At 37.9% G+C, this 144,179-nt stretch overlaps 2 protein-coding genes across 2 annotated transcripts; both read right to left on the reverse strand.

Moving 5' to 3' along the window:
• Positions 1 to 13,880: 13,880 nt before the first annotated feature.
• CPA3 (carboxypeptidase A3) lies at positions 13,881 to 58,401 on the reverse strand. Its single transcript, XM_017647102.3, is given in 13 exon segments — positions 13,881 to 17,279; positions 24,722 to 24,806; positions 27,511 to 27,713; positions 34,648 to 34,725; positions 34,728 to 34,737; positions 35,689 to 35,799; positions 37,170 to 37,271; positions 46,959 to 47,025; positions 47,027 to 47,058; positions 47,161 to 47,263; positions 55,519 to 55,643; positions 58,137 to 58,212; positions 58,289 to 58,401. Coding segments are annotated over 13 exon segments (1,248 nt in total). The 5' UTR covers positions 58,357 to 58,401; the 3' UTR covers positions 13,881 to 17,091.
• A 5,390-nt stretch (positions 58,402 to 63,791) lies between these two features.
• On the reverse strand, positions 63,792 to 96,399 carry CPB1 (carboxypeptidase B1). The gene is made up of 11 exons (XM_017647088.3): positions 96,329 to 96,399; positions 96,153 to 96,228; positions 87,340 to 87,464; positions 81,300 to 81,399; positions 81,115 to 81,216; positions 80,181 to 80,282; positions 77,631 to 77,741; positions 77,437 to 77,527; positions 76,574 to 76,776; positions 65,551 to 65,635; positions 63,792 to 64,073 (listed from the first exon to the last, which is right to left on the reverse strand). The coding sequence occupies exons 1-11, from the start codon at positions 96,397 to 96,399 to the stop codon at positions 63,886 to 63,888; spliced, it is 1,254 nt and encodes a 417-aa protein (XP_017502577.1). The 3' UTR covers positions 63,792 to 63,885.
• Between the last annotated feature and the right edge of the window lie 47,780 nt (positions 96,400 to 144,179).

Here is a 144,179-nt window from a genome sequence, read left to right on the forward strand (position 1 = left end):
AATGTATTTTTTATTTTATCGTATTGATACATTCTTTCCCTTTTAAAAAAAGTATTTCATTATATTAATTAAAAATGATTAGTTTAAATATTTTGCTTCTGATAGAATCTAAAATCTAGATTGTTGTATGCCCTAAATATTGTATCCTTTTAATTAGTGGGCTTGTTTTTCTTAGGTATATTTTTGACTCTGTCAGCCAGTGCATATAGGGTTACGCCAGGTCTCTGTCTCTGTGGCCACAGTAGCTCAGGGGATAAGAGTGGGATGTACGCATAATCCTAGTGCAGAGAGACTCAGGCAATGAAAAACTGAGTTAGTCATTCCTTACCCTAAAAAAAGAATTCAAGGGAGGGCTTTGCTCTTTGCCTCTCGAGAGAAATCAGCTTTAGGTGGGGATCTTCTTTAAGCATAGCAACTTCCCAAAGTGATATCTCATTTTTCACACCATATCACAGTGGCTTCCACCATTGATTTTCCTTTATTTTTGAGATCACTTGGATCAAGTCTGAGTTGCTATAGTTGTAGGTTGGGTATTCCTTGGGTATATCTTCTCTGTACTCCATCTATACTTGACTTCCTCTTGTGCTGGCTGAAGCCATTCCTTCCCTCTGATATCAATTCAGAATAGCCCTCTGTCTCTGTCTTAGGGATTCTTATGCATTTCTTGGTGTCTTTGTTTGATCTGGGTGGTAAGAGCTAATAACAATGCCTGTTCACCATCCTAGTAGGATCTGGAAATGGCTCCAATCACTCTTTGCTATTGTTTTTAGGGACCAACATTTTTTTTTTCAGCACAAAGTAACCTACAGTTTTGTCTCGTGGTTTTATTTTTACAAAAGGTGTTCAGAATATAATTACAAGCATAGAATATAAAATACTATGCCTAAGCTCTTTGTCTGTGTTCTACTTCCAATCTTTAGCCACATGTTTTTTATGCTGCAATTGTTTTTTACCTTGTATTATTTAGAGTGTATTTCTTTTGGTTTGTGCTTTTAATTGAGTTTTATGGTTCTAAAGTGTTTATTTTTAGTGTATTGAACAATATTCTAAAAACTGATTATGAAAATTTACCAATCTAAAGTTTAGATTATTTTATTTTTCACTACTAGAGCTAAATATAATATCTATCTATCTATATATTTTTCTTTTGATTTATTTAGATTTATTTTAAGAATGAGATTATAAGGTCCATGGATGTAAAAACTTTATGGCTCTTGATAAGTATTGCCAAATTGCCCTTCAAAGAATGATGCTATTCTTTGAATGGCTTTCTATACACTTATTCTGATGTATACTTAATTGCATATTCACAAACTTGTTGTATATCACTTGAGACAAATCCTCTTCTGTCTTTTTACACTACTCTGATTACATTTTTAAGGATACATTAAATTAAAATGGTGATAGAACATCTCTCTTTTTTTTAAACCACTATTACTTCCAAATAGCCCTGTAAAATCCTCTTAATTCTAATTCTAATTCTAATTTAAGTAATTAGGAATATAAATATAAATTAAGACAATGGGTGACATTTACTCCCTCAGATTCTAGCAATATAGAGAGCATGTATTACTTATATAGTTTGAGGTCTTAGGTATCCCGGAAAGGTACAAAAATATTTTTTGAAATTAGTGTTACTTTCATAAGTTGTCTGAAAGTCTGGTTCTCCCCTGTTTGGAGCCATGTAAGCCCTGGGGTTTTATGTAATGCAACAAAGAGATAGAGATAGAAAAAGGACAAATATTAGACTTCTTGCCAACCCTATGCCTGGTGCTCCATCCAGACTTGATTTGATATAGAAAAATGCAAAAATGTAACATGGTTAACATATTGAAGGTCTGCTATTCATAACTGTTATATCTTTAAACAAATGGTCTGAATGCATTGCTTATATTTTTATAAGATTCCTGAAATAATTATGGTTAATATGTGCCAAGCACTATTTTAGACATTTTATGTTCAGTCTTTGCATTAATTTTTGCTGCATAATAAACAATGTCAAAATCTTGGGGGTTTATAATAATAAACATTCATTTTCTCCCTTATAGGTCTGTGGATTGTCTGTGCCTCAGCTGGGCTCCAGGATTGGCTTCAGGCTGCGGGTTGGGCTCCCATTTGCTTTACCAGTGCCAGTAGTTCTCTGGGGCATGCTCTTTTTATTGCAGACCACAAAAATGTTAAGTAGGCAGCCAAACCACACAAACATACTTAAAACTTCTGTTTGCATCATACCTGCTGAAATTCCATCATCCCTCACCAATTCCGTGCCTAAGCCCAACAGCAGTAGGCTGGGATTATACTCCACCCACAGTGGGTGGTACTGCAAGGTCACGTGGGAAGGAGTGGGGATGTGTAACTTTATGAAGGAGTGAAGAATTAGGATCCATAATCCTTTATCTCATAATCCTCAAAGCAATTGTGCAGATTGTTTATTATTAACTCCCCTCGTCCCCTGTTGTATTAAAAGTGCTCATAGCACTGCATTTTAGGGAAGAAGCCTTGTGTACTAGCTTGAGCTGCCATAACAAAATACCATAGACTGGGTGCTTACACAACAGAAATGTATTTCTCACAGTTTTGGAGGCTGGGAGCCTGAGGTGAGGGTGCCAGCAGGGCTGGGTTCTGGTGAGAGTTCTCTGTCTGGCTGGCCACCTTCTCACAGTGCCCCCACATGTAGGCAGAGCGAGGAAATAAGGTGTCTCCTAAGAGCACCAATTCCCTCATGGGGGCCGACCCTACTGATCTTGTTTGAATGTAATTATCTACCGAAAGCACTGTCTCCAGTTCCAAAATGTTGGGGTTAGGATGTCATCATATGAATTTAGGGGGACACAGTGCAGTCCATAGTGCCTAGGGACTGTTTCCAGAATCCCTAGCCAGCAGAATTTTGGGTCAGATTCTGCTAATGAGAAACACTTGAGATACTGAAAGTGGAAAATGAGGAGAAGGCCTTATTCTGCCAGGTGGGCAGGTAGAGGGCAAATGCAGTGAAGAGGTTTCCTTGGAGTTCTGGGCATGTCTTTTCTAGTCACTTGCCTTGGGGCTTCTGACAGCTGTCCTGAGCGCAGTTCTTCTGTGATCCCTGGGAGCCAGTGGTGGTTGCCCATGACCTTTGCTCCCCCAGACCTTCCAGTATTTGAAAGCACTTGTCATATTTTATAGAATTTAAGATACCACTGATTGTGTTACTAAGAAAGAAAAAAAAGATACTAATGAACGTTTCTTATCCTTAAGATTTTTATTCCATACTTTTAAAAAAGTACTCCTTTAGACTTATTTAAACAGATTTTAAAAGCACATATGACCGTTGTACATACATAAAGATGCAAATACAAGAATGATAAATTCACTGTTATTTATAAAACAACTTCATATTCAGAACTTTGCTCTTGTGAATCATTTTTTACACTTAAAGGCCTCAGTGTGTGTGTTTTTCCACTTACCAGAAGGCATCAGGAGCATTGGTGATGGATCGTTTCTTGAAAGAGTGCTCTGTCATTATCTCTCGTCTTCCAAGCGCTAACAACTATTCTGCCAGCCTGGCTGGAGTTATCTTGATTTTATGTCAACTCATACGCCATTCCCAAAGAGTATTTAAATGGTTTGTGGATTCAAAGTGTGAGGATTTGCAGTGTTCAGTTGTGCTACTGGAAATGGTCACGAGGTTCTGCACTTCTCCGTGAGCTCATTGTTTACCTGTTTTAATGTACATTCCTGCATTCCATCAAGAACTAACCTGATTGATGAGTTTTGTAAGGTTCCTGGATATCTGTTCTGAAGACTTTCAGCTAGATCACTGGCAGTTCATCTATGTTTTTTGAACACATACTATAGTATCTTGAAGGAAGATCTCATTTTTGTATACCATTTTGAAATTTAAATTTATATTTAAAACGCATGGACTGTACAGCAGTGAGAGGAAACCTTATGTAAATATGGACTTTGAGTGATAGAGATATGTTAATTTTGGTTAACTGATTGTAATAAATGTGTCACCCTGGTGTGAGATGTTGGTGCGGGAGGCTGTGGATGTCTTGGGGCAAAGGGGATATAGGAACTCTGTACTTTCTGCTCAGTTTTGCTATGAACCTAAAATTCCTCCAAAAAATTAAAGTCTATTAAAAAATTAAATGTAACACTGCTGCTATTGGCAATATGCATGGCTTTACAGTTTTTTATAACCTGTGCATTTTTATAATGATCTTGATTTCTTTAGCACCGTTAGCTAAATAGTGTCACCATTGGATTTCTTTAGCATTTTCTATTTTCATAAACAAAATTTTATTAATTACCTCACATGTTGATAAATATAAATCAATCAAATTTATATTAATTTAATAGAAATTAAATAATTTATATTCACAGTCAGCAAAACATTTCTGACAATGACTTAGGGTCTTAAGGATAATCCTGAATGGTGCATGAATTATTCACATGCAACTTTTCTTTCATCTCTCCTGGATGATTTGACAATTTCTCCTGGCTTCATTTCCCTCTTAGTTTGGGTTCTTCTAAAAGCAGAGCCTGAGACAGGGATGAGAATGCATAGACTGCATATTTAGAAAGTGATTTCTGGAAGCAGGTGACCTTCTAGGGGCATTAACTTCACCCCTGCTATCTCCTATGCACCAGTTTCCAGGTTTCTCTGAGGTAGAAAAGGAGAGACACCCTTATTATTTAGAAAAAAAGAGAGAAAATAGTGATGAAGACAGAGACATGGCTACTGGGAAGCATTCTGTTGGTTTTTTTTTTTCCCTGTCACTTGCTGGGCCAAAGTGCATAAAGTTGAAACTTGCATGATCTTATGACATTTATTCTCCTAGCCTGTTTGCATTTCTGCCTTTAACAATTATTTGGGATGGATGCTATCTGTCTCTATCCCAAGTGTATCTACTTTACATTCTTCAGTTCTCTGTAAATGCTAATCAGCCCATAGCAAATTCATAATTTGGCAATTGCATGTAGAAGCCAGACCCTAGTGAGACTGGTTGACATGTGTTTATTTAGCAGAGCCTGTTCATGCCTCATCAAACTCACGCATGTTAGATTCTGGACTGTGGTCACTCCACTGAGGCGTTGCCCTCCCAAGAGGCCCTGCAGAAGCAGCCTTCCAGGATTGGGCTTATCCTTTACTATGTCATAGATGTGGTAGGTACTGTGGGGGCAAAAAAAAGAAGTCCATGTAATGTGGCTGATTTCTGGGTGTATAGATGCATGCTTAGGAGTACCACTGCATAAGAGCAGTTTAACAAAGTCAGTGCCTCAAACTCTGGAAGCAGTTGAGGGAAAGGAGGGCTTGTGTGGACTGGAACCTTTCAGAAAGGCTCAGGAGGGGGTGAGGTCCTAGCAATGAATTTGAATTGGGGGAGCAATATGATAAGGAACTCTAGAAAGCATTCTTTTTGACTTCTAGGGCTCCAAAGTAAATGCCATTTTAAAATGTGATCTTAGTCCTCTTTTGTCACCAAATTTCCTGGTAAGTTAGTTGAAGTTTATAGACTTTAAAAACAGGCAATTTGATTTGTGGGATTGAGGTTTGAATGTAGGTCCAAATGCTGTTTGCTGAGGAGGTAGTGACTGCCCTTTAGCAGTGACCTTGGAGAGAGGCTTTGTAGCTTAGTTGTGTATGGGAACTCAGTTTCTGAATGCCTGGTAACTTTGGGTAAGAGCCATAGATACGGTGGCACCCAGAAAGAGGAGAACCTGGTGGCTTGCTCTCTGGGACAGCCAGATACACTATGTATAGTCCAGGTATGGTCCAAGCCATTGTATCTCCTGTTCCGGAACTTGCTGGGGAAATTGCTGTCCCTGGCCTGGTGGATGATGCTGACCAGCTCTGGGTGGACCTGCATTGTGTGAGCCATGCTCACAGTCTTCTTCCTCGCTAGGGAAGAGATAAAACCATTGCTGTCCTGTGGGCTACAGTGGGATGGAGGCAGGAGTCTCCGGTGGCTGAGAGGAACATTAACTCTTTGTTTTAGATTACTCATTCCTTGTGAGGCTATGTTGTCTGTAAACTCTCACTTTGTTAGATAGGAAACAGTTCACTTTCAGCTCCAGAGGCTTTGAATGATGTACTACAAAGATTTATGGTCACTTATGCTTGGGTCTCAGGCCTGGGTTCAAATCCTAATGCTGCCCTTCTGGTGAAAACTGTGGGTGATTCTTTTAGACTCTTTTGAGTCTTCGTTTCCTCCTTTATATGGTGGTTAATCATACCTGAATCATAACATCATTGGGGGATTAAATAAAAATAATGATGTAAAGCACCTGGCACGGAGCTCCAAAAATTCAGTTCCTTTCTAACACAGCCTACTATGTTAGTTATGATACCTGAAGTTAAAGCCTTAAAATCCAGTTTAAATATAATGAAAACAACCCCCCAGATATTAATGCATTATTTAAAAAAAGAAACACCATGAGAAAAATCTTTAGATTTAAGCTGAGGAATTTTGAAGGTGGAATTATAATCTTATTTCCTAAATGCGTTTGTTTCCAATGACTATTTTATTCATTTTATATGGAAAAAATATGTCATGTAAAAGAGATAGCCTTGGTATAAAGGCATCTGATGAAATGCAGCTAATTAAACACATAATTTGGTACAGACTGTATACCCAACATATTTTGGCACATAAAATATTTACTCTGATAGACTGAAGCTGTTACTCTGAACTGGGTCTGAGTTGTTATTGAGACTGAGTGTTTTTAATCTAGCAAACGATAATGACTTCATCACTTCTGACTTTGTGAGTCTGGTTTCAGCCTGGAATGAGATTTTATTGCTGTGCTTTCAGCTTTCGCTAAGAGTGCTTGATAGACTACCACTGCTAAGATCCTGTTTTTGAAAAGAATATTAAATACTTGTTAATTTATATTCAAAACTCTAAATCCATACTAAACGTAAGCAAGTCTCCTAATTATGGATTTTCCCCCTATTTTCAGTTTTATGTGAAAGCCAAGAATTTGAACAGCACAAAAAGTAGATCAGCTCTAAGTTATTTTTTTCAAAGTGCTTTGGTGTTTTGGTTTCTGCCTTCCCCACTTCCTGAAGCATTCATATTAGAAAAAAGGTATAGTTTTGGTCATGTTCTAAGCAGGTGTATTTTGAGGAAAAAACCCAACTCCAAACCCGTACTTTAAGAAAGCTCTGTTTGGGTTTATTTCAGTTTCAAGTTCACTTCGTGTATTTAAGTTTACTTCTAGAGTTGCAAGTTTTACTTTAGTTCAGCTTTCCTTTACTAAGTCTCTGGTCACCTTCTAGAGTTTCTGGGCTTCAGATCTGTGACCTTTCAAATTAGGGGTATGGAATGAGAATTTGCTAATGTTAACTGAAGCTCAAGATTGTACCTTTTCTCTGGCTGTAAGCATCTCAGGCCCTGTAGGATAGCCTGTCAGCGCCGACTGGTTCGGTTAGTCTGGGGTATGTGGGGGTGCTGGGAGTCTGCGTTACCAGCAGGCTCTCAGCTGATGCCAAGGCTGCTGGTCTGATGACCACACCGAGTAGAAAGAGAGTAGAAACACATTTTAAGATTTGACTGCCTGGGTTTGAGTGCCTGGTCTGCTATTTATTTAGCTCTGTGCTTGAGTAGGGCATTTAGCTGCTCTGTGCCTCCATTTTGGCATCTGTCAAAATGGGAGTGATTAAAATAGCATTTAGCTTAGAGCTAAAGGCTCTTAGGGCTAGGGTTCATTTAAAGAATAACTGATGTAATCCATGTAAAGCATTTAACATATAATAGCAAAGTGATGGCTACTAATAAATATTAATATATATTTAATCTGGTAAAAATCATTCTACAAAATTGAAAGGAGAAAGGAAGAAGTCCTCATATTTATTTTTGCTTGAGAAACATTTCAGTGCAACTTGGTGACCATTCATCCGAGTTTTCTTAGGACTGTCTTGGTTTTAGCCTGTGAAGTCTCGAGTCCTGGGAAACCACTCACTTGTGAGCAAACTTGAATGTTGGTTGCTCTTATGTTTTATATAGTTCATTTAAAATCTTCACAATAATCTCATGACACAGGTGCCATTACCTGAATTTCACAGATGAGCCATGGCTAGTCAGTGGTGAAGCCCCTATTTAAACCTGCCTTTGAGTAACTTCACAATCCCTGCATGCATCATTGCATCTGCTGTATACCCAAATGTGTTTCCTGTGTTCTTACGTAGTCTTTTCAAATGTGTATTAGAAGCATATTTGGTTTAGAATAAGGTAAAGGAATAAAAGATCTTTACCCTCCATAAGATGATGAAAAATCAGTAGGTCATAGGAGTATACTGGGCATGCCGGAAACATGAGGTTACCCTTGTCCGAGGTCTGAGAAAAGGTGACTCATCTTTGAGATGACATTTGCTTTCTCATTTTGAAAGCTTGCTTTTTTGTAGACGAGATGAAATGGACAGTTGGGTTAAGATGAGGCTTAGAGGTAGAATATTTAAATAATGCTGGGAGAGGATGGGAGTATGGGGAAGAAGCTGGGGAAAAATCTGATTTTATTACTTTTTATGCCGTGACCCTTTTCTTTCTAATATTCTTCCAAAACAGTGAGACACATGTTTCTTACCTTTCTTAATTTCTCTGACTTTAAAAAAAATTAATTGGAGAAGATATGATTGAGATTTGTCAAGTGGCAACATCAAGGGATGCCGGAACATAGGAAGGTCTTCAGATTATCATTAGCCTATCTGGGCTTTTTATGTAACAACCAGAGTCCCATATCTGCTGGAAACCTCCCCTTAGTCTTCATGAAACAAATGTTGTTAACTCCCAAAATACCTGCAAACACTTCCAACAGAATTTGCTCAGTTTTACTATTAAGAAAGCTGCTGCTTATTGCCAAAGGAATTTTTGAGATGGTTTTCAAACCAGAGTTTTCTTAGTTGGATGTAGCCATAGTGAATTTGGGTGTTGGCAGAAATCATATTTTTTTTGTTCTAAAAATGGATTTGGATATGACATTTAACATAAAAACTTATAACATTTCAAAATTCAATAAATTGGTAAATAACATAAATAACATTTATAAGTAAAATAATAAATATAAAAAGTGAATTCCAATTATCTCAAAAATCTGTTGAATTAGCAAAATTTCAAAGCAGAGACCCTTCATTATAGTTATTTATTTATGTTTAAAACTGTTTTAATGTGTAATGGTTTTGAAATATGTAAATCTGTGTTCAAATGCTTGCTTTGGTATATACAAACAGTCTTATAGAAGATAGAAATTAAATGAAAATATCCCTATTTCATCGATTTGATTTGCATACAATTTTAATTGAAGATAAATCTTATGAATAAATGACTTGTAAATAAACAGTGATCAATAAAGATCACTGAAATTATTGAAAAAAGAGAAAAAAGACCATCTTTGAAAAATAGAAGGAAAATTTATAATTACACTCTATCAGTGGTTCTGTTATGGGCTGAGTTTGTTGCCCTCAGCTCTTGTCCCCACTGCAACAAGGAATTAAAAGGCAGAGATGCAACAGCAAAGCAGAGCGAAGTTTGATTTGAATACCCCAAGGGAGGAGTGGTCCAAAGTCAAGGTAGACAAAGGCCTAGAACTTTTAGGGGAAGGGTCTATTTATCATGACCTCGCCCAGAGGCACCTTGATTGACAGGGTGAGGTCATTTGATTGGCAGTTCTAGTTATACACCCATCCTCTTGATGCACGCGTCTTTTCCCAAAATGCAAACAGAAAAGCCCGTGGTGGTGGGGAAGCAAATCCATAATTTTATTTTGATGAGATTATGATGAGTTGTGGTTTGGGTGGTTCTTAGTTTTGTTTGATGATTTTGCCCAATTGCACCAGCATTGGGACAGCATTGACACCAGGTTGGCCTGGTTCCAGTAGTCCGGCTACAGTACTTCAAGTGTGGTTCCTGGACCAGCAGCATCAGCTTACCTGAGAACTTGTTAAAAATAAAAATTTTGGCATCCACCCCAGACCTGTTGTTTCAGAAACTCTGAGGGGTCCCAGCATCTGTACTTTAATGAGCTTCCCAGTGACTCCCAAACACTTTTAAGTGTGAGAATCCCATCTAGACCATCCAAAAGAGTGTCCATTGGGTCATTGTGCCGATATACCTTTAGCAAGGTTTGAGAATTAGAACCCAAATTGATGACTCACAAATTAGATAACCTCTTTCTCTTTCTGCCTTCTGGAGAAGTGATGACTGTTGGATAGTGTGGTGTAATGAAAGGAGTTTGAATTTTGAAGTGTGAAGATGCAGTTTCAATTTGCAACTTTATACAAGCAGCTCCCTTAAGTACTTTGAACTATGGTTTCTAATATCTATAAAATGGGGATAATTATAGGCTCCCCACAACTCAGTCTCATAGAGTTGCTGTGATCAAATGCAGAAATGCACAGGAGAGCAATTTTTAAATTATACCATGGTATGCAAATGTTACTTTTCATATGATTGTTGCTGCCAGTATAATTGCGATTCTTAAAACTTTCCCCTCTCACCTCCCCCCTTTGCACCATTAAAATGTAATTATCTCTTGAAATTTAAGTTTCGTAAAGCCAGAGATTTTCAAAAAAAGAAATTGGAGAATTTTTAAATAAGAAAAGAAATCAGAGTTCTTGTAATTTCCTTTATATATGAAATGATACATATGGATTTTTTTCTTTGTTTCATGAACGGTCTTTTAAGCCTTTAATCCACAGTGTAAAATGTATCCGTAGCACACTTCAGTGATACCATGGCAATAATAATGCATTTGGAACATTAAGTGTCAAATTTCCCTCACATATTTCAAAAATTGTCTTACATTTTTCTGGTTTTACCTCTCTTGACACTAGTGAACTTAAGGCTTGTAATTGAAGGATAAGTGAGCCAAAAAGCAGTTCAAATGGTAATATATCCATTTCAATCCCTATTTTCTGGATGGAGACCTTTTATGCTAAGTTCATGTGAGAGTAAATTTTTATGACAAAATTATAACCTTCAGATAGATGTTACTCAGGCAGGCTGAAATCTGTCCTAGTATAATGGATTTTGTGACAACGAAATGTAAGAGAGTCTCCCAAAAGCTTTGCCTAAGGAATTTCTGACAGTAGCCTATATGCTGCCAAAATTTTCAAGATGCCATTATGACTCATTTCTATTCAGAAAAATGGCTTGGTATTTTAATCATGAAATACAGTTGTGGTGAAAAGGAGAAAGAAGTGTAATCTTCTGTTGCCATGTACTGAGATTAGCTGCATAATTTAGTAAACATTGGTGCTTTTAATGTGATGTTACATAATAAAACCTTCCAATTTGGATGGTTGCTTGTATTTGTTACTCCAAATTTGAGTTCTACACGTAATTTTCTGTGTGTCTCTAGTTGAGTGAAAAGGAGATATCCTCTGCAACCAGAGGTAATCTGAATTTAATATAATTCCCTGTAAGTTCTTTCTTCTCTAAGGAATAGAATATTGCTTCCCCCATTACATTGGGTTAATTTTTTTGAGGCAAAATATGTAAAGTTGCCTCAAAATATTTATTACCTGTGTAATATCACAGCATCTATAAGAGCCTCATATTTTTTCTTTTTTCCCCCAGCTTTATTGAGATATAATTGATAAAAACATTGGGTAAGTTGAAGGTGTACAACTTGCTGATCTGATACACATATATATTATGAAATGATTACTATAGTAGATTTAGTTAACACCTCCATCACCTCATGAAATTACCTTGTGTGTGTGTGTGCACACGCGCACAAGTGCATTTGTGTGGTAAGAACTTTTAAGATTTACCTTCTTAGGAACTTTCAAGTGGATGATACAGAATTGTTAATAGTAGTCACCATGCTGTACATCAGATCCCCATAACTTACTCATTTTATAGCTGGAAGTTTGTACCTTTTGAGCAGTATTGTGCCCTCCAGCCCCTGGCAACCACTATTGTACTCTCTTTCTCCAAAAAGTGAGTTTGGCTTTTTCAGATTCCACATGTAAGTGATATTACATAGTATATCTTTCTCTGTCTTATTTCATTTAGTATAATGCCCTCACAGACCATCCATGTTGTCACAAATGGCAGGACTTCCTTTTTTCTCATGGCTGAATAATATTCATATATATATATATAGACAGAATTTCTTTATTCATTCATCCACCTGTGGACGCTTAGGTTTCGTCCGTGTCTCAGCATTATGATTAATGCTGCAGTGAACATGGCAGTGCAGGTATCTCTTTGAGATCCTGATTTCATTTTTTTGAGCTGTATACCAAGAAGTGGTATTACTAGATCATATAGTAGTTCTGTTTCATTTATTGTTGTTGCAGGGTCGGGGGAGATACAAATGAAGGACGTCTTGTTTGGTCATCTTGTTTATGTTGCTTCTCCATATCTATATTTGGACAAGCACCAGTTCAGATGCAAATCAACTGGGGAGTCTTGTAGGGAGCCCTTGTAGAGCACAGAAGCATTCAGGCCATGTATTATAAAAAAAAATGGTCAGACTTTAGTCATTTTGCAAAATTTTAGGGTACTTAATTTTCTTGTTTTTGATAATTAGAAATGTCTTATATTTTTCAGTCACCTAAAAAGTGTTTTATATTTATATTTCTGGATATTGTTAAAAAAACAAATTAAAAATACAGTAACGAATGATAGCAAGAAAGAAGTGAGTTACTGTACAAACTCTGAGATCCCTGAGTTGGAGTTAATTTTTAATTTTTATGCGTGCAAATTTTTTTTAAGTATGTTGAATTTTGTTTTCAGTTGTGTTTAAACTTTTGAGGATCATTATTCTTTAGTTTGTAACAATCTGATGGTTACTTTGCATGCAGGAAAATGTACATATGCACACGCACACTTACTTTGTATCCAATCATAGCAGAACCTTGGGGAAAAACCACGCTTGAGAGCAGCAATTGTGCCATTGTTTCTGTACCGCCTACCACCTACTTCAGTTAGGAGCTTCATGAGCCAACTCTCTTTAAGGTAAGTGTACTTTGTCCCAAATACAAGCAAAATGGAAATCAGTGACTTATTTTGGTGAGCATCTATTATCTCAAATCCTAACAGGAATCTAGGAGATAAGCAGGGCAGACAAAGGATGGTTGTGTCTTGCTGGATAACATTCAGTGGTAGATTCTGGATTCTAACCTAAACCTCTTGATTTCCAGTCCTGCAATTTTATATATCACCACATCACACTCTAAATATTTCCATCCAGGACACACATGGATTGTTATACCAACTGTCAGGAGCCCAGGCTGCTGCTGTCATATTTTTTGCTTTGGTTCTCAAGAGCATATTATGATTGAATATGGTTGCCTAGCACCAGTCATTGCAATTTATTCCAGCCAAAAAGAAAAAGAGAGGAATGGAAAAGAAGGACCAAAGTGTGTTTGCCAGAGGTCTTTGAGTTTAGCTTTCTCGATTTTGCCATGTGATGTTTCTCTCTTGCAACCCACCGGCCAGAACAATCTGAGAGACACCTCTATTTAAATGGTTGGAATTGGCCTTTATTTGAGTGACCATGTGCCTGGTTCAAAATTAGGAGACCCATTACTAGGGAAGAGGGGAGAATAGATTTTGGGGAAAAGCTAATAGTTTCTAAGGTCAGGCACAGTTTCTGGACTCCATTGCTTCTTTTTATTTATTTATTTATTTAAGTATACTTGATATACAATTTTATATTGATTTCTAGTATACAACACAGTGGTTCCACAATTACTCATATTATTAAATCCTCACCCACCAGTGCAGTTACACAGGAAGATGTTACAGAATCATTGGCTATATTCTCCATGCTGTACTACCCTCCCCATGACCAACTATACTATAACTGAGAGTTTTTGTGCCCCTTTTCCCCCCTTTCCCTCTCCACCACCCACCCCAATCCCTCCCTGATGGTAACCACCAGTCACTTCTCAGCATCTATGAGTCTACTGCTGTTTTGTTTTTAGATTCCACAAATAAGTGAAATCATGTGGTATTTGTCTTTCTCTGCCTGGCTTTTTTCACTCAGCATAATACCCTCTAGATCCATGTTCTTGCAAATGGCAGGATTTCTTTTCTTTTTAGGGCTGAATAACATTGTGTATATGTACCACATCTTCTTTATCTATTCATCTACTGATGGACACTTAGGTTGCTTCCATATCTTGACTATTGTAAATAATGCAGCAATAAACATAGGGGTGCATATATCTTTTCAAATCAGGAATTTTGTTTCCTTTGGGAAAATTTCTGAAAGTGGAATTACTGGATAGTATGGTATTTCTATTTCTTAGTTTTTTGAGGGACCTCCATACTGCTTTCCATATTAGCAGCACCAATTGCATTCCCACCAACAGTGTAGGAGGGTTCCCTTTTTCCACATACTGCCCAACACGTGTTATTTCTTGTCTTTTGGTTGGTGGCCATTCTAAGTGGTGTGAGGTGATTCCATTGCTTCTTATAGATGCTCAAATAAATGAGTGTCTTACTGAGATTGCTTACTGCTGCTGCTTTTTATTATTTGTATCCTGGGAGATCATGATCAATTTAATACTACCTTATTTCATTGCAGATTTTTGGAGCCAATGCATATTCTCTTTTAGGAAAACTCCTTTTTATATTTTCTATATTAAAAGTAAAAGGTTAGTTTATAGTACTGAGAACCACATGGTGGAATCAAAAAGAATTCTTTGTCTTTGATCTTTCCCATGTCTAGGAAAGCCTAATATCCATTCATTTGGAATGACCAAAATAATGTAAACACTTTTACAAGAACAAGTTGATAGGGAAGAGCCTGAGAACAGAGAGAATTTGTGTATTCTCAGTAATCTGTGGCAAGTTTCGCTGGAAATTACTCACTTATTTTTGTCATTCAAAGAAAATCAGGGATAGATAATTGTCTTAAATGAGAACCAGAAACTCTTGTCAAAAGCCAAATGTTTACTTAGCCAATGAGCACTTACATAGTTATAGGAATGTATACAATATGTTGGATATGGGACAGTACTGCTGACATGACATTTTATAATCAGCTTGGAGTCATAATGCCCACTGGAAACTCATTTATTTGCATTAGTAAAAAATATTCAGTAAGATGTTTCATCTTCTTAGATATTGGAGACTTGTGTCTCAGTCTAGACCATTGCCATGAAAAAATAAAATTTCAAAATATGAAACAGTATTCCTTGAGTGAATTTGGTGCTAAGAAACCTCAAAAGGGAATGATGACTTAGGTTTTTTGTGAGTTGTACTGTCAAGAACTTTGTAAGAGACAGTATAAGCTATAACTTGGGTACAAAGCCTTTTCTGACAAATGAGAAATGACAAGGGGAGGCTCACAGCACTGACTATGCAAACATTCCCATAAATAAAATGAAATTTTAGTTTTTAAATTTTAATGTAGATATTTTTCTTCACATATTTATTTTTGCAGATCATAAGTCAAAGAAGTAAAATATCCTGGGATGTCATGCAAAAGCTATTCAGTTAAGATAAAGAACGGTCTTGTTAGGATTTTTTATTTTTAGCCATTGAAATGATTTTTCTCTGATTAAGGAAAGAATCATTAAACCCCATACAGCTCAAATAAAATGGTATGTAGAACTTTTGTGTTTTTTTATAATCTGAATAGTGGATGAACACAGATGATATTCAACAGTTGGTATTATCTCTGTCACCTACAGCTAAAGACTCAGTGGAATTAGAAATATTTATGTAAATTTGAAGGTTAGAATTTCTTTCAGTCCTTAGTTGAGTAACAAGTGTGCATAAGTATATAATTCCATATGGCATATTTAATGGAACAAATTTGCATTTCTGTGTTCTGAGCTGGTTTTGAATGCTGAATGTTTAGATATAGACATTATATTTCTTCTAAGGGACAATTTAACCTTATAACCACAGTTTTGTCTTTTACTTTATTGACTCTGTCACCTTTCCCTCTACCTGTAAAGAAATTTTGTTTGATTGGTTTCCTTTAGACAATTTGCATGGGAAACTTTTACCTTTCTCCTTACTTGTCAGAAACACCATTATTTTGTAGATATGATGGCACTCTTTCTTTTGTGGGCCCGTAAAGGATTCAGGAGGAACGTCCCAGGTTTTTTGTTGACTTGGTTTCTCAGAATCTTTCAGGATCCTTAAAAATTTTGTCCAGAATATTCTGAGAAGTAGTTTGTAGGAAATCAAGGAAGTCTTTACTTGTCCCTCAAGTTCTGGTCAATCATCTGGGTTTTGGATTTCTAGAATGTATAGACACCAATGTAAAGGAAGAAAGAGATTATGCATGGTAAGGAGGATGGCATTTTGTACTTCAAATGATGAAGTGTTGGAGAATTAAGGTTGGGGAAAGGTATTTTGTAACACTATCTTAAACAACAGAATTATAGACTATAAAAGCAATAAATTCTTCTGATTGTCCTTGGTCAAGGGATGTTGTGGCAGGTGGTTTCCTCTGATTGTGATAGGTTAGATTAAACTCTTTTGAATTTAATGTACATTATGTTGATGGGAACTGGATTTGTTGTTTAAAGCATGGAGATTCGTCTCTATATGAACCACTTTATTTCCTGCTAGGACATCCTTTTGCTATTGTGAAGATATAAACAATGTCTAGTTTTATTAAAAAAATATATATGTAAGCAAAATGTTTTTGAAAACTGAAGATATACTTTCTTATTCATAGGCTGTATAAAAACCATTAATACTTGGTTATTAATGCTTCTAGAGAAATGTAGAGAATATAGTTTGTCAAAAACAGAAGAATGTGTTTTATTTTTATTATATGAGCACATGGAAAGATCAAGCCACATGGATAATCTGATTCTGCAGAAACTAAGGGTTCTCATTTCTTTTCTGTGATCCTCTGTGTATCACCTGTCAAAGTACTTGAAGTAATACTTTGTGCTGGGTTCAAACTTGGAACAGAGAAAGGTAGTTAAAAGGTTTCACTTCATGCTGTTTGTTAAGGTGCAACTGACAGTAAATAAAAGCAAAAAGATATACTATTGGGCTTAAGTGAGCAAGAGAGGGTCCCAGTCAGGTGATGTGGAAACTACATCTAGGGATAGCTGAAGACTAACTTCCTGGTGAAAGACACAAAGAAGGATTAACCGGCTTATTCCAAACTGAGGGCAGTTCTTTAGGAAGTATGCCTGAGGATGTACTTGGCAATAAATTGGACAGCTAGCATGGTTTCTTTGCAGGTTGACTTTATCCGAGATTCTGGAAGGAGAAAACCAAATTTGCCTTTATCTCGGAGCTCAAAGGCAAATGTGTGTTTGATGCCCAGGTTGTAAGCCCAGTCTAAAGAAGAACCTGATGTCGGGTCTGTAAAACATAAGCAGTAAATATTTAATTAGAAACAAATGCTGATGTTTTTCTTGAAACAGAAATTCACTGGTGTAAAATTAGCAATAAAAAATAATTATGTGTACAGTTAATTGCAGTAATGAATGGGAGTAGTGGTCTGTATAGTATAGAGTGTTGAGTAAAAAATAATTGTGGCTTTGAAGTCCACCACACATTTTAATATGCGCTGCATTTTCAAAATTACATTTTGCTTTGGTCAATACTCTAAACTGAGTTTGTTTCCAGGACACACATTCTCACAGATGGATGTAGTTTGAGCAAGTGCAAGCAAGATAGGGAAACCAGCTGAGGAGGGTTCATGGGTCACTGAAAACCCACCAAGGAAAGCTATGTATACAAGCTTTGCAACATTACCTTCTTTGTAACAGTTTAGATCTCTTGCTATTCATGTGGCTAGGGTAAATTATTTTATAGTGAAAAGGTCAAGGAAACTTAAAAACTATTTTAAAGATGTATTTAATTCCCTAATCCAACTTTTCCATGTTAATTTTTAAGAAATTTTATTAAGAATGTGATTATTTGGTAAAGATTGAAAATACGAACACATCTGGAGGCTATATACGTATAAGATTTATACAAGTGCATGTAAATACTATGAATTATTTATGTATTTTTTGCTTTACATAATAGAAACCCTTTTTATTTTTGTATAGGAAATCATTTATGTTCTAGGACAAGTAGTGAGTTTAATCAATATTAACATTTACAGTTTGAAAGATAAGAATTCAAAGTTGTGATGAAGAGAAAGAAGGAATATTTTGGTGGAAAGAGAGGGTTGGCTCTTACATTATTCAAATATTAGTAAGCCTTTAATATGCACAGTGCACTTTACTTGGCCCTGTGGAGGGTGGGTGGTGCAAAGATGAAGATGCTATTGGTATCTTTGGGAATTTACAATTTAGAGAGAGAAGTCAAAGATCCAAATCAATAGAGACAGGGCAGATTTTGTAAGCAATATAGGAAAGTTACAATATCTTATGAAGGTTTAAAGGAAAAAAGAGATCATGCTTGGTAAGGAGGATGGCATTTTGTGCTCAACACCTGCTCAGACACCACCCTCATGATGGAGGTGGTATTTGAGGAGGGCCTTAAAGAGAGTCTGCTATTTTTCCAGTAGAATGGGTGAAAGGCATTCTGGCAGATGAACTACAAAGTTGGAAAAACATGAAGGTGTTTTTAGGGATCGGTGAGATCCACCTGGACTGGAGGAGATGGAGCAGTGAGAGTTTGTGGGCAAAGCTCAGAAAGATCTGATAAACCAGCACAAAGTGTTGTTTGGGAGGCAGTAATAGCCATTTTGTGCTCTATTTAGGATATTTAATATGGACTGGTAAGAGTAGAGATCAGTTTGGAAGTATTGGGAAATGAAAGCCTGAGCTAGTGTAGAGTCACCACACTAGGAATGGAATTGAGGGCTCTATGTAAGAAACATTGGAATGGAAGAGCCACAGAATTTGGTAAAAATGATTGTGATTTCAATCTGGATGGCTGAAAAAAATCTGCATAGTATTAACAGAAACAGGAACTCAGAGGGTAATGATGGGGAAAAGAAAGGGTAAGGGAGGAAGATAAAAGAGTATGTTAAGCATCGATGACACATTCAGGAAGGAGCTAGGGAAAATGAATTTTGAAGTTACTGGCAGAAATGTCATAGGTGAAATTGGCTTGCACACATTCAGGGCCATTGTGTCTTCTTGGTGGATTGATCCTTTTGTCATTATTAATGTCCCCTTTTGGTTTCTAGCAAATTTCTTTGCTCTGAAATTTACTTTATTTGATATTTAATATGGCCACTCCTCCTTCAGTTAATAATGTTTTGCATGGTACATATTTTTCTAGCCTTTCTATTTCAACTTGTTATATTTGAAGTGAATTTCTTGTAGGCAGTGTATTGGATCATATTTTTAAAATCCACTCTGCTGACTTCTGTCTTTTTAAAAATTTAGGTAAATTGTTGGTGAGACTTAAATCTTCCATCTAATCATTTGATTTTTATTTGCTCCCTCTGTTTTTCATTCCTCTATTTACCTTTTATTGCTTTCTTCTGGTAACAAGAATATTTTTAGGATTCCATTTTGATTTATTTATAATAATGTTTTTGATATATTTGTACAGTTTTCTTAGTGGTTGTACCATGGGTGAAAGGTGATTCCCTAGCTGAGCCACCTGGTGTGGTGCCTCAGTAGGTGGGAAATGTGGGCTCCAGCTTGTGAGGTTAGAGTGCACTTCCCTGATGAGGGAAGAAGCAGAAGGAAGAGGAGGGGCTGAAGAGAGAACCTTATATTTGTTTATTGTACCTATTTAAAAAAAATGTCTACATTTAGAGGCAGTCAGCAGAGACAGAGCAGAAAAAGAGGAGGAGGCAAGCCAGGCGAGTGCACAGTCAAGGAAGCCAGAGGAAGGGCGAGAAGGGATATCAGCAGGGTCCAGTGCTGCAGGGAGCCTGCGGAGCATGTGGGCTGAGATAACTGCGCTGGATTTAGTGATCAAGAAGGCTGCCATTTTTAGCTAGAGTTGAGTTTACGTTCATTACATGAAAAGCACATGAAGTTAAGAGTTCAGTAGCAATGGAGGCAGGGTAAATAGGAATTGAATGTTGCATGATGATTGAGAGTGTACTAGATATTTTCATAAACTTGGCCAATTACTAGCTGTACTAGCTCTCCATTTGCAGCTCAGTAAACTGTTGTGGTTTCAAAAAGTTAGAATATAGCTATTCCATATTGACAAATTTTCTTAATGTGAAATTTTTCATTAATAGTGGTCATTAAGAATATATGTAATTTGTGATTTTCCATAATTGTGTGATATTACTGAGTGTAATACATTTTATTTTATGATAGCACTTTTTGTATCTTTGAAACCTTAAATTTTCAAACAAAAACTATGTTAAGGCATAAAATAAATGCAACATTGGAAACTTTTTACTTGTAAGAATATATTATTATAGGACTTAAAATTTGTTGAACTTAGCCTTTTATTTGTCTACATCTGTACCCACTAAAATATGTCTACATATTCATAAAAATATAATATCACTTGTGAAATCCAGGTATTTTTCTAACTGCTTTATATATGTTAATTTATTTAATTAATTCCTATCATAATACTATGATTTATGTATTAATTGCTGAAGTAGAAATTTTGGCACAGAGAGATTAAGCAGTTTGCTCAAAGACAAATAACTAGTAAGTGGATGAGTCAGGAATCAAACTCAAGCTGCATATCTTCAGAGTGTGTTATTAACTGTTGTACTGTATTACCTACCTTACACCATCTATAGTCCTCCCAATAAGTCTTGAGTTCTACAAGATGATTTTTTTTGATATTTTCTTTGCATATTGACATTTTAAAAAATTTCCTACTCAAGGCATATTAGGTGTAAGGAATGTACTGTAACACAATCAAACCAAGTCAAGATAAAACTGAACTAAACTAGGAATCTGGTTTTAGCCCAAGAAATCCAAATAAAGTAATGCTGGTGACTTAATGTGTGTGTGTGTTTAAAAGCTATTATTAACATGCATTAAACATAATAACCTGCACTTTTACATCAGTACTAAGTGAAAATTCCATTTAAAACAAGAACTGAAGCCACAGGCACAAGGACATGAAATGAAATATTTTCTCTGCACTTCTGCTGCCCCTTAACATAATCTCAGTTTGAATGTCTCTTAGTAGAGATCGGGTGTTGTGAGCTACAAATCTGGAGTCTTGATTTTCTCTTTTTCAAAATGTAGGATAGTAGAGTATGGAAAACAGTACTGGGTTGAGAAATAGGCAGATCTTGCAATGTTGTTAAAAAATCATCTTGTAGAACTCAAGACTTATTGGGAGGACTATAGATGGTGTAAGGTAGGTAATACAGTACAACAGTTAATAACACACTCTGAAGATATGCAACTTGAGTTTGATTTCCTGATTCATCCACTTACTAGGCAACAAGAAAGACACTTTGAAATTAACTTTTTAACTCATGATGTGACGCATCATGCTATTAACGATGCAAGCTGCCTAGTTCCTATCAATTCAATGAACTGTTCTTGCTAACTAGGTACTATATTCAGTTGTTTCTAAAATGGTAAAGGAATGGATATGCCATCAATATTTCACAATCATTTAACATAAATTTTTGTGCCATCTAAACATTGCTGCTTTGTTGCAAAGCAGCTATACACCATTTGGCTCTGGCCTGGAATTCTGAGTTTTGTTCCTATTCTGACCCAAGTGATAAAATCTTTTTGTATCTCAATTTTACAGTTTAAAAATGAGGGGTTATGATTAGCTCAGTGCTTCTCATGCTTCTCAACCTGTTTCATTTTAGAATCACTTTCAGTACTTTAAAAAATGAGAATTCTTGGGTCCCATCACAGAATAATGAAACCAGACTGGGGGTTGGGCTTGATCATCCTCCTATTTTAAGAGCTTCTCAGACAATTCTCATGGAAAGTTAGACTTGAGAACCGTGAATTAGATCATTTTCTGTTTCCTTCTGGTTTCAAATTTTATAATTTTAACTTATTTGCTGTATTTGCTTGTTAGTCTCAAACTGTACACATATTTCTTTTTTTTGACTGGAGGTTAGAGATGTCTTCACAATTTGGGTTTAAAATGCTCTCTCAGTCCTTTTCTTTTGTCTCTGTCAAATCAAAGAGAGAAAAATACTGGCAAATGCTAGATGCTTTCCCCAAATCCTGGGACCTGTTAAGTGACAATCAGGATATTGGAAAGGCTCAAATTTAATCATGGGATGGCCTTATTGTCTAGTCTTACCAAGTCAACCACTTTGCTACCCACTGCTTCTCATGAATGTTTGATTAACATTCAAATCAGATGTTTTATTAAAGCAGTCACTCCTAAAAATTTTGAACATCTATCAAGCTGCTGCAACCCTGTATAGAAGAGGCAATTCTTTCTAAATCTGAATTCCTTAAAAAAAACTGGTAATATAATAAGGAAATTTTAAAATACTGCTACATGGCTGTTACGAATAGTAATTCCTTTTCACCCTATCCTCCCATTTTGAAAGTGACATAGTCACTTCCTGATGGAGCTATGGTATCTTTGGTTATCTGTTCCTCTAAGTTATAGTGTAACTCCTTGAGAGCATTTAGTTTGTTGTAACCCTTTTAACTTACCTCTCAAAGCTCCAAATTAAGTAGGCACTCTATGATTTCTTGCTTATTAAATGATTGTGGTACAATGCCGTTCATAGCTGTAATGTGCTCATAATTTGCATATATAATATATATATATATATATTATAGAGCCATGATATCCAAAATTTTTGGCATGCTGGTATATACATATATATATATATATGTGGAAAGTGTAAGAGTAATAATAATTTGATGCTCTATTTGTCATTTGCAAAGTTTATTCCTGTTTGGAACCTTTGTTCTTTGCTGCCAAGAATATGTGTGTTTTTCTGTTTATGATGTAAGTTGCTCTTACACTGTGTCTGAGTGGCTTATCTGGTCCTGCTATTTCTCATATCTACTAAGTTTAAAATAACCACTTTAAACTGGTGGTCTAGTCTGTTCTTTTGTTTTTCACTTTGCTCACTTTCTGTTCAGATACATATGTATCTGGGTGTATCATCTGTTTTGAAATCTTGTTGTCAATCACTTGTAGATGTAATGAATCCCTGGCATGGCTATGTTGCAGCAAAATATAGGTGGATGCAGGTCTTGTACTTTCTCTTAGCCCTTTAACAACAACTGGCTGATAGGTGAATGCTAGTGAATGTTCTTTAGGAATGGAACTTGCCTGTTTTTTTTTTTTTTGAGTCATTTTTTTAACACCACCAAAGAAGCTTCCGATAAGTGGGCTCTAGAAGCTATATGTGATAACTGTGGCATTTTCAAATTCTATAATAGTTGTTAAGGGTATAGACTTGCAGTTCCAAGTATATACTTTTAGCATAGATTTGGAAGTGATTTATAAGGTATGGCCAGGTAGGGTGTTACAAGGAATCCATGGATTCATATGCACATATATTTTTCTCATCCAACAAATTCTAAATGCATAATGAATATGAGCATGTGTATTTGGTGAGGGTGGGTTGTTCATGAAATGTTCAAAAGTGAAATAGCAACATGCCAAAAATATTGGATATCATGGCTCTAGACAGTGATGCAGGCTAAATCAAGTCTAGTCTGCGGTTTCAATCCATATTCCCTCTTTTGGATAAATCAGGGCACCATTTTCATTGAGCAAGTTTATGGATTTTAGTTCTGGTGTTATTCTGTGTCTTGCACTGTGCTAGATATTATTATATCTGAGAGGAAATCAGAAAGAATTGCCTTTGAGGAATTAAATTTTCTTAGGAAGTTAAGGTTTTGTAAGCAGTTTCGTTGGGAATTTTCTGTAAGGTTTGGGCCTAAGAACTGAAGCTCAGAAATGGTTTGGAGAAAAGGTGATTTTTTACTATAGTATTTCCAAACTAAGATCAGTGTAATCTTGCTATAAGAGCATAAATGATCTCATTTCCCAAGGTGTGAATTAATGGTCTTTGGTGAAAATCAGATGAATTTCTTTTCATTGCATCAAAATAGAAAAGGCCAGTTAGAAAACCAGATGGGAAAGCAGTATGCACAGTGGTCAAGATCATGGGTGTTGGTTTTGTTAAAAAACCTGGGACTGAACCCAGTTTAACTAGTTGCGAGCACTGCCCACCTCATAGGGTCTTGTGAGGATTAACTGAGATTGTGAAAATCAAGAGCTAAGCAGTGCCTGACTTGTAAGAAATCTAAGTCAATGTTTCAAAACACACAAAGACAGTGTAAAAATAGTGAAAAGTGAGAAGTAGTGCTGAGACACTGAAACAAAGCAACAAAGCTAGAACCTTATGACCTCCTTTCTTAATTTACTATGTACATTTCAGTTGAACACAGTAGGAAAGGGCTGGTCCGAGGGACAGGAAGCTGGTTTGACAGGGCTGAAACTACTGGTCTACCATTTTTCCACCAGGGACTCAGGAAAGACTGCTTGCATGGGGACTAGGCCAAGGAAGGAAAAGTCCAATTAGGTTAAATGGTTTAAACAAAAAGTATCGATTCTGCCCAAAGTGACTCTTGTTAGTTGCTGTGAGGATAAAATATTGTTGGTCATGGGGAACAGGAAGGTGGATGAATTCAACTGTCAATTCATCTTGATTTAATAACTTAATGTTGACCTTGTAACCTTATAAAAGTTCAGTATAATTTTTTTTTAGGAAAATCTTACTCCCCAAAAGGGCAGAATCTGTGCCCTAGATTCACATATTAATTCAGAATTGCCTGTTAAAACTAAAGTTCAAACTCCAGGTGTTTAATCCTAATTTATAAATTCTATATTTTTCTTCAATATTTATAAAAAAGAATTAGAGTAAATGACACAGTAAGTAAGGAAAGACTTACAAATTGTTGTTGCTATTGGGCCATAGATGTAGTGGCTTTCATATCGAGTTGATAGAACATCAGTGCCAATCTTTGCAACTTTGGCCTGGAGAGAAAGGGAAGTTAGAGTGGAATAATAGTATGCTATGTAAATGCCATTAATTTACTGGAGATAAAAAAAAGTCAGTGTTACCAGTTTTCTTTGCATTTGAAGATCCAAATACATGGTTAAATGAGAAATTTATTTTCAATAAGAAATATTGTCATTGTGAAGATCTAAATGTGATATCCGTTATAAACAGTAATATCTTGTCTCATTTTGTGTTTCTACCCTTTCTTTTCTCTCCTCCCTTCCTTCCTCCTAAAAAACATATTCTTTCTTCTTCCTCTCAGATTGTTTTTGGCTTCAGGTAGTTGTCTTTTCCAAAGTCCATTTTTCCCATGTTACTCCTTTCTTTTTCTTTATATGGTCCGCATTGCTGTAGGACTTTCTCCGCATCTCATTTTAGCATGCCAAAGGCAGAAAGGTGGTTGGCTTCTTTTAAAAATAGTTCAGTTAGAGTTTCTCTTCCAGAGTGGCATTTCATGACCTTTAATACATATTAGTGTTTTTTGTTGGGAATGATTAGTGGAATGAGCTGTAATGGAATATAGTCACTATCATATTTGTACTCTAAATGAAGATTTTAATTTTAGTCCATATGTAAAACATGTAACAAAGAAATAATTTTTTCTTACTCATTTTAGTTGCTGAGTAACAGCTTTTACTTTACTCAAAGTGGATTGAGTATATTTTTAATTTTTAATCCATAATACCATTTTCCTAAGGCAGATTGAAATTGCACTGCTATATGTTTGCATAAATTAATCAAACTCATGGGTTCAGATTCTCAACCAGATTGGTTAAATAGATGACTCTGTGGGCTACCTATTGCTTATATATTTTCTTTGTTGTATACACATAAATTATTTTAATGACTGGTTCAAATCTCTGCCCCAACTCAAATGAAATGCAGTTGTGCTGAATACAGTTGACTGAAGTGAGAATGACAATTGTGACCTCTTTATAAAAATTAAAAATTTGATGAGGTAGCATTTGAACAACATCTTTTACTGAGTATGTTACATTTGTCAGCCCACATGGGATCTGGGATAGAGAACTTTATCAGCTTTCTTTCTTTCTTTTTTTTTACAGCAATTAAACATGTTTATTCCTTTTTTTTTTTTTTTGAGAGGGCATCTCTCATATTTATTGATCAAATGGTTGTTAACAACAATAAAATTCAGTATAGGGGGGTCAATGCTCAATGTACAATCATTAATCCATCTCAAGCCCAACTCTCGTCAGTCTCCAATCTTCTGAAGCATAACAAACAAGTTCTTACATGGTGAACGAATTCTTGCACAGTGAATACATTCTTACATGGTGAACAGTACAAGGGCATTCATCACAGAAACTTTCAGTTTTGATCATGCATTATGACCTATAAACAATCAGGTCAAATATGAATATTCGTTTGATTTTTGTACTTGATTTATATGTTGATCCCACACCTCTCCTATTATTATTATTATTTTTATTTTTAATAAAATGCTGAAGTGGTAGGTAGATGCAAGATAAAGGTAGAAAACATAGTTTAGTGCTGTAAGAGGGCAAATGTAGATGATCAGATGATCAGGTGTGTGCCTATGGACCAAGTATCAATCCAGGCTAGACAAGGGCAGCAAGACATCCACGGATGCAGAAGATTTCTCTCAAAGCAGGGGGGGTGAGGTTCTGAGCCTCACCTCTGTTGATCCCCAAATTCTCACCTGATGGCCCCCCTGCGACTGTGCCTGTCTTAGGTTGTTCCTCCCTTGAGGAATCTTACCCGTCTCTGGCTAACCAGTCATCTTCCGGGGCCATACAGGGAAATGTAAAGTTGGTAAGTGAGAGAGAAGCCATATTGTTTGAAAAGGTTAGCTTTTTACTTCTTTGCAGATTTATGCCCTGTGGCTTCTATGCCCAGCACTTGTCTCGAGGTATCTTTACCACCTGGAGGAATTATGATACTCGGTAAATTCGATATGAGGCACGAATTCTATTTAAGGGTTGTAATTAGGAAGGAAGAAGAAAAGCTATAGATGTAGCATATGAAGGAAACATGGGAGGATTGATTATTTCTTTATGTTTATTCCTTTTTATGGATACTCATTCATTCACATTGCCAGTTCTTGTGATTCACTGGACTCAGTATGTGGAGGGATTTTTTTTTTAAAGCTAAAAGGATTATTTTTCATATAAAGGGAGAGGTATGCTTAGTGAATCAGAGTTCTGGAAAGACTATGTTTAGTGAGGAAGCTTCTCCAACATTCATCTTTCTTTAGAGAGTAAAATAATATCATTTCCCAGTTGGTCACCAGGGTAACAATCCAGTGGATCCTCTTAAACCTGGTGTCATAAGGACAGAATCACAGATATCTTTGCTCTTCTGTTAGACTTTTGCTGTGTGTGGTTTTATGATATGACCCATAATAAATGTTTAACTACATAATGATCTGGGTAGTGATGCAATTCTACCCTGGATTGTCTAGACATTTCTTCCCACTGGTTTTATTTTAGAATCACATAGAAATATTTCATCATCTCTATACTTTTATCACATGAAAAATGAAGGATTATGGTTATAACTCTAAAGAAAACTTCATTACTGCTTTTCTTTGGTATTAAAATGTGAAATTCTTTCAACATAACCCATATTGTTAATGAAGAACAGACTGAAAGTCCATGGTGGTGTCAATGCATAAACCACAAACTTCTTTCTACATACTGGGTCCTCGTGGTTAGGTGGCAGTTCTGTTGTATATTCGTAGGGAAACAGTAGCATCTGGGAGTAGGAATGAAAGGTGATATAGGCCTTGAGTGATTTTAAGTGGCTTCGAATGAAGTCAGTAACAGCTTTCGTCTCTCTCTCCGACTCTGGTACATGGCCCCGATAGATATCCTCACATGGGTCCTTAGTGTTGGGAAATGTTGTAGAAGACATGGATGGGTAGATCACAGTACTCTCTCCATCAGTATAGCCCCTTCCTCTTCTGGTGCGAATTCACAAAATATTTTAAACACTTTAGTCTCCCAGGCTTGTAGGGCTGCCTCAGTGTCTCTGGTGTCATAGCCACTGCAGTAGCTTTGTACACACAGCTCAGTGTGGAACAAACTTAACCCACTGGACTATTCTTAGCCTTGTTTATTTTCCTTTGTGAAATTTCCCAGGGTCACAGGAATAATACATCAGAAGCAGCCCGGGGCCTGGAGTCAGATAGATCCGTTTCAATTCAACCCCAGCTCTAACTCACTGGGGACTGGTGTAAATCACCTTCTTTGAGCCTGAGTTTTTTCAACCTGTTTCAACAGGCGGCTCTCAGTGAGGGATAGCTGCTATTCCCATATTCGTTATGGTAGAATAGAGTAAAATTCTGAGGCTGTATTTTCAACAAATTTGTGTAAAGAAAAATTTTTTGAATTGGGGTAGTGGTAATTCCTCCTTGACTGTATAAAAAGATAAAGTCATTTATGCAGCAATAACAGGGTCATCTGATATAACAGGCCTCTCTGCCTATCTTTGCATTTCCATTACACTTTTTTCAGTTTTTTTGTCTCAGATGTTTCTTTCTTTCTTTCTTTCTTTTTTTTTACTTATTTTTATTAAGGTATAATTGATATACACTCTGATGAAGGTTTCACATGAAAAACAATGTGGTTACTACATTCACGCATATTATCAAGTCCCCACCCATACCCCATTGCAGTCATTGTCCATCAGTGCAGCAAGATGCCACAGATCCACTATGTGCCTTCTCTGTGCTACACTGTTCTCCGTGTGATCCCCCACATCAAGTGTATTAAACATAATACCCCTGAATCCCCTTCTCCCTCCCTCCCCACCTGCCCTTCCACACCCCTCTTTGGTAACCAATAGTTCATTCTTGGAGTCTCCGAGTCTGCTGCTATTTTGTTCCTTCAGTTTTGCTTCATTGTTATACTCTATAAATGAGGGAAATACTTTGGCATTTGTCTTTTTTCTCTGCCTGGCTTATTTCACTGAGCATAATGTCCTCCAGCTCCATCCATGTGATTGCAAATGGTAGAATCTGTTTCTTTCTTACTGCCGAATAGTATTCCATTGTGTATATGTACCACATCTTCTTTATCCATTCATCTACTGACGGACTCTTAGGTTGCTTCCGTATCTTGGCTATTGTAAAAAGTGATGCGATAAACATAGGGGTGCATCTGTCTTTTTGAATCTGAGAAGTTGTATTCTTTGGTTATATTCCAAGGAGTGGGATTCCTGGGTCAAATGGTATTTCTATTTTTAGTTTTTTGAGGAACCTCCATGTTGCTTTCCACAATGGTTGAACTAGCTTACATTCCCACCAGCAGTATAGGTGGGTTCCCTTTTTCTCTGCATCCTTGCCAGCATTTGTTGTTCTTAGTCTTTTCGATGCTGGCCATCCTTACTGGTGTGAGGGGATATCTCATTGTGGTTTTAATTTGCATTTCCCTGATGATTAGTGATGATGAGCACCTTTTCATGTGTCTGTTGGCCATCTGAATTTCTTCTTTGGAGAACTATCTCTTCAAATCCTCTGCCCATTTTTTAATCAGGTTATTTGCTTTTTGGGTGTTGAGGCGTTTAAGTTCTTTATATATTTTGGATGTTAACCCCTTGTCGGATATGTCATTTACAAATATATTCTCCCATATTGTTGGATGCCTTTTTGTTCTGTTGATGGTGTCCTTTGCTGTACAGAAACTTTTTAGTTTGCTGTATTCCCATGAGTTCATTTTTGCTTTTGTTTCCCTTGCTCGAGGAGATGCATTCAGGAAGAAGTTGCTCATGCTTATATTCAGTAGATGTTTGCCTATGTTGTCTTCTAAGAGTTTTATGGTTTCATGACTTACATTCAAGTCTTTAATCCATTTCAAGTTTACTTTTGTGTATGGGGTTAAACAATAATTCAGTTTCATTCTCTTACATGTAGCTGTCCAGTTTTGCCAACACCAGCTGTTGAAGAGGCTGTCATTTCCCCATTGTATACCCATTGCTCCTTTATTGTATATTAATTGACCATATATGGTTGGGTTTATATCTGGGCTCTCTAGTCTGTTCCATTGGTGTATGGGTCTGTTCTTGTGCCAGTAACAAATTGTCTGGATTACTGTGGCTTTGTAGTAGAGCTTGAAGTTGGGGAGAAAAATCCCCCCAGCTTTATTCTTTCTCAGAATTGCTTTGGCTATTTGGGGTCTTTTGTGGTTCCACATGAATTTTAGAACTATTTGTTCCAGGTCATTGAAGAATGCTTTTGGTATTTTGACAGGGATTGAATGGAATCTGTAGATTGCTTTAGGCAGGATGGCCATTTTGACAGTATTAATTCTTTCTATCCATGAGCACGGGATGTTTTTCTATTTATTGGTATCTTCTTTAATTTCTCTTAAGAGTGTCTTATAGTTTTTCAGGGTATAGGTCTTTCACTTTCTTGGTTAGGTTTATTCCTAGGTATTCTTTTTGATGCAATTGTGAATGGAATTATTTTACTGATTTCTCTCTCTGTTAGTTCATTGTTCATAGGAATGCCACAGATTTCTGTGTATTAACTTTGTATCCTGCAACTTTGCTGAATTCAGATATTAGATCTAGTAGTTTAGGGGTGGATTCTTTAGGGTTTTTTATGTACAATATCATGTCATCTGCAAACAGGGACAGTTTGACTTCTTCCTTGACAATCTGTATGTCTTTTATTTCTTTGTGTTGTCTGATTGCCATGGCTAGGACCTCCAGTACTATGTTAAATAGAAGTGGGGAAAGTGGGCATCCTTGTCTTGTTCTTGATCTTAAAGGAAAAGCTTTCAGCTTCTCGCTGTTAAGTATGATGTTGGCTGTGGTTTTGTCATATATGGCCTTTATTATGTTGAGGTACTTGCCCTCTATACCCATTTTGGGTATGGATGTTGAATTTTGTCAAATGCTTTTTAAGCATCTATGGAGATGATCATGTGGTTTTTCTCCTTCTTTTTGTTGATGTGGTAGGAGACGTTGATGGATTTTCGAATGTTCTACTATCCTTGCATTCCTGGAATAAATCCTACTTGATCATGGTGGATGATCTTTTTGATGTATTTTTGAATTTGGTTTGCTAATATTTTGTTGAGTATTTTTGCATCTATGTTCATTAGGGACATTAGTCTGTAATTTTCTTTTTTTGTGGTGTCTTTGCCTGGTTTTGATATTAGAGTGATGCTGGCCTCACAGAATGAGTTTGGAAGCATTCCCTCTTCTTCTGCTCTTTGGAAAACTTTAAGGAGGATGGGTATTAGGTCTTCACTAAATGTTTGATAAAATTCAGTGGTGAAGCCATTTGGTCCAGGAGTTTTGTTCTTTGGTAGTTTTCTGATTATCAATTTCATTGCTGGTAATTGGTCTGTTCAGATTTTCTCTTTCATCCTTGGTCAACCTTGTAAGGTTGTATTTTTCTAGAGAGTTGTCCATTTCTTCTAGGTTATCCAGTTTGTTAGCATATAATTTTTCATAGTATTCTCTAATAATTCTTTGTATTTCTGTGGTGTCCATAGTGATTTTTCCTTTCTCATTTCTGCTTCTGTTTATGAATGTAGACTCTCTTTTTTTCTTGATAAGTCTGGCTAGGGGTTTTCTATTTTGTTTATTTTCTTGAAGAACCAGCTCTTGTTTTCATTGATTCTTTCTATTGTTTTATTCTTCTCAATTTTATTTATTTCTGCTCTAATCTTTATTATGTCCCTCCTTCTACTGACTTTGTGCCTCATTTGTTCTTCTTTTTCTAGTTTCATTAATTGTGAGTTTAGACTGCTTATATGGAATTTTCTTCTTTTCTGAGGTGGCCTGTATTGCAATATACTTTCCTCTTAGCACGGCCTTGGCTACATCCCACATATTTTGTGGTGTTGAATTGTTGTTGGCAATTGTCTCCATATATTGCTTGATCTGTTTTTATTTTGTCATTGATCCATTGGTTATTTAGGAGCACATTGTTAAGCCTTCATGTGTTTGTGGGATTTTTCACTTTCTTTGCATAATTTATTTCTAGTTTCATACCTTTGTGGTCTAAGAAACTGGTTGGTACAATTTCAATCTTTTTGAATTTATGGAGGTTCTTTTTGTGGCCTAGTATATGATCTATTCTTGAAAATGTTCCATGTGCACTTGAGAAGAATGTGTATTCTGCTGTGTTCGGGTGTAGAGATCTGTTGATGTCTATTAGGTCCATCTGTTCTAATGTGTTGTTCAGTGCCTCTGTGTCCTTACTTATTTTCTGTCTGGTTGATCTGTCATTCAGGGTGAGTGGAGTGTTGAAGTCTCCTAGAATGAATGCATTGCATTCTATTTCCCTTTTTAATTCAGTTAGTATTTGTTTCACATATGTAGGTGCTCCTGTGTTGGGAGCATAGATATTTATAATGGTTATATCGCCTTTATCATTATGTAATGTCCTTCTTTATGTCTTGTGACTTTCTTTGTTTTGGTCTATTTTTCTCTCTATTAGTTGCATGAAATATCTTTTTCCACCCCTTCACTTTTAGTCTGTGTATGTCTTTGGGTTTAAAGTGTGTCTCTTGTAGGCAGCATATAGATGGGCCTTGTTTTTTTATCCATTCAATGACTCTATGTCTTTTGGTTGGTGCATTCAGTCCATTTACATTTAGGGTGATTATTGATAGGTATGTACTTACTGCCATCGCAGACTTTAGATTCATGGTTACCAAAGGACAAGGTTAACTTCCTTACTATCTAAGAGTCTAACTTAACTCACTTAATATGCTATTACAAACACAATCTAAAGGTTCTTTTCTTTTTCTCCTCCTTTTTCTTCCTCCTCCATTCTTTATATATTAGGTATCATATTCTGTACTGTTTGTCTTTCCCTTGATTGACTCTGGGGATAATTTAATTTTGCATTTGCTTAGTAGTTAGCTGTTCTACTTTCTTTACTATGGTTTTATTACCTCTGGTGACAGCTATTAAACCTTAGGAACACTTCCATCTATAGCAGTCCCTCCAAAATATACTGTAGAGATGGTTTGTGGGAGGTAAATTCTCTCAGCTTTTGCTTATCTGGAAATTGTTTAGTCTCTCCTTCAAATTTAAATGATAATTTTGCCAGGTAAAGTGATCTTGGTTCCAGGCCTTTCTGCTTCATTGCTTTAAATACATCATGCCACTCCCTTCTGGCCTGTAAGGTTTCTGCTGAGAAGTCTGATGATAGCCTGATGGGCTTTCCTTTGTATGTGATCTTATTTCTCTCTCTGGCTGCTTTTAATAGTCTGTCTTTATCCTTGATCTTTTACATTTTAATTACTATATGTCTTGGTGTTGTCCTCCCTGGGTCCCTTGTGTTGGGAGATCTGTGCACCTCCATGGCTTGAGGGACTATCTTCTTCCCCAGATTGAGGAAGTTTTCAGCAATTATCTCCTCAAAGACATTTTCTATCCCTTTCTCTCTCTCTTCTTGTTCTGGTATCCCTGTAATGCAAATATTGTTCCGTTTGGATTGGTCACACAGTTCTCTCAATATTCTTTCATTCTTAGAGATCCTTTTTTCTCTCTGTGCCTCAGCTTCTTTGTATTCCTCTTCTCTGGTTTCTATTTCATTTATTGTCTCCTCCACCATATTCAACCTGCTTTTAATACCCTACATTGTGTTCTTCAACGATTGGATCTCTCACTGAATTCATTCTTGAGTTCTTGGATATCTTTCTGTACCTCCATTAGCATGTTGATGATTTTTATTTTTAACTCCCTTTCAGGAAGAGTCACAATGTCCATGTCATTTAAATCTTTCTCTGGAGTTGTATTAATAATTTTACTCTGGACCAAGTTCCTCTGGCATTTCATATTTGTATATGGCACCCTCTAGTGTCCAGAAGCTCTACTCTCTGGAGGTGCTCAGCCCCTGAAGCAATGTCAGGGGTCACAGAGGAGTGGTATTGGTGCCTGGGGGTAGGAAAGAGTCCTGCTTCCTGGCTGCTATGCACGCCTCCACTGCCTGAAGCAGTGGGCCAAAAACACAGGTATAATGTTTTGTCCCAGAGCAGCTGGATATGGATCCCTGCTTTCCACAAGGCACTGGAATCCCAGTCACCCCAGTAACTCCATCTGTCCCAGCTTTCCAACCCCATAATCACAAGAGTATGATGAAAGTACCATGAAATGTCGGTTTGTGCTCCCAGAGCAGCAGATCTCTGGAGTCAGGTATTCAGCAGTCCCAGGCCTCCACTCTCTCCTCGTTCAGTTTCTCTTCCTCCTGCAGGTGAGCTGGCATGGGGGAGGGGCTTGGGTCCTGTCAGGCCACAGCTCTGGTACGTTACCTGTTCCGTGAGGTCTGCTCTTTTCTCCAGGTGTATGCAGTCTGGCGCAGTCTTCTTTCCTGTTGCTCTCTCAGGGTTAGTTGTATTTATTATATTTTCATATTATATGCAGTTTTTGGAGGAAGCCTCTGTCTCACCTCTCACGCTGCCATCTTAAATCCTTTTCTCAGATGTTTCTTTTCACTAAACATCTGAAGAACTATCCATATGTTCATTTTAACCACTGGTATTTGTCAACTTTTATCAGACCAGGAAGAGTCGGGACCAGAGATTTCTCTTCAGATTATCTAAATTTTTGCCTGTCTGGAATGTGCCTGATTTTTAGCAAACTAGATATATTACGTAAAGGATAGTTTGATAAACAACCCCATAGCCCTCTTCCTCCCACATAACAAAATATCCATAATACTTCTATGATAGTGATGATTATCTTTCACTTTTTAGATTAGAACATTAACACTCATTCAGTTAATACCTATCTTCTCTGAAAAAAGTTTAACTCAATTTGGTGTCTAGGCACTCTATAGCCGTTTTCCTTGAGATCAAGTCTGCTACTCACAGTTCCATGAGGCATTAAAGTTCCTATTGAGGTCAGTGCCGATGCATTTGGAGTTTTGATTCTTAGAACAATTTTTCTCCACATGCGGTTCTGTGTGATGGAATGATGGAAGTGTTTACACCAAATCAGTTTGCATTTTTCAATTTGATCATTTCAGATCCTCTCAGCAGTTATTTGAAATATTTCTAGTTTACCTGAGGCCCATATAAAGAAAACTATATTGTTTTCTTATAACTTGTAGTATTTTCAGAAATTTTGTTTTTTATATTAACATTCTAAGATCTTGATAAAAAAGTTCTGTTAGTTTTAAAAACTGTTGTTTTGTTCACAGTAATAGAAAATGACCAATGATGTTCTGAAGTTACCTAAAATTTAAATCATAACTTCATTTTATCTTTCACCATCTATAGATTCAGATATAATACAAGTTAAATTGTGACTGTTGAAGCATAATTTTCAGAAAGGAACTTGATATGATAATATATAAATATAACAGTATAGTAATGATCATAATACAGTTATTACTATATAGTATAAATTTAATAATACTGAAAGTTCCATATTAATCTTATTTAGCAACACTAGGGCAATGAAGAATCCTTTAAAAAGACAGATAAACAGATATCTGTGTCACTCTTGCATATTTTTTTTGATACAGTTGTTCCACCTCAAATTCTGTCCCATGTTGATGGAATACTATGACTTTTGCTTTGGAGTCAGTATGTTCATAATGTCTTTAAATGACTTTTATTCTTAGCTAGAGTATGCTTTTGCTATATCCTATAACATATTTCCTTTTTAATTACTCTTTTATTTCACTTTTGCACATTACTAGCTTCAAGTGCAGAAAAAAACGATATTATTTCAAGGTCAGCCTCTGCAACTAGGAAGTCATGCTTGTTTCAGTCTGAAATTGAGATTTTTTAAAAAAACATACTCTTCTGAATTGGAATTAACTGAAATTAAAGTTTAAACAAAAAATCCTTAAACTTAATGCACAGCAATCAGTCTGCATTAAAGTCAGTAAATACAGAGTAGTACCTGAGTCCATGACCAAATATATCCATCAATGGTGAACACAGGAAGAACATAAAAACTCATTTGGTCCAGGAGTTTGGTCATAATTTTGTTTTTTCCATAAGTTTTGGTTGCCTGTAAGGGTAGGAGAAAATTAACATATTGGTGTACATTTTAGCTAGTTTGTGGAAGACTGTGGTTATAATAGTAAAAACTACCACTCCTTAAGTCATTTGGCCAAGGTCACATGATTTCAAACATATTTTCCCTAAACTGCATAAAAATAGGTGACCCATATAGATGACAGAAAAAAATGACACTTATTCAGACTAGTGAAATTAACTGAACTAAACATTCTTTAGATGACTATTTAATTATTAAGACTTGTAGCATTCTGAATGAAACATGCAAGATACGTCTCATAGAAATAATGGAGGCCAAGTGAAAAATTGGCAGTACAACTTGTTTTAAATGGAGTCTGTTCCTTACATTCTTTAGGTAAAGAGAAGCATAGGGATAAGCACAAATTATAAGCAAAAATGTAAATATTGGAGAGGATTCAAAAATTAATTTTAAACAGGATCAAAGAAAAAGTTCATCAAAATGCTCTATTAATAAGTCAAGTACTTAGTTTAATTAATGAAAAACTTAAGCATTTAAATTGACCAATCAACATTTTTTTCTCACATTGGACTGAAATTTCTCCAGTTATCTGGACTTCTATGGCTACCTGAAATCTCTCTTCACATTCTTCCAAAGTGTTTCCCAGGTATGTGTGTACCAGAGCCAGGAGATTTCTTAAACCCTCTCATGTGTGTTCCTTTGTGGGCTGAGTAAGGGGAGCCCTCAGTCCTCAGCTGAAGAGCTAAAACACCGCAGGATTAATCAGTCCCCTGGAAGATTCATTCCTAGTGAGAGTACACGTGCCCAGAAAGCCATTGCCATGCATATTCCATCAGCATGTTGTGTGCAAAAAGCTGGCGGCAAAGGGAAAATTAAAAGATAGTAGGGGTCAGAATACAGTGGAGTGAGAAGAACAAATTTATATACTGGATTTGCCTTTAAAAAAAAGTGAGTTATTTTTCACTTAGAAAGGAAATTTAAGTAGGAAAATTCTAAGTGCATTCATGGCCAATTAAGTATTTAAACAGGAACTAAAGGTTTGTACTCTGAGCTCATTGAAGAAAGACCACATTTGTAGGTTATAAGATGGATAGTTTCAGATTTTTCTTATTTAAATATAGGAAAATCCATATTATAGCTAAAAAAAATTTCTTTTAGTTTTATAAACTGTCAGCTGGAGTCAAGGAGTTTGAAGGAAGGTGTCAATTTTATAAAAACTGCAACGATGAGTAAAATCCAGAGCATTTATTTCCTGATGGCACCAGATGTGGGCTTTTCTAGGTAAGTGGAACTGCACTCATTTGGAAAGGGGTGTTGCCGCTCAGTGAAGTGCTGGAGACTTGACAATGGAAGGAGAATTGTGTGTGTTCCAATTCACTTGCCTGCTAGACAAACCACTGGCAGAATGCTGGGGAGATCCATTCTCGTGCATGAATGCCACAATCCATAAAAATAGCCTTTCTTCTTTCTTCTTTTGTCCCAATCTATTTAAAAATAGACTTGAGATGCTATTTTGCATGAACTCACACACTGATCCCTTTTTGTCCAATAACTCATTCATATTCTCAAGGCAATTCTTTCCCCCGTCCCCTGTTGAGTGAGTAACTTTTTATGCACATACTGTTCTCAGGGAGGACCATATCCTTACATGTCTATACACAATTCATAATCTAGTACACAGTATATTTTTCAAAACTTTTTATTAGGGTCAGAGTTGCTTTTAGAGTTAAAGTCACAAAATAATTATTTTTCTGGCTTCATAAACAGGATGCTTAGCCTGAAATGGAAAAGAATTTGTAGTTGTGTTTGCAGAGGGGAAGAGGAATAGTGGCTGGATATTTGCAGGACTGTCATTTTTTTTTTTTTTTTTTTTTGAGAGGGCATCTCTCATATTTATTGATCAAATGGTTGTTAACAACAATAAAATTCAGTATAGGGGGGTCAATGCTCAATGTACAATCATTAATCCATCTCAAGCCTAATTCTCGTCAGTCTCCAATCTTCTGAAGCATAACGAACAAGTTCTTATATGGTGAACGAATTCTTACAGAGTGAATAAATTCTTACATGGTGACCAGTACAAGGGCATTCATCACAGAAACTTTCGGTTTTGATCATGCAATATGACCTATAAACCATCAGGTCAAATATGAATATTCATTTGATTTTTGTACTTGATTTATATGTTGATCCCACATTTCTCCTATTATTATTATTATTTTTATTTTTAATAAAATGCTGAAGTGGTAGGTAGATGCAAGATAAAGGTAGAAAACATAGTTTAGTGCTGTAAGAAGGCAAATGTAGATGATCAGATGATCAGGTGTGTGCCTATGGACTAAGTATTAATCCAGGCTAGACAAGGGCATCAAGACATCCACGGATGCAGAAGATTTCTCTCAAAGCAGGGGGGGTGAGGTTCTGAGCCTCACCTCTGTTGATCCCCAAATTCTCACCTGATGGCCCCCCTGCGACTGTGCCTGTCTTAGGTTGTTCCTCCCTTGAGGAATCTTACCCGTCTCTGGCTAACCAGTCATCTTCCGGGGCCATACAGGGAAATGTAAAGTTGGTAAGTGAGAGAGAAGCCATATTGTTTGAAAAGGTTAGCTTTTTACTTCTTTGCAGATTTATGCCCTGTGGCTTCTATGCCCAGCACTTGTCTCGAGGTATCTTTACCACCTGGAGGAATTATGATACTCGGTAAATTCGATATGAGGCACGAATTCTATTTAAGGTTTGTAATTAGGAAGGAAGAAGAAAAGCTATAGATGTAGCATATGAAGGAAACTTGGGAGGATTGATTATTTCTTTGACATATCTTCTTGTATAGTACCTTAAGTATGTATAGGTTTTAAACTACTAACTAATTTGCACACACATATTAACATAATAGGAATACGGTGACATAAACAAAGCAAATCTATAATTACCAGCCATCTCCAGTGAAGCCAAGAAAACCATTTAGGCACCCTAGGCATTTGTGAAAATTTATCTATGATATGATGGATATTTTCCAACTGTACTTGAACCATCAGACAAATTAAAGCAGCCCATTTCTGGGATCTGTTCACATCCCATATGTTCTTTTAACCATAGATAGTCTATAGTCATGAGATTTTGGGGTGCTACAACTTGCACCCCTCCCAACTCCTGGTTGAGTTCCAACAGTACAGATCCAGTCAAATTCGTTGTCTCACTGTATGCACATGCCAGCCTAGACATCTCCCTCCTCCTTCTTATGGCAAGTCCAGGAGACGGTGGGCTGGATGCAGCCACAACCGCAGCATCGTCCGAATCCCTGTGGAGTCTTTTTGATGATCATCCCCCGGCACGAGTCCTCCAGAGAGTGCTGATGCCGGAAGCTCCTCCTCATATCGTATCTTAGTTCATTTTCTGGGTATCCAAGCTAGGCCTTGATCTTCTGCGTAGAAACAAACAGACCCTTTGCCCACACTTTGACATGCCCTCTATACCACTGTGCAGAACTCATTGGAGGTCAGCACACAGTAACTGCTTTTTTTTTTTTTTTTAATTAAGAGAAAGGAATATTATCAGAAAAGAGTACCTCCATAGCTGATCATCTGACACCCTTTAAGTGATCAACATTAAGGATATTTAAAGCATGCGTTGATCTTTGATTTACCAATAGTTTTATCCTGTTAAGGAGTAATCCCCCTTTTCTTTCTTTCTTTCTTTTTTTTTTAAATTTTTAATCTACACTTACCTGAAGAATACTATGTTTACTATGCTCTCCCCTATATCAGGTCCCCCCTAACAACCACATTACGGTTACTGTCCATCAGCTTAGCAAAATGTGGTAGAGTCACTACTTGTCCTCTCTGTGTTGTGCAGCCCACCCTCCCCTTTCTCCCTCCCCCCCATGCATGCTAATCTTAATACCCCCCTTCTTCTTCCCCCCCCTTATCCCTCCCTGCCCACCCATCCTCCCCAGTTCCTTTCCCTTTGGTACCTGTTAGTCCATTTTTGGGTTCTGTAATTCTGCTGCTGTTTTGTTCCTTCAGTTTTTCCTTTGTTCCTATACTCCTCAGATGAGTGAAATCATTTGGTATTTCTCTTTCTCCGCTTGGCTTATTTCACTGAGCATAATACTCTCCAGCTCCATCCATGTTGCTGCAAATGGTTGGATTTTTCCACTTCTTATGGCTGAGTAGTATTCCATTGTGTATATGTACCACATCTTCTTTATCCATTCATCTACAGATGGACATTTAGGTTGCTTCCAATTCTTGGCTATTGTAAATAGTGCTGCGATAAACATAGGAGTGCATCTGTCTTTCTCAAACTTGATTGCTGCGTTCTTAGGGTAAATTCCTAGGAGTGGAATTCCTGGGTCAAATGGTAGGTCTGTTTTGAGCATTTTGATGCACCTCCATACTGCTTTCCACAATGGTTGAACTAATTTACATTCCCACCAGCAGTGTAGGAGGGTTCCCCTTTCTCCACAGCCTCGCCAACATTTGTTGTTGTTTGTCTTTTGGATGGCAGCTATCCTTACTGGTGTGAGGTGATACCTCATTGTAGTTTTAATTTGCATTTCTCTGATAATTAGCGATGTGGAGCATCTTTTCATGTGTCTCTTGGCCATCTGTATTTCTTTTTTGGAGAACTGTCTGTTCAGTTCCTCTGCCCATTTTTTAATTGGGTTATTTGTTTTTTGTTTGTTGAGGCGTGTGAGCTCTTTATATATTCTGGACGTCAAGCCTTTATCAGATCTGTCATTTTCAAATATATTCTCCCATACTGTAGGGTTCCTTTTTGTTCTATTGATGGTGTCTTTCACTGTACAGAAGCTTTTCAGCTTAATGTAGTCCCACTTGCTCATTTTTGCTGTTGTTTTCCTTGCCCGGGGAGATATGTTCAAGAAGAGATCACTCATGTTTATGTCTAAGAGGTTTTTGCCTATGTTTTTTTCCAAGAGTTTAATGGTTTCGTGACTTACATTCAGGTCTTTGATCCATTTTGAGTTTACCTTTGTATATGGGGTTAGACAATGGTCCAGTTTCATTCTCCTACATGTAGCTGTCCAGTTTTGCCAGCACCATCTGTTGAAGAGACTGTCATTTTGCCATTGTATGTCCATGGCTCCTTTATCAAATATTAATTGACCATATATGTTTGGGTTAATTTCTGGGGTCTCTAATCTGTTCCACTGGTCTGTGGCTCTGTTCTTGTGCCAGTACCAAATTGTCTTGATTACTATGGCTTTGTAGTAGAGCTTAAAGTTGGGGAGTGAGATCCCCCCTACTTTATTCTTCTTTTTCAGGATTGCTTTGGCTATTCGGGGTCTTTGGTGTTTCCATATGAATTTTTGAATTATTTGTTCCAATTCATTGAAGAATGTTGCTGGTAATTTGAGAGGGATTGCATCAAATTTGTATATTGCTTTCGGCAGGATGGCCATTTTGACGATATTAATTCTTCCTAGCCATGAGCATGGGATGAGTTTCCATTTATTAGTGTCCCCTTTAATTTCTCTTAAGATTGACTTGTAGTTTTCAGAGTATAAGTCTTTCACTTCCTTGGTTAGGTTTATTCCTAGGTATTTTATTCTTTTTGATGCAATGGTGAATGGAATTGTTTTCCTGATTTCTCTTTCTATTGATTCGTTGTTAGTGTATAGGAAAGCTACAGATTTCTGTGTGTTGATTTTGTATCCTGCAACTTTGCTGTATTCTGATATCAGTTCTAGTAGTTTTGGAGTGGAGTCTTTAGGGTTTTTTATGTACAGTATCATATCATCTGCAAATAGTGACAGTTTAACTTCTTCTTTACCAATCTGGATTCCTTGTATTTCTTTGTTTTGTCTGATTGCCGTGGCTAGGACCTCCAGTACTATGTTAAATAACAGTGGGGAGAGTGGGCATCCCTGTCTGGTTCCCGATCTCAGTGGAAATGCTTTCAGCTTCTCGCTGTTCAGTATAATGCTGGCTGTGGGTTTATCATATATGGCCTTTATTATGTTGAGGTACTTTCCCTCTATTCCCATTTTGCTGAGAGTTTTTATCATGAATGGATGTTGAATTTTGTCAAATGCTTTTTCAGCATCTATGGAGATGATCATGTGGTTTTTGTCTTTCTTTTTGTTGATGTGGTGGATGATGTTGATGGATTTTCGAATGTTGTACCATCCTTGCATCCCTGGGATGAACCCCACTTGGTCATGGTGTATGATCCTTTTGATATACTGTTGAATTCTGTTTGCTAATATTTTATTGAGTATTTTTGCATCTACATTCATCAGGGATATTGGTCTGTAATTTTCTTTTTTGGTGGGGTCTTTGCCTGGTTTTGGTATTAGGGTGATGTTGGCTTCATAGAATGAGTTTGGGAGTATTCCCTCTTCTTCTATTTTGTGGAACACTTTAAGGAGAATGGGTATTATGTCTTCTCTGTGTGTCTGATAAAATTCCGAGGTAAATCCGTCCGGCCCCGGGGTTTTGTTCTTGGGTAGTTTTTTGATTACTGTTTCAATTTCTTTGCTTGTAATTGGTTTGTTTAACTTTTGTGTTTCTTCCTTGGTCAGTCTTGGGAGGTTGTATTTTTCTAGGAAGTTGTCCATTTCTTCTAGGTTTTCCAGCTTGTTGGCATATAGGTTTTCATAGTAGTCTTTAATAATTCTTTGTATTTCTGTGGAGTCTGTCGTGATTTTTCCATTCTCATTTCTGATTATGTTGATTTGTGTTGACTCTCTTTTTCTCTTAATAAGTTGGGCTAGAGGCTTATCTATTTTGTTTATTTTCTCAAAGAACCAGCTCTTGGTTTCGTTGATTTTTGCTATTGTTTTATTCTTCTCAATTTTGTTTATTTCTTCTCTGATCTTTATTATGTCCCTCCTTCTGCTGACTTTAGGCCTCATTTGTTCTTCTTTTTCCAGTTTCGATAATTGTGATGTTAGACTATTCATTTGGGATTGTTCTTCCTTCTTCAAATGTGCCTGGATTGCTATATACTTTCCTCTTAAGACTGCTTTCTCTGCATCCCACAGAAGTTGGGGCTTAGTGTTGTTGTTGTCATTTGTTTCTATATATTCCTTGATCTCTATTTTGATTTGTTCATTGATCCATTGATTATTTAGTAGCATGTTGTTAAGCCTCCATGTGTTTGTGAGCCTTTTTGTTTTCTTTGTAGAATTTATTTCTACTTTCATACCTTTGTGGTCTGAAAAATTGGTTGGTAGAATTTCAATATTGTGGAATTTACTGAGGCTCTTTTTGTGAGCTAGTATGTGGTCTATTCTGGAGAATGTTCCATGTACACTTGAGAAGAATGTATATCCTGTTGCTTTTGGATGTAAAGTTCTATAGATGTCTATTAGGTCCATCTGTTCTAGTGTGTTGTTCAGTGCCTGTGTGTCTTTACTTATTTTCTGCCCGGTGGATCTATCCTTTGGGGTGAGTGGTGTGTTGAAGTCTCCTACAATGAATGCATTGCAGTCTATTTCCCTCTTTAGTTCTGTTAGTATTTGCTTCACATATGCTGGTGCTCCTGTATTGGGTGCATATATATTTAGAATGGTTATATCCTCTTGTTGGACTAAGCCCTTTATCATTATGTAGTGGCCTTCTTTATCTCTTGTTACTTTCTTTGTTTTGAAGTCTATTTTGTCTGATATTAGTACTGCAACCCCTGCTTTCTTCTCACTGTTGTTTGCCTGAAATATGTTTTTCCATCCCTTGACTTTTAGTCTATGCTTATCTTTGGGTTTAAGGTGAGTTTCTTGTAAGCAGCATATAGATGGGTCTTGCTTTTTTATCCATTCTATTACTCTATGTCTTTTGATTGGTGCATTAAGTCCATTTACATTTAGGGTGACTATTGAAAGATATGTACTTATTGCCATTGCAGGCTTTAGATTCGTGGTTACCAAAGGTTCAAGGTTAGCTTCTTTAGTATCTTACTGCCTAACTTAGCTCGCTTATTGAGCTGTTATATACACTGTCTGGAGAGTCTTTTCTTCTCTCCCTTCTTATTCCTCCTCCTCCATTCTTCATATGTTGTGTGTTTTGTTCTGTGCTCTTTTTAGGGGTGCTCCCATCTAGAGCAGTCCCTGTAGGATGCCCTGTAGAGGTGGTTTGTGGGAAGCAAATTCCCTCAGCTTTTGCTTGTCTGGGAATTGTTTGATCCCACCATCATATTTAAATGATAGTCGTGCTGGATACAGTATCCTTGGTTCAAGGCCCTTCTGTTTCATTGCATTAAGTATATCATGCCATTCTCTTCTGGCTTGTAGGGTTTCTGTTGAGAAGTCTGATGTTAGCCTGATTGGTTTTCCTTTATAGGTGACCTTTTTCTCTCTAGGTGCCTTTAAAACTCTTTCCTTGTCCTTGATCCTTGCCATTTTAATTATTATGTGTCTTGGTGTTGTCCTCCTTGGATCCTTTCTGTTGGGGGTTCTGTATAATTCCATGGTCTGTTCGATTATTTCCTCCCCCAGTTTGGGGAAGTTTTCAGCAATTATTTCTTCAAAGACCCTTTCTATCCCTTTTCCTCTTTCTTCCTCTTCTGGTATCCCTATAATACGAATGTTTTTCCTTTTGTATTGGTCACATATTTCTCTTAGTGTTGTTTCATTCCTGGAGATCCTTTTATCTCTCTCTATGTCAGCTTCTATACGTTCCTGTTCTCTGGCTTCTATTCCTTCAATGGCCTCTTGCATCTTATCCATTCTGCTTATAAATCCTTCCAGGGATTGTTTCACTTCTGTGATCTCTTTCCTGACATCTGTGATCTCCTTCCAGACTTCATCCCACTGCTCTTGCATTTTTCTCTGCATCTCATCCCATTGCTCTTGCATTTTTTTCTGCATCTCTGTCAGTATGTTCATGATTTTTATTTTGAATTCTTTTTCAGGAGGACTAGTTAGGTCTGTCTCCTTCTCAGGTGTTGTCTCTGTGATCTTTGTCTGCCTGTAGTTTTGCCTTTTCATGGTGATAGAGATAGTTTGCAGAGCTGGTACAAGTGACCGCTGGAAGAGCTTCCCTTCTTGTTGGTTTGTAGCCTTTTCCTGGGAGAATAGCGACCTCTAGTGGCTTGTGCTGGGCAGCTGTGCGCAGACAGGGCTTCTGCTTCCTGCCCAGTTGCTTTGGGGTTTATCTCCGCTGTTGCTGTGGGCTTGGCCTGGCTGGGGCTGTTCCTCCAAAATGGTGGAGCCCCGTTGGAGGGGGAGCAGCCAGGAGACTATTTATCTCCGTAAGGGGCCTCTGTGCTCCCTGCTGCCCAGGGGGTTAGAGTGCCCAGAGATCCCCAGATTCCCTGCTTCTGGTCTAAGTGACCTGTCCTGCCCCTTTAAGATTTCCAAAAAGCACTCTCCAAACCAAAACAACAGCAGCAACAATGAGAGAGGGAACAGAAAGAAAGAGAAAAAAAAAAGGAAAAAAAAGGAAAAAACAAGCGATTTTTTTTTTTTTTTTTTTGTCCTCAGTTGCCAGTCCCAGGCACCCGCTCACTGGTCCTGCTGCCCTGTCTCCCTAGCACCAGGGTCCCTGTCCTTTCAAGGCTTCCAAAAAGCACCCACCCACCGGTCCCACAGGGAAGGAACGCTCAATATTCTTTGTCCTCAGGCACTGGTCCCACGCACCCGCTCACCAGTCCCGCCGCCCTGCCTCCCTAGCACCGGGGTCTCTGTCCCTTCAAGGCTTCCAAAAAGCACTCGGCAAAAAGAGAGAAAAAAAAGGGGAAAAACGCGCGATTTCTTCCGTCCTCAGGTGCTGGTCTCAGGCACCCACCCACCGGTCCCACAGGGAAAAATGCGGGATATTCTTTGTCCTCAGGTGCCGGTCCCAGGCACCCGCTCACCAGTCCCGCCACCCTGCCTCCCTAGCACCGGGGTCCCTGTCCCTTTTAGGCTTCCAAAAAGCACTCGCAGAAAAGAGAAAAAAAAAAGGGGAATAACGCGCGATTTCCTCTGTCCTCAAGTGCCGGTCTCAGGCACCCGCCCACCGGTCCTGCAGGGAAAAACGGGGGATATTCTTTGTCCTCAGGCGCCGGTCCCAGCCACCCGCTCACCAGTCCCGCCACCGTGCCTCCCTAGCACTGGGGTCCCCGTCCCTTCAAGGCTTCCAAAAAGCGCTCGCCAAAAAGAGAAAAAAAAAAAAAAAGGGGAAAAACACGCGACCTCCTCCGTCCTCAGGCACCAGTCTCAGGCACCTGCCCCCAGGTCTCGCAGGGAGAAACGCGGGATATTCTTTGTCCTCCGGCGCCGTTCCCAGGCACCTCCTCACCGGTCCCGCCACCCTGCCTCCCCAGCAACGGGGGCCCGTCCCTCTAAGGCTTCCAAAAAGCGCTCACCAAAAAAAAAAAAAAAAAAAAAAACCGCTCCGGTTTCTCTCCACCCGCCGGGAGCCGGGGGGAGGGGCGCTCGGGTCCCGCCGGGCTGGGGCTTGTATCTTACCCCCTTCACAAGGCGCTGGGTTCTTGCAGGTGTGGATGTGGTCTGGATGTTGTCCTGTGTCCTGTGGTCTCTATTTTAGGAAGATTTTTCTTTGTTATATTTTCATAGCTCTATGTGTTTTTGGGAGGAGATTTCCACTGCTCTACTCACGCCGCGATCTTGGCTCTGCCCAGGACTGTCATTTTTAAGAGAGTTTTGATTTGTTTTGGGTGGTTGGAGAGGATGAGTGGATGAGAATTCAGGGTAAGGAAGGGCTTCCCAGGTAGTAAGGGGATGCGTCAGGGAGCATTTTAGGATGTAAAAATTAGCAGCAGCTGAATGCCAGTTGTTAGCCTGGTTATAGAAGGGAATTCTCCATCAATAACAGGTGGAAGTGCCCCACTTACTGTTCCGGGATCCTATGATTCTGTGATACTTAAATGTCTCTTCATGATATTTAGACATCAGTTTCACTGAGTTTTAATGGGTGGAAAACTGCTTCATACATCAGGGACATCATAAACTCTTATAATAAAGATATGGGACAAAATACCGGTCTTGGTTTGCTCACTGTGTCTGACAAATGGTTTACTCAGGGATTTTTTTGGTTCCATATAAAACCACCTGTCATTTCTGTTCTTGAATGGGTGTTTACAATATGTTCTTCAAAAAAAATAAGACTTTTTATTATATCAGAATTAGCTAATGGTGTCACAGAGTAACTTTTAAACTCATATTTTTCAGCAGTAATAAGAATCAGTAGTTCTTAAATTGTTTTTACCTTGAGAACATATAGTGGGTTATCTTCAACAGTAGTTCCAATCTTAATACGAGAGACCATTTCAGGACTTCTGCACCATTTTATCCATCCAAGCAACAATCTTAACAAAACCAATTTTGAGGAATTTGAATGAAAGAAAACTAAATGACAAGAAATGTCTTTTTACCATTTCTTTTTAAAATACAGGCATTTTATTCTGTACCTTGTCCCAGTTATTGTATTTTGCATAGCTGTGCTTGCCCAGGATATCTTCTTTCACATCAAACTGTTTCTCAATCTCTTTTTGCAGATCATGAATCAATATTCTGTTTGACAGGAAAATGATAAAATACACATTTACCACAGAAAGAAAAAGTTACCTTTCACTTACAGAAAATTTCTCTTCCTTTTTCTCTATCTTAGATCAAGTTTGCCCCATTTCTTCATTACGCTCCAACTATCCTTTTTAGACATGTCATGTGTCTGGCTTCAGATCTTCCCATTTATGTAGAGCTGGGCTGTTCACATGGTAGTCTAGCCACACATGGCTATGGAGCACTTAAAAAAATAGAACTTGTCCAAAAATAGAGATTTCTGGATGTGTAAAATTTACTCTGGATTTTGAAGACTTAGCATAGAGTCATGTGAAATACTTCGCAAATAAGTTTTATATTAATTACATTTAGAAGTAATATTTTGGATATACTGGGTTAAATAAAATATATTGGTAAAATTAGTTTCACTTGTTGCTTTTTACTTTGTAAGTGTGGCTACTAGAATATCTAAGATTGCACACTGGCTTGCTTTATATTGACATTGGTCAGCACTGTTCTGTCACTCCCCAACTTTCTCCAAAGCACACATATTCACATACACACAACACAAGCAGCAATGGATATTCTTATGCACAAATATACTGACCATCTTGCACTTGGAAAGCTGAGAGAAAACTTGAGTAATAACACTAACAGTAAGCACTCACCATGAACCAGTCATTGATCAAATCACATGTACATTAACTCATTTAATCTTCACATGAGATTAATATCCTCATTTTGCAGATGAGAAAATGGAGGCACAAAGTGTTTAAATAACTTGCCCATGGTTATAGAGCTAGAAAATGGGTAGGCTGGTTTGGAGGAGGAGAACTGAGATGCAGGAAGAATCATTGGGGGGCTAATGTTGGGGACCAGAAGGCTTATACTTCCACCCTCTGCTGTATTTTCATCTCTTCTTGAATTATCATCTCATTGAAACCATGGCTTTAATGGTGAGCTGATGGTTGCCCATATTCGTATCTTTAATCCTGGACTCTCCCTGAACGTACCACTCCTCCGCCTCTCCTGCGGCTGGCACATGCAACGGCCTGCCGTTTTCACTTGGACCTCTATTTGCTTAATATGGGCCAGCTGCTGCTTTACATACATTATATTATCTTGCTAATATTATCACTATCTTACATATGGGGACATTGTTGCTCAAAAAGTTTAAATCCTCACAATCTGTGTGTGGTGGAGTTGGGAATTTGAATGCAAGTATGCCTGACTTTAACATTTATGTTTAAAAAATGCCACTGTCATCAGATGCATAAGTTTTTTTGTGTATTTTGTCTGTTTTGGAATTTTCTATTGTGCTCCTTTGATCTGTTTTCCTATTCTTGTATAAGAACTAAACCATATTTAACTATAGTTTTAATACTGAATTTTAGTCTTTAGTAAAATGTTCCATTCTTTTTACAAAATTTTAGGAATTTCACCTGTTTTTAATAAATGTTTTGTCAGAATCATTTTAGAAATTAATGGAATTGTTAGAGAAAAAAATGGGCTTTGGATTAGAATTATGTCAATTTATGAATAAATTTGAGAAGAATCTTATAATTAATAATGGACCATAAAATAGGTGCCTCAGATTCTTCAGTAAAATTTCATTTTTTTGCTTATTCATTGTGTTTTTTATTACTCTTGTGAGTGGCTTTTTCCCCCTTAAATATATGAACTGCTTATTATTCATATATTAAAAAACTTAATGCTTTGATTATACTTATCTGTTAACCACTTTATTAGTTTAAAAATGATTTTTTTACTCTAAGATTTTTTTAGTTATGTCTTTAGGGCTTTCTGTATATTCTGCAAAAAATTGTATTTGCAAACTTTTCTCCAAGAGCTGTTTTTTCCCCCTTTATTGTATTGACAAAACTCTAAATAGTGGAAAATAATAGTGGTGAAAGAAGGCATTTTTTTTCGTTTGGTTTTAACAAGAAAATTCGTCTTTTACCATTAAGTATATACTGTTGATTGCCATTTTGAGATTCATATGGCTCTATTGAAAGGATCAAATTATTATTGCCCATTGATGTATGGTTGTAATAAAACTTGTTGTTAGGTTCCTTAATATGTTAAACACTATGGTATAACCATATATAGATTTACCAACACCCTCACAGAAAATATTGTTCAACTTATTTTAGATACACTTATAAAAAGCTTGTTTAACCTAGAAGGAATGCTTTGGATACAGGGAAAATGACTCGCAGGAAGCAAGCATACTATCAATAGGTGGTAGCTGACAGCAGAAAAAAGAAATAAAGCTACATAAACATGACTTAGCAAACACTGATGTCATAGTGGTCCTTTGGTGTCAATCCAAATAAGCTAGTATATTTTAGTGACTTAAATAACTGTTGAGGTTATTACTGTCTTACAGCATGGCACGCAGGCATGTTGGTAATGCTACATTCTCAACCAAGCATGACCTGTATTCAGTGCACTGCATTTTGCAGGGTAGAGCACTGTAGCTTCAGTGAGAATATTTAAAATAATGGATTTTTTGAAGTTGTCCTTTTCTGAAAATTTCCTCATTTGGATTATCTTATATCCTATTGATTCCATGTAAAAAAGGCATTACCCACCTTTTGTTGCTTATGTATTTTCCTACTGTTAGCAGTAAGTCCTAGATGGGAAGATGCTGTCTATTATTTAGCATTCATTCTAGTCATTTAGGAAAGTCTCATGCACTCTTTCACTTCGATAAATTCTATCAAATGAGGAGGCAGTGATTTAGTGGGAAGAGGCTCTGTGGTCAGACACTCTTGGGTTCCAACCCAGGTTTGGCTACTTAATGCTTAGTGTTACCTTGGGTGGGTTAACTACTTCTCTGAACCTCAGTTACTCACTTTTATAATGGGACCAACCATGCCAGCCAGGATTGTGATGAGAATGAAATGAAGTGGAAGATGGGAAGTGATTGGCGAGCCATAGGCACCCAGTGAACCTCAGAATAATTCTGTCACAAAATTGAGGACTCCTTCACAGACTAGCATATCTTTGAACCAGGCTTTGGTAGTGTGTGGTTGTTTGACTCTGAGTTCTTACATTTCCTGTCATAATGAATTGTGACACTGACAGAGCCCAGTCTTCTTGGTTCCTTCTTGCTGATTGACTAACTGATCTGAGTTTGGAGGCAGAATATAAAGAAGGTATACTTCTAATTAGAGATTTTTTAGCACATGAGACCAAGTACTGCTCATGAATATTGATTTTCATTAACTTCACTGACAAGCACATTATTATGCAGATTGTATCTAACTCTATGCTTGGCTTTTGATTTACGGATAAACCTGGGATTTCTGAGAAAAAACATTGTGACAACAAATTTGGAATCAGGTGGGACCCTTTGTAGTAAAACTCATACAAGGCCTGAGAAGGTTGGAAATTATATTTTGGGTGGTCATTACAGACATAATTAATTGTTTTAAGCTCCAAAGAACTGCACGTGGCTTTTGCTCAGTCTGCATTAATAGAAGTGGAGGAATGAGGTGAAAGAGAAATTTTATGGTTGCAGAGGTTGATTTGTAGCCTAAGGCAGTATTAGTCACAGGAAGCTGGAATCTAAGAATATTTTTAGACTTACACATATCAATTTAGATCTTGTGATAACAGCAGCAAAAGAAAATCGCGTGAGCTGAAATACGACTTTTCCACAAAGCAGCTGCATGAGGGCATCAGAACCATGCCAGATTGTTGCTGATAGGGACTAGAAATTAAACCTAAGGCTGGAAATTAAGAACTAGGGCCAGATGTTATTTTCATGAGCCCTTGCATGAACCAGCAGCCAGTCTTAAGCAGATGAAACCAAATTACTTTCTCTCAGACATTATTTTGGCACTCTGAGATTTGCTTAATTTGTTAAAATAAATTCCTAAATGTAGGTGAAAGGATAAACAATTATTTAATAATGTAAATGGCTAATGTTTGTTGAGCTTTTCATATGTGCCAGGCATTCTGCTCAACACGGTGTTTACATATTATCATTTAATGCTCACATCAACACTACTAATTGGTACATTATTATCCCCATTTTTATAGAGGTTAGGTAGATTTCCGAAGCTGAAACAACTGGTAAAATATGGTGGCTGGTATTTGAACCTAGAGATGTTTGGCTTCAGTACTCTAGCTGTGAACCATTCGTTATAAAACAATGCCTCCATCACAAGGAGCAAAATCCTTGTGTACTGTCCCCAGCCTTGTAGTTAGTCTTCTTGTGCAGTAAGGCTTGTGCAAAGTTTGCCCATATGACCAGCTCTCTGGGAAGTCTTGTGACATTTGTAACAGGTATCAATATAACCTGTCAGAACCAAGGTCAGAAAGCAGGTAAGAAATTTAGGGAAGAGGCAAGATGAATTCTATTTTGATGATTTCAAGGCTCCCTCCTGCTACTTTTAGAGAGTAACAAAGAAGGAATGGAGAACTTTGGGCCAGTGTATACAACTGCCACAGACTCAGTGTGTGTGTATGTGTGCGCCCTGGGGAAGGGAGGCAGAGTCACTCTGACGGTGCCTTATGGGCTGGTCTGGACCGCTCCCTTTTCCCCATGCCTGCACACCAGCAGGATGGGGGTTACTCAAAAAGCATGATTTCCAGTTTATACAAGATTCCATTTGTTCTAGTAGCTCCCTAAATGGGTTACCATGTATCAAACTCGACATTTATTGACATGGATTTCCCAACACTTGAGTCATACCTTTGTGTTGGATAATAAATGTTAAGGCACTAATTTATTCAATAAGAGGGAAAGAGAGCATCTGGTGATAGCTTCTAGCTATCCTCTGTTGCGCCGTGTGTGTGTGTGTGTGTGACTGTGTGCATGTGCATGCATGCACTCATGTAAGCATTTGTATAACTGGTTTTCCTCTTCTTGTAGTAGTAAAGAAACCTGGCAGAGAATGATTTTATGGTCCCAGTCTTCATGAAGCTTCTATGAACCACTACTTTAAAGATGATGAAAATGAGGTGGATAAAAGTTAAATAAATTTTCAATGTTAAATATCTATGGGGTTTGTGGGGGGCACTTGGTGAAGGGGAGAGCCTAGTAAACATAATGTTCCTCATGTAATCGTAGATTAATGATACCCCCCAAAAAATTCTAATGCATGGTTTAAATTGGACTGGACCCAGACAGCCTCACTCTGAAATTCACATTCTTATGTGTCATAGAGTTCTGCTTTCCACCATGACCAACATCTCTGACATTTGTAACAGCTTGGGCTAGGTATTTTGTAAGAATTAGCTGAATTCTTACAAAGAACTGGGTCAGGTCTATATTAATGAAGTAAAATGAAGAGTGTGAAGTCATAACCTGTTGTACTCTTGGGCAAGTAATACATAAAAATGTAGAGCAGAAGGAAAAATGAATGGGGTGAGTCAAGAGAATGATTTGTTAGATTGAAATACTTATGTGATAGGACTGTGTATATATTTGCAGTATGAATTTGTGTCTGACTAAACATTATATTGGTCATTAGATATTAATATGAAGTGTTGATCACTGTGTCAGCTTAGTGTAGATCTCTTTTGCATTTCTCACATAATCTTATGTTGATTTAATAAGATCTTAATTGTATCATTCGAGTTCTATTATATTAATAGTTTTCTGAATTCCTTTCATTGATAACTCTTTATTTTCTAATTTATCTTTTGATCAAAGAAAAGATAATCTAAAATGTCTAAAATACAAATATCTAAAAATTAGTACAAACAGTGGGGTTTTTAACTGCTCCGTCTAAATATGGCTTCTGCTTCTTTAGGCACAGTCTGATGTATGTGCTTCCTTCCCTTCAGACACTTATTTACCAGTCTGTTCATGTATGATAGTATATACATATTATTTGTTTTTTTGGACTTAGCCTTTTATGATTTTGTAAAAGTGTAAAAAAGAGGAAACAAACATGCTACTTTAAAATCAAATCTTAGTAATTTAATTTTCTGAAAATTAAAATATGTCACACACAGATGCTTTAAACTAAATAGTGGTTTATATGCACTGTCTAATGAAGGGTGTCTAAGTAAATCATTGTGTCAAACCAGCCTATTAATGTGGTTTTATTCAGGCTAGTGCCTGGGTCCAACCAGATGTTTCTGTTCTTAGAGCTCTCTTCTGTTACTGACTGACATGAAGTAACACATATAATTAATATGCAAATAAAATTATCTATATAATTAGTACTTGGAGACAAGATTTTAAATAGTTCTTGTCTGCATAGATCACTTTACATATTTATATTTCTGAGGAAGGTAACTATTTAATTATGTGGCTTTCCCACAACTGTGGCTAATTTGAGCCAATTTCTAGAAATCATGTCCTAATTAGATAAACTAATTTTTATAGGTAGTTTAACACTTTCGTTGTTGATGCAAATAGCAAGGAAGTATCTTGGCGTAACACAAAGTGAAAAACACACTTTTTGTGAGGATCTGAATGTAGACCTGTTTGAGTCAGAATTGTTTCAGGCTAGGAGAAACCTAGAGGACCAAAGTGGGAAGGGGGTGGCGGGGGGCTGATGGGACCTATTTGATGCCACCTGCATAGGTCTCTTCTGTCACAGTCATTTATTCTACTATCCACATCCATGTCAAGCAACTAGCTTTTTGGTCTATATTACCAGGATATTTAGGAAAACATAATACTTCATTTTTACCTTGCTGTTCAAACAAATTATATAAAATTGGCCAGCTAAAATTTATTTTAGCTTGGGCTAGGTATTTTGTAAGAATTAGCTGAATTCTTACAAAGAACTGGGTCAGGTCTATATTAATGAAGTAAAATGAAGAGTGTGAAGTCATAATTGAAGCAATACATTTGAAAAACCTGGCTGTGAAGTAAATCAAGATAGTCACCAAGGGGTAGATAGGGTGGAGGGGAGATTTCTTTTAGATGAAAGAATTGAAATATCAGCTGAACCTTGGGGTAAGCAGAGTCCATAACACACTACTAATTTCTGCAGTCTTGTAGGTATACTTATAAATTGTTTATTTCTAACAATTTATAAGACAATAGAAAAGCATACATCCATTTATTAATTAGAAAGAGTTAAAAGCTGGCATAAGTTAATTTTGAATACGTTCTCTCCATTTATTTACTTCTGTATTTGTTTCACAACCCTTTGCAAAAACAGCAAAAACATGGTGATCAACAACAACCACAAATAATAGCCTGCTACTTTTTAAGCCATTAAGCCAGGAAAAAGAATGCATTTTTGTTTACTTGTCTTGCATGCCTTTCCTTAATTTCAATAGAGTTTATATTTAAGAAGGCTATTATAACAGTATCATAAGTATAATCAAATTGTGATGAGTGGCAATAAATTACCGCTCTGAAATATGACATTATAGGATCTTTGTCCCAGCCAGGAGGAGGCCTTTTGAATTTTAGCAATAAGTTAGGTAGCAGGTAGGCATGAAATAGCAAGTGAGAAAGAACTAGTGCTTAGCAGTGTTTTGGGCAGTGAAGATCTCAGTAAAGGTAAATTCTGGGGTTACAAGGCTGGGGGAGTTGGCAGAGGACCCCTTAGTACAGAAAATTACTAATGTTTCAAAGTATGAAAACCAATTTTGTTTTCTAGATTATGTGTTGATTTGTGATATTCATCACTGGGCTTCATTGCCCCAGGACCCAGATGTGCCTGGTCATGGTTGGTGCTCAGTAAATTCTGATTTCCTCTTATTTCTCTCTGGGACCATAAGGACTCATTTCTGTATCTTTGGCCATTTGAGAATTCTCTCCTGTTGGATTTAGGTCTTATTCTATTGCACTGTTTTTGCAATCTCTGAGGAAGAATTTCTTTCATAGAGAATTCTTTATTTAGTATATATTTTATATTCCCACATCTCAAAGGTGAGCACTGTTATTTAGGTCTCCTTTTATGTATCGTAAGACTTCAAATACAAGAATGTGGTGGAAGTCACCAGTAGCACCTGAGCTCTGGCTGATTACCTGCCTGGGGTGAGTGTGGCCAAGCCATCTGTGCCTGCTCACATGCACTCAGTCCTTACCAGGGGCTGGCTTGTAGAGATGGCAGATGTAGGTAATTGTTATTCTTGTAGATCAGAGCAAACATAAGATGCAGTGGAGTGGCCACTTTTGATCTCTTTATCTCATTAGCAGGCTTCAATAGTCTGTTTGGAACTGTAAATTGTCTCTCACAGAGTGAACTTTGGTCCAATTAAAAAAATAGTACTTCCCTATCAATTTCAAGACTCCCAAAGTATGAATATCTGACACATTTGATTATTTGCATAGGACTTACTCATAGTGCATTTTATTTTGCTCCAAGGCAGACTGGATGGATTGGGATTCCTTTTCACTAACTCGGAAGTCGACTGTCACGTTAGCAGCTATGTGGTGGGTGGCGTCTGGATACCAGAAGTCAAACTGTGGAGATAAGTTGTTAGTCACAGTGGTTTATTTGCTGACTCAACACGTATCTGTTAGGCTATGTACCATACATCACAAAAGGAATTTAGGGTTCAATTTGACCTAAAGAAGGTAAGGGCCCTTCTTTTAAGAAGCTTATGAGCTTTTTGCAAATATATGTAAGAACTGTTGAATATTAGGGGATGGGAAAGAAACCATCTGCCCTGGTCACTTTTTCAGGATATGGTGTCTGTAAATGCAAAAAAATGAGCAGCTTTTGGTTAATCTGTTTGTTTCCACCATCTTGGGATTGATTGGGGTTTTTCTTAATAGATTTAGTCAGAGCAACTCTCTGTAATTGGGAACATGATTAAAAATATTCCCCTGCCTTCGCCCCACACTGCATCCAGTCCTCAAAACCAGATGTCCCTGTAAACTCTGGAATTCCTGGCAAGTTTGTGTCAATAGTAGGTGTAATCCCAGTCCTGTCGTTTTTCTAGCAGTGTGCGCTTTGGCAAATTACTAATACTCTTTGAGTTTCAGCTATGTCCTCTAAAAATTGGGGCTTACAGGACTCCATTGGAAGTGTTGTGAAGACTGTGAAATGGGTCTGAGGTCTGGGACATTCAGGCATTTAATTACTGCTGATTCCCTGCTATTTTTCTTCCTGTAGCTGAGAATTTCAAAAATTTGGTGAATGGGCCCAGAAGGATAGCTTTCAGATTAATACAATTTTGAGAAGATTCAAGTTCTTGTTGTTCAAAATCATACTCTATTGTGAAACCAAATGAAGTTCAGCTGCCCAGCCTGGGAAATGTGAAAGAAACGCTCAATTTCCACCCATCACACCATTCCTGTAGGCATATATCTAAATCTGCCAGACTGTTCTGTAGGTGAATCCCACTCTACCTCTGGGTTAATCAGTTATGTGCTGATATGAGATGCTATGAGCCAATCAAGATTTATTGGTTTATTTTGATCAAAAAGCTATAGTTACAGCATGAATTGGAGATATGTGAGATACAGTATGATTTAAAGGCAAGTTAGGCAGGGCCATATAATCATACTAGCAACTTCTCTGTTCTAATTGGGTAATGGGAGCAAAAGTTTAGGGCTCAGTGAACTTTGATGAGCATTTATTAAGCACCAGGCACAGAGCTGGGTGTCAGCATTGTAGAGGCTAACAAAAGACTTACGAGAAGCATTTTTAATGTGGGAGAGAGAGCCTTCTGTGCATTCCCAACATGCTGACCCATGCCAGGGGCAAGTACAAGGTGTTGCAGGAGCACAAGAATCAACTTAAACTGGGTCATGAGAGTCGATGGACAGAGAAGCCTTCCTGCACGAGACGTTGCCGGAGCTGGGTCTTGAAGAATAAGGTGTCAGCCAAGTAGAAAAGGCAATGCATTCCTCCCTCAGAATGTGTGCGAGGCCAGTGTGGGTGAATTTTTGGTGTTTATGGAGCTCAAAGGGCAAGAAAGGGGGTGGGGGAGCAGGAGCCTGCAGAGGCTGGCAGTTTGGCAGATCTTGAAGGACTGCAAATGCCGCAGCGATACCAATAGAAGAAGCTTCTAGAGTGCTTATTATGGCAATGCCCACTTCTGACTGTTACCCAAATATTATCTCACTTAGTCTTTATAACAAGCATAAGAGGTAGGTATGATTATTATCCCCAGTTTATAGAGGAAGCAGTTGAGATGCATAGAGGTTAAGTAACTTGCCTAAGACCACAGAGCTATACTTGGCAATGAGGATAGGCAGAACTTTTGATTGATTTGATGTGAAGTTAAGGGTGTGTGTGGCTAGAATAAAGCCTAGACTTGGTTCTGGTTTTAAATCTGATGTGTCATCTTGGTCATTTAATTTACTGTTTTTGAACAATTGGGAATATGCACTTTACAGATAGTATGGGAGGCAAATTCCTTTTTTAGTAAATAATTTGCCTAAGGTAGTAGAGCTAGTATGTTCACAGGGTTGAGATCTGAACCCAGTTCTTTTGTCTTAAATGGGTTAAGTTATGACTCTGTCATTGAAAATTTGTTGGAAAATTTGAAATGATGTATGTAAGGTGGCTGGCAGTATGCCTTGTGTACAGGAGCAGGTGAATAAATGATAAAATGATTATGTTAGCCTGTTGAATTTTTACAAAACTGATCTAACTTTGTTTCCTTTTAAAATGGATCCACTCTTTGGAAGGACTACATCTTGATATCAATGAGTACCTTGATGCTACCAGTCAGCCAGTACCTTGATGTTATTGTAATTTTAACAGAACGTGGAGGTCAGGGTGAGAGTGAGAATGGAGTGAGCCAGAGACTAGCACGGAGGGAAAGAGGCCCTGACAGATGTGAAAGTGGCATCTTGCTTCAATTGGCTGAATTCCCAAGTATCTCCTGCTACATGCCCCTGTCTTTGTCTCTGGTAGCTCTGTGGGCTTTAAAAATAAAATACAGAAGAAGCAGGCTTTAGGTAACAGAAATAAAAGGTAAATTATCCTCCTAAATGCCTTACCTGGTTGGTTTTGGCCAAATCTTTTATAATGTTTTCTTGTTTTTCATCCTGGGGCTTCACGCACAGCACCTTCTCCCTTTAAGAATGCAAAACATGGAAAATGTAAACTGTAATCCTGGACACAGACAGGAGCACAGGGCAGTGAGGTTTACCTGTCAAAGTGGACAGGAGCAATCGCCATGGTGGTAGCCATCAAACCCACGGGCAGGATGAACCACATGGTTCTCTGCTTGCCCCAAGACCCTCTTCCAGTTTTATGCTTCGGCTCTTATCTGGATGAGCAGCTGATTTCCTCTTAGGGTTCTGGTGAGCCAGATATTTCTTCCTCCTGCTCTTCATCGTTGGGGAGAGTGGGGGGCAGGTGGGCAACACAATGCTAAATGCCCAGTTTGTGGCAGACACAATGCCATGTTCCTCACGTGCTTTGTACAATCAGAAATACCCATTTTACAGATAATATGGGAGGCAGATTCCTTTTTTAGTAGGTAATTTGCCCAAGGTAGCAGAGCTAGTATATTCACAGGGTTGAGATCTGAACCCAGTTCTTTTTTCTAAAATGCTGCTCTACCATTTGCTTGAATTGAATGATGGAAGGAATCAGTTTAAATTTGCATTTGGAACCTGAGATGAATTTGGGTATCTGGTAATACAACCTTGGTGCGTGATCCTTAACATAAAATTCGTTTGTGAAGCCACGTTGCAAATTGTTAAATTTAAAACATTTAAATTAAAAAATATTTTGGGTATACTAAAAACACCGTAAGTAATCTGGAAAACATGGATGTGTTCACCATGTAGATTTTATATTTTTTGCCTTATTTGCTTTGCCTTTTTCTTGTCAAGAAAGAGCTTTTTGCTGTATTTTCACTGTAAAGAAAGAGCTAAAGCACTCACGTCACCCTCAGCTTTCCCCTTCTCCTCCCTCCTCCTCAGTGGGAACCCCTCTTCCAGAAGCAGCCAGAGAGCTCCTGGGGGCAGGACGGTATGCTTGATCAGAGGTTTGTTCGTTGGCTGCTCTCTTCAGGGTCTGGATGCCTTAAGTGCCCAATAAATGCTTTTTGAAAGCTGAATGAACAATAAGTCATTTTATAGACCATTTTAAGCAATTTCTTGAGGGGTCTTTAAGTCTTCAACACAACTCAGTTAATCACAGATTATTTGAGAGAAGGCAACCCCTTAACCCAGAATTATATGTAACCTATAGAAGTGGGTGAATTTACCTAATCATATAACTTTTTAGCATTTCCTTTTGAAAATGCTCTCTTCCCATTCACTAATGTATACACGGTCATCTTTGAAACTTCTCACAGTCATGGTTGTATATTTTTATTATCAAAATAATGTTGTCAGGGAGATGCCCCTGTTACATGTGCATTGCCCTAGCTTCATTCCTCTGCACCCGACAGGCGTGTGACAGGACACCTCCCCCAGGCCGCTCCCCTTGCCAGCCCTGCAGGTAAGAGGAAGAGGGTTTTACAAATGCTTTCATGTTCTTGACAGTGGACAAGCTTATCAATGCTAGAAACTCTCAAAACAAATGCTCCATTGCTTCTAAGCGTGTTTTTTGCTGGGGTGCAGAGGAAAAGGAAGAGCTTGATTTTGGGGTTAGCTGGAATCTCAGAGTGACTCCCAAACACTCACTCTGAGCAGGCAGCCTCATCATCCTGCATCTAGGATTCCTTATCTATAAAACAGGGATGCAAATGGCACTCTAATAGGTGGCTGTGAGGGCTAGGTGAAACAGCATGTATAAGGGACTTGGTGAACGGTGGTTACTAAAAAGCATGCCTGTGCCCTCTAGGCAGTTGATAAAATGGTCAGGTTCTGTAAACAGACTTACAGTTGGCCATGGTCAGGCTGCAGAACTGATGAATATCAGTATATTCATGTGGTAGATTAAAGTGTGGCTATGGGTGGAATATCTCTGTATTTGTTTTAATGTGGACTACTTCAAGAAAAAGTTTTTAATATTATGGCTTTGCTTTTTGGCATTTTATTTTCTGCTTGTAAAGGTAATAATGCCCAGTGAAAATGATTTAGCAAAATACACAAAAGTTGAAAGAAGGTAATAGAAATCACCCTTAATTCTAACATTCTGATATATTTTCTTTAAGTCTTTTTCTGTGCCACAAAGACAGTGTAGAGAAGGCTTCTGTGTCTGTTTTCAGGTCAATTAGGAAGGATACTTCTGGTTTTTTTTTGGGATCTAAGTAAATGTTTAAAAGATTCTTGTATCTTTCGGGCAAGATTCTGATGATAAATCATCTTTGACTTCTTAACATTTGTTGCATATTGACAACATTCCCTGTTTCTGGAATAGGAGAAACAAGTGATGCTTTTAAGACCTCCCTTTCCTCCCGTCTATCTATCCTCTGAGGAACAAATTTTACAATAGATGAATTTCAAGAATATTCTGGAACTTTTTCTCAGAACAGCTATGATATCTTGGCAGGCATAGTGTAGTGCAATCTTATATTACTGAATCAAGATTTATAAAGGGCTTTGGCATATGTATGGAGAAGGATGAATAGTTGTTGGGTACCATATCATTTTAGGCTGGCTATTTAAGACATTGTAATGCTTGATAGATAAAATTATGTCTTTAAAAAGAGATTTAAAGTTGACTGCTTCACATGGCAATAATTTTCCATCTTTCTGGATCTTTGCATTCTAGGACTTTTGTGGTAGTGTCTATCTAGCCCCAGTTTAAAATATCACTTATTTTTTAAACCGTTTTGCCTATTTTTCAAATAGTATCACTTTAAAAGAAGTGTCCTGTAAAATGGAAATGAAAATTCTTTTGTGATTCACTAGAATCTTTCAAATAATTCTCTATCTTTAAATTGAATCCAATAAACTTCTGGAGTACCTTTAGCTGTCTCAGAAAGGATATATTGAAAGAAAAGTTTTTTGCTTTTAGTTGTGGATATTGGGTTTCTAACATTGTTATGAATCTGCCCTGCAAAATGTGGCAGAGAAACTTGTCTTCATTTATTGATAGAGTGATGGCATTTCTGAACAAAGACATGGTGTGTGATTCAGGCAGTGTCTGACCTGGCTAGAGGGGGAGTGACTACCTGCTCAGGTGTGATCACCTAAGAGGCTCATCCAGACCTCATTTGGCCCCCAAATAACCTCTGTAACTGTCCTGGTTCCTCCTGTCTTCCTTCTATTCCTGAACTTGTCTTAGACCAATTCATATAGACCATTTCTTGAACACACTGCTAAGTCCTCAGTTGCTTACAAAGTGGTTGGCATTGTAGACAGTTCACAAAATAACTGGAATGGGCTGAGCTGAAAGCTAAACTGAGGTGGGGTCTTTTTACCTATATTGAGTTTTACAATTCTAAATTTGCCCTTCTATTTCTTCTTCCTCACACGTACCCCGTCATAACCTGGAAAAAGCAGATGAATACATGGGATGGGATTCTGGCTGAGTAGAGCTCCCATATTCCAGACTGGACTACTGGTTGCTATTTTGTTATAATACTGTTTGAAACAGGAAAGATTCCGGTGTGGTTGGTTAATTGCTGCTCTGGGGAGATGAAATCTTGGGACTGAGGAAGGACTCAGAGCCTGTCCTAGGCTCTCAGTGTGCCAGTAAGTTAAGAGGGAGGAGGAGAGGTGCCCTTACATCCAGGGGCTCCTGGGCGGGGAAGGCTGGGCAGAGACCCTCCGCACTCTGGTCAACCAGGCAGTAAGGCATACAGTACTATTGCATGAGGAAGCATTAAAGAAGACTCCTCTTTCTGTCTTTTCTCCCTTTAGCTAAGGCAAGTGGTACTTCTAGCCAACTAGCTGTTATCTTTCAGTTGGCAAGAGACATAGCAAAAATGTCTCTGGTGCAGGAAATCTTGCATACATGGGGTTTTAAGTGAGAATATTTGCATGTTTGCTTCCTTATTCTCTGGATTTTTGAAAAGCCCATATATATTCCTAATTTTTGTTTTAAAGCACTCCATTTAGGGACTTTGGAGGGTTTTTTATGCTTTACCCATATGACTTCTGAACTTTGGGCCACAGCATCCCTTAATTAGAGGTCAGTGTTAACCTGCTAGAACCAGGGGAAGGGAGTGTCCTGTGGAACTATCAGTGAAATGAATGATACACCTCCAGCAAAATAACTTCACTTAGGTAGCTGTCCAGTTAACAACATGAATATAATGTAAATAGAATGGGGGAGAGAAAATTTAGCTAAATTACATCCCTTTTTAAAAATTTCCACCAGTACTGCTTAAGATTTCACAAGAATTCTTTTTTTTTTGTACTTTAGAGTCTGTTTGCCTAGTTAATTGATGTATTACTACTTACTTTGAAAATAACTGCTGGACAAACTGTAGCAGCTGCACTACTACCACCTAGTGGACAATTAATGCAGTTAATCATTCTTTGTCTTGACAACTTCCAAAGCATTGTTATTTCGAAGGATTTATTTTTTGATGTAACATTGTTAGTAGTATTTTAGCATATGAAACATACTAACCTACTAGATATAGAATTCTGTTTTATTTGAATCCACATAGAAAAGAACAAGTAATATTTTGTTCTATGATTTTAAAGTAAGAGATGCCTTGAAATTATGACTAAATACATATTATTTTAGAATTTGACTTACACAATACTTTCCAACATTAGCATATTCAGTTCTAACTCTGAAAAACTTCAAGTTATAGGGTGGTTTTTGTTTCTTTAATTTAAGGCCCAACAGGTGCAGCCAGGGTCTTTGGTACCCTCTTGTTTTACTTCTAATCTGCTTTTCACACCTTAGCCCAGTTGGTGTTTTAAGAACTCTGATCATGTCATTTGAGCTTAATCTCTTCCATGGCTTTCCACTGTTCTTAGACCAGTATTCCAAATCCTTACCATGCGTCTAAGCCCTGCCTGACGTGGTCCCCACTTCCCTCCTCAGCCCCTACTCATGACCTCCTTTCCTCAACTCTCTAAGCTCCACACTCTCTGCCTTCTTCTTCCAGGCTCAGAACAGTCACAGGGCCTGAAAGAGGTGCTTCCCTTCATCTAACTGCTTGTAACTTACTTGTCAGGTCTCATCACTCCTGAGAGAGTCTTCTCCCCAAATCAGGTAGGGAGACCTCCTTATGTTCTTTTTATGTAGTTTGCTTAGCACTTACTTGCTTAATGTCAATTCAATCCTGAATTATTAAATAATTAATTAAATATTGAACTATTTGTTTGGTATCTGTCTTCCTACATGGCTTATACAACCATGGGCAGAAATGTTATTTTTCTTTTCCATTGCTAAGTCCTCGGTTGCTTACAAAGTGGTTGGCATTGTAGACAGTTTACAAAATAACTGGAATGGGCTAAGCTGAAAGCTAAACCAAGGTGGTGTCTTTTTACCTATATTGAGTTTTATAATTCTGAATTTGTCCTTCTATTTCTTCTTCCTCACAAGTACCCCATTATAACCTGTGCATCTCTGCACTCTGCCAGTGTTGGCCAGCACCCCAAGGACTTTAACTCCTGGATGGCTGACCCAATATCATCACGTGGCTCATTAGTTATTTGTTTACATCGTTTACCCCCCACAGAAGTAGAGAATCTGTCAGATTTTCCAGTTACAATGATTCACTTTTATTATGATCAATATTAAAAGATCCAACTAGTTTAATAGACTTGGAAGCTTAAAAGAAAGATTGGGATTTGGAAAACATTTAGGCAAAAAAAAGAATTCAGGATAGAAAAGAAACAAAGAGTGAGCCCTTTGAAATAAGGCTCTTAGCATTCTTGACTAGTACAGATGTTCCAGGAGGTAGTTGGCGACATACTTGATTGCCAACATTGTCTCCTCACAGGTTGGCTGGATCTGGGATTCAGGGAGGGCAAAGCCATATCTGCCTTTATCCCGGAGTTCAAAGGTGAAGGAATATTTGATTCCTTGGTCATAAGCCCAGTCGTCAGAGCCCCCAGCAGCAGGATCTGAAATGTACAAATAACAGTTAGAAAACCACTTTAAATCTAGGCAGGAAATTTTAAAAAATGCCAGCTTCCTTTTAGAATTAGAAATGTTTCACTGTGCAAAATATTATAGATAGGCCACTTATCTAGAAAATTCGATCATAAGAGATATAGGTGCTGTTTAAAAAATTAGTTCAATTTTACCTCTAAACCTACTTAGTGGGAATGATGTGTTTAATGCCCCAGGAGGTATGTAATGTGTAATATAATATAAACTTGTCACTGTGCTTGTATGCCATGGTAAACTAAAAGGCATGTAATTTGCTTACAAAATATAATTTCTGGGGAAAAATATTTATCTTCTAGGAAAATAAGGAAAGCTCTATGATTATTGTTGATAGGAAAGAACTCCAAGCTCTGTAGAAAATATGCTAAATGATGAAATTGGAGCAGCCTGAGGGCAGGGTGGGGTCTTCATTTTTGCTTCCTCAGGGTCTAGCATGTGGTGTGGATAGATTGGGTGTTCATTCCGTTACTCATTCAGTTAACAGCAGGCGCTGGGCTCAACTCTGGCGATGCCACCGGGACAAAGGAAAGATGTGGCCCCTGCCTTCCAACAGCTTAAATGTAATAGAAAAAGAAGTCCCATTACACTAGTCTGAATAAAACATGTAAGAAGTTCACAATATATGAATAGGTGGTTATTTCTGCTAGAACACCCTTGAGACAATAGTGGACTCCATCTGATTGAAAGCAGTTTCAAAAAGGACAAGAATACGGAAAACAGTATTCTTCACAAGCTTAAAAAACCCTTAGGATTGGAGCCTCCCCAATTCAGTATTTACGTGAAATCTAAACTCTGGGGGGTCAGCCCCTACCTAATTCCCTCACCATGTCTCCATGTGTCTCTTGCTGCCTGCCTGCTCACAGCAAGGGACTGGTCAGAGGGGTCGACATTACCCCTTGCAAGTGGCTTGAGGCTTAAGTAGCCCTGTTTAGCCAGAAAAACACTCCTTTATGCTTCCTTCCAGAACTTTCCCTCCAGGTAAAGCTTCTGTGTCATTGTTCTGGGAAGTCACCCCTGACACTGCACAGCGGGTTGGGTGTGCTTGAGTGTGCTCTTGCCTGTGTGTCTGCCTGTCTCTGAGCTCCCTGATGCTCACTTTTCCTGCTTTGCTACTGTGGCTTCTTTGAAAACTGTGCTGGCCCCTCTTTTCCCCTTTTTCCTCCCCTTGTGCCATCTCTCCATCTTTCCTTCCTTTCTCCCCAGCATCCAGTGAAGGCCTGGAATGCAGTAGATACTCAATAGATGTTTGTAGAGAGAAAATGTTGAATTGGATTTTTTTCTCCCTTTTTTGCTGAACAGAAAACTGATGGCATATTTTATAAAAAATTCATGGTCAGGCAAAAGCCATGTGCTTGCAATGATCAGAAAGGAATCCATTTGTAGCCTTTTTAGGATGTGGTCTCTTTGCACAGTTGTGAAGCCAAGACTCACAGATTGTTGTAGCCCCTGGGCCGTACGTGTACTTGGTACCATGCAGTGTGGCAAGTTCTTTCACAGTAGCTTTAGCCAGGGTGTTCTGCAAAAGAACCAGCAGTGAGTGAGTGAATAGACAAAGTACTTACTGACAAACAGACAAATACCTGTACATTTCTGTAAGATGCTGAAAACGTGTAAGTCACAGTATGGGTTATTCAGTGCCCATCCCAATTTTTCCAGCTAATGTAGTTGTATGATCCGAGTGATTCTTGTGAAAGGATGTCTTCCCTAATAACCCCCCTAAGCACTCACTCGGAGCTTCCCTCTGTGATGCACAGAATGTGGCATATTGTATCCATACTATTTTCTGGCACCTCAGTCCTCAGGGACTTTTTCTGTCTTTTACCTCAGTGGTTCCCGGGTCAAGCCCAGGACTAGACACTTAATGGTTGTCCAGTTGGACACTGAGAATATTGGAACTCTGTAGATGATAAGCATTCTTCTTACCCTGTTATTTTAGAATTAAGTCCTTACATTTCTTCTTCTTCTTCTTCTTTTTAATATTGAGGTACATATAATAAAATGCACAAATCTTAGTACACAGATCAATGGATTTTACTAGTGTATACACCCATGTTACCATCACCCTTATCAAAATATCAGACATTTATTTTAAGTCATTGTTGCAGTAAAGCATGGGTCAGTGCAATAAGTTCTATTTTAGTCAGAGGACAATCTTTTACTATTTTTTTTAATTTTTATTTTACAAAGAGTTTAATTGATCTTTCCCCCTGGAATTCTTATTTAGGTTTGTTAAACATATTTTTGAAAACACTAGTTGAGGCTAGAGAACTGAGGCTATCGTGGTCTGTAACTGTCACAGGTATCACATTTATCGATGTAGTAAATGGCACTGTGTATTGAGAGTTAGGTCATGTCTCAATATTAGTTTGGCAACTCTGTCTCGTCTCTGAAGCTTGTAAGAGGAAAGAAGGAGGCAAGGGGGTCTTAAGAGTTGTACAAAGAGGTTGTCCTCCTATTTTACAGGCAAACAAACAAAAATCCAACAAATAAACATATAAAATAGCCCCAAACAAAACAAAAACCACCTAGAAATGTGGCAGGTTATAATGCCAAGATAAAGCTATGGGAGTTGAGGCAGGAATATTAGAAACTATATATATGAACGCTTGGATGGATGATCAGTGCACCATTCTGTGCTAGCACAGAAATGCTTGGGAATTGGCACTTCCAAGGATGAGGGGTAGTTGCATCTTGGAAGATTTTTAGACTGAAAAATTAGAGAACATTCTATTTATTAATGCAGAACATTTGAATTCCAGAATAAAAATGAAGTAGCAAGTATTATGTATTTTCTTTTTTTCTTAGAAACAATGTCACCCATTGCCCTCCTGCCCCCTGCAAGGAGAAGGGATCTGCCCCCAAGTGCTCCCTGCACCACAGATGTCCACTGACATACTGCCTGTTGAAATGACTTGAAAGGCAAGGCCTGACTTGGCTGTCTGAGGAATACAGATTTGAAAATCTGGTTACTTAGTATAGGACAATTAGCCATAATTCATTCTGGTTATGAAACTAGCAATATTTTGTACTCTAGCATCATAATGATGTTTTATCATATGCATGGAAACCTGTGAGGTTGGTGATAAAATCATAATAATCCTATTGTTACAAAGTAACAACTTCTCTTAGCCCTTATACTGATAGTAAGACCAGTGTAACAGAGTTTTACATCACATTGCCCAGGGCCTGGCTCTAGGACCTCAAGGATCCCAGCTCCCAAGGAGTTAATGCTTAATCAACCAAGTGGCAAGTTAGAAAATCTAAAAAGAATTATAAAACTTAAATCTTCATTTTCTGCTCCACAGAAATGATGTGATCAGTGTCTTAGAACTAACTTATTATTCTAACTTACTCTTCTGTAACTTGAAAATTTTAAGGTTTCACTCCTCTTTTTTCCAAACTGATAAACTAGTATGCACTTTCTCTTACAGCATAGAATCATTACAGCTGTGCTTCTAAAGGTACAGTTCCTATTGTTTAATCTCATTCTAACCCCCTTGGGGTTAGGTGTTCTCTCCTGTTAGCTTAGGGCCTATTGCTGACTGCAACCATAATAATCTATAAGCATTGTCTAATACTCAAAACAAATTTAAAGCCATCTTCAGAGATATGAAACATGGTGAGGTACTAATTCTCTTGGTAGGTAAACAGTATGTTTACAACTATCCTGTATCTTCTACCTGCCATTCCTCCAAGGACCTCTGCAGTTAGTTACTTTTCTGTATAGCAAAGCCTCTGATCCTAAGGCACTCTTACTCCGCCCTAGTTACCTTCCTCAAATTTTTCATCTGTTCTGATTTTTCCGACCCCTTAGGCCTTGTATTATTACTTTTAGTTGGTAGAATATGATTCTAAGTTCCAGGGATCCAAATACAGCATTGTGATTATATTTAACAGTACTGTATTATATACCTGGAGTTGTTATGAGAGGAGAGCTTTAATGTTCTCACCACCACCACAGAAGTGTAATTATGTGAGGTAAAGAGTATGTTAACTAATGTGGTAAACATTTTGCAATATATATGAGTAAGAAATCATCACACTGTATACCTTAAACTTGCACAATGTTATATGTCGATTATATTTCAATAAAGCTGGAAAAAAAAGAAATATGTATTCTTCAGGATTAGTTTGAAACGTGAAAAGTTATGAAGACTAGAGAAGATTTAAGACAAGAAGATCATTGTTATCAATTCAACTTCCGCATGTCAGTTGACCTTCAACCTTTACTGGTGTACATAATATTTGAGTTATCCGGCAAAACCAAAGGGCCCTACTTGTGATCTCTTATCTCTTTTGACTTACCAACTTCTCAGTTTAGTCACAACTACTGTTAGGGCCACACAAAAATGTTCAGTTTGCCATTCCTTAGAGTAATAACCAAGTGTTTCCTAAGCCTTCCTTGGCGTCTTCTGGAAACAGTTGCTCTGCCATAGATGCTGAAGCAGTATGTAAGGTTGATGTTAGCTTAAATAGGTCATCATGTTGTTCCTGCCCCCAGTGCACACACATTGCAGGGACATCTGGTCTGTGCCTCGGCCTCGGCTCTCCGTGTCCCCAGCTGCGTTCTCCTCTCCTCTCTGCCTCATCATCATCTTCTGAGCATCACCTCACCACCATACCTTTCAGTGGCTCTCTCTGCTTCTGCTGAATCCAGCCTCCCCTCTGGCATACCGGATGGGGCCTAGTCCCTCCCTTCCCTCTCAGGCTGCATCCCTGCTGCGCGTTCATTCCCACGTGCCTTCCAAGCACGGTTCCCTGAACTGCCTCTCTGTGCACCCTTCCCTGCCTTTACTTACCTCCATCACTTTGGGTACCCTTCTCCTTTCATTGGAATCCTCTTTCCCTTTTTGTTCACGTGGAGAATTGCTATTATTCCTACAGATTTGGTTTCCATGTCTTCCTCTTTGTGAAGCTGCCCCTACCTCCCTTAGAGAACACTGAGCCGTTTTCCTTGTGAGGGCTCACACCTCTATCAGAGTTCCTCTCTAGGCTATAATCAATTGTTTTTGCATCTATTTCCCCCCAGTGGAGTTCTTTGTAGGAAGGGATTCTTTTTTTTATTTTGTATCCTCAGCAGGTTGCATAGCCCCTAGCACCTGGTTGGCCCTTATTCTAGGACTTGAGGGCATTACAGATGGGCTTGGTTTGGTTGGGGGTGCAGGGTGTTGAGCTCTGCAAAGGATTAGCTGTGACCCACACCTGAGTGGGAGGTTGGGGATGCTTGTTGGAAGGGTGGTGTACCTCACAGTAATGGTTGGTGGGGTACCATATTTACACATTGGCCTCTGCTGTGCACCTTACTTATTTCCATTAATTAAAAAAAAAAAAGAAATCTGTGGACCCTTTCTCTCAGCCCAAGGCCAGGAGAGAAAAAAAGTCAGAAAAGGCATTAATCAACCAAAATATCATATTTTAAATTCCAATTATCTTTTCAAAAATCCCTGGAATCAGTGTTGGGTCTTTTTTTTTGAAGAGTTCAAATACTTTCACAAATGTTACCCATTTATCTTCCTAACATTATCTGTTCACATTTCATTGACACAGAGTTTTCTAGCAGCATGGAATGCCATGTGGGGCAGTATACTTGATGGGAATGTTCCAGCCAAGCTGGGTGACTGACCCCTGCCAGGAATAGAAGAAAGAGAGGTGATTCCTGCATTTGCTAAAATGTTAGAGAGGTAACCTTTTCCCTTGTTATAGTTCTGTAAAAAGGGACTAGGACAGCTGACAAGAGATCTGCAGAAGCAATAGCACATGAGAGGGCGTGATCCACATCTTGAAACTCCAGTTAATGCCACTTTCTATACAACTTATCATTTTAGGGACATCTTACATCCTTGCTCAATGAGTTCAAAATAAGAACTACCATTTACATAAAACCTTAGCCTTTACAAAAAGCTCGTGATAAGAGCTTGATATTTTTATCCCCATTTTACAGATAAAAGAACTGAAACTCAGAAAGGATAAAAGACCTTGCCCAGGGGCACACAGCCCCATAAGTGGCCGACTTGAGCTAGGTTCTTCTTGCTTTAAATCCTGCGCTCTTTTTCACTTCTTGTGGCCTTCAAATACTTCAAACGAAGTGTTGCTGGAGCTGGTTTTACCAATTGTAAAGAACAGAAGGAAACTAAATATAAATCAGCTCAGAGAAAACTTTGCTTTCAGTCAAGGCCAAACATGGCCAGCCTTTATTAATCCTCAGATAGGAGTTTCCTACCACTTACTATGCACCTGTTTTCTTAAAAGGACTTGGTCATAGTGCAAAAATGTCACACCTAACTCAAGGCCCAAGAGACAGAGGACCAACTAGTGTCATGTTTTTCAGGCTCTGAGCTCCAGGGGCTTGTGGGATGAATAAGGGAAGAGTGTTCTTTTCCACTGGCCTGTGTTCCCAGTTATCATGACTGGGAAGCCCCTGTCTTGTGACTGCTATAGGTCCTCACTGCAACCTCTACAAACACGGCCACTGTCATGGGGGTAGGGCTGCCTCTTCTGATCTTCCCCTGTCCAGCATCACAGCTCAAGGAAACAAAAGCCTCGAACTGACTCTGGGGTATAAACCAAGTCAAAGGAAGTTTTCTTCAGAACTTTGTTTCTAACTTGAAGTCCTGAGTTTTATTACCCCTCTGGTGAGTACATGTGATAATGGGAGCATCAGAAAGATCTTTAACTGCAGTTTCCTTCCTTCTGTCCTGTGATAATGGAAACTTACGTCAAGGGAGAAGTGAAAAATTTAACTTTTATAATTTTGTGCAGAGGAGAAGCTTGCAAGACCTACAGGCAAACACTGAGGAGAAAGCCTGTGGGACTTGAAAAAACAAATATGTTTCTAAGATAAAAGGAAGGATAAACAAGGGTTGGCTCTGGCCGAAAAGCCCTGGATTAGAGAAAGGCAAGGAGTTAGGGAAGGTCTTGGCTTAGGGGAGCAGAGCCTGGCCCTCTCGGCAGAGCTCGTGGGGAGTATGGGAATACTTTCACTGATGAAAACCAAATTTCTTCTTTGGCTGATACGTATACATATTTTTAAGCGCCTTAAAATTCAAGGAGAATGTGAAGCATGAATCAGCTGAAGTTGCAAGTCCAGAGATTTTTTTTTCTTTTTAGTGGAGGTGGTGTTTCTTCTAAATAAATATCAAAAAATAAGTGCTGTATAATAGGGATATACAGGGTCTCTTGTGTTTAAGATTTGCAAACACTGGCAACTATTTGTGAGGAGGGTGAAAGCCAGGACCTTTGGCCAGGAATGCGACTCTGTTCTTATCTTTGTTTAAAGCAGGGTTTCTCAACCTCAGCACTGCTGATGTGTGGGCTGGAGAATTCTTTGTGGGGGCTGTCCTGTGCCCTGCAGGACGCCTCTCAGCCTCCGATGCGCGGGGCTGGTAGCACTCCCACAGCTCTGACAAACACAACGTCTCCCTACCATTGCCAGATGTCCCCTGTGGGCAGGGATGGGAACAAAATTAGTTTAAAGGTAAGTCAGATAAAACGTGATCTTTCTCTGTGACCCAAGTTCTGCCCATCCATCAAGCTCAAAACAGTTTGTATCTCTCTTTAGAACTTTCATTGAATAACTTCATCACACATTGCCTGCCTTGAATTCCTACTGCAGTGCCTATTAGGAAATTCCCAATTCTGTGCTTCTCTTGCATGGTTTCTGATATTCAAGTCCTACCATTTCAATAGAATCCTATCTTCTCAATGGCAGTAACCATGATTTATGCTGAGCACTTAATAAGGTGCTCAGTGAAATTTCTTGTAGTTGCCTGATAAACCATATCCTGACCAGGCCCTGTAGCATTTTAACAGGCCAAGAAGTCACTTAAAATATATAATGGTAAATAAGTAGTAACTGGTTTTTCCGATCAAAGAAATTCTGCAACTATCATTTAAAAATATTTTGTTTTATAAGTGAGATTAGAAATTCTGAGAAAATTCGTGAAGTGAATGTTTATGCCGTAGCTTCTGGTAACCTGGACTGTGGCCTTATTACTCTTGTTATTCAGCAGGGACATGGCGACAGCTGTGACTGGGTGAGCACATGGCCCTGCAATTGTCCTCCTCCTAATTACGTTTCTTCACTCTGATTTTTATGTTTATCTCTAATCATGGTGTTGCTTTATGCTCACATGCTTGGGTGGAGCAGCAGATTTCTATCTTGGTGACTCACTATCTAAAACTTTAATTAAGAGGTGGTGAGGTGACACTGGACTGGAAGGTGTTAGACTTTAGAAATGGATTTCTGTCTTTTGGTCAAATTTAATTTTTCATAAAGACTGTCATTTTTCTCCTGGTTTATATATAGGCATAAAAATATGGGTCAGAATCATAAGGACTTAGCCCTGAGAAGTCAGGCATCTTAGCTGGACAGTATAAATCTTAGCAATGTCCAGGGACAGAGTAATAATAATGTATTTGCAAGGTGAAAGACTTTATTTGATGATTGCTCTTCTGCAGAACAGCTACATGGGGTAACAACATAGAACAGGGCCACACAAATATGTGTGTGTGTCTTTGGAAATTGGGACAGCCTAGGAAATTCTGTGTCTTCTGTGTGTGTGTCCCAAGGCTGTGTCTACTACTGGTGTTGGCTAGCCAAGCCTTCATTGTCGCAACTGGAAAAGGTGAAAGCAGAACTAGAGAAATCTAAGATTTCCAGATATAAAATTCTGTGCTTCTAATGTAGAAATGTGATGTTAGACACATGTCCTGAATCTGCACCTTTGTGTAGTGCATATAAGCTTTCTATTTGGTAAATCTGGAGAATGGGTTAGGATACTTAGTTGCCAGATATTATTCTGGGTTCTTGCTTTTTAATTTAGAAGTGGTATTATAATAATAATTTTTGTTATTACCAATGCCATGTAGGCCTCTCTGGGGGAAAGGTGGACCAAAGATTGGGAGCTTCTCCATGTTCAATAAATGCAAAAATATGGGTAGTTTTGGGAGCCTTTTCAATTGTATCTCCTAGTTTTTATTTTCTCTAACAATAAATAGGTCTTATAATTCAGTATTTCATTATCCTTTAGAATTTTGGAAATATAAGTATATATTTTTTCTGGGCCTTAAAACTTCCTTTGAAGATAAATGATAGTTTTATATTGAAGAAATTAACACTGAGGAACTGGACAGTTTATGAGCTATTGGAAACTCACAGGACATTTTGCATTCTTTCTTTAAATAATGTAGTATGTGTAAAAGCTATTTGCAAACTGGAAAGCATTATGTATGTGAGATACTTTTATGATTCTAAATATTTTTTACTGATCTGCTGAAGATACATATTTGGGTAGCCTTCTTCATAATCCATGCTATTGCTTCTCTTATTCTTTCATTTTATTGTTTTTTTGCATTCCCAACTCTGTCTTTCCTCCCTCTGAATGTTGTTTCATGATATGAATACTTGTCAGGTAATCTACCTGTAAGATCTTTCAGAAATGAAGCTACATAAATTTTTATGACTCAGATATCAAAAGATTTCTACTTATGACATGCCTAAATTTGGGCTGAGACTGCTAATGTAAGTACAGAGTAATTTCCTTCAGTTTTATTCTTTTTGAAGCACTTTTTTGGCTATAAATATGATCTTACAAGTTTTATAAGTATAAAGAAAATTAGAATCATCTATCTATATCTATCTATCTATCTATCTATCTATCTATCTATCTATCTATCTATCTATCTATCTATCTATCTATCTATCTATCTATCTATCTATCTATCTCTCCAAGCTGAATTCTGTGCAGGATGAAGTCTGCTTTGCATTCCCTTCAGGAAATTCTGAGTTACATATAAGATGGTAAGCCAAGAACTCATTAATCTTTTCCTACCTTTGTTTTTCTACAGTGGGGTCACATTTTCTAACTGAGGATTAATATGGAGGCACTAGATTTGGATGGAACATTCATCTTTCCAGCTCAGGACTTTTACTTTTTCCCCTTGATATTACATATAGAAACCATGAAAAAGCCAATATTTTTCTTTTTGGGAGACTCAAATTTTCTTTTGGCTATACATAGGTTTATTATAACATTATTAGTTTTAGTAAAATGTGCTTAGGAAGTAAATGAATTGGAATAATACAAAATAAGGAAACAATTGAAAGGATCTCTAGTCATTAAAAAGATTTAAGTTGCTTTGGGGTGCCAAGTGAGATTCAGATCCTGAATGAATCACATAATCAAATAACATCCACCTTTGATTTTACTAGTGGGATTTAAATATTTATTTGAAGATACTAGGTAGTAGTTCAATATAGAAAAAAATAATTGTAAATAAAGGTAACTTTAAAATCAATGCATGTGATGTAAGTGCAATTCAGTTTTTCTGCACTGTAGTCACCTTGTCTTATCATGCTATGGAAAAGATAAGTAACATGTACATTTCCTTGAATTTATTAGTTTTGTCATTATAAAAATAAACATCCAAGATAAGATTATTTTGTGATTTGTACCTTTTTTGAAAATAGATTATGAATGGCTTACTTCAATATAATTGCTTATTTCACTTCTTTGTTAATTAGAATTTAAGAACAATTTTGGAGGACATAATTTCTAATATCTCTTTTACTAGTATCTCTCTTTCTTTGATTTTAAATGAAGAAGTGCTTCTTAGAGAAGAGTTTCAGTGGCTCACATTTTGCTGGAATGCTTTCATACCGCTTGGGGCACATGTGAGTTGGCCCACTAACCCCACTAACTCTGACTGTTGGGTTTTTTCCATAGGAAATAGCAAAAATTATTCATGAGATTCTAAAGAGAATTTATTTGATTCTTTTTTAAAAAGGATAATTCATAGACTTTAGAGTAGCCTAATGGTACATTATTATTGTATGGAGCCAGCTGGGCTATAAAGCTTTCATTGCTAAAAGTGCTTAAGCTCATTTCCAAAATAAGGAAAAGTATTAAAACTTTGTGAAGCAGCACATTTGCAAAGAACACTTTTAAAGCTTTTCTCTTGCATTTGTTTTTTAGAATTTGTATTTAAAACTAGTTGCTATTGAGCAAACTGGGTATATTGGTTACTTTTATACTTACTCTGGTTTATAATTTTAATTTTAGTATTTTACTCATTAATTAATAGTGCTAACTATCATGACTTTGTCATTTTCTCTTATGATACAGTACAGTTTAAACATATTCACATGAATTAAGCAAACAGCATACCCCCACCTCCTCTCCTCTGGTGACCAGAAATCTAGGACTAGAATTAGGAGCTGACCACACCTATCTCTGGGACAGCAGGCCTGTGAGCACCTGGGAACACTTACAGATCAAGCATAGCTGGAAAACTGAAATATTTAATGGTTCCAACTGATGATGTTTTCCTTTGTTTTTGGCTACGGGTAAGGAAAATGGGAAGGTTTTTGAAAAATAATTTTTTTTTTTTAAAGAAAAGGTCTTGGCCAACTATTGGCCATCAATTCTAAGAGGCTGAGTTATTTTTCCATTTTGCTCTTCACAAAATATTTACAGCATTACGTGTTTTAGTTGGTCTCTGAGAGACTGAATTTAAAAGTACAAAACAACAATGACCAGTTATTAAAGTTACTGGGTCTCCAAATTAATGCATTTAGGGAAGTCAAATATCTGTGTCATTGTCTAAGTGCAATAAGTTTTTTTTGGCATAACCCAAATGCTTTAAATCTTAGGCATGTTCTTTTTAGATGATTGGTCCAACTTTTGGCAGCCAGATGTTTCATAAATTAAAAGAAATATTGTTTGAAGGATTCAAACCTGCTTATTTAAAAAATTTATGCATTGATGTATGATATTTGTTAATGTGAATGTTATAAAACTCTTACATTACTTAAATGTTCATGTGGTCATATCTCAATTCTCCAACAAAATTGCTAGTTGTTAGAGTCAGGGATATTTATAACATTTCTTTGCATTATTTTCTGTATCTAGTAAGGACCCATTTACATCGTTTGTTCATTGATTGATTGACTTTTGTATCTCACCTGTTCAAAAAGTGAAATAAGCAATTTTAGGATCTCATTACTTAACCTAGTATCAGCCAAATGTGCCAAATTCCTAATGATACCTGCTATGCTCTGCCTATGTCAAATCTTGCTCAGGGCAATTTGACAACATTGACTTTTTGATTAAGATTATGTATGAGATCAAGGAACTTTGTTGATTATTCTAGATGCACGTGAAATCATCATGTGAGTTAGTATTGTGGTGAAGCAAGAGGAAGTGGAACTATTGACATTTTTAAGATTAGTGAGGATGCCACATGTTGAGATTGTTGCCTGCATCAAAATACATTTCTTTTAGCTAATTCATCTAGCCAACTTCAGATTCCTTGTAAATCTGCAGTAAGATTTTTGCTTCTACTACCAAAAATCAATCATGGGACTTCCAGAAATTGTTCTGATCATTTTTCTTCAGGAATAGAATTTTAAAAATTTCAACCATGAAATACAATATCTACTACCATGACTACTTACCAACTCAACATTGTTTTCTCCGAGTTTGTAAGCATAGGAGTAAGGGTAGAGCATCATCTGGGAGTAGGAGTGGATTGTTAGGTAGGCTTTGATGGAAGAGAGGTTGTTGCGGATGAAATCAGCCAGGGCCTTGGTTTCTTTTTCAGACTCTGCAGTAGGTCCACAGTAAGTCTCATCACAGGGGTTTTCAGAGGCTCCAATTGCTGAAAAAAAGCTTATATTGTTATTAATGGCAAATGATCATCTACTGAAATTCTCACAGGTGTGTTTCAAACTTTCTTGGAGAGTTAAAAATAAGTTGTTTTCAGACAGTCCTTATAATTGTCCTTATGTAGGTATACATTATAACAGATGTATATACATTTATTCATAAGATTAGGGTTGTAAGTTTAAACTAATAGGGTAGAAAGTTGTGTGTGGAATCACCAATATGTCCCTGTGTAGTAGTATACAATGAGATCAATATAGTGTAAGAAAATTAATAAGTAGAGGACAAACTAATATCCATGAGAAATTTCCATGTTACTTCATCATTTTCTGAGAGTTTTGAATCACAAAATTATAATTATATCACAATTTTAATTAAATAATTATTTAATAACTTTCTCCTCTAGACTGTACATTTCACAAGTAGTAGGATTATGTCTGCTTTGTTTAGTTTTATGTTTTCAGCATCTAGCACAGCTCAGAACACAAAATTGATTGAATAAATTAACTGTTTATTGTCTGTGCTTTCAGAAAGTTGGAACTCTAAAATACAAAATTTTAAACTTTTCCTTGTCTTAGACACTGTTGTATTTTCCTGTTATGTTTCCTCCTATGCTTTCAATAGATGCGTGCAAAATTGTCAGCCAGATACTTACAGCACCAGCCAGCATCAAAATTTCTGTTAGGGTCTGTGCCGATGCAGGTACTTCCAGCATGGGTAGAGCGGGTCTTCCTCCACATTCGGTTCTGAAAATAGATTACATGGTTAGGACAAGTATAATAAAAAGTGGTTGGTTTTAAACCATTTTAAAGTGGTTTCATCAGCCCCCCTCAATGTTGGTTCATATACCTTGGTCCAGGTGTAGACATAGCCATCAATATTGACCACAGGCAAGACATAAAAGTCTAACTTGTCGAGAAGTTCTGTCATGTGGATTTCATGTCCATAGGTGCGAACAGCCTGTGTACAAATTGTGAAGAGAATTTCATGGAAAAATGGAATGCGTGATGCTGTTAAAGTTTATATAGACTGGATAAATGTTGACTTTGGGAACAAAAACCATGTCCCCTATTGAGGTAGATATTAATATTTAAAAAGCAATTAACAAAATGTTTCTGATAGTTTTGTTTAAAATAGTTGTTTCTAATTTTTTTCTGTTTCCAGGATACTCTATTTCATTCATATATAACTTACATAATTACTATTTTTCATTTTCATTTTTTAAAGATGAACAAAGATTTAAAAATTAAAGACTTTTCAAGTACATATATACTTATTTACTTTGAAATTGTAACATAATACCTTAAAGTTAGTATACATGAATGTAATACCTATTCCTAGTACAGAATGTCTATGGATGACTATGCATGTTCCTAATAATATCATCTAAAAATTTATTCAATTTTTTGAAACCTCCCATAGATGACCTCACCTGAGGGAGTGCCCAGTATGAAAGGAGAATGAGACAGCCTCCCATTAGGAAGTAAGCTCACACTAGTGGGGGCGGGGGAGCTCTCACCAGGGTCCAACCTGCATGATGATGGAACTCCCCTTCTTATTCTTCTCTCTGGAGAAGGGAACCCTGTTAAGGGACTTGGTCTTCCCCCTAAGTAATGCAGATACTTCTCTATGCCTGAAGGACCTCATGCTCATTTATTGTGTTCTCTTAGTCACAGTCTCTCAGACCCACAATCACATGAAACTTAAATTCAACTCTTCCCCAGGCTTGCTTGAATAGACTTGAAAATATTTGAGGCTTCTAGGTACTCATAGTTTTTATATATGATTTGTGATAATACATGTATATTCATTATAATAACACATGATAGGTATGTGCTTTTTTAGGTTGGGGGAACTATAGAACCATATTCTTTTAGTGGTCTGTAATTGGAGATAACCAAGGTGATTCCTTGTATATATAAAGTTGTATATATAAATAACAAAGTTCATTCCTTGTAGATGTCGGATGGTGAGGATGCCAATGAAGTTAAATGGTGCCAATTGGATACATAACATGTCTGAATGTATCATAATAAATAGATCATAGTCAGTAGATACAGAAGTGTTTCACACAAAAGAAATTCTATTGTATGTAATAATATTCTTATATTTTTAAAACACTTTAATATTTTATACTTTCAATTTTGAAATAGTTTTAGACTTGCCAAAGAGTTGCAAATATAGGGAATTTCCATATCTCTTCACTCAGCTTCCCCTAGTGTTACTATTTTACATAGCAAATGTTCAATGTCCAAAGTGAAGAAATTAGCACTGGTACAACACTATAAACTAAACTATAGGTTTTATTCAGATTTCACTAGTTTTTCCACTAATGTCCTTTGGCTTGATCCCACACTGCATTTGGTTGTCGCATTGCCTTAGTCTCCTCTGATGTGTGACAGTTCCTCATGCTTCCCTGTTGGTTATGACTTTGACACTGTTGAAGAGTACTCGTCTGGTTTCTTTGCAGAAGGCCTCTCAATTTCAGTTTGTCTGATTTTTTTTTTCATTAGAGGGAGGTTATACATTTTGGGGAAGAATACCAGAAAGCTGATGTGTCTCTTCAGTACATAATATCAGAGTTTACATGGCACTGATTATGTCTTATACTAGTGATGCTAACTTGGTCACTTGGTTAACAAGTTTCTACTAGGTTTCTGCACTATAAATTATGCCTTTGTATTTTTGGGGAGGTACTTTGAGACTGCAAATATCTATTTCTTTTTAAACTTTTACCCATGAAGTTTTGCTTCTATCTGAGGGTTTTCCTATGGCAAATGAAATGATTATAACTGTGGTGTTATAATGGTGATATTCTATTTCACTCATATTTTTGTATACCCATTAGTTATAATTCTTCTTTAAGAAAGAGTTCCTTCTCTCCCTTTTATTTATTGAATCATCTATTTATATAAACATGGGCTCATTGATATTTAAAAACTTTTAGTTAAAGGGTTTTCATTTATTTCTTATCATTAGAATTATAAAGAATGAAAATACCATCATTTAGAGTAGGGACTGCTCTGTAATTTTTTTTTTTCCTGAAATATACAATGATTATTATCCAGGGACTAATGATCAAGTTAGTGGTTTATTCACAATCACTAACTTTTAAGTGGTCTGTCTGCTATACTATCTGTTGGGCTCTCCACCAAAGGTGGGTAAGAAAGTTCAGATGAGTGAAATTCAAATGAACACAATTTTCTAACTGTTTAAAAATCTGGCCCTCTCAAGGTCTCCTGGTGAAAGTTGAAACTAGTACCCAAATAAGGGAACTTGGAATTAGGATATTTTTCTGTGTTATAATTCCTTTATTATAGCAAGGTTATAAGGAATTGATTGAAATAAAAAAAAATAACCCTATACTTCCACCTGCCAAAAATCATTCTATTTACTGACCTCTCTCACAAACCATTGGCAAAACGCAGGGGAAATCCACTCTCTGGCATGGAAACCACAGTCCATGAAAATGGCAGGCTTATTTAGTCCAGCTTTGCCAACCTATTGCAAACAACAGGAAAAGAGAAACTGTGACCATCACGTTCAGAGGTTAACATTCTCTGTCTGGGCTTTGGATTCAACAGGTGAAACGACAGCAGCAAGAGATACATCCTATGATTAAATTGAAGCATAATACTAGTACTGTATGTTCTTGCCTCCAGACACAGTGTTTGAGCTGAAGGCTTACATGGCTGTTTATTATTTTTATAAAGCTTGACAAGCTCATATTTTCAGAAGATGCTGATTACCCTGCTTAATTGTACTCACGTGGAGGTTATTTTCAGCTGCTATTATTAGGTGACATGACCAAGACAACTGGATGAGTAATTAGAAGTCATGATTGTTGCCGTCTTGTAAGAATTTTTCCTTCTCTCTCTCTTATTCCTCATCTTTTTATTTTCATCATTAGAATTACATGACAAAACGGCATTAGAGGATGACAGAAACAAATTGTTGTATACACTTTGTAATATTGTCTGATAGACATGAAGTTTATGAACCTCTTTAGCAAATAAATTTGCAAACAACATCTGGGAGAGAAGAATTTCATCAAGGTAAGATAATCATTTACATTGCTTACAGGAATGTGACTAAATTTATATGACTTCTCTTATTTTATTGCATTTTTCCCTTTGAATAAATCAAAATAATGATTTAAAAATCCACATCGGATAAAAGAAGCTGGGGAATATGTTTGATTCCCTGAGTGATATAGGCAGGGAAAGTTATACCAGTGTTTGGATGAGCATGTCTGTGAAACAGATGTTAATGTGTTAGAATTCATTGATTTAAAGCCCTCAGACATGGCAAGGTCATGGTTAAAAATGATTACCTTGAGGAGGTACATAGTGCGTCCTTCAAATGTGGTTCCAATGGTGCTGCGAGAGATGAGGTCTGGATTCTCACTGGTGACCTGTTCAGTCCAAGCTTCTATCTACCAAATGAAACCATTTGTGGATTAATGTGACATTCGCAGTGCAATAAGCAATGTCTGTCTAAATTGTGTGTCCATCATACCGTTTCCCAGTTGTTGTACTTCTTGTAATTGTGTCCAGTAGCACGGACCTGGCTGTCAAACTGAGCCTCCAGCACAGATCTCAGGTTGCTTATCAATACCCTGCAATAAAGCAAAGGGTGAACTCTTGTGAACATAAAGTGTATTTCTCAGGGAATATATGCAAAACCCAGAGTCACTGCTTTTGTGGATGATGCGGTGCATTCTCCATGGAGTCCTAGGTGTCTTCTGATTATTCCTGATGCCCTTCAACCTGACCTGCTTTTCATGAAGAGTGAGTAAATCAATGAGAAGGACACTAAAGAGTGTGAGAAAGGCAGGCTTTTCTAAACTTCACATATGTGGATGTTCTTGGATCACATTTGGACACTAAACTTGGAGCACGGTTTCTCCTGGTTCCTGGGGCATTCTGGGTCAGGGCCTTGGGCTGCCACACAGAAGTTTGCACTTGAGCCCGATTTATGCTGTTTCCTCCTTCAGACTCTCCTGGTTTTAGCACTAAAAGTCCCATGTGCCAGGAACCTACTCAGTCCCAGGTAACTGAGATACTTGGTCACCTGAAACCTTTCTCTAGGTTCTAAGAAAAAAATATTGATGAGCAGAAACTCAGAAATAGTGACAAGCTAAAGATTTATTAGACAAAAGAATATTAGGTTTTAAGAACTAGTTTCTGTTTGACTGTCTTTTGTCTGGTTTAAAGTAATCTAAGAATGGTTCTGCAGCAAGGTAATATGAAAACTGATGACAAAACTGATGACAAACCTTATCTTTATAAGTGATCATTCAGGTGAAAAGTTCCTGTTGTAAAGAGGCGGGCCTGAAGGTGTGAGTGTGTGTGACTTGGTTTCTCTTTGCTACCTTTGAGTAGAAAGTGTATTGTGAGCAGGCATAATTTTATGAGCATTAATGTCCTTGATCCTAGCACTGTGAATATTACAGACAGAGGCTAGTTTGCCGATGCTTCTATTATCCATAGTCAAGCCTTGAAATGCTTTTATCTGATGCACTCAAAATTGCAGCCACACATCAAAAGTCTGCTTCTCCTCCGGCTGTTCCAAGGGCATTTGATGAAGTATGTCAGGGACATCCTCTGAGCCTTCCTCCTGGTCTCTGTTCATTTGGTTAACTTGGGCATGAACTTGTGTCTGTTTCTGGAAAATGCAATTAATTAATGCTAAGTGATATGTGTTTCTTAGTAAGAAGCAAATACTGTCTCAAGGTAGTATTAAAAAGAAAAAAAGGAAAAGGAGCAGATCTAAAAGTTTGTTCTGTGGAAAGAAAATTTCCCCTTGAGCAGCCTTCTGTGCTTTGTTAATGCATTGGTTTCTGTAGCCGCTATAAATTACAGCAAATGAGGTGGCATAAACCAACATGAATTTATTATCTTACACTTCTGTAGGTTTGAAGTCCAACATGGTCTCACTGGGCTAAAATCAAGGTGTCAACAGGGACGTGGTACTTTCTGGAAGCTCTAGGAGAGAATCTGACTCCTTGCTCTCTCCAGTTCTTAGAGGCTGCCCACGTCTTATCTCACTGCCGTCCTCCTCCATTGTCAAAGCCAGCGACAGCAGTTCAAATCCTTCTCATACCGCATCACTCTGGCCTCTTCTTCTGCCTCCCTTTCATAAGGACCCTGTGTGGTTACATTGGGCTTATCTGCACAATGCAGGAAAATCTACCTATTTTAAGTACAGCTGCTTAGTGACCTTAATTCCGGTACAACCCTAACTCCTCGGCCATATGATATAACCTATGCAGATTTCCTGGGGATTAGGATGTAGACACTTTGGGTGGCCCATCATTCTGCCTGCTACAGTTAAGAACAATGCTAATAGTAAGCGCTGTTAATTATATGCAGTATCAAAATTGGATTGTTTGGGAACAAAAATAAATAACCCAGAATTAGAAATAAAAAGATGAAAGTCATAGTTTTGCCTAACTTGTGAACTGGCTTCAGAAAAGTCATTTAGTGTATGGGCCTTAGTTTCATGATTTTTAGAATGGGGCATTGTATTAGCTGGTATTCATATCCTTTTTAGTTTCAGGATGCAGTGACTGTTAACTCAAATCCACAGACATCTGTCATTTGCAGAGATGTTTTCCAAAGTTTATGAAACAAAACAGAACAACAAAAGAACAGCTATAGTGAAGTTGCCAGTTACTACTTTCATAAACACTAGGAAAACACCTAGAATAGAGATGGTTTAGAAAAATGGTTTTCAAATACAACCAAAAACTAAAAACAAATAAAACCCAAGCAAAACAAAAACCTTGAGAACAGAAAAAAATCAATGGGCAGAAACCTTTAAGAAGACCATATATTGTAAGATCATCAATTCAAAAGAACAAACTCTGTCTAATAAAGACGAATGGCTCTGACTGAATGACAAAACAAAAAATCCAAGCAGACATGGTAAATGACATTGACTTACACTTTAACAAGATTTAACAAGACTGTCAGCGAGCAAGTACATCTAGGCCACATGGCTTCTTAGTGGGTGCTCAGAGAAAATAAATCATCAGCTAAATGCTCCCAGGCATCCCACAGCCATAAGACTTTCACTAGGTATTTATACCTAAGACCGTAATCATGGCCATCTCTGGTCTATCAGGAACCAGCTCTGAAGGGAAGGCGTAGGTAGCAGAGCTTCCATACCATATTGCTATCCTTTCTACTGCTTACAATCCTCAAATTCAAATTATTTTGGAGAATCAGTGGCTATGTGGGGGCTAGTGTTTTGTTTGGCACTAAGAAGAAATATTCTGTTAGAGTTATTACTATGTTAAATATTAAACATTTTCATCAATAACCAGGACAAAGAAACATTAAAAAACAGTTAAATTTAAGATGACACCCAGGAGTAATTCTATAGTAGCTTGGTGAAAGAGCATCAGAGTGAGGTTGAAATGTGGTGTTGACTTTTGCCTGAAGGCGGTATATTGACCTCAAATGATCCTTCCAGCCCTATGATTATTTGGTGTTATTAGATTTAAGACAAAGCACTGTTTTAGCTATATTACCAGATATTATTACTAAATAATGAGCTTCTATTCTAGGAGATTAAAACAATGCCTCTTAATGTAATAGGGACTGCATTACAGCTCCAAAATACAGAGGCACGTACACTATTTTATACTTTTATATGCTCCTTTTATAATGCTATTCAACTTCTTTTTTTAAAGAATATACAGGCAAATTAGAAAACAGGGACTCACAACAAAGTAAGGGACCTAATGTCTTAGAAGGAGAGATGTGACGCAATTTTCTCCCCCTTTCAGATTCTTGAAAAAGGAGTATTTAATGAGCTCCTGGAATGTGTGGGCATTGCTATTGAAGAACACTACTATGTACCCACTACTATCCAAAGATACTCTCTTGTGTAAATCTGAAATATGCAGGAATATGATTTTATAAGCAGTTAGCAACAGTCAGTCTCTCTTTGAATTGTATCCTCAATTTGTAGGGGGATGTTCTATGAAGGGCCACCCCCAAAATGTTCTGTTAACTTGGCTTCAGAACCATTAGTTGTAGATTTACACCATCCAATTCCTATTTTCTGTACCAATGGGTGCAACGTAAGTATTCAGAAATATATATATATATTTTTTTGGTGCACACAGTTTGAATTTTTTCCCCTGGTCATTCATAACCTGACTAAAGCTGCCGAAGAGATACAAGTCTTGGTGAAGAGGGGTGAAACCACTGAAAAATCTGAAAAGCTATTTTGGTGGAACTTGTGCAGTAGACGGTTTCTGTTATACAGAAACACAACTGCAAAGTCTTGCCAGCAGGAAACTGTCTAAATACAAATTAGTTACCATATGAGGTAATAATAGGATGCACAGGGACTGCTTGCAGCCCCAGCAAGGACATTGCTGGTGTATTTCTCCAGGATTTCTAGGGACTTATTATTACTTAATATTTAGAGAATTATATGCTATAAATGTGCTGAACAGTGAACAGAGTAGCAAAAATTAACAGGAGTTTAGCCTTCAGGGAACGTCCTATGTTCTAGATAAGACAACATTCATACACCAATTCCCAGAAAGTGCATCCACTAAAAAAGGACATGAATTTCACCCCTGATGGAAGAGACTGGCATGCTATTGGAAACCACTTCCCAGCTGTGTGATATGGGTAGAATAGGGACATCATTCAGGTGTCTAGGGTTAGCTTATGGTGGCTGATTTTCCTTTTGTTTTTCTTAAAGAGTTATAAAGAAACTCATCTTTTCTGAATATTCTTGAAGGCTCCTAAAGGCTAGGATTTTAGAAGTTCTTCCTTGTGTAATTAGAAGAGAAAATATCATAGGCATGAATCTTAATCATATTTTGATACCTACTGTGCTATATCTTTGTTTTAAAAAGATGGTCAGTTCTTAAGGTCACATTTTGACACTTCCCTTAGGCAGGAGCAGATAACTAAGCTGGGTGAAGCATGGTAATGGGGTTAAATAAAACAGTTTCTGTTGACCTTTAAAAAATATCATCTCCCTCTGTACAAGAGTAAACCATAGCAGCATGACAGCAATAATGATACCAGTTCCAATTTATTTATCTATTTTATTTCATCTTCATAATGGCCCTTTGAGAGAGGCATTATATCTTCATAATGTGGATAAGGAAACTGAAGCTCAGAAAGATTAAGCAAATTATCCAAGGTCACACAGCCAGGAAGCTGCAGAGCCAGGATTTGAATTCGATCTGTTTTTCCCAAAGCATTTACTTGTTACATTGTGCTGCCCCACTTCTCCTGATGGAGGTACAGATTTTATAGGTGACAATTCTGGTATCTTCATAGGCATAAATATTATATATTTTTAAGATTTGAAAAACAAGAGAAAATGTCTGTTAAAAATTACATAGGCCACATTTACTCAAAATAGAATGAACACTTGAGCTTGTGGTAGGGGATTGTTGGATGAATGGTCAAATGTTCAGAACTAGAGCCCATAACTGTCTTTGCTCCTCACTGATCCACACCCTGGAGGAAGAACTCTGCTTTAGACTAAAGACCTCATTTCCTCCTTCCTTCTAGTGCAAATGACTCCAGGTCAACACAGTCTCTTCCATTTCTAAGCCTCAGCATATATTCTTTTCTCTGCCTAGAGCATTACTTGTCCTTGTCTTTGGCTAGCACCTACTCATCTTTCAGTTTTCAGCTGAAGCCTCGTTTCTAAGTGCAGCCCTCTCTACTCCCTTGACTTGTCTATTCCCCAACATCTCCATCTCTTTACTCTTGTTGACTTCTGTTTGTAGGATCCTGGGGAAGACATGGGTCTTGGTCTTATTTTTACCTTCCCAGGGTTATTGCAGTTCTTTTGTTTCAAGTCTGTTTTCCTCTGCATGGGGTAGAGCCATATATATATATATCTTTTTCAGTACTTAGAATATGTAGGCACTTACTATTTATGTGTTGGATCAACAAAGGGACAACTGCCCCCACTTAGGAGGGCATTCTCATCTTAAAAGACTTAGATGGGCCCATGTGGCATTCGGGGAAAGGACATTTGGGGTGACTGTTTCAGGCCTGCCTCCATGCCTTCTACCGTTGGAGACAGTGTGGCACCTGGAAAGGGTAGAAGGACCACTCAGTCTGTCTCATCTGGTCCTTAGACTAAAGGAGCGTGGAGAACCCTCATGGCTGACAGTAGGTCTGGCTACTCACCTGGAAAGAAGACTTGGTACAATTTGGAACTAAAACTATGTCTTGCTGATAATAGAGGGTCTGTTAGTATGACCTGTAGTCTGTATATCAGTTGTAAACCAGTAGTAGCAGGGCAGGTATCTGGCTGAAGATTTGAGAATTCAAGATTGAAGAGTCAAAACCATTTTTATTAGGGGAATAACTAAACACAGTAACTATCAGGCCTGAAGTCTTAAGATTGGGAGCCCAGGGCCTGCTCTGCCATGATCTGTTTGTAGGATCCTGGGGAAGACATGGGTCTTGGTCTTATTTTTACCTTCCCAGGGTTATTCAGAGGCTCAGAGGAGAGCATACATGTGAGAGAATTTTAATAGCTGTGAAAAACATAAACTTACTCATATTGTAATTCATTCTGTTCCAGAAAGTCTTCCACAGCCAAAATATCTTCTGCTTTAACACGGAAGTCAACTGTACTGTGAGGTTTTATTTGTGTGACAGAATCTGGTTTCCAGAAGTCAATCTGAATAAAGAACAAGACATATTGTTTTGAACACCTGTAGTTCAGAGTGAATTCTCATCAGCACGTACACTATTAGTTTTCTCCTTTGAATTATTTTCAAATTCAAGTTACCCATGAAATCTCTTAAAAACATCTCCGTGGAGTGAACAAGAGTTGGGACCAAGCGGTTAGATGTCAATAAAAATGTTTGCACATGAATACATAGCTTTAATTGATTATCAACAAGCAAAAAGAACATATAATTATTAAACTAGTTAATTGTGGCGTTCCATAACTGTTTTTTTCTATGTATTGACTCTCTGGAGCAATTGCTTATTGTGATAGTGATATTTGTTGTAACAGATAAATGTGCTGAATAAATGTCGACGAATTAACTAGAGCCACAAAATTTAATAGAGAGACACTGAGCTTTCCTTTTTACTTTTTAAAGGAGTTATTTTGTGAGCTCACTTGTAAGTCAGTGTTGCACATGTCACGGTAATGTGTGGGACCAGGAGCATACCTGACCTGTGGAGGATATATCAGGGAGGAGAAATGTATCTTTCCACAGTGGTCATCTTGGTACCATGGCCAGAAACAAAATAGTCTCGAAGATCCAGTAATGTACTGACAGTTTCATTTGTTCAATTATTCATTGACTATTACTGAGAACCTACTATGTGCTAGTCTCTGTACCTGAGACTAGAAGTATACTAGTGAGCAAATTGAACATGGCTTCCCTCTTCATGGGGACATTTTAGAGAAACTTATGCACAATAATAACAGGATGACATATTTGATAACTCATGTTTTTCTTTGTGGATATGTGACTTCAAATCTCCTTTTTCCATGGTAAAATATTAACCAAGGACATGCTGCCTCTCATAAGTGTCAATTTTCCTGTTCCTTCCTTAAATTGAGTAAAGGCCTAGAAGCCTGAGGTGAGCCTAACATAGGATCTCTCTGACCCTGTATCTCACCCAACCCCTGCTTAGATGTTTATGAGCTAGTCTCAGGCTGGAGAATGGGACAGATAGTGATATTTGGGGTTTGGAAACTTGAAAGAGAGTTGTTTAATGAAAATTGATAATGTTAAGATATTAAGACCAGTTTTAGACACATCTGCCTATGGAGCATCCAATAGCCTGTATCTTGCCTGGTAACCTTCACACCATTGTAGATGTCTAGTGGGTGCTCAGTCATGAGGTGGAATTGTAGGGAATGTCAGGGAAATGGGAGGGAGGGAAATTAGGATCCCATCAGGAGAGATTCAAGAAGAAAATGTGTGAGTAGGGTTGACACTAAGATGTTGAAAGAGAGTATTGATGATTTAATAAAGTTTGGCTACTGAGTGTGATCTGGGGAGTCAAAGATGAGAGGATAAAGGTGAGAGATTAAGATATAAAGGAAATGTAAAGGCTTGTTATGATAAGGCTGAGAAAACAAGGGGCTCGTGATGAATTCTGGTTAGCCAACATTGTTAAGAGAAGGGTAATCAAGACAAGCACATTGTACAGGAAGGCATATTTTTATAAGTTAACTCTAAATTGTATTCCTAACAAATGCTTGTCATTTCAAGGTGGGATGGGAGAGGGAGGTGTATCTTTATTATAGACACAGAAGTTTAGGACTAGTAAAGCACATCATGTCCTCCAAGCATACGCAGGCAACCTGACAGTGCCCTGCTCATACGTGATGCTGGGACTCTCCGCTGCCAGGTCTGCATCTCTGCCCTGGAAGGGTTTTTCCTAGAGCCGGATAAAACCAAGCTAGAGGCTCATGGAAGGCAGGAGTTGCCAAAGAAATAACTTCCCAGAGAGCTGTTTAACCAATGACCCTGGAAAGTGGATGTCTAATATTCCAGTTCCCTCACTTCTCTGGGGGGATAATTCTGATGCGTGTGACTTGCCCCCTCTCCTAGAGTTCCTCTGTAGGCTCCTGTGTGATAGCCGGCTTAATAGCAGTCCCTTTGTCAGCTGCCTTCCCTTCTCTGTATCCCTCCTCACCACTCATAAGTGCACTTCCTTAATGAAATTTTTGCCCTCGGACCTTTGTCTCCGGCTCTGCCCTGGAAGAACCTATATTAAGATGTAGCTTTCCACTTAGAGCAACAAATGCCCACACAATATCCTTGCTGATGATTCTGATACAATCTTGAGTATATGTGGTACCACTTTAGAACAGCCTAACTGCCGTATGAGTGGTTTTCTTTCTGATATTAAGTCGGAAGCTGCCCTCTCTAGTCTCCTGACCTCTTGGCTGTTGGTGTTGGCTCTGCCAAATGTTGGGGGAAATATATATGTAAAGAAAGAGGAGAATAAAGAAGAGAGTTACCTTTAAGATTCTGCATTGAGAATGATGGATTCTTTAAAATGGAGTAGAGAATCTCATAAATATATTTCACAGAAGACTTGCAGACCTGAAGTCCCTTAAAAATTGCTATGGAGTCCTGCAAATATGGTGTAAACTCTTATATTAGAGTTATTCTTATTCTCCATTCTTAGGAGAAATGGAGCCAAAAATAGGAGCAGTACTATAGCCCCATAGATGTTTAGCAATGCATCAAGTAAAGATGTAAATAATAGACTCGAAGTAAATAATAAACTCGGACTAAATAATAAACTCAAACTCAAAATAACACAGGAGAGAAACATAAATTTCAGTAACTAGCAAGACCTGTCAATGAAACCTTTATTTGAAATATGGAAATGGCATAAAATATATAATATGAGATGTGGGAAATTAAACTATTTGTGAAGAAGTGACAAAACTGAGGTTATAAAATTATAAATACAAAAAGCTGAGTGCCAAAGAATCATAAAGAACATTTGTTGGAAGATAAGGGAATATCTTTTAACTGATAGCACTGTGGCAATAGCAGCTCAATCAGTTGGGTAATAACTAAAGAATTCTTCCTAAAGTATGTCACAAAACCAGCACAAAACCAAGATAAAGTAGAGTGTCCACCATAAATTATTTCAGGAATAAGATGGTCATATAATAGAATAAATATTGGTGTTAGGGATCTTTGGTTCTTCACAAATTTACACAAATTTGTTTCTTCACATTGCATTTGACTGAAAGTTCAAACATCTTAATTTACCGTGATTCTTCATTTATCTTGATGGAATTTTCCTTTCTTGTTGGAAAGGGAAGTCACTTCTGCTCTAGGCCTAATTCCAGATGGCAGGGAAGAACTTACTTCCCTAAAGCAGAGTGGGAGAGACAGGAACATTGGAAGACTAACCGTGTTACTTTGAGCATAGATGAATATGCACCTTAAACTAGAGGAACAGTTCAAAAAGTACAGAGAAAAGAGAGTAGATTTTATGGTGTAAAGGAACAAGTGCAACCCTGATTGCAAGGCAATAAAAGCTTTACTATACAGTTACAGATGAAAAGGGGGAGGTTGCTAGAGTGCAGGGTGGTCACAGATTTCTCCAATACATTCAGCTTTTAACAGGACATGTTCAAAAGCTGAGAGGAAGGGCACATGGCCAAGGATGAATACAAAGACTAGATGCCCTTGTAAGGATTTTATCAGGAAGGCTACAGTCCAGAATATACTACACTTGGAAGATGGCTAAGGAGAATAAAAATCTATTCTTCAATCCTGTTGGAAATAAAATGAGTAAAGAAGAAACATACAACCCAGTGCTTGGGAGCTAAAGAACGATGTTTGCAGCTGGAAGAGAAAAAGAGCCCTATTAACTCTTGTTTGTTTTTTGTCTTTTCTAAGGAGTTATACTCTCTCTTGTTCTATTTCTAGAGAGAGATGAAATTACCGTAAGCAAAGAATTTTTCATGTTATGATTTTAGCAGAAATACTTTCTTTGGTAAGAGAACATTGAAGCCCAAGATCGATGAAGAGAGGGGGAATTATACTAACTAAACTGTGTTCAAAATCCCAGATCTAATGATGGTAATAATAACAAACATATATAATTCTTAATATGTAAATTCTTTGTAAATGTTTTACTTACATTATTTTAAATCTCACAACAATCCTATAAGATAAATACTATTATTCTCCTCACTTGATCAATGAGTAAGTATCCTGGCAGTCTGAGCCCAGATTTTCACCTCTTGACTACCATTAAATACTGAATTTAAGGTAAATAACAAAAATATTACAGGTGTGGTTGCAGAACCTCCCCAGCAATCTTGGAGGAATCAGAGCTTGAACAGACACCGAGGAGTGGAGGGAGCATGTCTTGGATCTCCTACACAGGAAAACAGGTGAACCCCAGAAGCAGTTGCTCTTGGGGCCTGGCATGGATTCTGGCAAAGCTGTGGAATGAACTAGAAGCAGATGGATTGTGAATGCTAGGAAAGGAAGCTGTGATTCCTGGGAGCCAGCATGGTTTAAAGCAAGAGTAAGTCCGACCCAATGAACTTCATCTTACTATTGAAAGAGGCCATTATTGAAAAAGAGCACTAGCCTGGTAGAATGCTGAGTCTGGATCGAAGCAAAGTACTTGACCATGTCTCTGCATTCATATTCCTTACAAGGTGGAAAGCACAGTGTTAGCTGTAGGTCACAGCTCAGTAATGTGGATAGTAGAGCAAACTTTTCCAAAGAAAGTTGGTTAACACTATGTCTGGCACAGTGAGACTCATGATAAATGTGTACTGAATACATGATGATGAAGGAGGCCTCCAATTTTGTGCTGTCCCTGACTTACATAACGTAGGCATGCCTCATTTTATTGAACTTCACATTATTGTGTTTCATAGTTACTGCATTTTTTACAAATTGAGAGTTTGTAGCAATGCTACAGTAAGTGAGACTGTTGGCACCATTTTCCAACAGCATTTGCTCACTTCAGGTCTCTGTGTCATATTTTGGTAATTCCCACAATATTTCACCATTTTTGTTACTCTTATATTTGTTATGGTGACCTGTGATCAGTGCTACTGTTGTAATTGTTTTGTGGCACTAGTAACTGTACCTGTATAAGACAGCAAACTTAATTGATAAATGTATGTATTGTGACTGCCCCACTCACCCGCTGTCCTCTCAGCTCTCCCTCACCTCAGACTTTTCTATTTCCTGAGACACAAAAATATTAATACTAGTATTTTACAATTAATAACTCTACAGTGGCCTCTTAAGTGTTCAAGTGAGAGGAGGAGTCATACTCTCTCTTTTTAAATTAAAAGCTAGAAATGATTAAGCTTTGTAAGGAAGGCATGGTAAAGCCGAGGCAGGCTGAAAGCTATGCCTCTTGTGCAAACACTTAGCGAAGTTGTGTGTGCAAAGTAAAAGTTCTCAAAGGAAATTAACAATGCTGTTCCAGTGAGTGCACAAATAATAAGAAAGCATGATAGCCTTATTGCTGATAAGGAGGAAGTCTCAGTGTTCTGGGTAGAGGAGCAAACTAGTCTTAACATTCTGTGAAGCCAAAGCCTAATCCAGAGCAAGACCCTTACTTTTGTCAATTCTCTGAAGGCTGAGATAGATGAGGCAGCTACAGAAGAAAAATTTGGAACTAGCAGAGGTTGGTTCATGAGGTTTAAGGAAAGAAGCCATCTCTATAACAGAAAAGTGCAGGTAAAGCAGCAGGTGCTGATGTCGAAGCTGCAGCAAGTTATCCAGAAGATGGAGCTCAGATCATTAATGAAGGCCATACACTCAACAACAGATTTTCAGTGTAGATGAAACAGCCTTCTGTTGGGAGAAGATGCCATCTAGGACTCTCATAGCTGGAGAGGCCAAGTCAGCGCCTGGTTTCAAAACTTCCAAGCACAGGCTGACTCTTGCTTGCCAGGGACTAGTGCGGCTGGTGACTTTAAGTTGAAGCCAGTGCTCATTTACCAGTCCAAAAATCCCAGGGCCCTGATGAATTATGCTCAGTCTCCTCTGCCTGTGCTCCACAAATGGAATAACAAAGCTTGGATAACACCACATGTATTTACAACATGGTTCACTGAATACTTTAAGCCCACTGTTGAGACCTACTGCTCAGTAAAATGACATTCCTTACAAATTATTATTGCTCATTGACAATGCACCTGGTCATGCAAGAGCTCTGATGGAGATGTGCAATGAGATTAATACTGTTTTCATGCCTGCTGCTAACACAACATCCATTCTGCAGCTCCATGCATGGATCAAAGGAGTAATTTAAACTTTCAAGTCTTATTATTTAAGAACTGACATTTTGTTGGGCAGCAGCTACCATAGATCGTGTTTCCTCTGCTGAATCTGGGCAAAGTCAACTGAACACCTGGAGAGGATTCACCATTCTAGATGCCATTAAGAACATGTCTGATTCATGGTCAGAAGTCAAAACATTACCATGAACGGGAGTTTGAAAGAAGTTGATTCCAAACCTCAGGGGGGACTCTGAGGGGTTCAAGATTTCAGTGGAGGAAGTTACTACAGAAGTGGTGGAAAGAGTAAGAAAACTAGAATTAGAAAGAAGTAGAGCCTGAATACGTGATTGAATTGCTTCATTCTCATGATAAAACTTGAATGGATGAGGAGTTGCTTATTATGGATGGGCAAAGAAATTGGTTTCTTGGTATGGCATCTACTCCTGGTAAAGATGCTGTGAAGATGGTTTAAAAGACAATAAAGAGTTTAGAATATTACAAAACCATAGTTGATAAAGCAGTAGCAGGGTCTGAGAGGACTGATGCCAATTTTGAAAGAAGGTCTATGTGGGTAAAGTGCTACCAACCAGTATCCCATGCTACAGAGAAATTGTGAAAGGAAGAGTTGATCGATGTGGCAAACTTCAGTGTTGTCTTTTAAGAAACTGCTGCCCCAGCCTCCAGCAACCCACAACCCCAATCAGTCAGCAGCCATCAACATCCAAGCAAGACTTTCTATCAGCAAAAAGATTCTGACTCACTGAAATCTCAGATGATGGCTAACATTTTTTAGCAATAAAATATTTTTAAATTAACTATGTACATTTTTTAGATATAATGTCATTGTTACTGCAGTATGGTGTAAACAAGTTTTATTATATGCACTGGGAAATGAAAAACTTCATTTGACTTACTTTATCATGGTATTTGCTTTATTGTGGTGGTCTGGAACTGAACCTGCAGTATATCCAAGATACGCCCATATTTTTCTTTATCAGTGATAAAGATAAAAGTTGAGAAGGCATGCTTATCAAACATGCTTGTGATGCAAAGTTGGGGGGAAGAATTATATCCCTGGATTATTGAATTTGTTTTTAAAACCATCTCAACATGCTGAAAATAGGCCAACAAGATAAATTTTAATAGAGTAAATCTAAAATCCTTCATTGTGATTAAAAAATCACTTAGACAAGCACAGAAGAAAGAATATGTTGCTTGAAGGTGATTCATGTGAGAAAAAAAGTCACCTAATGGTTTTGATTCACAATAGGTATACTATGAGCTAAGAGTATTCCATAACTGTTCAAAACACTAAAAAAGAATCTTAGGCCCCATTAATAAATGTATGCTTTACAAATGAAGATAGGCAGTGGTCCTGCAGTATGTATTAATCAGAGCACCCCTGGAGGTCTAATGTCAATTCAGAGAACTACTTTCAAAAAAAGAAATATAAATAAAAATATTGGGCTATATTGAGATGATCAGAGCAACTGTAACCCAGTGCTAAGAGTAATAATGATGGAAGGCCTGGAAAAGATACATCTTAGAGGTAAGGCAGTATTTGGCTCAGGTCGGTCCAGTGGGTCAGGGTTAGAGATGGTAGCTTTCAGGTCCATGTAACAATTAGAATGACTTTCAAGTCCAGTGGGCTACTCTAAAAAACTGTATTCTTACTACCCTAGAAGTAGTCAAACAGATGATATTAGGGCTACAACCAGGGATACTATTTCCATGGACAAAATTCCAGATTTGAGTGGAAGGCTGGAATAGAATACTTTATGTATTCTTTCATTTGTAAGCTTCTGAATCTGTTTCATATTATGACACTCTTTACTTTCTTTTTTCCTTCACACCTTAAAAGCTAAAGAAATAACTATAGAAATCAAGATAGATAGACAGATATTTAGGTGCTAGTAAATTATTTTGGTTTATGTATTCATGGAGAAACAGCAGTGGCCCAAGTGAACTATTTGTGATCAGCAATAGATTCCTGCCACCTACATACATAATTAAAAACATCAGTTCTCACCCCATATATAGTGGATTTTAAAAAAATGTACCGTAAAGATTTTGGTTTGTTGAAAGTAAAGGAAAAGTATGAAAATTACTTCTGAGTTTTACCTCTTCCTCCCCCCACCTGCTATCATGTCATATCATTAAGGGGGCCTGAATCAAGGCCATGAAAATTCAAGCTGTTTGATTTGGAATGAAAGAAAATCAAAGAGAACAGATGATACATGGGATGTGGAAATGAATTTCAAGTTGGACAGAAGCCCAGTTTTTCAGTAATATCCAAGTTGATCATTTTTCTCTTTTGCCTTAGAAGGGAAGCAACTGTACATTTGATGTTCTATGACCTTTGTGACAGTTTCAGCTCATCCAGTTGCCAGGCGCTGTCAGCTCTTTTAAAAAGTAACCATGGATTTGCAATACTCCAGGGCTATGGCAGAAAGAGAAGGGACTGTGGCACTAAATGTTTTTCAGGTTTTTTTCCTCTTGCTAAAAACATTTTATAGTTAATATTTCATGTCATTCTCCCTTTGATGGAATCACAGTGCACTCTAAACTTTTAAAGAAAGTGGGAAGGATTAGTATAGAATTGTGAGATACCTGTTTGGTGCTGGCCAACTCACGGAGTATGCTGATTTGATTTTCATCTTCAATATTGACACGGAACACTTTCTCACTGAATGGTGAGGGCAGAAGAGAAAATTTAAAATCGGTAGTGCATTCGAATTTGGGGAAAGCAAGGAAGGACTTGGCCATTTAAGGAGTTGCTTACTTACCCTTCAAAGTGCTCCCCAGAATGGTGAGCAGATGATAGGGCCACAGTCACAAGAACCAAGAACACCAACATTGTTCCTGAGTAAGGCTTTTGCATGCATTTCACCTGCTTTTATAATCCAGGGTGTTCTTTGTTTCCATCTTCTGATTGAGAATAGGCACACTCAAACCTTGATTAATGGTTTTCCTGGCATTGTCACTTTGGTAGCTGAGTAAAGTCTAGGAGGATATCTGCTGCAACACCTGTGGAAACAGAGCAAATAATCTCAAATGCGACCTATTTAATTTGGGTGTCAGACCTTGAATAGTCTGTAGGCAAATCAGTTTTAAAATATATTTTGTAATTTTTTTGGAGTTTTAAAAAAATTTTGGAGTTGAAAATTAAATGCAATTAATTCATTAGAGTTAAGAGTAAATTTTGATAAGTTTTGACAAATGTATAAACCCATGTAATAAACATCAGGTTATAGAACGTTTTCATCACCCCAACAAGTTCTTTTGGAAATCTTTCCAGTCTATTTCTGTATTCCCTTCAGGCAACTACTATTTGGATTTATAGCTTCATACATTAATTTTGCCTGTACTAAAACTTTATGTAAATGAGGTCATACTATATATATTCCTTTGTGTCTGGCTTCTTTCATTTGAGATAATGCTGTAGATACTCATTAGTATTTTTGTTTGCATGATTGATTTGCTCTTTTGTTTTCTTGTATGACTATACCACAATTTGCTTATCCATTTGATGGATGTTTGTGTGGTTTCCGATTTTGTGATACTATGAATAAAGCTGCAATACACATTTTTGCACAGATCTTTTTGTCAACATATGTTTTCATTTTGGGAAGTAAATATCTAAGAGTGGAATTGCTAAATAATGTAGTTGAAGGTTTAACATTATAAGACCTTTGCCAAACAGTTTTCCACAGTGGTTGTGCCATTTTAAGCTTCCACTAGTATACTCTGTGTTCTCTCTAGAGGTTTTTTTTTATTGGTGTTTAATTTTGGTAATTCTAGTGAGTGTGCAGAGGTATCTAATTGTGGTTTTTAACTTCCATTTCTGTGATACTAATGACGTTGAACATCTTTTCATTTATTGGTCATTTCTAAGTCCTCTTTGTGAAAGCATCTATTGAAGTCTTTTGACCTTTTAAAGAAATTGATTGCCTTTTTACTGCTGTTTTATAGCAGTTCTTTCTGTATTATAGATCTAAGTTCTTTATTAGAAATATGTACATTGCAAATATTTCTTTCCAATATGTGGCTTGCATTTAAATTTTATCAATATCTTTTGATGAGCAGAAATTTTAAATTTTAATGAAGTTTCAGTTTTTCAATTTTTTAAAATGATTTGTTTCTTTTACACTTTTTTTCCCCCAAGAAACCTTTGCCTATCCCAAGGTTGCAAACATATTTGTCTATATCTTCTTATAGAAAGCTTGTTTAGGTCTTTAGATATGGTGTGAGGTATGAATCAGTGAATTTTAAAATATGAATATCCAGTAAATCCTATGCTATTTGTTTAGAAGGCTTCTTTTTGCACTGAATTACATTGGTTTCTCTGTCAATATTCATTTGACCATATATGTGTGGAGTAGTTTCTGGACTTTCATTGTTCCATTGATCTGTTTGTCTAATTTTACATAGCTGTCACAATGTCTTGATTATTATTATAATAAATCTTAAGGTTAGATAGTATATAAGTCATCCAACTTTGTTATTTTACAAGATTGTTTTGGCTATTCTAAATATTTTATACTTCCACATATATTTGAGTATCATCTTGTCAGTTTCTATGAAAAATCTTGCTGGGATTTTGACTGGGATTGCACTGAATCTTTAGATCAATTTGAGAACAAATATTGGGACTTTCAACTCACAAGTGTGATATCTCTGTCATTATTCTAGGTCATTGTCAAAAAGTGTGTAGGTTCTGAGAGTCTCTTTTTTCTGTAAGATGAAAAGTTTATGACATGAAACTCCTGGGACAAAATCAAATAACTTTTGTATATTTAAATGTCATAGCAGGCAGTATAAGCTTTATGTTTGTGTAGGTCCTTTTATTCCCCAGTCCCATGAGGATGATGTGGAGGTAGGCCCAGATAGATGGCTGGATACACAGATTTGTGTCACATTTGAGGAATACTGAGTTCAGGGAACTTTCACTTATGAGGGCTCTGCTGGCAAATCTGCCCAAACTTTGCACCAGAGGAAACGTTAGCTATATTATCCTGGAGGGCAAATAGAACTTCCTTTGCTCTAGACGGAGATGGCATTTCTATCTTCCAAACTGTTTGCTATACAAATTTATTTGAAAAAATAGTCCAGAATAAAAGCTGCCCCAACACATACAGAAACAGAGGAATCCATGGGGAATTGTCTTTCAGCAATACCTACCCCTTTCTACACACTCTTGACTTATGGTGACTTGTGGTGAGTTTTCCTTTGAGTATACTACTCTGTCGGTTACTCCGATTAATCTGACTGACAGGGGCTGGGACCAAATCCATTCAATTTGTCTAATGTGGCATTTCATTAAGGTTCATATCAATGGTACCCCAAGCAGCATGATGAAACCAATCTGTAATATAGACCTCAGCCATGCCTCCCCAGACTACCAGACCCAATCAGCTGAACAAATTCCATAAGTCATCATGGTCTACTTTGCAAAGCCAGTAGTTTTCTTCTTAAATTTCAGTGCTACTGTACTTCACCTGAGGCAGTAATACAGTACAACAGGATGTATTAGCTATCTCACAGACTCCACCATGGCCTTCAAGGAGGAAGTCTATGGCAGGTCTATCATACATTACAATCTGGCCTGAACTACTAAATGAAAGAAGGAACTCATTATTCACGTAGCTGAAAAGCTCAGCATTAGTGCTGATTTCATAAGTTCAGTTGATAATGTTTGTTAAGCCTGGGTCTCCCTTTTTGGTCAGTTCTGTAATCTGATAATAGGATGGCCACTAATAGGTCCAGTTTTGCATTCTTCTGGATTGGCAATTCTATTGAAGAGATAGTTTCTTCTCCCCCAAAATTCTAACCCAAATCTTCAGATTGAATGTCAGTGGACTGACTGGGATATGTGCCTCCATATTCTTGAAACAATTCTGTGGTCAGGATGATTAGATGTGCTGATTGGCCAGGCCTAAGTTCTTTGATCACCCCTAGAACTTTGGCATAAGCCCCTCAAAAATCATTTAATACAGCTATCATTGCTGCTACTGTACACTTCCCAGGATGAGTCTTGAGCAGTTCGCTTGTGTTTGTTATCAGCAACTAATCTAAGTCAGGGTCATAGGTCAGCAGCCTGGCTACAAGGGAGGCTGGGGAAGTGGGAGTCTGACTTTTAACTTTGATAGTGGGAAGGGTCTTTGCCTCCTGTGGCTTCTTAGCTAGAACATTCTCCAGCATTAGAGAAGGGGTTCAGATCTGAATGGCTAAAAAGAATGTCAAATATACACTAAAAGAGGAAATAATCATTTGAGGTTGACTTGTGGTGTTATAACTTGGAAGTATAAACATACTAGAGAGTGTATTTCAGTAGATGCTGTGTGAATCCAAGTGGAGGGCAATTAGGATTTTTCAGTTAGTAATTAAAATTCGTTTTTGTTAGTTACAATAATTTTTCCATAGATATTGAAATTTCTGCTTCCCATCTCATGTTTTTATGTTTAAATTCTTTTTTATGCACAGCTTTTGTGATTAATAAGCTCTGAGGCACCTTTGTGTCTGTTTGTGTTTCATGTAACAGCATGAGATTTTGGAGAGTCTGTGAACTGCCCTATGGTGTTATAATTCATCCTATGTGATGTCTCCCTTGCTGGAAAAGCCTTTCCCCACGCATATTCCATGGTGTTAAATAGGAAAGAGTTCTGAGGTCAAATTTGTTTGCTTTAAGCTAAAACAAACAAGCTCCTTCAGTGTAGGGCTTTTTAGAGTCTTTAATATGTATTGTAAATCATCAAAAAGGGACTCTGATACGGCATTTCCCAAACGCATCTCACAGTAGAGTGCCAGGTTGGTTAAGTCCAGATAGAATTAGAGGACTAAGAAGGACAAATGCTACATTCCAGTGTGTTTGGCTGTGGAACATTTCCTTCAAAAGCATCTCTCAGGACCAGTAATTTTTTTTTTTTTTTTTTTTTTTTTTTTTGAGAGGGCATCTCTCATATTTATTGATCAAATGGTTGTTAACAACAATAAAATTCAGTATAGGGGGGTCAATGCTCAATGTACAATCATTAATCCATCTCAAGCCTAATTCTCGTCAGTCTCCAATCTTCTGAAGCATAACGAACAAGTTCTTACATGGTGAACGAATTCTTACAGAGTGAATAAATTCTTACATGGTGAACAGTACAAGGGCATTCATCACAGAAACTTTCGGTTTTGATCATGCAATATGACCTATAAACCATCAGGTCAAATATGAATATTCATTTGATTTTTGTACTTGATTTATATGTTGATCCCACATTTCTCCTATTATTATTATTATTTTTATTTTTAATAAAATGCTGAAGTGGTAGGTAGATGCAAGATAAAGGTAGAAAACATAGTTTAGTGCTGTAAGAAGGCAAATGTAGATGATCAGATGATCAGGTGTGTGCCTATGGACTAAGTATTAATCCAGGCTAGACAAGGGCAGCAAGACATCCACGGATGCAGAAGATTTCTCTCAAAGCAGGGGGGGTGAGGTTCTGAGCCTCACCTCTGTTGATCCCCAAATTCTCACCTGATGGCCCCCCTGCGACTGTGCCTGTCTTAGGTTGTTCCTCCCTTGAGGAATCTTACCCGTCTCTGGCTAACCAGTCATCTTCCGGGGCCATACAGGGAAATGTAAAGTTGGTAAGTGAGAGAGAAGCCATATTGTTTGCAAAGGTTAGCTTTTTACTTCTTTGCAGATTTATGCCCTGTGGCTTCTATGCCCAGCACTTGTCTCGAGGTATCTTTACCACCTGGAGGAATTATGATACTCGGTAAATTCGATATGAGGCACGAATTCTATTTAAGGGTTGTAATTAGGAAGGAAGAAGAAAAGCTATAGATGTAGCATATGAAGGAAACTTGAGAGGATTGATTATTTCTTTGACATATCTTCTTGTATAGTACCTTAAGTATGTATAGGTTTTAAACTACTAACTAATTTGCACACACATATTAACATAATAGGAATACGGTGACATAAACAAAGCAAATCTATAATTACCAGCCATCTCCAGTGAAGCCAAGAAAACCATTTAGGCACCCTAGGCATTTGTGAAAATTTATCTATGATATGATGGATATTGTCCAACTGTACTTGAACCATCAGACAAATTAAAGCAGCCCATTTCTGGGATCTGTTCACATCCCATATGTTCTTTTAACCATAGATAGTCTATAGTCATGAGATTTTGGGGTGCTACAACTTGCACCCCTCCCAACTCCTGGTTGAGTTCCAACAGTACAGATCCAGTCAAATTCGTTGTCTCACTGTATGCACATGCCAGCCTAGACATCTCCCTCCTCCTTCTTATGGCAAGTCCAGGAGACGGTGGGCTGGATGCAGCCACAACCGCAGCATCGTCCGGATCCCTGTGGAGGCTTTTTGATGATCATCCCCCGGCACGAGTCCTCCAGAGAGTGCTGATGCCGGAAGCTCCTCCTCATATCGTATCTTAGTTCATTTTCTGGGTATCCAAGCTAGGCCTTGATCTTCTGCGTAGAAACAAACAGACCCTTTGCCCACACTTTGACATGCCCTCTATACCACTGTGCAGAACTCATTGGAGGTCAGCACACAGTAACTGCTTTTTTTTTTTTTTTTTTTTTTTTAATTAAGAGAAAGGAATATTATCAGAAAAGAGTACCTCCATAGCTGATCATCTGACACCCTTTAAGTGATCAACATTAAGGATATTTAAAGCATGCGTTGATCTTTGATTTACCAATAGTTTTATCCTGTTAAGGAGTAATCCCCCTTTTCTTTCTTTCTTTCTTTTTTTTTTTAAAATTTTTAATCTACACTTACCTGAAGAATACTATGTTTACTATGCTCTCCCCTATATCAGGTCCCCCCTAACAACCACATTACGGTTACTGTCCATCAGCTTAGCAAAATGTGGTAGAGTCACTACTTGTCCTCTCTGTGTTGTGCAGCCCACCCTCCCCTTGCTCCCTCCCCCCCATGCATGCTAATCTTAATACCCCCCTTCTTCTTCCCCCCCCTTATCCCTCCCTGCCCACCCATCCTCCCCAGTTCCTTTCCCTTTGGTACCTGTTAGTCCATTTTTGGGTTCTGTAATTCTGCTGCTGTTTTGTTCCTTCAGTTTTTCCTTTGTTCCTATACTCCTCAGATGAGTGAAATCATTTGGTATTTCTCTTTCTCCGCTTGGCTTATTTCACTGAGCATAATACTCTCCAGCTCCATCCATGTTGCTGCAAATGGTTGGATTTTTCCACTTCTTATGGCTGAGTAGTATTCCATTGTGTATATGTACCACATCTTCTTTATCCATTCATCTACAGATGGACATTTAGGTTGCTTCCAATTCTTGGCTATTGTAAATAGTGCTGCGATAAACATAGGAGTGCATCTGTCTTTCTCAAACTTGATTGCTGCGTTCTTAGGGTAAATTCCTAGGAGTGGAATTCCTGGGTCAAATGGTAGGTCTGTTTTGAGCATTTTGATGCACCTCCATACTGCTTTCCACAATGGTTGAACTAATTTACATTCCCACCAGCAGTGTAGGAGGGTTCCCCTTTCTCCACAGCCTCGCCAACATTTGTTGTTGTTTGTCTTTTGGATGGCAGCTATCCTTACTGGTGTGAGGTGATACCTCATTGTAGTTTTAATTTGCATTTCTCTGATAATTAGCGATGTGGAGCATCTTTTCATGTGTCTCTTGGCCATCTGTATTTCTTTTTTGGAGAACTGTCTGTTCAGTTCCTCTGCCCATTTTTTAATTGGGTTATTTGTTTTTTGTTTGTTGAGGCGTGTGAGCTCTTTATATATTCTGGACGTCAAGCCTTTATCAGATCTGTCATTTTCAAATATATTCTCCCATACTGTAGGGTTCCTTTTTGTTCTATTGATGGTGTCTTTCGCTGTACAGAAGCTTTTCAGCTTAATGTAGTCCCACTTGCTCATTTTTGCTGTTGTTTTCCTTGCCCGGGGAGATATGTTCAAGAAGAGATCACTCATGTTTATGTCTAAGAGGTTTTTGCCTATGTTTTTTTCCAAGAGTTTAATGGTTTCGTGACTTACATTCAGGTCTTTGATCCATTTTGAGTTTACCTTTGTATATGGGGTTAGACAATGGTCCAGTTTCATTCTCCTACATGTAGCTGTCCAGTTTTGCCAGCACCATCTGTTGAAGAGACTGTCATTTTGCCATTGTATGTCCATGGCTCCTTTATCAAATATTAATTGACCATATATGTTTGGGTTAATTTCTGGGGTCTCTAATCTGTTCCACTGGTCTGTGGCTCTGTTCTTGTGCCAGTACCAAATTGTCTTGATTACTATGGCTTTGTAGTAGAGCTTGAAGTTGGGGAGTGAGATCCCCCCTACTTTATTCTTCTTTTTCAGGATTGCTTTGGCTATTCGGGGTCTTTGGTGTTTCCATATGAATTTTTGAATTATTTGTTCCACTTCATTGAAGAATGTTGCTGGTAATTTGAGAGGGATTGCATCAAATTTGTATATTGCTTTCGGCAGGATGGCCATTTTGACGATATTAATTCTTCCTAGCCATGAGCATGGGATGAGTTTCCATTTATTAGTGTCCCCTTTAATTTCTCTTAAGAGTGACTTGTAGTTTTCAGAGTATAAGTCTTTCACTTCCTTGGTTAGGTTTATTCCTAGGTATTTTATTCTTTTTGATGCAATGGTGAATGGAATTGTTTTCCTGATTTCTCTTTCTATTGATTCGTTGTTAGTGTATAGGAAAGCTACAGATTTCTGTGTGTTGATTTTGTATCCTGCAACTTTGCTGTATTCCGATATCAGTTCTAGTAGTTTTGGAGTGGAGTCTTTAGGGTTTTTTATGTACAGTATCATATCATCTGCAAATAGTGACAGTTTAACTTCTTCTTTACCAATCTGGATTCCTTGTATTTCTTTGTTTTGTCTGATTGCCGTGGCTAGGACCTCCAGTACTATGTTAAATAACAGTGGGGAGAGTGGGCATCCCTGTCTGGTTCCCGATCTCAGTGGAAATGCTTTCAGCTTCTCGCTGTTCAGTATAATGCTGGCTGTGGGTTTATCATATATGGCCTTTATTATGTTGAGGTACTTGCCCTCTATTCCCATTTTGCTGAGAGTTTTTATCATGAATGGATGTTGAATTTTGTCAAATGCTTTTTCAGCATCTATGGAGATGATCATGTGGTTTTTGTCTTTCTTTTTGTTGATGTGGTGGATGATGTTGATGGATTTTCGAATGTTGTACCATCCTTGCATCCCTGGGATGAACCCCACTTGGTCATGGTGTATGATCCTTTTGATATACTGTTGAATTCTGTTTGCTAATATTTTATTGAGTATTTTTGCATCTACGTTCATCAGGGATATTGGTCTGTAATTTTCTTTTTTGGTGGGGTCTTTGCCTGGTTTTGGTATTAGGGTGATGTTGGCTTCATAGAATGAGTTTGGGAGTATTCCCTCTTCTTCTATTTTGTGGAACACTTTAAGGAGAATGGGTATTATGTCTTCTCTGTGTGTCTGATAAAATTCCGAGGTAAATCCGTCCGGCCCCGGGGTTTTGTTCTTGGGTAGTTTTTTGATTACTGTTTCAATTTCTTTGCTTGTAATTGGTTTGTTTAACTTTTGTGTTTCTTCCTTGGTCAGTCTTGGGAGGTTGTATTTTTCTAGGAAGTTGTCCATTTCTTCTAGGTTTTCCAGCTTGTTGGCATATAGGTTTTCATAGTAGTCTTTAATAATTCTTTGTATTTCTGTGGAGTCTGTCGTGATTTTTCCATTCTCATTTCTGATTATGTTGATTTGTGTTGACTCTCTTTTTCTCTTAATAAGTTGGGCTAGAGGCTTATCTATTTTGTTTATTTTCTCAAAGAACCAGCTCTTGGTTTCGTTGATTTTTGCTATTGTTTAATTCTTCTCAATTTTGTTTATTTCTTCTCTGATCTTTATTATGTCCCTCCTTCTGCTGACTTTAGGCCTCATTTGTTCTTCTTTTTCCAGTTTTAATAATTGTGATGTTAGACTATTCATTTGGGATTGTTCTTCCTTCTTCAAGTGTGCCTGGATTGCTATATACTTTCCTCTTAAGACTGCTTTCGCTGCATCCCACAGAAGTTGGGGCTTAGTGTTGTTGTTGTCATTTGTTTCTATATATTCCTTGATCTCTATTTTGATTTGTTCATTGATCCATTGATAATTTAGTAGCATGTTGTTAAGCCTCCATGTGTTTGTGAGCCTTTTTGTTTTCTTTGTAGAATTTATTTCTACTTTCATACCTTTGTGGTCTGAAAAATTGGTTGGTAGAATTTCAATATTGTGGAATTTACTGAGGCTCTTTTTGTGAGCTAGTATGTGGTCTATTCTGGAGAATGTTCCATGTGCACTTGAGAAGAATGTATATCCTGTTGCTTTTGGATGTAAAGTTCTATAGATGTCTATTAGGTCCATCTGTTCTAGTGTGTTGTTCAGTGCCTGTGTGTCTTTACTTATTTTCTGCCCGGTGGATCTATCCTTTGGGGTGAGTGGTGTGTTGAAGTCTCCTACAATGAATGCATTGCAGTCTATTTCCCTCTTTAGTTCTGTTAGTATTTGCTTCACATATGCTGGTGCTCCTGTATTGGGTGCATATATATTTAGAATGGTTATATCCTCTTGTTGGACTGAGCCCTTTATCATTATGTAGTGTCCTTCTTTATCTCTTGTTACTTTCTTTGTTTTGAAGTCTATTTTGTCTGATATTAGTACTGCAACCCCTGCTTTCTTCTCACTGTTGTTTGCCTGAAATATGTTTTTCCATCCCTTGACTTTTAGTCTATGCTTATCTTTGGGTTTAAGGTGAGTTTCTTGTAAGCAGCATATAGATGGGTCTTGCTTTTTTATCCATTCTATTACTCTATGTCTTTTGATTGGTGCATTAAGTCCATTTACATTTAGGGTGACTATTGAAAGATATGTACTTATTGCCATTGCAGGCTTTAGATTCGTGGTTACCAAAGGTTCAAGGTTAGCTTCTTTAGTATCTTACTGCCTAACTTAGCTCGCTTATTGAGCTGTTATATACACTGTCTGGAGAGTCTTTTCTTCTCTCCCTTCTTATTCCTCCTCCTCCATTCTTCATATGTTGTGTGTTTTGTTCTGTGCTCTTTTTAGGGGTGCTCCCATCTAGAGCAGTCCCTGTAGGATGCCCTGTAGAGGTGGTTTGTGGGAAGCAAATTCCCTCAGCTTTTGCTTGTCTGGGAATTGTTTGATCCCACCATCATATTTAAATGATAGTCGTGCTGGATACAGTATCCTTGGTTCAAGGCCCTTCTGTTTCATTGCATTAAGTATATCATGCCATTCTCTTCTGGCCTGTAGGGTTTCTGTTGAGAAGTCTGATGTTAGCCTGATTGGTTTTCCTTTATAGGTGACCTTTTTCTCTCTAGCTGCCTTTAAAACTCTTTCCTTGTCCTTGATCCTTGCCATTTTAATTATTATGTGTCTTGGTGTTGTCCTCCTTGGATCCTTTCTGTTGGGGGTTCTGTATAATTCCATGGTCTGTTCGATTATTTCCTCACCCAGTTTGGGGAAGTTTTCAGCAATTATTTCTTCAAAGACACTTTCTATCCCTTTTCCTCTTTCTTCCTCTTCTGGTATCCCTATAATACGAATGTTTTTCCTTTTGTATTGGTCACATATTTCTCTTAGTGTTGTTTCATTCCTGGAGATCCTTTTATCTCTCTCTATGTCAGCTTCTATACGTTCCTGTTCTCTGGCTTCTATTCCTTCAATGGCCTCTTGCATCTTATCCATTCTGCTTATAAATCCTTCCAGGGATTGTTTCACTTCTGTGATCTCTTTCCTGACATCTGTGATCTCCTTCCGGACTTCATCCCACTGCTCTTGCATTTTTCTCTGCATCTCATCCCACTGCTCTTGCATTTTTCTCTGCATCTCATCCCATTGCTCTTGCGTTTTTCTCTGCATCTCCGTCAGCATGTTCATGATTTTTATTTTGAATTCTTTTTCAGGAGGACTAGTTAGGTCTGTCTCCTTCTCAGGTGTTGTCTCTGTGATCTTTGTCTGCCTGTAGTTTTGCCTTTTCATGGTGATAGAGATAGTTTGCAGAGCTGGTACAAGTGACCGCTGGAAGAGCTTCCCTTCTTGTTGGTTTGTAGCCTTTTCCTGGGAGAATAGCGACCTCTAGTGGCTTGTGCTGGGCAGCTGTGCGCAGACAGGGCTTCTGCTTCCTGCCCAGTTGCTTTGGGGTTTATCTCCACTGTTGCTGTGGGCTTGGCCTGGCTGGGGCTGTTCCTCCAAAATGGTGGAGCCCCGTTGGAGGGGGAGCAGCCAGGAGACTATTTATCTCCGTAAGGGGCCTCTGTGCTCCCTGCTGCCCAGGGGGTTAGAGTGCCCAGAGATCCCCAGATTCCCTGCTTCTGGTCTAAGTGACCTGTCCTGCCCCTTTAAGATTTCCAAAAAGCACTCTCCAAACCAAAACAACAACAGCAACAATGAGAGAGGGAACAGAAAGAAAGAGAAAAAAAAAAGGAAAAAAAAGGAAAAAACAAGCGATTTTTTTTTTTTTTTTTTTTGTCCTCAGGTGCCGGTCCCAGGCACCCGCTCACTGGTCCTGCTGCCCTGTCTCCCTAGCACCAGGGTCCCTGTCCTTTCAAGGCTTCCAAAAAGCACCCACCCACCGGTCCCGCAGGGAAGGAACGCTCAATATTCTTGGTCCTCAGGCACTGGTCCCACGCACCCGCTCACCAGTCCCGCCGCCCTGCCTCCCTAGCACCGGGGTCCCTGTCCCTTCAAGGCTTCCAAAAAGCACTCAGCAAAAAGAGAGAAAAAGAAGGGGAAAAACGCGCGATTTCTTCCGTCCTCAGGTGCTGGTCTCAGGCACCCACCCACCGGTCCCACAGGGAAAAATGCGGGATATTCTTTGTCCTCAGGTGCCGGTCCCAGGCACCCGCTCACCAGTCCCGCCGCCCTGCCTCCCTAGCACCGGGGTCCCTGTCCCTTTTAGGCTTCCAAAAAGCACTCGCAGAAAAGAGAAAAAAAAAGGGGGAAAAACACGCGATTTCCTCTGTCCTCAAGTGCCGGTCTCAGGCACCCGCCCACCGGTCCCGCAGGGAAAAACGGGGGATATTCTTTGTCCTCAGGCGCCGGTCCCAGCCACCCGCTCACCAGTCCCGCCACCGTGCCTCCCTAGCACTGGGGTCCCTGTCCCTTCAAGGCTTCCAAAAAGCGCTGGCCAAAAAGAGAAAAAAAAAAAAAGGGGAAAAACGCGCGACCTCCTCCGTCCTCAGGCACCGGTCTCAGGCACCCGCCCCCAGGTCTCGCAGGGAGAAACGCGGGATATTCTTTGTCCTCCGGCGCCGTTCCCAGGCACCTCCTCACCGGTCCCGCCACCCTGCCTCCCCAGCAACGGGGGCCCGTCCCTCTAAGGCTTCCAAAAAGCGCTCGCCAAAAAAAAAAAAAAAAAAACTGCTCCGGTTTCTCTCCACCCTCCGGGAGCCGGGGGGAGGGGCGCTCGGGTCCCGCCGGGCTGGGGCTTGTATCTTACCCCCTTCACAAGGCGCTGGGTTCTTGCAGGTGTGGATGTGGTCTGGATGTTGTCCTGTGTCCTGTGGTCTCTATTTTAGGAAGATTTTTCTTTGTTATATTTTCATAGCTCTATGTGTTTTTGGGAGGAGATTTCCACTGCTCTACTCACGCCGCCATCTTGGCTCCCGCCAGGACCAGTAATTTTGAGAACACATTTTGGGAAACTCTAGACGGAGTTCACAAATGGAATTGCATTGCCTTAAAAGTTTGGTCTTCCGGATTGTTGGTCTGTTTTGTTCTAGGCCAAAGAGATCATTGTGACTTTAATGTTGAGACTGCTGGGCAAGTGCTGGATTATTCAGAGATGAAAAGGGCTTGGTTCCTGCTCTTCGAGGCCTGCTGTGCCAGGCATGCAAGGGCTAGGCAAAATATTAAGGGAGTAGTTTTCTTGACATCTTTCTTATTTGTTTAAGAATGTGGGCTTAACAATTGGGTCAACTGATAATTCTGGGTAAACCATTCTCCCAATCTGAGTGCTACCTAGAACTGATGGGCGAGAAGTAAACCAAGGGCTCCTCTTCACTTTTAAAGGATCAGATGATAGCAGGCAAGAGAGAGAAATCAGGGAATGTGTAACTTCTGTTAAATCAGAGAAGACAGTTCTAGCTGTTCTGACTTGGAGGAGTTCAAGTCCTTTGTACATACATGTATTTGTGTCTTTTGATATTGAATAAGAAGACATTTATATAAAAATTATTCTCTCAGAAATCCAGTATCATCACTGTGATTGCCATTATCATCATATCATATCATCAAGTGCCAGACCATCTGTCATGGAAGAACATTGTTGCTTCAATTTTGATATTAAAAACACAATAGGATTTTAGGTGATAGAAGAGGGAAGCCCCTAAATGGGGAGTTATTTTTGAAAAGAGTTAGCTTTTGTTTTTGTTGGCATCCCAGCAAAATAACTGGTTCAGTCAACTCGGTGACAATTTTGCTCATACCCTTATCATAACTGAGCTGTCCAGTTGTTTGTGAGGCAGCTAGAATTTTCCTGTAACTTGATGGGTATAACTGATGACCCAATGTTGCTATTGTTCCAAGGAGGGCAAAACAACCTAAAAATGTTATCCAGGTGCACAATGGCCTGCTAACTTTGTGTAATTATGTTTAATATTCAGATAGACTGCCTTCTTATGGATATGAAGAGACAGGCTAGTAAACATTTTTGGCTGGTTTTTCTCTCTAGTATCTACTGATGTTAGTGTGTGTGTGTGTGTGTGTGTGTGTGTGTGTGTGTGTATATATATATATGTATATGATTATCATCATTAATAGGCATATTCTACTTGTCTCTGGTGGGAATGTTGTTAGTGAATTGCAGACCACAGAATTTTTGAAAGCTGGGACATAAACAGGACTCCCATTAAATCTTACCACCTGGCTCATCAATTTGAGGTTTCTTATTGACAAAAGGAAACTATCTTTAATCATGCAAATATTTTCAAACTGCAAGCATATCTCTATTTGGAATTTGGGAGATAATTAAAATGGACAAGTTATGATTGATTAACTCATGAAAAATGGGTTACTTAAGAAACAGTTGGTTCTCTTTCTATCCTTATATCAACACTCCATCAATAGGAATTAAGAAGACAGCATAACTAGGCTCCAGCTCATTGCTGAGGGCAATTAATCAGGATAGAAGAATGGGGAGATAAATTGGAATGGTGTCAAATAAATCAACCTGTTTTGTACCTACATTTATCTTTGTTAATTCTTATATACCATCTTAATATTTTGACATTTGATTTGTTTATTAGATGATGAATTTTAGGGAAAAATTCCCAGGTATTTTGAATTATCAAATGAGTAAGTTGCATATGTTATATTTCCTTTTAACATTTATACTTTATTGAAAACAAACTTCTAAGATGTCTATATCTACTCCTAATTCAAATAGAAATATTTGTTTTATTCTAGTTTGTAAGGTAATGGAGAACTATTTTTATTCTGAAAATGCTGTAACAGAACATTAAAGTTCCTTAAACTCTTTTGAGGAAAGGACAGGGTTTTAATAAATAATTGTTAATAACATGATATGCCATATGGGTAGAGAAATAAAAGCATAAAATCAGTTCAGAAAAGAAAAGAAAATATTGATATTTTCTGACAACCTGTTTACTATTTACTTGATTTGAATCTTCAGAAAGGTCTGTGTTCTACTTCGCATGGCTCCAGTTCAATTTCAATTTATTCTTAAAATTAGTTTGGAAGGGCAACCTCCAGGCACACAGATAATGCAGCTGATGCTGTCATTTGGCAATCTGCTTCTAACCACCAGATTGGTTTTTCTATTCCCAGATTCTAAGTCATTGAGACTCTTGTGTTTCTCTCTATTATATTACTATGCTATGAGGTAACTTCATAGGTTAATCTTAAGACAACCACTCTGGTTGACACTTGAGAGTAACAGGCAACAACAGATTTCCCTGGAATCATGTGAAAAAGTTGACATTTGAGTGCTCAGAAAGGTGGTCAGTACAATGGACGTTACCATTTGGATCTTTACCCTTTATTAATGATACACACACACATGTATATGTATATATATTTTAGAAATGATATATTTTAATGTTGGAATGTTTTGTAGTCCCTTTGGAGGACTAGGTATTATTTCACTATACTTTTATAATACTAAAATACATCCACAGAACTGAGAATTAAACAGCTAAATTGATGGAGATTTAAAAGAAGATTCCAGAATCTCTGAATGTACAGTTTCTTTTTACCTTTAGAAGTTTCAGTGTCTAAATAGGGGGAGGGTTGAACTTGCTTCACAAGTAATGACCTAATTTTGCAGCACTGCCTGCTGCTCCCCCGCACTGATCTGACTCAGAGGCAAATCTGTTAAACATGATGTCAGCAGGAATTATTTTGACAGCTGTCAGAAGCAGTAATGTAAGACTAAAGAAGTTTTCATTTTGGAATGTGTTGAAAAATGTTGATCTGATGTATACATACTAATAGACAATTAAAGACAGAAGCACAGTGTTTAAGAGAAGAATCCACATAGAAAAGTGACCACATTAATCAATCAAAACAAACCACCAGTTTTCTCAGAGACCATTGGTAAATAAGAAACACAGAAACACCCCTCTGATTTCAAATTAGGACAGCAAAATCAGACGCATATTCTTCCTCTTGATGGTCTCTGGTATTGCTTTACTGCCATGAACAGTGATTCCAAACCAAATGAAATACCAGCCCTGATGCACAGAGAATTGGCTGTTGATAGGTCCCTCTTGATCTGAGGAGGCTGCTTCTGTGGATGGTCCATGGTTTTTGTTTTCAAGACTGATGATCCAGCATCAGAATACATGATAAACTTGCTCAAAGCCTGGTCGTGTGTTTTCTAGCAGTGTTAGATAAACATTCAGTATCTGCATTTCAGAGTGGTAACCCAAGGATAAATCAAAGAGCAAATTAAATTTAGGTGTGCCATCTGCTGCCTTTATTTTATGAATTCCAGCCTGTAGGACATTGACTGGGCATGAATGTATAAGCCATTGTCTTTTATTGTTGGGCTTACTACAAACATTGGACAAATGTTCATCCATGCTGTTGGTCTTCTTGGAAAGAGTCAAATTCAGAAAAAGTTGTTAAGTTTTTTGTTTTAATAAAAATGAACCAGAACAGAAGAAAAAACAGCATGTACTCGTTTCTCTGAGTGCAACATCTCAGCAGGCTTTAGGAACTCAGCCACAAGGGGTAAACTGTTTAATGCATAATTGTAAGCAGAACTGTAAAAAGCCATATTAGACTTCCATGATTTTATTCTCTTCTTCTGGTAAGAGATCATTACTTCTCCCTGAGACCCTAGTGGTTAAGCCTTTTACAACGTTTCCATTTCCAAGGAAGTTCTTGATTTCTTCTGATGGTGACTTTTATGCCATGCCTTTCCTTCACAGTGGTTTCTTTAAGACGTTATGTCTTCCCAATGTTTCTGGGGAAGTTTCCGTGTTCTGTCAAAACTTGAAATTTAAAAAGTCTCCATTTTTGAAGGGACAGTAGGTGTATTTTCTATGAGCAGTTCAATGTAAAATATGAATTGACATATTTTGTCATGAAATGACATTTTGGTGCTATCATTTGGAGGCATTTTATCTTTTAATGTCTGTTGTCAGTCTGGTATTTTAATGGCATTTGTTCAGATGCAGTGGTTACCAGGACCAGTAAGAGCTGCTTTTCAAGGTCTTTTGTGGATTTTTTGCTAACACCATAAAATTAGTTCTCTATTTCTGAGGCTAATAAAAGTCTTAATGATATGTACATCCAACAGATGGGGCAGAGGGCTATTTTGGCACTGGGCAGTTGAAATCTGCCCTCAGTTGTTTGTATAAGGCTCTCACTAAAGTCAATAAAAGGTAATTTTCACACACAATTTAATTCAGAATATAAAATGTGGGGAAGGGTAGCTGGTTTAAGTCCAATGGGCATAAGGGTAGCAGTTGGTAAAAGTTTTGTTTGACGGCAAATTTTAACTGACAGGCTGACAAGTTGATCAAGAGAAATAGAGGAACAACTCACATTGTGGACAATGGCGAGGCTTTAGAGGAAGAGCAAGGACACAGCTGAAGTAATTATCCCCAACATGTCTGGCATAAGCTTTGATGACTAAAAAAAAAAAAAAAGCGTGTGCTTTCTCTCTGTTCCCAGCCTTCTTCCTCTTTTCACTCTCTCACTCATACCCATTTTTGAAACCATTCATTTGCTGTTTACACTTAGCATTTCTGTCTACCAAACGACATGTTCACGTAAATCAATACCTCAGTGCAGGAGCATCATAATGGGTATCAGGCAGATCCAGAATGTAAACTGCGACTATATAGAGTGAGGTGTGTGGCTCAGATCTTTTGATAAGAGGGACTGCATACATTCTTCCTGCTTATGGTGAGGGTGGTATCATGTTTAATGCAGATAAGGCTGTAATGGCGCTGAGAATATGGAGACAGGTTCATAAGTGAAGATTATGCATGGAAACCACTCTGACTTTGTTCTTTCATACACTTATTAAATGATTTGTTAATGATTTATGCACATTTAGTTGCTTGCATGTATTTTGGGAATAAAAAAGTCAACAGTATTTTTGACATGCATTATTTTTCTGATGCTGGTGATCTCTGAATAGAGTTTAAATGTATACTTGGCAGATATGCAGAACAAGTTTGTGTTCTGGCTTATACTACCCTTTAATCTCTGAAGGCAGTTTCTGTAATTCTGTGGACCAAACACATGACAAACGAGAAATAAGTTTGTAGTGATGGAATCAGTAACATTTTGTAGACTGCTGCAGGGTTTCTCAATCTCAGCACTACTTACATTTGGGGCTGGGTAATTCTTTGTTGTGGAGTCTGTCCTGGGCACTGTAGGGTGTAGGGTGGCATTCCTGGACTTTGCCAAGGAGATGACAGTTGTAATCCACCTCTGCTCCCTACCCACTGCTAACCTGTGACAACCAAAAAATGTCTTCAGATACTGTCCAATGTTCCCTTGAGACTAAATCTCTCCTGTTGAGACCTACTGGTCTGCCAATAGGATTAGTTTGCTTCCAAATCAAGCTAAGGCTTCCATGAACTTTAATATGACTGTAGGCACAAATATAGAGACAAATCAGGAAAAGGGTGTATGTGTATTATGTGTACAGTAGGTATTGGTCATGGCTTTTTTCTGGTTCCATCAGCACCCCTAAGGTGCACCCATGAAAGCCTTAAATCAACAGACAGCATTTAGTAATGTATATAATTATTGAATCATTATGTCATACATCTGAGACCAAATTAATATCATATACCAACTATTTTTTGATTAAAAAAGACATCAGTGACAATGAAGTACTTACTAGACATGAAATCTGTGCTTTTGCAATAGATCATTCTCTGGATTGTGCAGAGCAGAGAGGTTGGCAGCCTTGTAGGCAGCTGCAGCTGTTTGAGGTGAAGAGGAACAACTTTACCCAAGGCAAGAGAAGCCCTGAAGCATGGCCTGAGGAGTGGAAGCTGAGATGTGATGAGTTGGAAAGCACCAGCCATTGTCTGCAAAGAGGGTGGCAATTACTGAAAGGGGGACTTTTCTTGAATAGAGTTAACTTGAGTTCTTTCAAGTTGCTTGGCATTTTTTCCTTCTGGACATCTGCAACTGCTTCCAAACCCCAGGGAAACTGAGTTCCCTGCACAGTCCAGTTGGACCTAGGAACTGTGGCTGCAGTAAATGGTACTGGATGCTTTCTTACTATTCCTCATCATTGTTGGGCTTGATTCTTTCTACCCTTTCTGTGAAGACAAGAAGGGACAGAGGCAACTAGATACTGTGTACTTATTTCTATTTTCTTTCTGTTTAAGTTATGATGCTATCTCAAAGTGACGTGAAGAAGTGGGACTCATTTCTTGCTAATTCTTATCTCTTTGTGATCCAATTAAATGATTTTTGTTATCCTTGACATTTTATTCATAGACCATAGTATATTCTGGACTTTGGCTTGCCCAATACTGTTGGTAAAAATCCGTGCAAGCACTAGACATTCATCCTTATTTTTGTATTCCTTTTTCTTTCACTTTTAACACATATTTTAAAAAGAAAATGTTTCTTTAGAATTCTAAAGAGCCAATGTAATGTGGTAATTCTGGATTTACAGAATTCTTCAAAATGTGTAACTGCTCACTAGGTGATTTACAGTCATATTACAGTCATATTAAAGAGGGTTGTTTCAAGACTGAAATGAATGGTGCGTTTTCATTTGAAATGTGCTTCAGTGAGAGTTTGAATGTGGATGCTGAAATGCATTTCAGAGGTAGGGTATTATGGATGTTGCTGAAAGCCTACTTAATTGCTCAGATCTTTTTGATAACAGACTGTTTCAAGTCAGCTTTGGTCTTTCCAGATGCCGTAGTTGCTCTGATAGACCAAGCATTTTCAGACATCTGTGTTTAGGCTCATGCTCAACCAGCTGTTTGAAGTACTTCTTTTCTGAAGTCCAGCTGAGGAAACCTTCGCCTCCTTCAGCAACCCTAAGGCATAGTCTTCTCCCGGCCTTCTTTTTAATATGTCTCAACTTGCTATGGTTTTTACAATGAATAGCATATCACAGTCAAATTGATGACTTTTTTCTTAAGGGTATATGAACTAATGGTTTATTTTATAATTGATGGCGATTTAGATTTGATGAAATACAGTATATGAGCCTAAACTGTCAATGGGTTATCCACAGATTGTGCAGTAGGCAGCTGGAAGGGGTGGTCTGGACCTTTGAAGAGGTGAAGGTGCAAAATAGCATTTACCATCTCAACACTGCTGACGTCTCAATCATTCATCACAGAACAAGTCTAAGGTCTGAGATCATATTACTGACAGGTCATGTGAACTAGGGCTTGATGAGGAGCCAATGGGGAGGTAAAGAGTGGTGTAACTATCGCCAAAATCCAATTTTAGAGCATTTCTGTCACCCTGAATTGATCTCCCAGGCCCCTTTGCAGTCCACTCCAGGTAAACCCGACTCCAGGTAATCATTGATCTGCTTTCTATCTCCACAGATTTTATTTTCTGGCATTTCATGTAAATGGAATAATATAATATTTGGCTTTCTGCACCTGGCTAATTTCATTTAGCATAATGTTTTTGAGGTTCATCCATGTTGTAGCATTTATCAATAATTCATACTTATTTATTGCCAAGTAATACTTCATTGTCTGATGGCCCACATTATATTTATCCATTCACCAGTTAATGAGCACTTGGATTTTTTCTGCTTTTTGTTTATGAATAATGCTCCTATGAACATTCACATTTAAGTCTTTGTATGGATATGTGTTTTCATTTCTTTTGGGTAGTTACAGAATAATTTCTTGATCAAACTATGGATTCTTGTCTCAAGAGAGAATGTTATTCTATAGACATCTTTGACATTTTCTTTTTGCATGAGGTTGTATTGAAACCTTGCCTTATATACCTAAAAATTAAATTACTAATGAGTATGTGAATATGAGAAGTGCAGCTAAAAGGCTGTTAAAATTTACTTGGCATCTGGTACAATTTACTGTCACTCACTAGTAACTACCTCCAGTCTTCCTGTCTAGAATAAAAATGACATATACATTATGTTTACCACTCTGCTAATACCACCAAAAAGCCTAGCAATTGTCATTTCCAGACTGTCTGCCATGAGGTGATGTAGCAATCTTAGTCTTTGAGACTGTCCTTGACTGTATCATTTTATCCCCTCCCTTTTTATCCTTTTATGGTTGAAGGACAATTTCACATTTGAAATAGGTTGTTTCTTAAAGGGGCCAAGAGAAAAAAAAGTGATTTGTTTAAAACCTTTTCAAATCCAGCAGACATGCAGAATAGTTTATTAATTTACCTGTGAAGTTAAGAGATTGGAAAGTTTCTCCCACCTTGATTTTCTCTCTTTCTGGCTTTGCATACTGCCTAGGGTGCAATTCTACATTTGCTCATTTTTGACAACACGAATAGGGAAAATGTGATGATGAATGTTAAAATAACATTAACAGCAGCACTTCTCAGGAAGTTTCCACTAAATTGGTAGTGATGGCTTAAGACTTAGAATATGATCTTCATTCATTCATTCATCTCTTCACTAGCCTCTTGTATTTCTAAGGATGTTTATAAGGCGTCTCCCATGTGCTAGGCACTGAGCTAGGCACCTAGATTGTAACTGTGAACAGCAGTTTAAACTGTACACAGTAAAGAAGCTGTTTAGCAGAAGGTTTTCCCAACTAGTTAAAAAAAGAGTTAATTTGCTTTAGAAGAAGAAATTCACAACTTTTGGGTAGTTGATTTAAAGATTTTGGGGGCTTCTCTTCAGCTCTTTTGTTATAATAGCTCTGTTGGCATTTTTCTAAATCACCTGTGGGTTTGGTATTTAGCAGCTTCTAGACCAGGAAAAGCAGGACCAAGGATAAGAAGAATCATTCTCTAAGATGAAAGTTCCAAGACCTCCAAGATGAGGTCTTCTGAACCCTATTATCTCTTGTTGAAACCTAAGAAGATACATTGTTTTTAAAGAAAATGCAAGGTTAATTACAAGTGCTTCATACAGAATAAAAATACTGTGCTATGTCCTATGCATCTAAAAGTCTTACACATTTCCTCACACTCTTATTTGGTACAAGATTTTTAATGTTTGCTTGAGTTGAATGTGACATGGTAAGATAGTCCTTAGTTAAAAATGGCTACTCTCTTGCATACCAGATTCTTAGATGAAGCATGATTTAGTTTTTAAATTCAGACTTTTCTGCATCAAAATGAGCACTCTTTGGGTGACATCTATGGAGTGAAACTTGTTATAAATTAGAGAAAATGCTATATGCTAAGTTTTGAGGATAAAACCTAGAAACTAGTGATGATTTTCTACAAATGTATATATCAATTTTAACTTCAAACTTAAGTTCTAATTCATAAGGGTATTAAATTCAGAGTAAATTTGAAGATCTAATTGGCTCTCTTAAGTGACTCATGGGGCAGTATCACATCTAGCAAGCAGAGAGGTGCTCAGAGCAGTCATACGAAACAGTGGGATTTTATAGGAAGGAGATGAGACAAGAAGTTATTAGCAAAAGAAAAGAAGGGATTCTTTCCAGCCTGTCATATCCCCTTAGTGGGGGAAGATCAGGGCCTTCTTACCATGCAGATTACCCCATCTTCTTTTCTGGGGATGGAGAGGGCATGTCATGTGACATTTACCTCAGTGGTGCTGAGCAGAGGATTCCTGACTGAGTACAGTTCTTGGGGAGGGTGGAACTACAGTTAGGTTAAGTAGGTATTAAACCCTGGCTTGGTGACCTGGCTAGTAGAAGTGACTGCACTTTGGGCTTGCGGTTTTCTTTTTAACAGGAGTACAGAGTTGTTCAGTGACTACAAAGACAATCTCATCATAGTCCAATATGTGTACATTTTCCAAAGTGTGGATATCCATAATTCTGGTTGAACCACACTAAGATTACTCCCTTTTCTTTCTAGACTTTTCTTACATAACATTAGTGAAAACACTGAATACCAGTATGATGATATTGTGATTTATAATAAATACATATTTAGTCTTTGTCCCTGTTCCTAGCCTAAAGCTCCTAAAACTCTGGAATTTCCTAAGTGATACAACTGATAAGGGTATCTTGATGCTTATAACAAACTCCTTTCAATCACACCTGAGTTTATGTTAATGAGGTGGCTTTTGGAAAGCCCCTAAGGATGGGGGTTGGCTGCCAGAGGAACCAACCCTTAGAGGGTCGGAACTTTCAGTCCCACCGAACTGACCTCTGTGGAGGGGAGAGGGGCTGATGTGGAATGTGTCTCCAAAGGCCAATGATTTAATCAATTATGCCTATGTAATGAAGCCTCCATTAAAACACAAAAGGATGGGGTTTAGAGAGCTTCTACTTTGGTGAACACACCAAGATTCACGGGGAGTGGAACACTCAGAGAGCATAGAAGCTCCACGCCCCTTCCCACATACCTTACTGTATGTGTCTCTTCCATCTGGCTGTTTCTGAGTTATATCCTTTTATAGGAAACCAGCAATCCAGTAAGTAAAAATGTTTCTCTGAGTTCTGTGAGCCCATCTAGCAAATTAATTGAGCCCAAGGAGGGGTGTCATGTGTCCAATCTAGAGCCCGTTGGTCAGAATCACAGGTGACAACATGCACTTGACATCTGAAGTAGGGCAGTCTTCTGGGACTGAAGCCTTAACCTGTGAGATCTGATGCTTGGTAAACAGTGTCAGACTTGAGTAAATTGTAGGGCACCCAGCTGGTGTCACAGAAAATTGTTTAACACACACACACACACACACAACACAACATTGGAAGTATTAACCAATGCCAAATTATAAGGTGCATTTTAAAGATTCCTTATTTGTCAGCGCAATAGCTTTTAAATAGAAAGAACTCATTTGCTATTGAAATACCAGAAGAGAAGTACAGCAATGTTCACTGTGTGCGAGGAGTAGTATCAGAGATCTGAATTCCATAAATATGTCTGCACTTCTGCAGGCCCACTGGAGAAAGTGAAGGTTTTGAATACCAAAGGAAACAGGCCCTAAGGAACAGTCAGCCTCCTGTTTTCTCCTGGTGCACTGCATATGCTGATGGTGGCCAGGTGGAGGACTTGGCTAGCCTCCTTAATTGCTTTTGTCTGGAGGAATAAGCATGTAGTGCAGCACAGTGCAGCCACCCCTAGATACAAATTAAACAGCTCTGAAGTGCATTTAGAAGAAATTAGCAAAGCTTTAGAATGGAAAGTGACTTTTAAAAATTCATTCTCTTTTTATTTCAATTTTACGATTAATGGGAAATGAATAAATGAAAAGACCAAAGAGAGAGAGGAAATTGTAAGGGATTATTACCATAGCACCAAGTTTTTATAGATATTATATTTGAATGACTGGATAAAGGAGATGGAATTTTGATTATTTTCCTAGTTTTGAGGATTACTATTACTTAAAAAAAATTTTAGTTTGGAAATCCTCTGGCTGAGCCAATGTACTTTGGATTTCAAAGTACAGAAATCACAAAATTTAATTTTTTCTTCTAATAGAAGCAATGCTATCACTGTCTTCTCTATAGGCAGATAAGATTTTTATGTTGTATCAAGGCAGATGACATTGTCTTAGGCATAATATAAGTTTCTTGTACTTGAAGTTAAACATTTTACTTATGCCAACTTTGGTATGTGAAAAATAGCAATAGCATTGGTATAATTTTCATCAAATAAAAGGAAAGCGAAATAGATCCCTAAACAGGTAAAAGGCATTCCACATTATGAAAAATTCATCAGTGCTTCCTCCTCAGTTTCAAGTATTATCTGGTCAGTTGGGTGAGCAGCTAAAGATCATCACCGTATTATTTATTGAGAACTTAGACTGTGCCAGGCTCAGTACCAACAACCTAATGTGGATTGTCTATCTTGATTTTTGTAGTTGCTCGATGACTTACTCCTATATTATATTTGAAGAAACTGGGACTGAGAAGGAAGTAACTGCTCAAGGGCACACAGTTAGGTCAAGGGAGCCCAGATTTGAATCAGAGACATCATGTTTCTTTGTCCTTGAAATAGCAAGCAAGGAGACGTGGGGTCTGGACAGGGATGAGTCATCTCAGAAAAAAGTGTGAGTTCACATATATAACATCGACACAGTTGCTTCTGCTTGCTTCCTGATTGGATCTTCATGATGAATTATGAATAAAATATCACAAAAAGCTTCACGTCAGAGCATTGAAGTAATTGAAATAGATCTCATTTTCTTTCACTAGACAGCATAGTAAAAAGTGCTTTTCCCCAATTGGCATTCCTATAATTCATCAATATTTTTTCAGTTTTCTACCCAGGTGGCTGAGTTTTTTATTGCAAAATTAGTTCAGATGGTCTTATACAAAATTACATTACATATAGTTAGTTACACATGCTTTATTGGAATGAAATATTTAACATTTAATGGATTCCCTTTCTGCATTGGTTAGTCTAATCTATTTGCCACAATTTAAAGATAAATTTCATTTATGAGTCTCTTGTTTTCTATTGTTTCCATGTTTATTCAGTATTTTTCTTTAACTACTTACTGGGGGATTTAATGGTCTTCTGGATTACTCAGTGGTGGTCCAGAAGGCCAGGTAGAAAATTAATTCAGTGGTCTCTAAGAGAAGAATCATGATATAAGAGGCTTCTAGAATATTATTTGAGGAGGAGGGTGGTAAGTGTATGTAAAATATTATTACATTTTTGAGTGCCAGTGTATGGCTATGTATTTGCAGTATGTGGATATCAATTTTAAGTGCTCGAATTTTGCAATCTTCTTGACTGTCCAGAAATGTTTTTAGGTTTTTGCTGATACTAACTTCTATTATGATATTAGGTTAATGTAACCTTAATTTCTATAGGGAAGACTTGATATTTAAGTGATAAAAATTATGTCTGCAAATACTTTATTGACTGTATATTGACTACACCTAGCAAACAACTGCCCATTTTCATTCTGAGCTGTGGGAGATGCTCTGTTTCTTTGACTTATGACAAAGAGGCCTGGCATGGGACCAGCTGCATCCATCTTATACCTTGGCTGCATTTCATGATGCATTTGCCTCTTTGCCCAAGCCTCTACTGTTTGCCGTGCACAGACCGATTGGAAGCCTGTCCTGATGGGCCTGTTCCAATGCTGAGTGTCTGGAAAAGTGGGTTACAGAAAGTAAGAAAAGGCAGTGAAGTGAAGGAAGAGAATGGGAAGAGGAAGTAAGGTAAGAATGAAGGGAGCTGGAGGGAAAGATACAGAAGATACAGATAGAGAAGAGAACTGGAGAGAAACTGCAGGGAAGCACGACAGGGAAGGGGAACAATAGATTCAGGGCAAGTCTGGTGAAAGGGAGGAATAGGTAGCAACAGAGAAGGCTCCTGTACCTTTCTGCTTCTAAATCAGGGTTCTCAACCTGGGATCCATGGAGAATATACAGCGAGTCCATGAACTGGGATTTGAAATACTTATATCCTAATTTCCCCTTACTTTTAACTAAAATTTGGCATTTCTCTCAACTATGAACATAGGCCACAAGCTGCTATAGTTAGCAACATCTATGACTTTGTTTTTAATAGAAATCACAAATGTTTTCATATCACAATGTAATTGTTGCAGATATCTTGCAATATTTCTTATACTCTTAACTACTTTGAAATTATGGTAGTTACTAGACTTGCCACTTGATCTTCTTATTTAATGCTTTAATAAAAAACATATACTATATCATACATTTGGTTTTTAAATATTTTATAACTGTATTTCAATATAATCAGATTCTAACCCCATGAATTTTATTTTGTACATTTAAAAATATTATTCTGAGAATGGATCCATAGATGTCACTAGACACCAGAGGGGTCCATTGCACAAAAAAGGTGCAGAACTTCTGCTGGACCATAAAGCTTCTCGCATGAATAACTTACTGAGTGCCTAAGGTATTTATGCTCTTAGTCCTCAGGGTGGCAGGGCCTGGAGCTGCTGGGGCACCCCCATGCAGGTCGCCTCACCTCATAAATTAATGCCTGTACAGGCATTAATTTAATGGGTTCTGTGGGGGAAAGAAGGGTGGGGGAGCACAGCTCTAAGTGACTAGTGATTTGACTCTTTTAACACTGGTCTTCCTAAGGCACCACACTTTTTCATATGATCTCATACATAGTGTTATTATCTATATTTTAGGAAGAGAGAGGCTTTATTGCAGACAGGAAAAGAACTTAGAGCAACAAGGAGCTCTGTGAACAAGAGTCCCGTGGACAAAAAGATCACCATGGGCCAGGGAAATGGAGTCCATAGCATAGTCTCCTTTGGGTTTCTTTTATGGGACAGGGGAAGATGGTGCACAGATACTTCCTAAGAAATTTACTACCCCTGAGTCCCAGGGACTCTTTTTTATTTATTTAGGCATAAAGTCCAAACGACTTTGATCCTGCCCACATTTATACCAGACCTGAAACATCTTTTAATTTGTTGTTCCATCTCATAGAATGTAATGCTAATGAATTCTTTAAAGCTAGATAGCGATAAAAGGGCTAACTCCTTACCAATACCCAAATCTTCTTGTGAGAGGTTTCAGTGATGAATTTCTCTTCATGTAGTCACTTTCCCCTTTTTTGTAATAAATAAGGCCACATTTTAATCCACTTAAACCCCAGATGTCATTTAGTAGTCTCTAGTCTAGAATATGTTTATGTGCCAGTTTCTTCTCAGGTTTTGTTTGAGGAAGTTATTGGAAAAAAGGACATTGCAGTTGATTGGATATCTGGATCTTGTCATAGACTCCTGAAGTTTTCTCTGTGTCACTTGATATCTGAGTCCCCAACTTTGCAGTAAAAGTCTATAAAGAAAGTGGAATAATTTTCTCTTTGAGCTGTAATGAGCAATAGTAGTCCAGGTACTATGCAGAAAGTGTCACACTCAGATGAGCAGTACTGAAGTGTAGAACAAGATCACTAACTGCCCATAGATGACATACCCTGTTTCTCGGTATCCAGGAAACTGAAAATCATTTGGTATTCTTTAGCTAGGCCACAGCTGTCTTGGGCCTGATTCCAGTCATTTTGATCTGTTGAGGATTCTTGTTGGCAACATAAATGCAGTTGAGGAGGGGCTGTAATGATGTGGTAGTGACAGCTCAAATACTTTTCCTCATTTTGATCTAGGTGAATGTTCTCAGTAGTAGTGCTGCAGACCATATGCTTATTGCTCTCACAAGTCTAAGAGAAGATTTTTTTAGAGGAGCCAAGAGGTATTTCTTTTTTCTCCCTTAAACTCTAGACAAAGAACAATTGTGAGCCAGTGTTGGGTAGTCTATCATACTATAAAGTATGAAAATCAATAAACAGAAAAATGCAAAGTATCCTTCTTTGACTCCACTCCCCTGTCTCCAAGGAATTCATTCATCAGGAGAGGCAGCATCACATATTTGTTAGCCTAACTAGGATGTATTTCCTTCTAGTCAGTTTGTATGCAATAATCGATCAAAAGTCTTCATAACAAGCCTCCCAGAGCAATTCATTAGTTCAGCAAAACAATGTGGGTAATATTTGGAGCTTGTTTATTTCATAATCATTTTGTTAGGGAAAAAAAAAGCACAGCAGCTGTAGTTGAGCATAGATGGCCATCAGAGACAGTTGATTTGTCAAAATGAATTGATCTTGGTGGTTTCCATTCTGGGGCTTAGATAGAGCAACACAGTCAGAATTCTGTGCTGCCCACATAGCCAGAACAAAGTAACGTTGGCTCGTTTTCCACAAACATGGCTTATGCATTGGACAACAATATTCAGAATTTTTCCAGCTGTACAGATTAAGCCACACATCTAAGTGATCAATGAATGGAGTAAAAGCATAATCTCTTCTCCCACAATAGGAAAACAACAGGTCAATGCCATCTGTTAAACCTAGACTTGCTATCTTATCTTGAAGCACAGAGCATAGTAATGTAACATCCTGGCTATACCTGGAAAACAATGGACCAAGAGAGTGAAAGCTGAGCTTGCAAAATGACCCCCTCCAGTGATATGTGTTATTGCTCTGATGCTCTATAGGGTTGCAGCTCAGGAAAACCTTCAGTCAATTAGTGTGTATAATCCTGATTTTTAGCCATCAATCATAGCCCTGCACAGTTGCATACATTTCAAAACTTCTATCTTTTTCCAATTCACAGTCTCTCTCTTCTTAAAAACTGTGGCTTGATTCATTTGGTTTAGCAGCTGCCTCCTCGCAGCACATGCCTCCCAGATACACAGATTACATTGATAACTGGCCATCTGTGCTTGACAGTCACTCACACCAGCTCCAAATCTTTTTGGCTTCTCTTTCCAAGCTGTCAGTGGGATACTTGACCCTCAGGTACTGGGAGGCAGTCAGAGATGTAAAGAGCTTTGGGTCACACACAAGGGATGCAGAGCTGAATGACTCCATGAAAGTGGCCTGTATGGCAGTGTGACCATTTTTCTAAAATGCAGATTCTGCAAATACCTAACACTTATTTTCACATCACCTACCTTGTCTTGCCTAAAAGGAAGCAGATTTTCCAGCCAATGTGCATTTGTTGTTGTCACTAAGCTGTTAAGATCCAAGTGAGGCTCTCACACTGCCAGGGAGGATGCTCAGATGAACATATTACCCGCTTCCAATATTTCCTCATTCCGAAGACTTTGTGGTCTGCCTGTGTTGTCTTGGGTGCCAGCTGTGTTCTGTGGTGATCAGTTGGGCAACTCAGCAGAGAGACACTGAATTTACTTATGTGCTAGCAGAGTCATGGTCGAAGAGCTAAGGGAAAACAAATTAAATCCCCAAACCCCACAGTGCAAAGTCTGGTTTGCTTCTGAATGCAGGAGTAAAATGGCCATGCTTGGGCTCTGCTTAGAGGACGATGTGGCTGAAAGGAATTTCTTGATGGTCCAAATATGCTCATCAGTCCCAGGCCCTGCCTTGGCATCCATTCTACTCCAGGCTCAGCAACATTAATTCCCATGAGCTGTCAAGTTTTTACCATCAAATGCATTCACGAACCACAGTGCAGTGAAAATAAGTCAATCTCTGGAATAAACAGAGAAAAGACTAGAGATTTGATTTGCACAATCTTACTTTACTTTCAGTGAGAAATAGTCCTCCAAAGCACAGAAGGCAGACTGACTGATTAAAGCAATGATTTTAAGGACTAAGAGCATAGGCTTGTAGTTGCAGCCCACCTCCAGAGCTAATCTGGGTTTCCTACCTCTTCTTTGTCTATGTTCTTAGGATAAGAGTTAAACAGGGACTGGCGATTACTGAGCAATGATGAGTTCCTCTCCTTAAAGGTCTTCAGATCATGAGATTTCAAGGTGTTTTCTGCATTTCTCCCAAATCCCCTGCAGTTGATTGATTAGCAGCTCTTGTGGCTATTTGATTCCCTCCATTCATACCCTCCCCCAAATTAAAATGGTTTCATGGATGTTTTCCACATATTTAAGGGTATCAGTAGTGCCCGCAAGAGGAAGGCCAGAGGGAGAGGGCATGAGTTGGGGGCAAGACACCGTGGATGGATATGTGATGTTGGATGAGTCATTTAACTTTTCTGAACACAGTGTACTACTCTGAAAAATGAGAGGGTTCCTTAGCAGTAAGATCCCACTGTGGCCCGTAGGCAGAAAAATCAAACAGGCCTCATCTTTCAGAACAGACAATAAGACCAAGTTAGCGTTTGTAAATATTAGTGTTAGCATCAACGTAGTATAAGTAGAAAATAAATAGTATATCTTGGTGGGTGTTAAAAAAGCCAGTGTACTTTTCTTTCATTTCCCTCCCATTCTGTTCAGTTTATAGCTTTGCTGTTCCCCAGGAATTCTGAGGATGTTATTTAATATTAGCAAGAATTGTACATAATTGGGTATTTCGTGGTGTAGTTGTCCTCAGCAGTTTACAAGAAAGGCTATTCCCAGCCATGTGCTTATGGCATTGCATTCTCATCATAGCCTAGGGCTTTTCTTCACCTCGGCTCTCTGCTTCTCCCCAGAGCCCTATGTCAGCAGCAATGAATGCTTAAGTAGGCTCTGTCAGGAAACCTCTTAGTGACCCTGGAAACGGTATTTAACCTTTCCATGGATCAACATCTAAACTGCAAAGCAAAAATGACAGGAGCTGCCTTTTTCACAAGGTTATGAGTTATGACTAAGAAAAGGGATTGTAAAACACCCTGAAAATCCTAAGCGCTACAGACAGGTCGAGTAATATTAATAATTTGCTAGCTCATGCCTGGCGGCCATCCTTGCAGTCAGTTGCTTCGTGGTAGTCCACGTCATTTCCTGCTGGAAACAGCAAAACTCAGATGAGAAAACCTTTTACCAGTATTAGGTGATGGTCAACAGGAAAACAGTATGCTGAAGTGTGTGTGAGGTGTGTCAGTGCTCTAAGCAAGTGTTTGTTCTGTGGTTAAGCTGAGGTCACCAACAGTTGGTGTGGCTTTTTTTTTATCAGTGTTAATCTCACAAAAGTCTTTCTAACAAAGGTTTTTTTTTGAGAAGGAAACAGATTTGGCATAAGTTATTTGACAGCCACAATGAGGCTTTCTTATGTATGAAAGACATTGACAATCAGCCCCACAGGGTTTATGTAATTTGAGAATATAGCTTTAAAAATCATATTACAGGCAGCAGTACTTAAGATTAATACAGAGGCCATTTACCTTTTTATTGCATGTTTTATTAGCACTTAGCAGCTTGATTTATGAAAGAAAAAAATTGGATATAGTGTGTCAAAAGAGAAAGACTGTGCTATGAAAATTAACATAAGAAGGTGACATGACAGTCCTTAGTTTTAGGAGAGAAAGCTGTGGAAAGTTTCCGTAGAGAGTGGCTGTGAGTTCCCTGCTGGGGGTGATCTCTCCGGCCGGAAGAGCTCCTTATTCTCCCAGGAAGAATTAAGAGATGACCTCTCTGGGGAGGTGATGATTGTGGGATGACCAAAAGGAGGGTATTTCTTGTGGTGTGTGGGGGAAAGTGGGAGATCAGTCCAGACAGGGGGGAACAGCACAGGCAAAGGCTCTCAGGTGAAAAATAGCTCAGCGTGTGGAGCAGGTGGAGGGGTAGTGTGGCTGGAGCACCATCAACAGTGTGTGAACACGGCAAAGTGAAGCCTAAGAGATAGGCAGTTAACATTTTTTTAAATTAAAAATACAGTTTTTAAAGTAAAACCTGAATTCACTTGATGAATCAAGTTATTGTGTCTACGATAAAATTGTGTGCATAAATTTGAAGTTATTCCATTTCTAGGGATTCTAAGGACATGATTATATATAGAGTTTTATATGCAAAGGTGTTTTTTACAGTGTTGCTTTTATTATTTTACTCACACTGAGTTTCTGTAGTTTTATTCTTTACCCAGCTTTCTCTAAGATTGATCAGCTTTTGTTATTTCTCACTTTTTTCATTCTTTTTTCTATTTTATGCTATCTTGAAATTTTTATGTGTCCTTCTTAAATTCTAAACTAAATACTATTTAGTACATCTGTCTCCTCTGAGCCAATATAGCGCCCTCCCTTGCAAAACTTTAACCCTGAAATTTCCACTCATTTTCTTTGTTTTTGTCCCATATTTTAGTCCCCTTATTTTAAAATCTAGGTCCTGAATAATTAATTTGCTATTAGCTGTGCCTGCTCTAGTTTGACATTTTAATTTTTTATATGAATTTTTAAAATATGAAATAATTTCAGACCTAGAGAGAACTTGTAAGAATAGGACAAAGGACTTTTTCTCTGACGTAGTTAAGAGTAAGTGGCCAATGTAATGTGCCCTATCACATCTGATTACCTCAGTGTGTAATTCTTACAAACAAGAAATACTCCTACAAAACCATAAGTAGCCATCAAAATTAGGAAATTAGCCCTGATAGCTTACATCATCTAATAAGGCTACCTTCAGGTTTTGCCGGTTGTCCGAGTAATACCCTTTACAGTAGTTGTCAGGTTTCTTTAATCTCCTTGGGTCTGGGATAGTCCTCAGTCTTTCCTGACTTTCATGTTGAAACTTTTGAAGATTATAATGCAGTTATTTTGTAAAATGTCCTTCAGTTTTTGTACCTCTGATGTTTTCCCATGGTTAGATTCAGGCTATGTATTTTGATAGGAATATCACCAAAGTGATTCCATAGTCTTCTCTGCATCCTATTGGGTGGCACAAAGTTTAGATTTGTCTTGTTACTGGTGATTATAACCAAGATTAAAATAGGTCAGGATTTCCTGCTGCCGTGGTACTCTGCATCCTTTTGTAATTAATAAGGATTTTGTGGAGAAGTACTTTAAAACTATATAAATATCCCATTCTCATTAAACTTTTACCAGGTAGCTTTAGCATTCACTCATGTTTCTTGGCTGAATTAATTATTACTCTGCTGGGTTGTCAAATTGTGATTTTCTGATCTCTTTATTCTATCATTTGAGGTCTACTGTAAGGAAAAGCTTTCTTTTTTCCCTATTTAGATATCATTTATTATTTATGTCAGTGTGGACTCCTTAATTCTTATTTCATTCAATGGATGATGGTCTGTTGAAATTATTTATTTTGATCTCAAATTGCCCAAAATTTGCTGAGGAGTCTCTATACTGTTGTCTATGTCTTTGATATTTCCCTATGATTCTTTAAGCATCTATTTTTTTTTTTCGCTTTCTAACCCAAAGATGTTCTGGGCTCACCTTGTTCTTTCCCTGCCCCAGGCCAGGAAGCAGCCATTTCTCTCAGGAGCCCTGGTTCCTTTTAGTGGAGAGTGGTTTTTTAGAAACTAAGATCTGAGTGTCAAGTGTAATCATTGCTATTATTCCCAGGTTTCTCTCGCATTTTCTCTCTCTTTCTCCATATACACATATGTATATTTCTCTATTTACTTCCCAAACTGTCTGTATTGACACCCGTGAGTTCTACCGATACCTTCAATTCTAACCCATTTTATTTTGTCTCTTTTCTTATTTGCCACTAATTTCTCCAGCAGTAAGGAAGCTGACTCTCATTATCCTCTGTTTATTTACATTGCCTCAGTACTACCTGTGAATCCCATTTCTCACTGCAGCTGTGCCCCATCACTGGCATCCATTTTCCTCATCTCCACTCAGTGACTTTTGAAATGAAACAGTAACGTTTTTTAAAATTACATTGTCATGTATTTCATTTCTAAAATTTCACCTAAAAAAAATACCTAATCTTCTGTTCTTGACAAGGAGTTTCTGTTTTTTCTCTATTTCTTTGGTCACTTAAAATTGAACTTTCATACTTATTTGCAAGTTTCTTTTGGACTGCTCTATTGTCTTCAATTCTTAGGGTTCAAATGATCCCATTAGTTGAATTTACTCACCCTGCTTCAGTGTGGCTGGTTTCTTTGTAGGGCTTATAAATTTTTACTTTGAGCAGTTCTTCAGTAGAGGCTGTTTACTACAGAAGTCCCAGTGTCCTGGGTTGTGGAATATTCCCTGTGGAGTCATTCTGGTGGGATGATTTTATATTTGCTTCTTTCAAGGATTTATGAGTTTTACTGGTTTGGACAAACTATTCCATCAATTTCACATGTTGAGATTTCCATACCTAGAGAATATGCCCCTCGTCCCCATAAGTGACACAGGTTTGGTGTTCTACATCCCTACAGGTGATTCTTTTTCAGTCTTATCCTATGTACATGACCAGTGTCCTCGGAGCATTCTGAGGCTGCCAAGTGGAGTTTGTAGAATAGGACGTACAGCTTTCATGGCTTCTGGTTTCACGCAGAGTTCAGTTCTGATTCTCATAGGTGTGAGTTCTCTTTTCCTATCTCCTAACTTCTGTTAAATTCCAGCCTCCAGCTCTGATGGCCTGTATATCCTAACACTCCTTGTGAGTGGTTTCGTTTCCTACTGGTCCCCCATGGTTCTAGCACCTAGGAATTTCCCTTTCTTGTTTTACACTTGACTATGGATTAAAATAGTTTTTGATTTTGATTTTTTTTGTTACACATTAGTATACATTTTAATGTTTTGTCCAGAAAAGTCTGTATTTGTTCCAGTAAATATTGTAAATGACTTAAATGTTTAACAGTAGTGTACTGCTCAAGTAAATTATAATGTAGTTGTAAGATGGAATAATATATAACTATTACAAATAATGTGGTGAAAAATAATAAAGTAGATAAGAAATGCTTGTAAAATAATATTGGTTAGGAAGCATAACACAAAATTATAGTACATTAATTATGTAAAGACAATAAAAATAACATGTAAGAAAAGCATCTATAAGAATACACTATAATTTTACGAGTAAGTCTAGTTTGTGGTATTATTATTGAATTAATTTTGTTTTCTGTAGAGATAACAGAAAAGTAACTATAACTCCAGTATTAGCTAATTACTTGGTTATTGGCTGAAATAAAATATGTTAAGTTTGAGGGCTAAGGGAAACTAAGGAACTAAAACTGGTTTGAGAACCAGGTGAAACTTTGGTTCAAAGAATATTCAACAGTTCAAAACTATTCTTTCAGTTTTGATAGTGCTTTAAAAATAAACAATGAAAGAAATGCAGAGTATTCAAGGACCATGAAGATTTTACATCTTGTCTGGTTGTGACTGATTGATTTCAAACAATTGTAAACATTTATATTTTATCATGGACATTTTACCACTTGAATTTGAATAGAATGTTAATAAGATTATTAATCTTAATTAATATGAATGATAATTCAGGTTATTATTTAAATTTAGTTTAAATGAAATACTGTAATTTAGCAAATCTTTTGTTTTCCTTAGTGCCCCAAGGACTATGTTTTGAATTTCATACACATTGAAACAAATACTACTAATTATCTGTTCATGGAATATCATATATATTTGTATTCAAGCAGATTTTTATAGTTACCAATGAAAAATAATGCATTTAAAAGTCTGACTGTGTAATTAAATGCTGAATAACTGTGTCCAGTTGGTGATTTCCTTAGAGTACACTGGAGGGAATGCAGCTTGAGTTATGTAGCTTTAAGAAAAATCACAAAACAAAACAAAGCAAACAAAAACAAATGTTAATGTTCCTGTGCATGTATCCCAAAAGCAGACTTTATAATAGAGTAGTTGTTTCAGACATTATACCATCATTAGAGCATTTAATGTATTTATTTGCCTGTTTAACTCTTAACCCTATTACCTTGTCTAGAAATGCTCAAAACTGTAACTCTTATTTCTAATTATGTTTTTTTGGATTGACTACATCTCCATAATCATTTGCAAATGGGTTTTCAATGACTTTCTTCCTCTTTTCAAATCATTCTTCTCATCAATGTTTCTGTCCATTTCACTGTTGTTTCATAGTCTTTCTTGGTGTGTTCCCCTTCTTTTCCATAAATAGAAAATGATCTTTTTTTTTACACACTGGGGTGGACAGGCAAGACTGCTTGCTCCAGTAGCCTTGAGGTTGCGGATGTCGCTGAGATCACCTGGCTGCTGTTGGCACACTGTGCCCTTGGAAGTGGTGTGCTCGTTGGGAAGCTTTGGATTATTTCATCTTGCCTCTGTTTCATTAGGCTTTTGTCTGTGGGGTCTCAAAGTTCTCATATACTTCAGACATTTTTGTACTCATTAAAACTTTACAACTTTTGAATAAGCGAACAAACTCTTAACAGTGTCTACAATTATTTGATTAAGTAATGAACCCCTCAAATGCATATAGCTCTTAAGAATGGTCACCACCCACATGTCACTAGTTCTCATCAACATTTGTAAGTGAATGGGTGTGGCTCGTGGAATCCCTTGGTTCTTGTGAGTGAGGGGTCTTGAGTGATTAAGGAAAAATATTGTCAATTGAGTCTTGAGATCCTGAGGAAATTTACTTACACTTTTATAAACATGCATATATTAGATGCTGTTTTTACAATATTATATTACTTTCTTCCTCTCTTCTCACTTCTCATTTGTCTTCCCTCTTTCCCTTCCCCTCAGCTCTTTCTCTCTTTTTAAATCTAATCCTTTCAGCAATTTAAGGTTATGAGGAATTTACCACTTATAAAAAAATTTTACCTCACCATACAAGAATTATTTATTTAATAAGGAAAGAACTGTGTCCAGGAACAATTACAGAAAAAGTAATTTCAAAACCATGTTATTTCAGTAAGAGGTGCTATCCTGTAATCTGGGATTCGTGTGAAATAAAATCACAAGGGGAGCAACTCACTTTGTGCTAGGCACTACCTCATCCTTTCTTAGATGTCTTGGCTATCCACCTTATTACATTACATAAATTGTTATATACAAATAACATTTTTTGTTTTTGCCTTTGCCACCAACAAGCCACAAATGGCACCCAAATGCCATTATGATCTCCCTTTAGTTTCCTAATGGAATGATCTCTTTCCTTCCTCTATATGGTTCTTTTTTATCTTTTTATCTCTGAAGGCTCCAGTTCATCTGTCTTTTTATTATATGTTCCTTCGATCTTTTTTTCTGAATAAACAAACTTGAATAAATAAAATGGGGATTGGGATGGATGATCAGTGAAGTCCCTTTGGATCAGGAATATTCTATTACATTACAGTGAGGGGATAAAAAAATTACCAGATACTCAAGGTTCTCTCTTCCCATCTTTCAAATTGAGAGTGGTTTCTCCAGTTCCTTATATCATAATCAAAATACCTGACAAATTTGCATTCCTGTGAGATAATTTCTCTTCAAGTTAGAGAACACCTAATTTAAGGTTTTGGCTTTTCTTGAGCATTTCATAAATTCCAAAATCTGTGGGGGCATTTTTATTTGAGAGAAAAGATAATTATTTATAACAAATAACACTAGGTATAATCTGACAAAGGGAAAAAAATTCTTAGAGATCTTCGTTCCTTGGAATGTTTTTGTTCCATCTGGAAAACACCTGTGCCAACTTCAGTTGTGAAATATGTTCTTGGGAAATAAATTCATTCCTTTTGGGCAAAAGCAAGAAATTACAGAATAATGAGAGAACAATAGATGGAGGCTCAAGAAATCATCTGAGGTGTTTGGAAAGAGCATGGACTTTGAAGATAGAAAGACATGGTGTTCAAATCCTCAATCGCCAGTTTGCTTGTTACCCGGCTTCATGCAAATTCCAGTTATTGACTACACAATTTTCTTATTGTGAAAGAAGAAAATGATGCTTACTTGGTTAGGTTGTTCAAACTAATCAAGTACCTAGTTCAGCGCCTGACACCTGGTAGACTCTGTAAAAATAATAGCTGTTGTTATTAACTATCAACAAAGCCTTGGTTTGGGTTATGGTTTTGCTGCTGTGTGGTCTTGGACAAATCATTTTGCTTCCCAAGTGAAGTTCATAATCCTTGGCCATACCTTGCTGGGAAGAATGTTGTATAATGGATGTTAAGAATTGTGGCTCTGTTTGACATCCAACTTGAGTATTGGTCAAGAGCACCATGGGTAAAGCTTGGCTGTCTAGATTTGAATCTGAGCCCTGACACTAGCTATTTGACTTTGGCCAAATGGTTGGTTCACTTCATGGATCTCAGTTTCCATATCTGTGTTAAGAGGATAGCAATAGCATCTATCCCATAGGATTTGTTTTAAGTTTTATATAGTGTATGAAAGTGGCTGGGATGTTATAAATACTTAGTAAATATTAAATATTAGTGACATGAATCACTTTCAGAGGAATTGTTAATGCTGATACTGAAATGTATTGCAAAGCAGTGTGGCATAGAGGAGAGACATGAGCTTTTGCACAAACAGAGTAAGGTACAGGTTTTTACTCTGTCCCAGTCTTTTGGAGGTTCAATCTGTAAAATGGCAATAATATTGCTTACTTCTTATGTCAGTTGTGAGGGCTAGGTGACCTCTTATTTTCTTATCACAGTGGTGATAAACTTAGTAGAGGGTAATTCCATTTTCCTAGTACTGGAAAAGTACAATGAAGATAGTAACTCAAATAGGAACTCATAGTGATCGAGGCTCTTTGCAATCCAGAATTTGTCTTTAAGGTAAGACTACCCAGGTGTGGATATTTTATTCTTCTACTTTTTCAAGTTAGGGAACCAGGAAGATGCTTTCTTTTGAATCTTCCATTTGGCTCTCTTGCTCAAAGCAGCTATCATCAATATTACTAATATTTACTAACAGCCCAATGCCTACCAAGCTTTTCACTACACATTACTTAACTCTATCCTTACCATAACCCTGAGGCTAAGCAGTATTCCTATGTGACAGATAATTAAACTGAGGCTCAGAGCAATGAAGTTACTTGCTTTAAGATTATATGACTCATGGTAACTGACCAAACACTTAAATAACCCATTCTATGGCAACCTGAGTCTTCTTCATGAATCAAACCATGCACTTCCTGCTGTGCCTGCAGAGACGGTCCATCAGGTGGGATTGCCAGGATAGAATAACGGAACTCTTGCAATTCTTACCAGCTTGAAATAGACAAACTTGCCATTTAAGCTTGAAATCATAAGACAGCAGGTTTGCAGAGGCAGACCTCTGATCTAGTAGCACTTTTAGCTTTGACCCACTGAAATCTGTCCCCATGTATCTCTGGAACAGACAGAACCAATGACAAAAGCCTCTCCACAGCTGCATGAATCCAAAATAACCAATGGTAGATTAGAGTGAAAGTGGAGGATATAAATTCTGGTTTATACAGTCAAACGGCTTGGGTTTCCCTGTAGTATAGTTCTTTTAGGTCCTACAACAGTACACTTTTGATACTGTTTTTACATGCAAAACCTGCATTTTTTTTTGTGTATATTGGTTAATTGGGTGTTTTTTATCTGCCTTATTTGTATAACACGCATACTGACATTTTTATGTGTGCAGACAGGACTATCATACTCAAGAAGACAGATTCAATTTCAGAATATGGATTTATGATAACACCACAAAAGGTAGATTTTGCCTGTGTGCAAAGTTTTGCAAGTACTCAATTAGTGGCAAAGGAAAAAAAGTGAGCTTCAGTGGCTTACTATTGGTTGAGACATCTTCCATAAAAAATTAGAGTAGCAAAATTGGTGATTTACCATGTGTTTTATGATCTGCAGTTTCTTGAATGCAGATTTGTGATATTATTTCTTAGTAAGACTACACGTATTCATGTGCACCCAGATGGGCTTAATGAAGAATACATTCACTATATAGATTTACCTTGGGTCCCATTACTGGACCCTTTGAAGTATAAACTAATTCATATGTTGATAGTTTATATCAGTATCTTGTGAATAATACAATTATTGCATTTGTTTAGTCTTTTAAGGATCTATTTTCTAAATGTAAAGCTTTAAAATATACTACAATACCAAAAACTTTTTTTCTGGCATTTTTTATTTTTTAGGATATGGGAGGTTCAAAAATAGAAGTGTTCTGGATCCCTGTTAACCTTTTATTTTATCCCAGTGAAACCTGTGTCAGACTTCTGAACTACAGAATTGTAATACAATAAATTTTGCTGTTAAAGCTACCAAGTTTGTGGTAATTTGTTTGATTAGCAATAGAAAACCCTACAGGCATATCTTGGAGATATTTCAGGTTCAGTTCTAGACCACTACAATAAACAAATATCACAATAAAGAAAGTCAAGTGAATTTGTTGGTGCATATAAAAGTTTTGTTTATACTATAGTGTAGTCTTTTAAGTGTAATAGTGTCTTTGTCATATGCTGATGGCTGAAAAATAGCATTCTGTCTGAAAAAACAATGTACATCCCTTAATTAAATATATTTTCTTGTTAAAAAATATTAGCCATCATCTGAGATTTCAGTGAGTCAGAATCTTTTTGCTGATGGAAAGTCTTGCTTGGATGTTGATGGCTGCTGACTGATTGGGGTGGTGGTTGCTGCATCTAGAATAGTGAATCCTCTCCAGGTGTTCAGTTGACTTTGCCCAGATTCAGCAGAGGAAACATGATCTATGGCAGCTGCTGCCCAACAAAATGTCAATTCTTAAATAATAAGACTTGAAAATTTAAATTACTCCTTTGATGCATGCATGAGGCTGCAGAATGGATGTTGTGTTAGCAGCAGGCACGAAAACAGTATTAATCTCCATCAGAGCTCTTGGGTGACCAGGTGCATTGTCAATGAGCAATAATAATTTGTAAGTGTGGGTAAAATTGCAGTATTTTCAGAATCTCTTCCTTGACTTTAGTTCATGTCCATAGCAATAGGTGTTTCCAAGGGGTGGAGAGAAGTAGTCCATCTCCATTATCAATAGGTTAATTACAAGGGTGAGCAAGGGCATATCTGGACCTGAGAGGCTGGGTGGGGCCTCTTCTTCTGCAGCTGGTTCATGAGAGACACGGGACAACTGCTTGTAAGAAATAAACAGGTTTCTCCCACTTTATTTTTCCCTTTGACTGATTTTGCTTTCAAAGGTATTTTGCCCCAGGATTTTCCCTCTGGAGTTACAGTAAGGAATCTCATTTTTCTGAGCAGTAGGTCTCAATAGTGGGCTTAAAGTATTCAGTAAACCATTTTGTAAACAGATGTGTTGCTGTCCAGGCTTGTTATTCCATTTGTAGAAAAAATGCAGAGGTGAGCACATGGAATGGTAAATGAGCATTGGCTTCAACTTAAAGTCACCAGCTGCACTAACCCCTGGCAAGAGTCAGCCTGTGCTTGGAAGTTTTGAAACCAGGCGCTGACTTGGCCTCTCCAGCTATGAGAGTCCTAGATGGCATCTTCTCCCAACAGAAGGCTGTTTCATCTACACTGAAAATCTGTTGTTTAGTGTATGGCCTTCATTAATGATCTGAGCTCCATCTTCTGGATAACTTGCTGCAGCATCGGCATCAGCACCTGCTGCTTTACCTGCACTTTTCTGTTATAGAGATGGCTTCTTTCCTTAAACCTCACGAACCAACCTCTACTAGCTCTAAATTTTTCTTCTGTAGCTGCCTCATATCTCTCAGCCTTCAGAGAACTGAAGAAAGTAAGGGTCTTGCTCTGGATTAGGCTTTGGTTTAAGGGAATTTTAAAGCTGGTTTGCTCCTCTACCCAGAACATTGAAACTTCCTCCTTATCAGCAATAAGGCTCTTTGGCCTTATCATTAGTGTAAGTAGCACTTTTAATTTCCTTTGAGAACTTTTCCTTTGCATTCACAATTTGGCTAGGTGTTTAGTACAATAAGCCTAGCTTTGGCCTATCTCAGTTTTGACATGCCTTCCTTACAAAACTTAATCATTTCTTGCTTTTGATTTTGACTTAAAGTGAGAGACTCTTCCTTTCACTTGAACATTTAGTGGCCACTGTAGGGTTATTAACTGGTCTAATTTCAGTATTGTTATGTCTCAGGGAACAGGGAAGCCAAAGGAGGAAGGAGAGATGGGAAATGGTCAGTCAGTGGAGCAGGAAGAACATACAAAACTTTAAGTTCACTATCTTATATGGCTGCAGTTTGTGGCACCCCAAAACAGTTAAAATAGTAATATCAAATATCACCAATTACAGATCACCATACCAAATATAAAAACAAAAAAGGTTGAATTTTTGTATTACCAAAATGTGGCACAGAGACACAAAGTGAGCAAATGCTATTTGAAAAATGATGCCAGCCAACTTGCTCGATGCAAGGTTGCCACTATCCTTCAGTTTGTAAAAATGTAATATCTGTAAAGCACAATAAAGTGAAGTACACTAAAATGTGGTATGTCTGTATAATATTTAATGTAATTATTGATAAGTTGGGGCTTGTTCCATTATTTTGTCTTCTGTTTTCTGTGGATTTTCTATGGATTATTTGAATGTTTTTTAAGAACTGCGTTTTATTTATGTATAGTCTTTTTGAGTATTGGATCACATAGATTTTTTTAGTGATTGCTCTGGGTAGTATATTATGTAGACCTCACTTCTCATAGTCTATGCTATTGTTATTTTACCCTCCTCCATTTATAATTGTGTGAAATATTTCCTCTGTAGACATGTTGAACATGTCAAATAGCATTATACTTTTTCCGTTAACAATTTAGAAAACCTGAGAAGGAAAATGTATTAGATTTACCATATTCTTGCTGCATTTTCCTTCTATCTTGAGGTTCCGAGTTTCCTCTTTATCATTTCCTTGTGGTTTAGAGAATGTCTTGTACCCATTCTTTTTTTTTTTTTTTTTTTTTTTTTTTTGAGAGGGCATCTCTCATATTTATTGATCAAATGGTTGTTAACAACAATAAAATTCAGTATAGGGGGGTCAATGCTCAATGTACAATCATTAATCCATCTCAAGCCTAATTCTCGTCAGTCTCCAATCTTCTGAAGCATAACGAACAAGTTCTTACATGGTGAACGAATTCTTACAGAGTGAATAAATTCTTACATGGTGAACAGTACAAGGGCAGTCATCACAGAAACTTTCGGTTTTGATCATGCAATATGACCTATAAACCATCAGGTCAAATATGAATATTCATTTGATTTTTGTACTTGATTTATATGTTGATCCCACATTTCTCCTATTATTATTATTATTTTTATTTTTAATAAAATGCTGAAGTGGTAGGTAGATGCAAGATAAAGGTAGAAAACATAGTTTAGTGCTGTAAGAAGGCAAATGTAGATGATCAGATGATCAGGTGTGTGCCTATGGACTAAGTATTAATCCAGGCTAGACAAGGGCAGCAAGACATCCACGGATGCAGAAGATTTCTCTCAAAGCAGGGGGGGTGAGGTTCTGAGCCTCACCTCTGTTGACCCCCAAATTCTCACCTGATGGCCCCCCTGCGACTGTGCCTGTCTTAGGTTGTTCCTCCCTTGAGGAATCTTACCCGTCTCTGGCTAACCAGTCATCTTCCGGGGCCATACAGGGAAATGTAAAGTTGGTAAGTGAGAGAGAAGCCATATTGTTTGCAAAGGTTAGCTTTTTACTTCTTTGCAGATTTATGCCCTGTGGCTTCTATGCCCAGCACTTGTCTCGAGGTATCTTTACCACCTGGAGGAATTATGATACTCGGTAAATTCGATATGAGGCACGAATTCTATTTAAAGTTTGTAATTAGGAAGGAAGAAGAAAAGCTATAGATGTAGCATATGAAGGAAACTTGGGAGGATTGATTATTTCTTTGACATATCTTCTTGTATAGTACCTTAAGTATGTATAGGTTTTAAACTACTAACTAATTTGCACACACATATTGACATAATAGGAATACGGTGACATAAACAAAGCAAATCTATAATTACCAGCCATCTCCAGTGAAGCCAAGAAAACCATTTAGGCACCCGAGGCATTTGTGAAAATTTATCTATGATATGATGGATATTTTCCAACTGTACTTGAACCATCAGACAAATTAAAGCAGCCCATTTCTGGGATCTGTTCACATCCCATATGTTCTTTTAACCATAGATAGTCTATAGTCATGAGATTTTGGGGTGCTACAACTTGCACCCCTCCCAACTCCTGGTTGAGTTCCAACAGTACAGATCCAGTCAAATTCGTTGTCTCACTGTATGCACATGCCAGCCTAGACATCTCCCTCCTCCTTCTTATGGCAAGTCCAGGAGACGGTGGGCTGGATGCAGCCACAACCGCAGCATCGTCCGGATCCCTGTGGAGGCTTTTTGATGATCATCCCCCGGCACGAGTCCTCCAGAGAGTGCTGATGCCGGAAGCTCCTCCTCATATCGTATCTTAGTTCATTTTCTGGGTATCCAAGCTAGGCCTTGATCTTCTGCGTAGAGACAAACAGACCCTTTGCCCACACTTTGACATGCCCTCTATACCACTGTGCAGAACTCATTGGAGGTCAGCACACAGTAACTGCTTTTTTTTTTTTTTTTTTTAATTAAGAGAAAGGAATATTATCAGAAAAGAGTACCTCCATAGCTGATCATCTGACACCCTTTAAGTGATCAACATTAAGGATATTTAAAGCATGCGTTGATCTTTGATTTACCAATAGTTTTATCCTGTTAAGGAGTAATCCCCCTTTTCTTTCTTTCTTTCTTTTTTTTTTTTTTTTTTAAATTTTTAATCTACACTTACTTGAAGAATACTATGTTTACTATGCTCTCCCCTATATCAGGTCCCCCCTAACAACCACATTACGGTTACTGTCCATCAGCTTAGCAAAATGTTGTAGAGTCACTACTTGTCCTCTCTGTGTTGTGCAGCCCACCCTCCCCTTTCTCCCTCCCCCCCATGCATGCTAATCTTAATACCCCCCTTCTTCTTCCCCCCCCTTATCCCTCCCTGCCCACCCATCCTCCCCAGTTCCTTTCCCTTTGGTACCTGTTAGTCCATTTTTGGGTTCTGTAATTCTGCTGCTGTTTTGTTCCTTCAGTTTTTCCTTTGTTCCTATACTCCTCAGATGAGTGAAATCATTTGGTATTTCTCTTTCTCCGCTTGGCTTATTTCACTGAGCATAATACTCTCCAGCTCCATCCATGTTGCTGCAAATGGTTGGATTTTTCCACTTCTTATGGCTGAGTAGTATTCCATTGTGTATATGTACCACATCTTCTTTATCCATTCATCTACAGATGGACATTTAGGTTGCTTCCAATTCTTGGCTATTGTAAATAGTGCTGCGATAAACATAGGAGTGCATCTGTCTTTCTCAAACTTGATTGCTGCGTTCTTAGGGTAAATTCCTAGGAGTGGAATTCCTGGGTCAAATGGTAGGTCTGTTTTGAGCATTTTGATGCACCTCCATACTGCTTTCCACAATGGTTGAACTAATTTACATTCCCACCAGCAGTGTAGGAGGGTTCCCCTTTCTCCACAGCCTCGCCAACATTTGTTGTTGTTTGTCTTTTGGATGGCAGCTATCCTTACTGGTGTGAGGTGATACCTCATTGTAGTTTTAATTTGCATTTCTCTGATAATTAGCGATGTGGAGCATCTTTTCATGTGTCTCTTGGCCATCTGTATTTCTTTTTTGGAGAACTTTCTGTTCAGTTCCTCTGCCCATTTTTTAATTGGGTTATTTGTTTTTTGTTTGTTGAGGCGTGTGAGCTCTTTATATATTCTGGACGTCAAGCCTTTATCAGATCTGTCATTTTCAAATATATTCTCCCATACTGTAGGGTTCCTTTTTGTTCTATTGATGGTGTCTTTCGCTGTACAGAAGCTTTTCAGCTTAATGTAGTCCCACTTGCTCATTTTTGCTGTTGTTTTCCTTGCCCGGGGAGATATGTTCAAGAAGAGATCACTCATGTTTATGTCTAAGAGGTTTTTGCCTATGTTTTTTTCCAAGAGTTTAATGGTTTCATGACTTACATTCAGGTCTTTGATCCATTTTGAGTTTACCTTTGTATATGGGGTTAGACAATGGTCCAGTTTCATTCTCCTACATGTAGCTGTCCAGTTTTGCCAGCACCATCTGTTGAAGAGACTGTCATTTTGCCATTGTATGTCCATGGCTCCTTTATCAAATATTAATTGACCATATATGTTTGGGTTAATTTCTGGGGTCTCTAATCTGTTCCACTGGTCTGTGGCTCTGTTCTTGTGCCAGTACCAAATTGTCTTGATTACTATGGCTTTGTAGTAGAGCTTGAAGTTGGGGAGTGAGATCCCCCCTACTTTATTCTTCTTTTTCAGGATTGCTTTGGCTATTCGGGGTCTTTGGTGTTTCCATATGAATTTTTGAATTATTTGTTCCAATTCATTGAAGAATGTTGCTGGTAATTTGAGAGGGATTGCATCAAATTTGTATATTGCTTTTGGCAGGATGGCCATTTTGACGATATTAATTCTTCCTAGCCATGAGCATGGGATGAGTTTCCATTTATTAGTGTCCCCTTTAATTTCTCTTAAGAGTGACTTGTAGTTTTCAGAGTATAAGTCTTTCACTTCCTTGGTTAGGTTTATTCCTAGGTATTTTATTCTTTTTGATGCAATGGTGAATGGAATTGTTTTCCTGATTTCTCTTTCTATTGATTCGTTGTTAGTGTATAGGAAAGCTACAGATTTCTGTGTGTTGATTTTGTATCCTGCAACTTTGCTGTATTCCGATATCAGTTCTAGTAGTTTTGGAGTGGAGTCTTTAGGGTTTTTTATGTACAGTATCATATCATCTGCAAATAGTGACAGTTTAACTTCTTCTTTACCAATCTGGATTCCTTGTATTTCTTTGTTTTGTCTGATTGCCGTGGCTAGGACCTCCAGTACTATGTTAAATAACAGTGGGGAGAGTGGGCATCCCTGTCTGGTTCCCGATCTCAGTGGAAATGCTTTCAGCTTCTCGCTGTTCAGTATAATGCTGGCTGTGGGTTTATCATATATGGCCTTTATTATGTTGAGGTACTTGCCCTCTATTCCCATTTTGCTGAGAGTTTTTATCATGAATGGATGTTGAATTTTGTCAAATGCTTTTTCAGCATCTATGGAGATGATCATGTGGTTTTTGTCTTTCTTTTTGTTGATGTGGTGGATGATGTTGATGGATTTTCGAATGTTGTACCATCCTTGCATCCCTGGGATGAACCCCACTTGGTCATGGTGTATGATCCTTTTGATATACTGTTGAATTCTGTTTGCTAATATTTTATTGAGTATTTTTGCATCTACGTTCATCAGGGATATTGGTCTGTAATTTTCTTTTTTGGTGGGGTCTTTGCCTGGTTTTGGTATTAGGGTGATGTTGGCTTCATAGAATGAGTTTGGGAGTATTCCCTCTTCTTCTATTTTGTGGAACACTTTAAGGAGAATGGGTATTATGTCTTCTCTGTGTGTCTGATAAAATTCCGAGGTAAATCCGTCCGGCCCCGGGGTTTTGTTCTTGGGTAGTTTTTTGATTACTGTTTCAATTTCTTTGCTTGTAATTGGTTTGTTTAACTTTTGTGTTTCTTCCTTGGTCAGTCTTGGGAGGTTGTATTTTTCTAGGAAGTTGTCCATTTCTTCTAGGTTTTCCAGCTTGTTGGCATATAGGTTTTCATAGTAGTCTTTAATAATTCTTTGTATTTCTGTGGAGTCTGTCGTGATTTTTCCATTCTCATTTCTGATTATGTTGATTTGTGTTGACTCTCTTTTTCTCTTAATAAGTTGGGCTAGAGGCTTATCTATTTTGTTTATTTTCTCAAAGAACCAGCTCTTGGTTTCGTTGATTTTTGCTATTGTTTTATTCTTCTCAATTTTGTTTATTTCTTCTCTGATCTTTATTAT

The sequence above is a fragment of the Manis javanica genome, chromosome 3, assembly GCF_040802235.1.
Source record: "Manis javanica isolate MJ-LG chromosome 3, MJ_LKY, whole genome shotgun sequence".
Taxonomy (NCBI): domain Eukaryota; kingdom Metazoa; phylum Chordata; class Mammalia; order Pholidota; family Manidae; genus Manis; species Manis javanica.

Coding starts and splice junctions, on each gene's coding strand:
- CPB1 (XM_017647088.3), bottom strand. CDS start 96,399: ATGTTGGTGTTCTTGGTTCTTGTGACTGTGGCCCTATCATCTGCTCAC. Junction 96,229..96,328: donor TCTGGGGAGCACTTTGAAGG/GTAAGTAAGCAA, acceptor CTCACCATTCAG/TGAGAAAGTGTTCCGTGTCA. Junction 87,465..96,152: donor AGTTGGCCAGCACCAAACAG/GTATCTCACAAT, acceptor TTCTTTATTCAG/ATTGACTTCTGGAAACCAGA.